General features: G+C 45.5%; 1 protein-coding gene and 1 pseudogene across 3 annotated transcripts; one reads left to right on the top strand and one right to left on the bottom strand.

Annotated features, from left to right (window-relative positions):
- Positions 1-38,770: 38,770 nt before the first annotated feature.
- On the bottom strand, positions 38,771-39,195 carry LOC116897856 (annotated as a pseudogene).
- A 12,637-nt stretch (positions 39,196-51,832) lies between these two features.
- Osbpl11 (oxysterol binding protein like 11) lies at positions 51,833-114,199 on the top strand. 3 transcript variants are annotated; one of them, XM_032900134.1, is made up of 13 exons: positions 51,833-52,737; positions 64,944-65,012; positions 73,008-73,183; positions 74,308-74,387; positions 78,339-78,515; positions 85,816-86,017; positions 88,127-88,263; positions 95,491-95,631; positions 97,267-97,765; positions 99,690-99,876; positions 104,326-104,508; positions 107,093-107,246; positions 112,649-113,475. In XM_032900134.1, exons 1-13 carry the CDS (start codon positions 52,541-52,543, stop codon positions 112,709-112,711), a joined length of 2,265 nt encoding a protein of 754 aa, XP_032756025.1. In that variant the 5' UTR covers positions 51,833-52,540; the 3' UTR covers positions 112,712-113,475. The 3 variants fall into 3 exon arrangements, with proteins under 3 accessions (XP_032756025.1, XP_032756026.1, XP_032756027.1); XM_032900136.1 differs by lacking the exon at positions 51,833-52,737 and adding an exon at positions 52,806-52,897 and having other exon boundaries at positions 112,649-114,199; XM_032900135.1 differs by lacking the exon at positions 78,339-78,515 and having other exon boundaries at positions 112,649-114,199.
- Positions 114,200-129,912: the final 15,713 nt, after the last annotated feature.

Below are 129,912 nucleotides of genomic sequence, written 5' to 3' on the forward strand. Positions count from 1 at the left end.
AGTGAGCCCAGAGCAAGGTCACTGTCGCTTATCATTGATCCTACATGGTGTCCTTAGCAAGGCTTAGATAGTCACCCAGCCAGGAGACAGTGTAAGAGGCTCATTGTCGTCCCTTAGAATATAGCAACTAAGAAGTCGCTTCTGCAGTCGAGATTTCAGTACAGGATCAGCTGTAGAATTCAGCTGTGGACGGAAGAATTGAATCAGCCTTCATGCTAGTGAATCCTTTCACATCGCAAGGACAAAACCAGTGGCCCATGGAAGGAACCAAGCAGGGTGCTCCATGGTAGAAGTGAGGTGGGGCAGGAAAGAGAGGGGGGACAGCTGATCAGTAGACTGTAGACCCTTTCTGAATCAGAAATGTCAATGTTTCTAAAGACTGACTGCCTCGGTGCTCAGTTCAGACATGTCCTTGTGAGTGTTTTAAGGTCCCAGGTGTCAAACATATCGAGTGAATTGTCTCAGGTTTTTGCAGAATTTACAGGAAGGAAGCCAAGCCATGTGAGGAGCCTTGAGCAGGATCAGGAAAGGAGCGGGACAGCCTTTGACAGTCTCTGTGTCGACTCCTTCGATGTCTCCTGCAGAACATCCTTCCAGTAACACTTACATTTTTCCTATAGGATTCTTATATTTTTAAGACCAAATGGGGATTCTAAAAATGTTATAAATTATACTTAGCATTAGTTTTTAACCTAAGTTGGCTTAGAGTTTATTAAAACTTAGATTTAATTGTATGGGTTGTAAATAGTTTTAGGAAGATACCTAAGTAAGTGCGTCAGAGTATTTCATGAAATGTTATCAGCAATCTCTTCAATATTAGATTCACAGAGTCAGCTGGGCATGGTGGTCATGCTTATAATCCCAGCACTCAGGAGGTGGAGGCAGTAGGATTATGATTTAAGACCAGCCTGGGCCTCAGAGGGAGACACTGTCTCAATCCTACCCTTACCCTCCCTCCCCCTGAAAAAATTACCATTCACAGCCATGTATATAGCAGGCTAGATGGTTGGTCTGAAATTTCACACTGTAAAGCCCTGAGACTAACACTGGACAAGGCCTAAGTCACGGCTGGCCCTGCTCAGCCTCCTGGAGTCTCCAGCCTGCACACTGTGTTCCATGCCTGGCCTGGACGACCAGAGGAGAGCCAGTCTCTGAAGACAGCTGAACTGTCCCAGCGTGAGGTGACATCACTCACAGCCCTACAGCTGGCTTCATGGTGAGCACTGGTTCCCCCTGATGTGACCTTTGCCCCTAGCCCAGGAGGACTGATGTGCTGTGCTCAAGCGGAGCTGCTCACTGTGAAGCCAGGGTCAAGCTGGAAAGGCTTTTCCCTTTTAAATTAGGTTGGGACCGGGGAGGGAATGCTTTTGTGTTTACATTTTTAATACGATAGATTAAAAATTGTTCTTTATTTATGGTGGTGAACTTGAAGTGTAATGTATTCCTTAGAAGAACATGACTTTAATAAAAATGGAAACCAACTTGTAGTTTGTCTTTACCTAAAACCATTAACTTTTTAAAGCCTGGGTAAGAAACACACAGTCATGGACTCTACTGGGGAAAGATGAGGAGGTTACTACTGGGAAATAAAACTCAGCTTTACTTTCGTGTGAAAAAGTTGCCCTACATCTAGAATGGGGACAGATTGTGTATAACGCTTGAAGAGGTGAGGGGAAGGAAGCAGACAGACCGTCCCCAGAACAGCGTGATCCTGCTGCAGCCCGGCCTTTGCTCCGTGACCAGCTTACTGCAGGGACCACAGATTGCAAACGCTGTGACCGTGAGAGTGACTTCCTAACTCATTGTGAGTGTGAGCGAGCGAGCATCCCCCAGGCCCCCATGGACCTGCCTTCCATTCTGCTGTGACACAGCCAAGCACTTTGTGCAACTGATGAGATGATAGTTATTGAACAGAGATCTTTCTGGGGATTTCCTAATACTCTTCAGAGTCTTTGTAAAGCTTTAACTGCTTCATCTACGTGCCCACAACTACAAACAGAAAGTTCAAATCTCTGAATAAATCTAGTAGCATTTGCTCAGCACGCTGACTGAATGCTCACACAGTGTCCTGTCTACACCTCTGTTTGGTATAGAACAGCTCACCCAGGGAACCTCGTTACAGATTTATTCCCTTTTCCTGAGCCTTTCTCATGGATTTTGCTTTGTTTTGGCAGGGTCTCTGATACAGTAGCCCAAACTGGCCTTGAGCTCCTGATCCTCTTGTCTCTACCTCTTAAATGCTGAGATTGTAGACATGCTCCCCGTCCAACACCCCATTCCCAGATCAGTGATTTGTCTGTTTAATGAAGGAGTTCAAGTCAACTTTTATAGCTTCACAGAAGGTTCTGTTAGGGTTTAAATCTCGGTTCGTGCCCAGACAGAACACACCCAGACAGCATGGTTCCACTTGGAGAGGTTTAATGAGAGAAGAAGAGGAGAGGAGAGGAGAGGCAGTTAGCCATGGGCATGTGGAGGGAAAGGGGGAGGGGTGAGAGAGAAGGGACAGGAACCGAGAGAGCAAGAGAGAGTAAGAGTGGAGTAAGGGAGAGGAGGGAGCAGGCAGCCCTTTACATAGTTAGGCACAGCTGGCTGTTGCTAGGCAACTGTGGGGCGGAGCATACCGGGCTGTTCCCAGGTAGCTGTTGGGGTGAAGCTTAGACAGAATACCAACAGGTTCAGGTTTAAATGTTCCAGAATAAGGAACTGATGGCTCGTTCAGTGCAGCGCTCCCCGTACCAGCAGGAGGACCTGAGTTTTCACCGCAGCACTTACATAAAATGTCAGGCGTGGCTTCACAGGGCTTACAAGCCAGCTGCTCTTGCTCATAGGGAGCTCCAGTTACAGTGAGAGACTCCCCAGAAGGGGGAGGGGTAATTCCAGTTCCGGAGAATCAGAAGCCCCTTCTGGTCTCTGGGGCCACCTGCACTCACATGGGGCACGGTTATTAGACGCACACACAAAAGGTGGAGAGAAATGGAAGACACTTGAGCTCCATCTTTGGCCTCCACATGCACGTGCACAAACAGGAACACACCCATGTGCACCGTACACGAATGTTCGGCCAGGTGTGGCTCACACCTGTAACCTCAGTGCTTGGGAGGCTGTGTTAGAGATGCCCCAGTTCAGGGCAGTCCTCGGAAACAAAGTAACACCTTGTCTCAGAAAGTGAAACATTGCAGAAGAAGTCAAGCGTTTTAAAGATGGGGTCTGGGGCTGGCCAGATGGTTCAGTGGTTTGCTGCCCATCCTAACAATCTGTGTTCAGTTCCCAAGATCCATACAGTAGGAGGGGAGAACCAACTCCTGAATGTTGCCCTCTGACCTCCACATATATGCTGTGGCATGTCCCCCTCCTCACAATAAAAACAAAAATTAAAAACATTAATTAGGAGATTTAAGTCTTCTATAGTTAACTAGTGCCCTTTTCATTTTATATATGTAGAAATGTTTTCTGCCTTTATATTTTACTGCTTATTTGATACACACGTTTATGGTACCCTTGTAGACCAGAAGAAGGGATTGGATCCTGTAAAGGTGAAGTTCCACCTGACCGGTGTTATGGTAACCAAATTCTGGTCCTCTGAAAGAGCAGGAAGCACTGTTAATAGCTGAGCCATCTCTCATCTTCTGCCTTGATATCTTAAGATTCTATTATATATCTTAGGTTCAATATATAGTGGCATTTGGTGCCACCAACCTACATTTTTTTCAGTTTCAACAGACATTAAAAACTTGGCAGCTTTAAGCCTTAATTGAAACTATCCAAATCATAGTATATCCCGACAGCTCACCACCGTAGGTCCACCATAGGTCCCTCCAGGCCTGTCAGAAGGGCTACAGGTTGATGACGTAAGAGGATCCCCATGTGTGCACACTCACTGGTGTTCATGGGAAGACTCTGACGTATTTAACTGAAGATGTGCAAACGCAGACAGGTAAGTAACCACAGAGAGCACTGGGTGTGCCCGCCTCAGCTCGGCTGCCCAGGGCTCCTAGAGCCACAACTGCACCACTCTGGACTCTGTCTACCCCAGGGAAGGTCTGGCTGACGTTGGATACTGTCCATCACACCTCGACTGTTCACAGCCACTGTCGGGAAGAACGTCATACATGTGTCTAGTGTTTCCACTGTAGGAAGTGTTCAGTACGTAAAGTCTGAGGATCCACGCCTGGCTTCCCTAGCCTGGAAACTCATTTCCTTGCTTATTCGATTCTAATCTCTAATTGTTTTTGTGACTTGATTCTCTAAACTAGGATGTCTTTATTAACAAATCCCTACTTTAAAAAAATGGTTCAGATTGGGCTTGCGTATTTCACCATGTGTTTTCAGTGTTCTCAGTGCATGAAGATGTATTGGTGGCAATGGCCCTTGTCTTCCAAGCCATCTGACTGGCTCTCAGTTTTTCTCGTTAGGAATAAAAATTTTTCATTAGCCAAGAGTGGTGACACATGCCTTTAATCCCAGCACTCAGGAGGCAGAAACAGACAGATCTCTGAGTTTGAGGCTAGCCTGGTCTATAGAGTGAGTTCCAGGACAGCCAGGGCTACACAGAGAATCCTTGTTCTCCAAAAGTAAAAATAAAACAAAAAAGGAGGAAAAGAAAAAATTCTATGTGGATATCTACAATTACTATCCTTGAGTGTTTAGTTCTTTATTTTATTCCTTTTCATTCCAGCTCCCCACCTCTCACACACCCCCTTCCCCCTCAACACACCCCTCCCCTAGTTTCCAACTCAGGATGAGTCTCCTATCTCAGCCTCAAAAACACTGGAATTATGAGTCACCATGCCCAGATCTTTGTTTTATTTTTAATTCCTATTTTTCAATCCCTGTGCAAAAATTAAAGGAACTACAACCAAAAGAAGCCTCAGAGACAAAGGTTAGAAGCTGGGCAAATCATTGTGCTGAAAGGAATGTAAATGTCCCAATGTAGGGGCCGGATCTGTCAATAATGAGATGCTCTCCCTGCAGCACACAATGCACCAGCACTGTACCCTCTGCACACATCTCCCTGCTCTGGCTGTGATCCTCCTGCCTCAGATAGGCAGCCCAGCTGTCCCGATGGCTCAGTCACATTCTTGAAACGTGGTCAGTCGCCTTTTATTGAAGTGAACAAGCCTAGTACACAGGACTCACCAGGAGCGGCCAGCAGGCTCTTGAGAGGGAACTGTTATAAATTTCCCCCACCATTTAAAGCACCTTCAATTCCACCGTGCTGATCTGGAGCGCTGCCCTTTAACCAAGCAAGCTGTAGACAAGTACAAGGGGCTCCAAACAGACCAGACATGAAGCTCGAGAGCTGATGCCTGAGCGGCCCAGACCTTGTCAGTGCCATCTACTCAAAAGGACAGACAAGGTCTCACCGTGTAGCCCTGTCAGCCTGGAACTCACTGTGCAGGGGAGGTTGGCCTCGAACTCACTGTCTGCCTTGCCCCTGCCCTGCTTGGGGTTGAAGGCATGAGCCGCCTTGCCCAGCAAGAATGCCTTTCAAAATAAATAAAAAGAAGCAAAGGCCATTCGTTGCAAGGGTGTGGGAAAGCCACATTTAAACCAGGGGCAGTCGCTGGAGCTGTCCCATGCCTGCAGGGAGCTGAGCGTGGTGGTCCTGCTTTTGGGTGACGGAGCACTGTATTCTGGAAAGCAGACCCACTACTGAGACGTTAGCAGCCTGGCCATGTCAGACCTTATGGGCCACTTTATGATGGGAAAGCATCCCGAGATTCAAACCACAAGAGTGCCAAGACGTACTTCGTCGTGTGCGTGGGAAGGAGGTGGCTACCTTCCAAGAAAGGCTGGGTTGTCAGCAGTGTCACAGCTGTCACAGGAAGGGAGCCTGTTTGATAGAGAGCACAAAGTTTAGGTAAAACATGTTGAGTTCATCTACCCATTAGTAATCCCCTCTGCCTCTGTGTAAAGAACGGTGGGGGTGGGGTGTCTCAAATGTGATTTCAAAAGGGGTGAGTCTCATCTGGTAAGGGGAGTTTTGTGCCCAGTAGGGAGCGAAGGGAAAGAGAAGTTACCCAGTCATCAACAGTCTCTAAGATCACTTTAGTTACGGTCTCTTTTAGGATTTTGTTCATTTTTTCTACCTGTCTTGAACAATATGGGGTCTATATGTACAATAAAGTTGAATATAATCATATATAATATAATCTCTAGAACACTGGCTAGTTCCTGACTTACCTGGCTAGTAACCTGACTTACTTAAGCTGATCCACTGTCTGACCCTGTCATCTGGGGAAACCCACACCTTGCAGTATGTCCTCTAAGAGCTTCTTTGTCTCCGTGGAAGAAGTGTCATCCTGGGTGGGGAAAGCCTCAGCCTGACCTGGAAAGCTATCTATAAACATCAGTAAATATTTATGTTTACATTATTTTTGTTTTATCTCAGTGCAGTCAATTTTCTAGTAGGTTCTGGGTCTCCTTCTATGGACCCTGCTGTCCGAGTTTTTCATTGGCAACTGTCAGTGACCTCGTAGTCTTTAACAATTTTAGTGATTTTGGAGTTGGCATTTCTTATCCTGTGATATGTATGCCTGATCAGGTCATTTGGATACCCATGTAGGAAGAGCAATGAATCTTTTTCAGCATGTGAGTTCCAGGGAGAATGAATTTTCCATCCGTTGTTTTCTATCATCTATTGAGACATTGGACTGGGGCAGTGAATGGTGGCCAATTTGGGGGCCTTTCAATGTTTGTAGAAGGGCAAGAATCTCTTTTGGTAGTCTCTCTTTCAGCTGTTAAGAGGCTCCTCTCTCTGTAGATGGCCCCACGGATGCCGTCTGGGACACATGTATATAGTCCCAGTCTCTGATACCACTGCTGCTCCTGCGTGCCCGTGTCCTTTTTGGGTGAAGCTGTTGTCATAGGTGAACCACGTCATCTCAGCCTCTATTGAGCGGGTGTCCTGAAGATCAGGTGTGGTTCCGTGGATGTGGGCCAAAATGTCCAAGGAGTCACGTAGTGGCCTGTTGAGGTTTGGGTCAGGCAGCAGGGTAGCTGGGTTCAGGGCAGTTGGGGTCGGAAAGGTCATTCTAGGGAGGATTTAAGTGGAGAGACTGGTAATAGTCATTCTGGCGTTGGTGAGCCATCATCGATAGCTTGAGGTGTGGTGATGGTCAGGCTTTCGGCCCAGTGAGTTTGTCAGCATCCTTAACCATGAGGGCCATGGCTGCCCTCTGGCAACGGGGTCTAATATCTTTGACAGGTAGGTCACAGCTGTGGCCAGGGCCCGAGTCTGAGTCAGTACTCCCTTGGCTCTCCCAGATCTCCCGTCTGTGAAGAGATGGAGGGCTTAGTCACTTCTGGCGCTCCCAAAGCCAGAAGATATGTGTAGAAACTAAGACATTTTTTTCCCTTGGCCTTGGAGAGCCACCTCTGACCTTTTTTTTTTTTTAAAAAGATTTATTTTATTTATTATATATAACTATGCTGTAGCTGCCTTCAGACACACCAGAAGAGGGCATCAGATCCCATTACAGATGGTTGTGAGCCACCATGTGGTTGCTGGGTGACCTTTTCTTAATATGTAACCTAGATAGGTCACCGGTGGTTGGCAGAGCTGGCCCTTTTTAGCTGAGGCTCAGTAGTGTAAATTCCCCAGGGCCTCCAAGACGTCCTGGGTCTCCTTTAGCATTTTTGTTTGGTTTCTGCTGCCACTAGGAGGTCATTCACAAACCGTTAGAGAGTCGGGTTAGGGAACTGTGTTCTGTACTCTTCATGAAAGGCCTCATCCTATTGCCCTCTTGGACCCAAGACCTTTTTTTTTTTTTTTTAAAGATTTATCTATTTATTATGTATGTGAGTACACTGTCACTGTCTTCAGACACACCAGAAGAGGGCATCAGATCCCATTACAGATGGTTGTGAGCCACCATGTGCTTGCTGGGAATTGAACTCAGGACCTCTGGAAGAGCAGTCAGTGCTCTTAACCACTGAGCCACCTCTCCAGCACCCCCAAGACCCTTTTTTTTTTTTTTTTTTTCGGAGCTGGGGACCGAACCCAGGGCCTTGCGCTTGCTAGGCAAGTGCTCTACCACTGAGCTAGATCCCCAACCCCCCCCCCAAGACCTTCTTAAAGAGACTTTATCGTGAGGTTTTAGCAAGACAGAATGTTGAGCTCTTATTATCAACAAGGGAGCTGGTGGGGGTTTTGTTTGTTTTTATGATGGTGTTGCCATTATTGTTTTAGGGTTTCTTAAGTGGGGTCGCTCTCTATCTTTGGGACCTTTCTTTATCCCCTTCTCCAAATATCTGTTGGTGCCTTGTTGATAAAAGCTAAAGTTACGGATATTTTCTCTTCCGGTGATTCCAGATCCATGGGTGTGTGTACTGGTCGGTTTTGCATGTCAAGTTGACACAAGCTGGAGTCATCGCAGAGAAAGGAGCCTCCTTGAGGAAATGCCTCCATGAGACCCAGCTGTAAGGCATTTTCTCAATTAGTAATCAATGGGGGGAGGGCCCAGCCCATTGTGCGCCCAGGGTGCCATCCCTGGGCTGGTAATCTTGGGTTCTACAAGAAGGCAAGCTGAGCAAGTCAGGGGAAACAAGACAGTGAGTAACATCCCTCCATGGCCTCTGCATCAGCTCCTGCTTCCTGCCCTGTGTGAGTTCCAGTCCTGACTTCCTTTGGTGATGAACAGCAATGTGGAAGTGTAAGCTGAATAAACCCTTTCCTGCCCAACTTACTTCTTCTTTTTTTTTTTTTTTTTTTTTTTCGGTGCTGGGGACCAAACCCAGGGCCTTGCGGTTGCTAGGCAAGTGCCCTACCACTGAGCCAAATCCCCAACCCCCCAACTTACTTCTTGGTCATGATGTTTGTGCAGGAATAGAAACCCTGACTAAGGCAGGATGTATTGTCTGTCGGAATGTCTCTATGATTCTAAGAAAACTGTGGGGTTCTCATTGTCTTCCTGACCAGTATCTTGTTTATCTTTAGCCAAGTTAGTGAACTGTCCTGTACCCCTTTGAGACCTGCCAACAGAGACTGGTGATAGACTGATAGTCTCCCCATATCTATAGCGGTGTTGAGTCCCAATCTGGGCAGCTTAAAGGAAAGCCAGCTTCAATGATTGCTGACCAGGAGTCTGTTCCAAACTCTGTCAAGGGAGACATCCACCCACTCAGGGCCTCTCCTGCCCAGTCTGCCCACACTTGGAGCCCTGCTGTCTGCGAACTTATCTTCCTACTTGGGGAGAGCCTCAGACCTTCCCAGGGACCATGGACACCTGCACACAGCAGAGCCACCTGCCAACTGTGTATTTAGGCTTGGGAGGACCCCACCTTGTGAAAGCTTCCTCATGGCCAGAAGGAGATGGGTATAGGAACAGGCCCCATATTGGTCTGGGGTCTTGTCACATTAACAGTTAGGACTTCATCAAGCTTGAGAGAAATGGTGGTCCAGCAGGCATCTGCCAATAAAGCCACTGAGGTTGGTATGAAGGTATTGAAGAAATAAAGTTTCTTAGTTTCATAGATATGAGAAACAAAGTTGTAAAAACAAGGTTTTGAGAAATACATCTGACGTCAGGTTGCCTAAGAGCTCTGGTTGCTCATCTAGAGGACCGAGTTCAGTTCCCAGCACCACAGTTCTAGGGGATATGATGCCTTCTGGCCTCTGAGGGTCCCAGGCATGCAGGTGGTGCACAGGCATACACGCATACAAATACTGATGTATGCATGAGGGAGGGAGGGAGGGAGGGAGGGAGGGACTGATGAGACTCAGAGCTCCCTTGGGCAAAGAGCCCCTGCAGGTCTGAAGCCAGGCTCGAGCTTCTTAGCATCTGCTCACCCTGGCTGGGTGAAAAGCTCTACCTCAGACACTAATGCCTGCAGATTTTACTGGACTGATGTGTTAGAGTTCAGAGGATGCTCATAGCAACTGTCCCGGGCACTTACTTAGCGGTCCTCAGAGGACAGTCAGGGTTGAGTTAGGATATCCAGAGCCACAGATACCCTCAGCACACAGCAAAGCAAGAGCCAGTCAACTGTGTTCCAGCGATTAAAATGCCGGCCGTGTCCCATGTTAGGTGCAAGCATGGGGGACACTGCCATCGCCTCTGCCTTGCAAACACTGCTTCCTGTAGTCACAAACAGCAGCCTTCCCTTGTTTCCTTATTTCCGTCACCCTCTCCCTATGTGCACAATGATCCCAACAGGAAATATGTCCTTGGGACCGTGGGCCTAAATTAGGATGAAGTCCTTAACCTTGGCTCTGCAGGGACCATAGCTACACAATTACTTCTGCCTCAGTTTCTCTACTGGGGAGTGGTTTTTCTTAGATTTATTTGTTTATTTTATATATATGAGTATATTGTTGCTGTCTTCAGACACACCAGAAGAGGGCATCAGATCCCATTAGAGATGGTTGTGAGCCACCATGTGGTTGCTGGAGTTTGAACTCAGAACCTCTGGAAGAGCAGCCAGTGCTCTTAACCATGGAGCTATCTCTCCAGCCCCTAGATCTCTTTTTGTATGCAAGATTTCATTTGTATTTTTAATTTTGTGTATGGGTGTGTGCGCTCAAGTGTAATGCCTGAACTGGCCAGAAGAGGGCATCGGATTCCCTGAAGTTGGAGTCACAAGTGGTTGTGAGCTGCAGAATGTGGATGCTGGGAACTGAACTCCAGGACTCTGCAAAAGTAGTACACTCTAAGGCTGTGTGTGGAGGCACGTGGCTTTATTAGCAGCACTCGAGAGGCAGGCGAAACAATGAGTTTAAGGTCAATCTGGTCTATACAGAGTTCTAGGACAGACAGGGCTCCATAGAAAGAGATTGTGTCTCAAAAACAAAACAACAAAAGAATAGTACATTCTTTTAACCACTAAGCCACCTAGACAGTCCTCTGTCAAGGTTCTTAGTCAGAGTCCAATCACCTCACCCTGGGTTACAGAGTGCGATTGTGGCTCCTCTGTTTTTTGTCAACTTGACACAAACCTAGACATATCTAGGAAAATAAACTCTTACTTATTCTATATATGTGAGTACACTGTCTCTGTCTTCAGACACACCAGAAGAGGGCATCAAATCCCATTACAGATGATTGGGAGCCACCATGCGGTTGCTGGGATTTGAACTCAGGACCTCTGGAAGAACAGTCAGTGCTCTTAACCGCTGAGCCATCTCTCCAGCCCAGAGAAGAGAGCCTTATTTTAGAAAACGCCTCTATAAGATTGGCCTATAGGCAAGTCTGTATCGTCTTGATTGATGACTGCTATGGCAGGGCCAGCTCCACAAGGGGGCAGCAGTGCCACCCGAGGCAGGAGGTCCTGGGCTGTGTAAGGAAGCAGGCTGAGCGAGCCATGAGGAGCAAGCCAGTAAGCGGTGCTCTCCATGCCTCTTTTCTGCCTCTAGGTTCTCGGCTTGGCTTCAGATCTGTAAGCTAAACGACCCTCTCCCTGCCTCCGCCCCGGCCCCACCCCGTCCCCAGTTGCCTTTGGTCGTGTTGCTTTACCACAGCAGTAGAAACCCAAAGACAGCTTGTTTTTAAAGTTTAAGAAGTCCGTGCACGGGGTTGGGGATTTAGCTCAGTGGTAGAGCGCTTGCCTAGGAAGCTCAAGGCCCTGGGTTCGGCCCCAGCTCCGGAAAAAAAAAAAAAAAAAAGTCCGTGCACCCAGCAGCCTGCTCCCTGACAAACCTACTATTAAATGACTTAGAATAGATGCATAGACATTTCCATCGCCAAGGAGCACAAGAATAAATTTTACTTTCCTTCAGTGACACTTTCTGCCTTATATTAGCTTATGGAGTTATTCTACTCATCACAAAGATTTTATTCTAAATGATATGAATATGTATACGCCTATGTGTGGGGACGCGCTCATGAGCTGCACATGAGTTAGAGGCTGGAAGGAGGTGTTGGATCCTTAAATCCTAAATCCTAGAGCTGGAGTTGTTTCCTTGCTCTTGGCTATGCTAAGGTGTATCATTTGGCGACTCTCTCTTGTAAGCCTCCCATTGTAACGCCAGTTCAGCGTTTCAGCATTTCCCTCCATTCTCTCGAGCTGTTAGTGCAAGTCAACCCTGTGCTTGCCCGTCCTGAACCCAGGTCAGGTAGGAGACGTAACATCTCTCAGCGTTCGTCCTTCCAGCTTTGTCTCCTGAAATCCTAAACTCAGGAGTATGGACCGCTCTCACCTGCATCTCGGTTCTGTGCCTCCTCACCCGCCCCCAGCCGCCCCTCCATCACCACCGAACCCCCTTGGATTTAACAGAACCAGTCTGGCTGCTTCCCTTTCTGCTACAAAGGCTTAGTGGCGCAAGTCTCCAGCAGGTCCCCATAATTGAACGTCTCTTTCTGTGGTAAATCCTGGCACCAGCCATGCCTGAGCTTCTACCCTGTGGTGCGCCTTGGCAAACGTTCATAACTTAGGGTTTTTTAGGGTGTGTGTGCACGGCCTGCGCATGCACATGCGGTGTATACGCATGGCGGCATATAAAGGCTGCAGGAAGCTGCTCCTCACCTTACAGAGACCAGGCTCTCAGTGACCCTGGAGCTGTGCTGGCAGTCAGCAGCACCTGTCTCTGTCCCCCACAGTGCTAGAGTTACAGGCATGTGTGGCCATGCTCAACTTTTCATGGTCCTGAAGGTTTGAACTCAGGTCCTCATCCACTGACTCATCGCCATAGTCCAATAATAATAATAATAATAATAATAATAATAATAATATATCATTATTATTATATTTAAAAGTTGTTATAGGGATCTGGAGAAATAGCTCAGCAGTTAAGAGTACTTGCTGCAGGCTGGAGAGATGGCTCAATGGTTAGGAGCACCAACTGCTCTTCCAGAGGTCCTGAGTTCAAATCCCAGCAACTACATGGTGACTCACAATATAATAAATAAATAAACCTTTTTTAAAAAAGTGCTTGTTGCTCTTGCATGGGACCAGAATTCAGTTCCCAGGACCCTTGTTGGAGAAGTTATAACATCTTGTAACACCAGCCTAAGGGGATCCTGTGGCCTATGAGAACACCTATGTTTACTTAAACATACCCCTCAAACACACACACACACATAATTTAAAGTCCTTAAACATGAAAAAATATTGTTCTAAACAAAACGAAGTCAAAATTTTGTCTTTTTTTTTTTTTTTTCGAGCTGAGGACCGAACTAGGGCCTTGCGCTTGCAGCCAGGGCAAGCGCTTTACCACTGAGCTAAATCCCCAACCCTGCCACTTGGCATATCTAAGACTTTAGTTCACTGTCCCTGACTAAACTCAGAATGTTGTTAACCATCGATACTACCCATGATCCTCTCACCATCCGAACAGGTGCAGCAAGAACTCCGGGCTCACTCCCTGCAGCTCCTGGGGCTCCATAAGCTGCCTTGATGAGATGATTTTGCATATGCTAGATATTCAGAATGGCTGTTGGTTTTGGTCTGGTGTGTTTCACTTAACAAATGTTGTGGGGACCTTGGACATTCTGCCTTGTTTTTTTTTTTTTGTTTGTTTGTTTTGTTTTTTTTTTTTTGTTTTTTTTTTTTTGGTTTTTTTTTTTGGTTCTTCTTTTCGGAGCTGGGGACCGAACCCAGGGCCTTGTGCTTCCTAGGCAAGCACTCTACCACTAAGCTAAATCCCCAACCCCACATTCTGCCTTGTTATTTGGTTGTGTGTGTGTGTGTGTGTGTGTGTGTGTGTGTGTGTGTGTTGTGTAGTGTATATATGTGGGCACACTCACCTGTGTGTGCACACGTAGAAGCCAGAGGCCATTGTGGGGCCTTTCTTCTACCATGCTCTGCCTCACTGAGGAGAGTCCCTTGTTGAGTCTGAAGCTTGGCATTTTGGTTAGTCTGGATGAGCAACAAGTCCTCAGGCCCTGTACCCCCCACCACCCCGGCTCTGAGGTTAAGGAACCATCATAGCCAGCTTTCTACAGTGCTGGAGATTCGAACCCAGGCCCTCAGGCTTGTACAGCAACAAACACCTCGCCCACTGAGCCCCTCCCAGCCCCTAGTTTTTCAATTTTTGAGGCAAAGTCTCATTACATAATTCAGGCTGGCTTTGTACTTGTAGCAATTCTCCTGCCTCAACTGCATAATATCCTGTTCTACATGCTACTTTATCCCTCCATCTGCCAGTTCCACTGGTGGACATGTGAGTTCTTTCTGCTTTCTGGTTATTGTGAACAATCCAAATGTCCTTCGATCTGTTTTAAATGGTCTTAGACACTGTCTGTATGAGGACTGGAATCCCTATGTCTTCTTCTAAGGTTAACTTGCTGAGGAATTACCAGACTGGCCTGCAGTCGCCCCAGCATTCCCCATTCCCAAGCCATGTCCTTACTAATGCTTGTTAATCACTTAAAAGAGTTGAGAGCTGGGTCTGGGGTTCATGCTTGTAACTCCAGCACTCTGGAGACTGAGGCAGATAGATCTCAATTTCAAGGCCAGCCTGGACTCCATAGTGAGATTTCATCTAAAAGGAAACATGTATAAGTCTATCCTATCAGATATGAAGAGATTTTGAATTGCATCTCTCTAGTGAAGTTTAGCATTTTTCCCTATGTTTTTTTTTTTTTTTTTTTTTTTGGAGCTGAGGACCGAATCCAGGGCCTTGTGCTTGCTAGGCAAGTGCTCTACCACTGAGCTAAATCCCCAACCCCTTCCCTGTGCTTTTTGACAGTTTCTATGTCTTCTTTGGAGAAATGTGTATTCCAGTCCTCACCATCTGTGTTAGTGATTTGTTGATTTATTTTTTCTTAATATGAAGTAATATGTTTCCCAACTGCATTTTAATAATTCGATTTTAGTTAAATATTACAGATAGAGAAGGGAGCACAGCATAGAGAGATTTCTCATACCATGAAGACAGACAGAATGGATAGGAACTTTGGACTCCATGGCTTCTTTCCATTATATCAAAGGCCTCTGCACCCCAGGGTTCAGGGACATGCTGGGACAGAGTCATCCCTGTAAGCTTTGCTGTTCACCACGCTGGAGAGTCCTGGGTAGAAGTCACTTGTCCAACAGTCCCTGGATTAGATGCTTGTGTGATGGGAGCAGCAGACAGATACACTGGCCAGTACTCACTGGGGAGAAACTTTGTCATTCTCAGTGCTGGGGTCCAGGGGGCAGAAGTGGACACCAGAGAGTCCTACAGTTTGGGCCCTGCTGGGTTGGACTTTGCAGATCTTGGTGACAGAGCTGGTGTCACTTGGTGGTGACATTGCCACTTCCCACTGGCTGCTAATGGTTGGGATTAAGTCAGGGTGTAGCCGGACGCTTGGCTACTTCATGGGTTCCCTTTTTTACCTCCCTACTCTGCCCTTTTCCCTTGAAAGCCACACCTCCCAACACTAGGTAGGAGAGAAGGTTAGAGGGGAAAGGGGGCATCAATATCATTCAACTACTTCTATTAACTGTGGGTATTGAATTCCTTGGGGCAAGTTTGATCTTCGTAATCAGGATACCAGCAACCAGGAGCAGGAGGAGCAGCAGTGGGAACAGCCCCCCTTGGAGCTGTAGCATGTTTATACTTTCTCAAGAGTTCCCAGAATTCCAAATGTCCTGTCAGACACTTGCAGAAACCGTTTGCAGCTGGCAAAAGCACGCCCCTGCCAGAGCAGGAGGCAAATCATCGTAGCTGCTGTGGACGCTCTAAAACAGCCCCACATCTGATACCCGGGCTTAGAACAAAAACATAGCCCTATAACATTTCTGTGATTTTAAAGAAACCAAAATCCTTATGACACAAGGTCCTCCTGTGCAGCCATAGTGACCATCAGCTTGTCATCTATCAGGACACCACTCCTGGCAGCCGTGGAGGAATCTGCAGACACCTCACTGGGCTCTTGGTCCTATAGGTTCATGGCTAGTGCTACAGCTCCACAGAGTGCAGGGTTCTTTGTTTTGGTTTAAGCAACTATGAAAGCTGCTACCCTAGGTTGCAGACAGACCGTGCATTCAGTTTTACTCGCAGCCTCGAGTTCCACCCAGCCTCAGACGATAGGCTGGGTTCCTTTCTAAATTCCAGGCCAGTTGGGAAAACAGATTGCTCAACCAGAGCGGAGGTCCTTCTGGTCCTTGCAGATCTTAAGATAGAGCAACCGGAAGGAAAAAAAACAGAGTGAAAACAAGAAGCGAAAGCTGGGAAGAGAAGCCTTTCAGTTGATCTGTTTTACTGTTCCTCCCTCGCCAACCCAACAGATGTTCCTTGGGCTTTGTGTGGGGCGAGCATTAGGGTGGAGCTGGCAGGCAAGGAGGTCTCCAAGCAGGCAGACACAGCTTCTGAGACGGGATGCACAAGGATCCCAAAAGACATCCATGCCCTAGTCCTGGGACCCGGGAACCTGTTCGGTGCCTGACACACAAAGGCTCACACGGGTTAGGCATTTGATGCCCCGTTGAGCAGTATTCCCAACTCAGGTGAGGGATTTTCAGATGGGATATTTCTCTCCATCAGCTGAGTGAGTCTAATGTAATGACAGGGGTTTTTTTGTTTTGTTTTTGTTTTTGTTTTTGTTTTATAAGAAGGAGCCCAGGGGCTGGAGAGATGGCTCAGAGGTTAAAAGCACAGACTGTTCTTCCAGAGGTCCTGAGTTCAATTCCCAGCAACCACATGGTGGCTCACAACCATCTGTAGTTAGATCCGATGCCTCTTCTGGTGTGTCTGAAGACAGCTACAGTGTACTTGTATATGATAAATAAATAAATCTTTAAAAAAAAAAAAGAAGGAGCCCAAAGGGTTGGGGCTAAGGCTCAGTAGATAAACATTATGGGTCCCTGTACACACATGAACACATGTGCGCCCCTCCCACAGGAGGCTCAGCATGTCAATCATGGCGTTGAGGTAGCTTGGGGGGTAACGATGCAACACAGTCAAGCCTGGTGCCCTGAGCTCACACACAGGGCAGACATCAAGAACAGATTCTTGCGAGGGTTCTCTGGCCGCAGCACAAGCACCATGGAGCACCCACACTTATACTTACATACATGGTAAATAAGTAAATAAATAAACATAAACACCTTAAAAAAATACAACATTGAAAATGAGCCACCCAAACAGAGCTGGAATTAGGGTCAGAGGCAGGTTAGACAATAGCTTTGGGGCAGAGGTTTTGGGTTTTTTTTGTTTTGTTTTGTTTTTTTTTAGATTTATTCATTTATTATATATAAGTACACTGTAGCTTCTCCAGACACACCAGAAGAGGGCATCAGATCTCCTTACAGATGGTTGTGAGCCACCATGTGGTTGCTGGGAATTGAACTCAGGACCTCTGGAAGAGCAGTCGGTGCTCTTAACCGCTGAGCCATCTCTCCAGCCCGGGGCAGAGGTTTTTAAACAGGGACACAGAGTTTCAGGGTTACCCTGTTGTCCTTGCCGTGAGAGAAGAGCCACTAAAAAACACATCCTATGGCCAGCCAAGATGGCTCCATGAGGTAAAAGTACTCGCTGTGTAGTCCTGATGTCCTGAGGATCAGGTCATGAATTCACCTGTTCTGTCTACACACACACACACACACACACACACACACACACACACACACACACACACACACTAAATAAACAAACAACAAAACCAAAACCCACTTCTGTTTAGTTAGGAATGCTGGTGGGAGAGGCAGGACTTTGGAATGAGGAAGAGGAAGGAAGGATTAGAGGCTCTGTCTTAGAGAAGGTAGAACGGGCTACCCTTCCCTCTCTTGCTATCTTATATGGCACGGTCCTGTTCTTCCTTCCCCAGATCCCCAACTGCAGGGTACCCTTTTCCCACCCCACCCCTCATGCCCTGTGTTGCACCAGTGTGTATCACTCAGAGAAGCAAGGATGTTTCGTTTTGTTCCTGCTCAGTCACAATCCAGCTCTCTTGGGTAGATCACGCTCGGTCATCCTCTGCTTCCTTCCGCAGCACAGACACCCTGTGTAGATCCATCTTATCAAGTATGCTTGGCTTGCACGACCTCTAGTGGCCATAACACAACGGTCCCAGGTTTCCTGCCCATAGGAGCTCACTGGCACCGGATGGAAAGCTGGGAGCTGGGGTTTGTAGGCGAGACAGCCATAACTTTGAAGTACTTGAAAACATAGCCATGACTCTCAGGAGAATTCATCGGCAATGGGTGGTGATGGTGAGGAGGTGTAGAGCCCTTGGGCAAGCAGGGCAGCAACCTAGTGGCTTCATGGTTCTGTTCTAGGTACTTTCAATGGCTGCGTCACGCTCCTGCCTCTGGGTTCCATGAGATAACACCATACAGAGACTTGCAAAGATTCTCCCTTTTCCCTTCAGCCAAGTTTAGCTGAATTTTGTCACGAGAGCCGGAGAATGTCAGCCAATTTAGAAAATAAAGCTCTGTGGGGAATTGTCTCTGGAGACAAGCCGTTTCCATTTCGGAGGGTGCTGCTCGGTCCCCTCTGCCCTTTCACAGGACAGGGGCCAGAAAGCGTGTTTGCCGTGTTGATTGCTCTAGGATTTTGGTTGGTTTGGATTTTGATCTTTCCCGTAGCTCAGCTTTGAAGCTGAGTCTCGTGCAGTGAGGATTAACCTGGAACTCCACACCTGAAGATGACCTTGGACAAACAACCTCCCTCTAATCACCTTCCTTGCTCCTGCTCTCCCAACTTCAGTCTGTCCTCTGGAGGTAACCTGTGCTATAGGGTAAGTCTAAATGTTTTTCTGAATGGACTTCGAGGGTATATTTGTCTTAGATGAATTTAATCATATGAAAGCGAAACAGGAAAACGGCCTCCAATAGAGAAAGTTAACAGAAATAGAACCACTTAGTGTACTTAGGGTGAGTGGCTGTCACAGTTAAGTCCTAGCTGGCTGTGGTGACCCACAGCTATAATCCCAGCACTTGGGAGGTAGAGCTCGGAGGAATGTAGCAAATGTCTCTGCAAGGCCAGCAAGGGTTATAGGAAACCTTGACTCAAAAAAAAAAAAGAAGAAGAAAAAAGAAAAAAGAAAAAGAAAAACCCCACAAGACAAAAGGACAAAGCCTCTGAACTCTCCTAGTTCTCCTTTGGGCTATCATTTTTATCACCCTTATGGTTGGTTTAAAACACTGCCTAAGCAGGACATAGTACCACACACTTTTAATCCCAGCACTCAGGAGGCAGAGGATCTCTGAGTCCAAGGCCAGCCTGGTCTACAGAGTGAGTTCCAGGACAGCCAGAGCTACACAAAGAAACCCTGTCTCAAAGTAAAAACATAAAGAAAAATCCCACTTTCGACAAAGCACCTATACCAACTGCTCTGTACACATCTATGTTAGGTCTGAACCAAGCCCGGGACAAACGGCTAACTGTGGTGTGTATTGGCACCGAGGAGCATGCTGACCTCCAGGCTCTCACAGCATCTTCAGAGCCTGTTTCAGAGCCCATGCTGGCGTCCTGGCTCCTCCCAGCTTCTTGCCCCGCCCCCGCCCCCGCCCCCGCCCCCGCCCCCGCCCCCGCCCCTAAACTTCGCTAGCTCTGTCCTCATCCCCACATAACCCTGCCTTTTCTGCCATAAACCCTTTTTGCTCTCTTGGTTCCCTTGGTCTTTCTTGCCTCTCTCTTCTTTTTCTTCCTCCCAAACCCCTTTTCTCGTGACCCTGTTCAATCGACTGGCCCTGTGTAGTCTACTAGTCTCTCTCTCTCTCTGTTCTGGACTTAGATGCCTCTGGCTGTCCTCTCCCTTCCATCTACAATACAAAACTCCTCCTTGGTCCCGTCATGTCCTCATTTCACTCGGCCTACATGCAGTCTGTCAGTACCATGAAGCCGGGACAAGATGCGGAGCACAAGGCCTCTCGTAATGTTTCAGGGCAGGAAAGCAGAGACGAGAACACGAAGCTCCTGCTTGTCATGTGGCTCTTCAGCAGCGGCCATCTTGGAGCTGCCCTTTGGAGCCAAGAGGTCTCCTTCCGAGCCCCTATCAGTGGGAAATGCCACTCAGCCAACCCACCATGTAAACTCCAGATCCAAAAGTCTGACTTGAACCAGATGTATTTTCTTTTTATATTGCGTTAATTTATCGTGTGTGTGTGTGTGTGTGTGTGTGTGTGCGCGTGCGCGCGCGCGCGCGCTCACGCGTATGAACACGTACAATAGCGTGTGTGCAGAGGTCAGAGGTCAACTCTCTGGAGATGGCTCTCTCCATCCACCACGTGGGTCCCAAGGGTTGAACCGGGTCATTAGGCACACTTTAAGGGAATGGAGCTTGGAGCATCTTCTCCAATGAACACTGGATCTTCTGGCTTCCCTTTTCTCTGTGTGGGTATCTGTAGCTTTCATGGTCTTGGCTGATAATAGCAATCGTCACTCCATACCAGCTTCCTTTACCCAGAATTTTACTTTACAACCCAATGTTTCTTTGGACAATGAAACATTTGGGATATGATACTTATGGTTTGTATATGCTCAGCCCAGGAAGTGGCACGGTTAGAGGTGTGGCCTTGTTGAAGTAGGTGTGTCACTGTGGGTGTGGACTTTAAGACCCTCATCCTAGTTGCCTGGAAGTCTGCTAGCAGCCTTCAGATGAAGATGTAGAGCGCTCAACTCTGCCTGCACCATGCCTGCCTGGATGCTGCCATGTTCCTGCCTTGATGATAATGGACTGAACCTCTAAACCTGTAAGCAGCCCCAGTTAAATGTTGTCCTTGAGTTGCCTTGGTCATGGTGTCTGTTCACAGCAGTAAAACCCTAAGACAATACTTAAAAAGAAAAGAGTTGTATTTATTTTTATTTTATGCATATGAATGCTTGCTTGCATAAATATCTATGCACCACATGAGTGCCTGTTGCCAGAAATGGCCTCAGCGCCCCTGGAACTAGAGTTACAGATGATTCTGAGCCACCATATAGGTGCTGAGAACTGAATCCAGGTTCTCTGAAAGAGTACCTCATGGTCTTAACCACTGAGCCATCCCTCCAGCCACCACACCTTTATTTCCCGCCAGATTCTACCTCCGAAGTGCTGGGATTAAAGTTCTGGGTTCATCCCCCGCAGATGAGGAGAGGGAGGAGTAACGAGTTTCAGCAGACTAAAGGTCGTGGGGTTGACACACAGCTCGCAACTGCCCAGGAGTTCTCCTGACCAACCACTGGAAGGGCGTAGCTGTATGGAGGATGAAAAGCAGCTTCTGTCCAGCTGTCTCTGGGTGGGAGGACGGGGTTGAGGCTGTTAGGATTTAAATCTCGGTGGTGTCGGGACAGAAGACACTCAAACACCATGGTTCCAAGTGGAGGGGTTTTAATGAGAGACAGCTGAAGAAGAGAGGAAAGGCGGCGTCACGGGGGCACGTGGAGGGGGAGAGGAGGGAGGGGGAGGGAGGGAGGGGAGGGGAGGGAGGGAGGGAGGGAGGGAGGAGAGGGGACAAGAACAAGAAGAACAAAGAGCAAAGAGAGGGAAAGAGGGGTAAGGGAAGGAGGAGGGGGCAAGCAGCCCCTTTTATAGTGTCAGGCACAGCTGGCTGTTGCCAGGCAACTGTGGGGCGGAGCATACCTGGCTGCTGCCAGGTAGCTGTGGGGGTGGAGCTTAAACAGAACACCAACAGAGACCACATTAAGCACTCCTCGAGGAGCCTAAACGCTAAAAGCCCCAGCAAAGGAGTCAAAGCCAGAACTGTCCATCTGCTCCAGCCGGACAGAAAATGGAGATTAGGCAGACCATTAGAAATGTCTGATCTAATCGTGATGTTTAGAACCATCCAGGAGGGTAGAACCCAGGACCCCACACATGAGCGGTGAATACTCTGCTCTGAGCTGTGCACCGAGCCCTTAGATGGAAGTTTTTGATTCTTTCAACTCACAGCTGAGGAATCGAAGGCTCCAGAAGGGGAAGTGTTTGGACTGAGGAGCACACATTTGTACTCTGGCTGGGGAGGAAATGCAAACTCCGCTCTTATCGTCGTAGTCCTTCAAACCATTTGTCCAACCCGGGAACGCTCACAAACGTGCTCAGCTGTGCTTCACATACAACAGCTTTAGCACCAGACGTCTAGGCTAACGTACACGTGTCTTTCTAAGACACTGCATAATTTCCAGACTTTCCAAAATTTTACTTAGCCGCGTTCTTTTTAAAAAACCCTGTATCTATGTACAGTCTCCAAAAGAGGATTAAAGGATTCTCCTTAAACGCCTAGGAAACGATGCCTTGTACCACATGCTGCTAGCCTCGGGGATGAATGCCCACACACGATCATGATCATTCACACAGCTAAGCGCTGGTGCTGGGGCGCGGGACCCAGGATGGGAAGCCACCCTCCCACAGGCTGCTTTGATCTCAAAGTGCCGGAGTCTGTGTGGTGGGGGCGCACGGAGGGGGGGTGGCGGGGGGGTAGCAGGGGAAGGGGGAGAATGGGAATGTGTCTAGGACATGATGGATGGTTGGCTATTCCCTGGGATGAGGTGTCACCTCAGCTTATCTGGGGTTGGGGCTCACCAGTCTCAGCCTGACTTAACACTGTTTTGGTGGTGCATTGCACACCATTATCTTCCCGGAAATCACAATCTAGTCGGTGAGCCAAGCATACCAGGAGTGATGTGGTGACAGATAGGACAACAGGAACACACAAAAAGGAAAGGAAATGTCTTATAGACATGGAAAGTTAGAAGACACCTAGAGAATGGGGTCAAGGGAGGGCCAGAATGACCGGCAGAGGCCACTGCCACTGGGTATTTAAGAACAATTGGGAAATTTCCAGAGACTGAATGGGAGAAGGGAGAATCTTGTACACATTGGCATGGAAGTGAAATGGTTAAATCAGGTGGTTCTTCCTCCCAACCCCATCCCAGGAATAAGACTCAGAGTCAACATATATTATAAATAACTTGGCCATATAGCTAGGCTCTTCTCTGACTAGATCCGAACCTAAAATAACCCGTTATTCTAATCAACATTCTGCCACATGGCTGGTTACCTGTGCTCAGGTACTGTGCATCTGTCTTGGGCAAATCTCCCATGCCTAGCACTCTCCCAGAATCCTTTCTGCCTACAGGATGTCCCACCTTCTATTTCCTGTCTAAGCTATAGGCCATCAAATTTATTATTGACAGGATGTCCATACAGACACTTCTCAACATGAAACCACATTTTGTAGAAGTTAAAATTAAAGGCCATACCCAGAAAGAAAAATTAAAAACCTGAACTTTTATTGACAAGGACCCAAAACAGTTTTACATAAAAAGCCCATACATAAAATGTCCCAATCCCTAAGACAATGTCACAATGCTTTAAAAGTATATAATACATAATTAATATTTTCCCAACATGGAAACCACATCAGGCATTCATCTTGTTGGTAGGAAGAGGACAGCATGCCAGGGTAGGGAGCTAGGATCTGTGAGGGACTAGCTGTGTGAACCATGAGGAGGGGATGGCTAATGAGACCCATCTAAGGGGGGTCAGTCGGATGGAACTGACTAGATAACACAGGAGGTCAATTAAGGAGACTCCTCTGGGGGTGAAGCCTTGGCATTTGGGTTGCCTTGGAGAAGAGGAGCATCCCACACAGACTTGGAGGAAGGGCTAGAGTGTAGGTAGTTTTGGGGAGGATTGAGACAGAAAGCTGAAACCAGAAAGTGCATAGGACCCAGGAGCTAAAGTTTTCTGCTCCATAGACTTAGCATTGTGTATGGGCCTCAGGGCAACTCCTCATAAACCCACACAAATTCCAGTTCCTCAGCTTCTATTCTAGGTAAAGCTAGATGGCCCAGGAGCTCATCTGAGGAAGATGCCTCTCACCTGAGGTAACAGATCCTCCTCTCTCCCCAGAGGATCTCTCCTTTTAAACTGTCACTTAAAAACAACTATACTAGAACTCCATTCTCACTGGTGATACTTGTTCAAAGAGAAGAAGGCATAGAAACTCACGACCTCTAAGGACCTCATGGTCTTGGAGCTGTCTCCACACAGCCTCACCTCCACGCCTCTGCTGGGAGCGCCAGTGTCTGGATTGTACCCACAATGCTGCTCTCATCTCCAATCTCTGGCTGGTGCCACGTTTCCCACTGTCTCCCGTGTGCACAGTAACCTTTCCCAGCTACCTCATGAGCCAAAGCCTTACTTATCGGCTACGATTTGTTTGGTGAAGGCTCCTCCTGCTCCAGGCACCACCTCCTGCCCTATGACCCTGCTGTCTTACGCTGCCTTTGCTCACAGTTAGCACCTGAACCACAGTTGTCACACCGGATTTTGAAACCTGGGAAGGGATCCATCTTTTGTTGTTGTTTATGGTGCTGGGAATCAAACCCAAGGCCTTTAGCATCCAGGCAAGTGTTTTACAGCTGAGCCACACGGCCAGCTCCGTAAGCCTCTATGTACAAATGATTTCTGCCACTGTGTTTTATTTATTTAATTTGGGGACAGGGTCTTATTATGTGGCCCTAGCTAGCATGGAACTTGCTATGTAGATAGGCCAGGTTGGCCTTGAACTCACAGAAATCCCTCTGGGTGCTGGAATTAAAAGTTTGAGCCACCCGATAGATATGCAACCAATAGGTTTTTTCTTTTTAAGATTTATTTTTAATTATATTGTGGGGGGGGAGGGGTACATCCGGATACCAGAGTTGATGGCTCTCCCAGTCTCCCTGGAGCTAGCATGTGGTTATGAGCCACTTGATGTGGGTGCCTCGAACTGAACTCAGGTCTTGCGGAAATGCAGCATGCATTCTTAACCTGAGCCATCTCTCCAGCCCCCAGTGAACTGAAAAGGGGTTAGGGCATGTTAGCCCACACCTTTAACCTCAGCACTTAGGAGGCAGAGGCAAGTGGAGGCAAATGGATCTCTATGTGTTCAAGGCTATCCTGGTCTACGAAAAGAGTCCACAAAACAAACAAACAAACAAACAAACAAACAAACAAACAGAAAAAGATCTGTCCAACTGTCTTCTTTTGTTGCTGACAGAACGCACTGAGCTCCCCCTCCAGGTCTAACCTAAACCACACTCTTACACTGAAAGGTAAAAATTTTAAAGTTGCCCCCCTAGACACAAAGTTTAGAGCAGAAGAAAAGAGCAGAAAAAAAAAAAAAAAAAAACAGGTTAGGCCCCAGAATTGTATGTTCCAAAGAAGTCTCTCCTAGGGCTATAGAATGGATAATTGCATTGGCCGGCTCAACAGCTTTCTCCCAGAAACTAGCTGACCATAAATCTTAGAGAACAATCTTGAGAAGCAGGAAGCAACTTCTCCTAGGAACTAGCGGACCATGGAGTTAAACAATCTTGAAAAGCAGGAGACACCTTCTCCTAGGAAACAATCTTGAAAAACAGAGAGTTTTTCCTTGTGATTTTTCACTGTTGTTCTACACACTTTCCAATGACGCTATCCCTGCCCCCTTGGGTTGTGGTTTCTCCCTTTAAATACCTCTTCTCCCAGCCTCTCAGGGTCGAACTCCACTGCCCCTGTGTGGGATACGAGTCTCGACCCCAGTGCACTGGTTGCTATTGATAAACCTCATGTGATTACAACAAGGACGGTCTTGTGTGAGTTCTTGGGGGGTCGCGTCATCCTGAGACTTGAGTGAGGGTCTCCCCACTCCAGGGTCTTTCAACACATACAAATATCACACACATAAATAAAACTTTATTTTTTTTGAAGAGTTTAAAAGTAATATATACACAGATTGTCTTAATTAGGGTCTTATTGCTGTGAAAAGACACCATGACCAAAGCAACTCTTATAAAAGAAAACCTCTAACTGCAGCTGCCTTACAGGTTCAGAGTTTCCGAGGTTCAGTCCATTATCATCACAGTGAGCAGCATGGCAGCATCCAGGCAGACATGGTGCCCTTGCAGCTGAGAGTTCTACATCTTGATCCAAAGGCAGCCAGAAGGAGCCAATCTGTCTTCTGCACTGGGAGGAGCATAGGACCTCAAAGCCCACATTCACAGAGATGAACTTCCTTCAACAAGGTCACGCCCCCTAGCAGTGCTATTTCCTATGGGCCAAGCATGCTCAAACTACCACACAGATAGATTTGCAAAGACAAAGGAGGATGTCACATTTAAACTATTGGGCAGCAATTTCAGGTTGTGGGAGCAGAGGTATCCCGAGTGAATGAAGCCAATGGATGTATGTATTGTTTGACATGAGCACAGTGTCAAGGACCCTAGCCTCAGACCCACATACCTACTGCAGGGCGAGAGGCTCAGAGGGTAATGGCAAAGCCTTCCTTTGGTCCATGTGTGAATGTCAATAGTGTGTGAAGAAAATACCTATCATAGCTCCCTCCTCTACATTATAGCCTGCAGAGCGCTCCCCAGCCCCATGGCTACTAGTTAAGTCTGCCTTCTTGTTTATCGGTGTATATAACCCTGCCTCCTTGTTCATTGGTGTATAATAATCTTGACTCCTTGTTCAACGGTGCATAATAACCCTGCCTCCTGTTCATCTGTATAAAGTAACCCTGCCTTTTTGTTCAGATGTGTAGTGAACACTCAAAGCTTCCGGGGTGCTATGGTTTCTCTAACAGGAAGTCTGTTGGACCCTGTCCCAGCATTTCTGTCTGGGTGTCTTTGTCTGTTCTTCATTCCCTCACTGCTGAGTCAGATCAGTCCCCAGAGCTGAACAAAGACACAGCAGTCACTCTCAGCGTTGACTCATCTCTACCAGGAAACAAGACTGAGAGAGACACCCTCTGACTAAGTAGCCCAGGCCTCTCTGGATGATCCGTATTCTGTGACAAGTATCAATGTCACCAGCCACACCTGGTACAGCGGCACACATTGTAATCCAGTTCTCGGGAGGCTGAGGCAGGAGGATAGAAACAAATTTAAAGCCGGTCAGGGCTACGATAGTGAGAAGAAGAAAAGAGTTTGGTGGGCAGTGTTGCCTGACAAACAGAAGCCCTGGCTTGTTGCTTGTGCTGTTTGATCTCCCCGCCTGATAAAGCCAGACGTGGTGGTAAAGACCTGTGATGTAGCAGTTGGGAGGCTGAGGCTAGAGGATCAAGAAGCTCAAGGTTATCCTCTGCGATATAGCAAAATTGAGATCAGTTGGGGACACTGGAGGCCCTGTCTACAAACAAACAATCAATCAAGTAAGTAAGTAAGTAAATAAAAATTTAAAAGACAGTTCAGGGGCTGGAGAGATGATTCAGTGGTTAGGAGCACTGACTGCTTCTTCAGAGAATTTGAGCCCCACATGGCAGCTCATGACTGTAACTCCAGTTCCAGGGGATCAGACACTCTCTTCTGGCTTCCTCAGGCACCAGGTACATACATGATGCACAGACATATGTGTATGAGAATACCTATATGCAATAAATAGCAGATATGAAAACAAGACAGTCCTTTTTCGTTTGCTTGGTTTTAGTTGGGTTTCTCTGTGTAACTGCCCTGGCTGTCCTGGAACTCACTCTGTAGATCCTCCTGCCTCAAGAGCGCTGGTCTCCAAGGCCTGCGTGCGCCCCCCACTGCCTGCCTGCCTGCCTGACAGCTCAAATCTTAAATTACAAATGAGCCGTGTGGGCCGGGCTAGCCTCTTAGAGCAGCACCAGGTACCTACTGAACACTCAATGTGTGTCTGTTAAATGGAGTTTGTACAAATGGATGTAGATAGAGACTATTTGAAAGCAACCACATCTGGTTATTCCAGTGACCACTGATCATTCATGCTTTTACATCCTTTCCCCAGCTGGTTCTAGAACCCATCCCCAGCCCCAATCCATCTTTACATGCAAGGCCAGTTCTCTAATAGGGAGCTACGAAAACAAGCCAGAAAAAAAATCTTTCATTTCTGAACTTCTGTTTTTCTTGTCTGTTGTAACGAGAATCCTAAGAATAACCAGAGCCGTTGTAAGTGCACGCACGTAAGACAGTAGGCTCTTGGGGGTAAAAATATGTCATCTGGGGGTTGGGGATTTAGCTCAGTGATAGAGCGCTTGCCTAGCAAGCCCTGGGTTCGGTCCTCAGCTCCGGAAAAAAAAATGTCATCTGTAAACTACAAACCATCATGCAATCATATTTCCTGTAACTCTAATTCCTTACTCAAAATCAGAGGTTGGGGGAGGAGGGAGTAGCCGTTCTGCTCCTGTCCTGAGGTGCAGGGTCAGACTTCCGGTCCCAGGATCATATGCCTTGCTCCCAATCCCTTTCCTGGCGCAGCCTCAAATGCTGGCCGTCAGCCCGGGCAAGCGGAGTGGATGAGAGCTGTGTCCTTGGTTGCTGAAGTTGCAACACAGTGCCCTGAAACCACAAGGCGGCACCGTTGTGGGGAGCAGCTAATCGATGCCCTGGAATACCAGATTAGCAACATTCTGGCCTGGATAGCCCAGCCCGAGATCCCGTGGCTGTGGGAAGTGGCACTGTCACCTGATGGCCTTGAAGGTAATATTTAACGCACAGGCTACTTGGGAGTAGGGACAGCTTGCACTGCAGGAACTGTGCATGGCAGGCTCTCCAGAAAGAAGCCAGAGCAGGTTCCCCAAGGTGTCTCTTCTCCGTCTGAGAGAGTCACAGTACATTGATCGTCTCTAGGATTAAACCAAGGAGAAGGGCTGGAGAGATGGCTCAGTGGTTAAGAGCACTGACTGTTCTTCCAGAGGTCCTGAGTTCAAATCCCAGTAACCATGTGGTGGTTCACAACCATCTGTAATGAGACTTGATGCCCTCTTCTGGTGTGTCTGAAGACAGCTGCAGTGCACTTATATATGATAAATAAACCTTTTAAAAATTAAAGAGGGGGGTGGAGAGATGGCTCAGTGGTTAAGAGCACTGACTGCTCTTCCAGAGGTCCTGAGTTCAATTCCCCAGCAACCACATGGTGGCTCACAACCATCTGTCATGGGACCTGACGTCCTCTTCTGGTGTGTCTGAAGACAACTACAGTGTACTCATATATATTAAATAAATGAATAAATAATTATTAAAAAAATAAAAATTAAAGAGAAATCAAGGACAAAAAAATCAAGGACAGCCTTTAAACAACTTCCAATGTCCTCTCAATAATCGGTCAGATGAATTCCATCTCCAAATACTTACAGCTGATAACCAAAGTGGTGTGGTGAACTATAATGTGATATAACGCTGTGGCAGGAGTAAGGGAGTACCTGTCAGGCACCTGCCAAGGCGTCCCCCTGAGAAAGCACAACAGACCTGATTTAAGGGAAGTTTATTGTGGGGAAGGTGAGGGAACGGGCACCTGGAAAAAGAAGCGGGGGAGGGGGAGCAGAGAAGGACAGACAAGGAGGTTGGCTGAGAACATGTGGGAACAGAGAGAGAGTGGAAGAAGGAGGTGTGGGTAGCTAGCAGTCCTCTGGCAGCCTGCAGGTGATGATGAAAGCCTAGGTCCCTGGGAGGAGCCTAGTCAAATCATCTGTTAACCAACATAAGGTAACAGCATGGCCTCATTTGCTTTCCTCCTGTGATAGCTAGCTTTAACTGTCAGGTTGACATACCCTAGACCACTTGGGAAGAGACTCCAGAGATTATATATATTGGGCTGCCCTGTGGGCAGGTCTGTAGTAGCTGTCTTAATTGAAGTGAGACAACTCAGCCCACTGTGGGCAGCACCATTCCCTAGGCTGCTGGCAGTGATGGGGCATCCTGAACCGTCTAAGAGTGGAGACACTGAGCTGAGAACAAGCAAGCAGCATGAGTGCATTTATTTTAATGTTTTTTTTTTCTCTAGAGTCTAGATGGAGGATGTCATGTGACCAGCTATTTCAAGTTCTTGCAGCCTTAAATTCCCTCTTAAGTTAGACTGCAACCTTGAATTGTAAGATAAAGTTGTCTTTTGTCGGGGTATTTTATTGTCACGACAGAAATAAAACCAGGACACCTCCAACAGAACTAGGAGGTGTTATTCTTCCCTCACCCCTTTTGTATGTTAGGGATCTATTTTATTAACTATATTGTGATTTTTAATAGTTTTTGTAGGGCTAAAGATCAAACTTGGGTCATAGACAGAAGTGCTCTAACTCCTGGCCCTATATATTAATTTTTAGTAGTTATACAAAAGTCATACATATGGGAACAGACAAATGGCTCAGCAGATAAGAGCCCTTTTACTCTTGCAGAAGACTCAGACTGAGTTCATAGCACCGACACAGCAGCTAAAGACGATCTGAACTCCGGTTCCAGCGAATCTGAGGCCCTCTTGTGGCTGCCATGGGTACTGCAAGCACACAGCGCACAGATATACATACAGGCAAAAACTTACACATAAAAACAAAGAGAATTTGAGAGGGAACCCACTGTGCAAAACTCACCATGTAGCCCAGGCTAGCTTCAAACTCCTTCCTTCACTTTCTAAATGCTGCAATTGCAAGCATATAATTTGCATATATTATGAGGTACCATGTGACAGTTCACCAAACAGAATGTAGAATGATCCGACATTTTTTTTTATTTTGAATGATCCGATATTTATTTCTATTTGTTCTGTATGGTAAGTAAGCCTTCAGGATGATGTAACCTGGCCAAGGCCATGCAATTATAAACAGGTGCCGTCAGGATTCACGTGGAGGGCCACTGAGATGGCCCAGTGGGCAAGGACGGCACTTCCTTTCATCAGACCACCTGACTTCTGGGACTGAAACCCACAGAAAGGTGGAAGGAAAGAGACAAGCCCACAAGGTTGTCCTCTTACCTCCACATGCGTGCTGTGGTACATATGTACCGATACACATCATAAACATATACACACACCAATAGTAAATAGTGTTAAATGAGAAGATAAAGGGGTTCTGTGAATGCTCATCCAACCCAGCATACCCCTCTATTACAGAGACTGACCAAGGCTACACTGCCAACTGCCGACTTCCAAACAGGGTGGAAAGAATTACTCTGGAAATAATTCTTCTCAGAGGAGTCTTCTCATTCGATTTGCTCTTTTATTCTCCGTCAGGAATTCCTGTTCATCTGGAATAATAGCTTTAACTGTATGACTACAGACAGATATTCAATCTGGGAGGTTTGTCTTTCTGACGTACATAGTCATAGAAGAATCGTTCATTCATTCATTCGTTCATTCATTCATTCAGTTTGTTTTGTTTTAAAGACTTTGTCTTACTACAAAGCCCTGGCTGTCCCCAACTCAATCTGTAGACCAGGCTGGCCTTGAACTCAGAAGGTCCTGCATGACTTTGCCTCCTGAGTGCTGAGGTTAAAGGCATGTGGTGCCACACCCGGCAGCAGCACTTCATCCATTGAAAACGTGTTTATCGCAGCATTTTTCTAAGTCATAGGGGTAAAAATACATGAGGTTGTGCTGTTCTACAGCTTATACACATACTGTAGTGTGTGCGTGTGTGCATGTGTGTGTGTGTGTGTGTGTGTGTGTGTGTGTGAGAGAGAGAGAGAGAGAGAGAGATTGTACGTGTATTAAGGGTTGGACCCTGAGCTGTGGCTTTGCTAGAGGGCTTTAATGCTGATCCACATCCTGATTTCTTCTTTCCTGTGGATCATGTATTATAAGGAGGAGGAGGAGGCAGCGAGGAGACCGTACCTAAGCTGTGGGCTTACTTTGCAGTGGGGTTGCGACGAGCTGCCTTTGGAAGTCCTTCGGTGAGGGACCAGTGACAACTGAGTGCCTTGCTTCACTTCGGCAATGAATTCTGACAAGTTCACGTGCGTATGCAGACCCCAGGTCTGCAACAACCTGGAGTTAGACCAAATGTGATGTCAAATCATGAGATCGTTTTGACCTACCAAAGACATGAAACACCCCAGATGAAGTGTCCAAGGGCAGACAGACCTCAAGGACATGAAGATCAGGTGGACTCTGTTACCGTGACCCGGCCCGGGCCATCCTCGAGACAGTTTGAAGCTATGACTTTGTGAGCAATCACATGGGCTCTCCCTTCCCCCAGCCAAACCTTTCTAAACATGCTTGCATGATTGATTAAAGCTTAGAACACGTGTGAGAAAAGTCACGCACGTACTCATTCATTCATTCATTCATTCATTCGTTCATTTTTTTTAACCACCCAAGAATACCTGTGCTCCAGAGGGGAATGCTGAGGTGAACACAGCAATCTGTTACTAACCACGTGAATTCCAGTGGCGAACACAATGAGCAACTATGGCCTGAAGTGGAAACTTCTGGTTTCCTTGGGAAGTCAGTTATGTCAAATGATGTTTTGCTGGGGCACACAGGTGAGACGATGTTCTTGCTAAAGCAGACTCATGAAGGAATGTTTTGCTGAAGCAGACACAGGTGAAAGGACGTTTAGCTAAAGCAAGCACGTGAAAGGACGCATGACGTTAAGAAGGAATACAAATATGACCCCGCAGACGGTGGACGACGCTGGATGGAGAGTGGGCTACCTCGCTATTCCTCGCTGCTTGCTGTCTGTTGTGACTTCATAGGAAGAAATGCACCAGAAACTTCTAGCGGTGTTCTTGCTGCTTCTGCAGACTCGGGCTGATTAGCAGAGTGAAATGGAAGTTTCTGGATATGTCAGCATCCAGAGCTCCTCATGTGGAGACTCACATGGTGTTTTGCTGAGGCAAGACCTGTGGGAGGACACTTGATGTTTGGAGAGAGTAAAAATAGGGCTCGAGGGACAGTGGGGGGGGGTGGGGCGGGGCGGGACTTACAGAGCTAGCTTTGCAACACTTTTTGTTGGTCTCTGTCTTTGCTGATCTTCGCTTGGTCGAGAGAGGCACAGACGAGAACTTCTGGTGTCCCTGATGGTCCCTGTCGCTCCTGCTGACTCATGCCGATTCAGCTGAGGCCTGGCTGTTTCTGCTGGGTTGTGCCACCCCTGCAATGAGCGTTTGCTATTCGTGACACTACTGGACTGCGGGTATCCTGACGCTGTGGTGTTTGCGAGCAGATGGAGCTGCTGAAGTGAACTGCTGATCTCCTGACAGTGCAGATTGGATTCTAAACAGGTCCATTCCCCCCCTTATTCTAACAACCTTTCTTTTTCACTACCTCTTGTGGGTGGTGGGCTAGAAGGGAGGCTAAAACCTTTAAGGACCCTTATAAAAAGTAGGTTTTGAAAAAAGAAGAACCCTACAATGGCTTGCACCTCAAAGTAGCAGTCTGGCTCTGAGTGGGAGAGGAGTATAAGGGCCTGCGGGAATGTACTAAAGCGGTGGTCACTTCCCTGGAGGCAGAGAGGGAGATGGCTGTCCAAGACTGATTTTAAAGGCAAGGACCATAAGCAGAGAGCAGCACAAGTCCAAGGCCGTCTATGTGAAGACCACAAAGGCCCAGAGGAGAACCACGAAGTGTGGGTGTGGGGGAGCAGAACTGCAGATCAGAGCAAGGACAAACTGTGAAGGGCTGTCCCTCCATGGGAGCTTGGGGTGTGAGAGAGAACCTTACCTGCCAGCATTTAAGTGTTGTCATTATAATTAAATATTTGGAGGGTGCTGACTGGCAGCAAGGTGGCCAATGTAAACATTCCTACTGCTAGGCCTAACAACCTGAGTCCAACCTCCTGAACTCACTCCCAAAAACTGTCCTCTGACCTCCACACGCACACCAGACCACAGATAGCAATCCTCCTGTCTCAACCTCCCAGGCTGAGAGGTGTGTGTCACACCAGGTTTAGGAAAATAGATGTCCATTCACCTGACACCTCTGTACTTTGGCTTAGATCACAGACAAGTGACTGTAAAACCCACCCTCTTATGTTGGTCATTTGATCACCTGGTACAGGGTTGAAGTGTTTCTCACATCTCCGATTAGGCTGGAGGTATTGGGCAGCACGCACCGAAGTGATTCAGGTCAGCCAGCAACTGTTATAGGACGGGGGAAAGTAGAAATAGGACCCCAGCCTACTTGCTAAATGGAGAACGATGGTCTGGTAAGAATGGTGACACTCATGTGTCAGCTGATCCCACCCATGCAAACCCAGAAGGTTCTGTCCTAGTTAAAAACTTGCCCATCTCTTGCCTGAACACTGATGAGAGTCGTTAGGTGAAGTAAAGGCAAGAGAAACATCGGTCAGAGAACATACGATAGTAAGAATCCAAAGTACAACAGACCAGGGCCATGAAAAAGTTTTCCAAGGTAAAGGTTAGTGGGGAAAACGGGGCCACCTGCAGGCCGACCCCTGCAGCACACCCACAATGGATTAAAGACCTGCTTAGCATTGGAAGACAGAGAGATGGACTGTGATGGTTATAAACTGTGTTTACAAGTGCTTGACGTTGACAGTCAGGGAGGTTCATGGGCTGATGTATTTCACACTCTGTCCACATCTGACAGTCTGTTTCCTGTTCAAGACACATAAGACAGCAAATATAAAAGTGTGTACAGCGGGTTGGGGATTTAGCTCAGTGGTAGAGCGCTTGCCTAGCAAGCTCAAGGCCCTGGGTTTGGTCCCCAGGCCCCCCCCCCAAAAAAAAGTGTGTACAGTGAGGGGACTTGAAGTCACAGGTTTGGTTTTCCTGATTATTTTTAAAGATTTATTTATTTATTATATATAAGTACCCTGTAGCTGTCTTCAGGCACACCAGAAGAGGGCACCAGATCTCATTACAGATGGCTGTGAGCCACCATGTGGTTGCTGGGAGTTGAACTCAGGACCTCTGGAAGGACAGACAGTGCTCTTAACCGCTGAGCCATCTCTCCAGCCCTTTCCTGATTTTTTTTTTCTTTTTCTTTTTTTCGGAGCTGGGGACCGAACCCAGGACCTTGCGTTTGCTAGGCAAGCGCCTACCACTGAGCTAAATCCCCAACCCTCCTGATGTTTTTTTTTTGTTTTTTTTTTTTTTGGTTTTTTTTTTCGGGCTGGGGACCGAACCCTGGGCCTTGCGCTTCCTAGGAAAGCGCCCTCCCCCTGAGCTAAATCCCCAACCCCGCCTCCTGATGTTTTTGAAACAAAATAATGCTTGCTTGAAGCCACGTTGTAAAGGGAGTAGTTTCCTCGAAGTGGTGACATACGCCTGTAGTCTGGGAGGAAGAAAGATCAAGGAAGTCAAGGGTGACCTCTGCTACTCAGTGGTTTCGAGCTAAGGCTACACGAGATCTTGGGTCAACGAGAATGTATCCCACCCCCAAATATAAAGAGAGGGGTTGAGGGAAGTGAAGACTTTGGGGTCTAGAATTTCCTGGAACAGCTTTCTAAGGATTGAGCTCAGGGCCTTGTGTCTGCTAGACACATGCTGGACCACTGAGTCACAACCCCAACCCTAAAATTGAGAATTTTTATATAGAAAATAAGGAGTGATGCTCAGTACCGCAGAATTGGGACCCAGAGGGAACCCTTTCTTAAGTTGCTTTGTTGGTATTTTGTCACAACACGGAGGCAGGTAATTAGTACAAAGAGCGTCCTACAAAGAAACCAACCCCCTACCATCTTTGACTCGGGCTGATGGGAACACAGCAACCGGTTGCTATGGAAACCACCCAGTCTCTCTAGTGCCTTGTTATAATAAGGATGGCAAATTTTATGCTACATTTTCACTGTCCTTTGGCCGCACATACGCATGGTAAAATAGCAATGAAAAGGTTGTATTTATAAAAACCCTTTTCCAGGACGAGGGGCATGGCTGAGGGTCTAGTGCTTGCCAAGAATGCTTGCCTAACACTTAAAAGATTTAAAAAAAAAAAAAAAGTTCTTGAAATTCCCAAATAAAAAGACGTCACTAAGATACATGCTGATAGTTTGTCAAAAAACTAAAATATGGTATCTTCTCCCTAACTGCAGGTTGATGATAGGAACTGAGTGTAATAAAACGTATATGATGTTTCGTGCCTACACCACCAGTGCTTGGGAGGTAGAGGCAGGGGGATGAGAAGTTGAAAGTCCTCCTCCACCAAATGAGGTCAGAGCTATCCTGGGCTACTTGAGATAAGGTCTAAATGGATAGAGGAACGGCTCTGACTGGACTTAGTGAACAATCAAAAAGGACATGAATTTAGAAGGGGTTGGGGATTTAACTCAGTGTAGAGCGCTTGCCTAGCAAGCACAAGGCCCTGGGTTCGGTCCTCAGCTCCGGAGGAAAAAAAAAAAGAATGAATTTAGAAGGAAGAACATATTGGGGAGAGCTAGAAGTGGGGCTAGAGGGTAGAGAGAACCATATTCTGTTGTACAGATGCTTGGAATTTTCAAAATTAAAATCTGATATAGTTGCACATATCGCACACCTGCTACCCCAGCTTTTTGGCAGGCTGAGGGAGGATTGTATTGTTGCTGTAAAACTATAAAAAAGAAATGCTGTCTTTTACCCCGCACTAGATCCGTACTGTGGTGCCCCAAGATATCTGGTGGATATCTTCATCTCAGTCAGTGAAGAATCTCACCTGCTCTGCTCCATTCCACATCAATCACACTGCCAATGGCTTCTCTCTGAGCCTGGCAACAATCTTTCCACCCATCTAGTTCCCAAGGCAGGTTGCCACCATGCCAGATATACACATGTCCCCAGTCACCACACTTTTTTTTTTTTTTTTCCGAGCTGGGAACCGAACCCAGGGCCTTGCGCTTGCTAGGCAAGCGCTCTACCGCTGAGCTAAATCCCCAACCCCAGTCACCACACTCTTAAATTCAGTTAAATCAGTTAAGAGTGGAATCTTAGCATCCACCTCCATGTTCTCTCTGCTGCTTCCTCTCACCCTTCTTACCTCTGGCTCCAGTCTCCTCCTCTCTCTAAAACTTTTCTCCCGCCCATCTTTCCTTCTCGTCCAATGACAGGCTTCGTTCTATCTTGTACCTGCCTTTCCCTGCGTGATGACATCATCCTACATTGTATAATATAGTAATAATATAGTAATACCACGGGGGTGGGGGGTCATATTTAGGATCAGAATGAAGTCCAGTCTAGTGTACATGAGACCCTGTCACAAAAAAATGAAAACACCAAACCAAATAAAAAACACCCCACCCCCTTCCATCTCAAAAACAAAGCAAATTTTGCTTTGTGATTAGTGATTCTGTACGAGTACCGTGGGATCTTGTCGCCAACATGCTTGGTTTGGGTTCCCACAATATTTGGTTTAGAAAGAAGGATGACAATGAAGAACACTGAACAGCATAGGGCTTTCTGGCTAAGCCCTAGTTCACAGCCTCCAAATGAGTGAGCCTGGACTATGCTAGAACTTTCCTGGCATCACGTGCAGGAGGCTGGGTGCTCTTCTCTTCCCATGAGGCATTGCTTCCCTTATCTACCCAATCCATCATGCCTTCGGTACCCCTTTACCCGACCCCATTCAGCAATTGTGTCGGTGATTCTTATCAACTAAAAAGGCCACAAATATTACTTCAGCAGGTCATAAGGGACGGCTCACTAGGTGAGGCTAAAATTTCTTTTGTGCTTTGTTTTGCTGGAAAAACTGACTCCACTTTTTTTCCTCTGACATAAAGGTTAGGAACCTGGGGTGTGATAAGGATGAGAAAGGTTGCCAGCGGGTGGTGGGCTCAACCTGGGAAAGACTGGAGACTGGAAATCAGAGGGCTAGCTGAATTTGTCCTCAGGCAACCAATCTGCTCTAGCTATTAGCTGCCTGGCATGCAGACAGAGAACTGCATTTGCTTGGATTGCCAAAGCCAGCACGGACATAGTTTCAAGTCCCCCAGGGACAGAAGCAAATTCAATCAGATACCATGCAGGACCAAGGGCACAGGCTCTGTTCTCTAAGACGGGCTGACTTCCTGGGCTGTGGTCTCCATGAGGTACCTACCTCTGGTATCTTCCGGGAATGTATGAAGACATGACATGATGGCGATTTAAAGTCTAAAACCTGGGGCTGGAGGGGTGGCTCAATGGTTAGAGCATTTGCTGTTGTCACAGCCCCCAAGACCTTAGCACAACTGCTGTCACATTAGAGGCTCCATTCTGACCTTGAAATCCAAGGTGTAGGCCCAACACCTGCCTAAGTGGGAACGGAGACCCAGTCCTTTAAAGACTTAGTCCACAGTTCCAGGAAAGTCCTTAAATGTCTTCTGTAGTTCTGCTTCTGGCTAACTGATGTGGTCTTGGGCATAAAAAGCAAAAGGCTGTAAGATTCGGGGCTGCATGATTTGAGCAGGTCCCCGGTGCAGCCAGCCACCAGCCCTCCGTAAGAGAGTCTGTGTGGTGGTCTCTGGTGGGCTTACCTTGAAACACTGTTTTTGAGGACTGCCTGGGTTCAATTCCCAACATCCGCATGGAAGTTCACAACCATCCCAGGTCTAGGGCATCTAATGCCTTCTTTTGGCCTTCACGGGCACCAGGTCTGCCTGTGGTACATTATCAATACATTCGAGCAAAACACTGCCTTAGTCAGGGTTTACCAATGTGAGCAGACGCCATGACCAAGGCAACTCTTATACGGACAACATTTACCTGGGGCTGGCCTGCAGGTTCAGAGGTTCAGTCCATTATCATCAAGGCAGGAGCAAGGTAGGCACAGTGCAGGAGGAGCTGAGAGTTCTATATCTTCATCTGAGGGCTGCTAGGAGAATACTCACTTCCAGGCAGCTGGGTGAGGGCCTTAAAACCCACACCCACCATGACACACCTACTCCAACAGGGCCACACCTCCAAACAGTGACACTTCTGGGCCAAGCAGAGACAAACCATCACCCAGCTATACACATACATGTTTTTAAAAAATTATTTTCAGAATTTAAAAAACAAATCTAAAACATCAGGAGTGGCCTGGAAGAGCTGGAGTGGGTAGGTGCTGCATTTTAGCTAAAGTTTGTAAGGTGAACCTAACTGCTATATCAAAGCTCCCTCAAAGGAAGGGAGAAAGGGAGGGACGGAGGGAGGGAGGGAGGATTCTTCATTCCACTCTATGCCATTCCATTGTATCCAACAAGCTTTTACTCTGCTGAAGACTACCCAGTAGAACTACCCAGTTCTACTTCAGAGTCTGTAGCAATGTTAAGGGAAGAAGAAGAAAGAGAGAACCCACCCACTTCTTTCTTTCTTTCTTTCTTTTTTTTTTTTTACAAGAGCACAAATCTACTTTTATTTATTTACTCTCCATTAGTTTAAATCGGGGATGGGTACAGCATCACACGGATTCTGTGTCCAATGGCCTTTGCAGGAAGGTTGCTTCGGAATTTGGCACGAACCATGCCACTGTTTCCATGGGCCCTAGTTACTTTTCCCCAGATCACTCTGGTTTTGTTTGGTTTGCCTCCAGGAGTCACTGTATTGTTTTCTGCTTTGTACACATAAGCACACCTCTTGCCTAAGTAGAACTCAGTTTCATCTCGGGCATAACACCTTCAATTTTAAGAAGAGCCGTGTGCTCTCTTTGGTTCCGGAGGCCTCGCTTGTAGCCAGCAAAAATGGCCTTGCACCACAGCCTTCCAGACATACTTGTTTTTTTAGAAGTCCTGTTCCCAGCAGGCCTCCAAAGACGCCAAGATGGCGGAAAGAGGACCACCCACTTCTTTCTAACCACATGGAGCCTGGGAATTTGGAATAGCAAAGACACCCTGTAAGATCACCACTCAACTCTCTTACTGCAGTCTCAGGAAGATTTTCTTGCCGGAAGCATGTCTGTGTATCCTATGGCTTTCAGGATCAGACATGGAATCCAGCTTCATGAAAAGAAAATTAAAGTCAAGAACCAAAATCAAAATAAAGGCATATATGTGTAGGGTTGTGGGTCCCACGTCTGCTCTACCGCAGGAGAAGGCAGGACAAGAGAGTTGACTGGGCTTACCCCACACTGTCGCGGGGCGGGTGTCAGGCCATAGAAAAGTCCCTGGACACCTCTCCAGGGGTAGGAAAGCACAGTGGGAGGTGTGGGACAGCTAGAGCTGGCTCAGGGTCCACCAGCTTACAAGGAGGCCAGGGCCATCTGATTCTCAGGCTCTTGGACATCCAGGTACCACAGGATACCACAGAAGAGCTGAGAATGGAGTAGGGGGCCCACAGGCTGGATCTAGCCCGGGGCCAAGGGGGAGAAGCAGGGAAGAGGGGAGCTCCAGCTGGTCCTGTGAGGAGAGTTCCTTGGCTTGATGGCTGTAGGCTTGGGCTTGATGGTGGTCATGGCTGGGAGCACAGAGAGGCCTTTTACGGGAGATTAGATGGTGGCTCTGTAGGCAAAGCCCTTCTCAGTGGCTTTCCCATGGCGGATCCTGATAAAAAAAAGACAGTCCATGGTTTTAAGGTATTTATTGTCCTGTCAAAAAGTGGATGTGTAAAACCATACTCCCCTTCTTGGGGTAGACCTGGGATTAAATACTGTTTGCAGGGTAGAGTGTCTGGGAAGGAAGGCTTATTGGCTGAGCCAATAAGCTCTGGGTCTTTAGGTACCTCATTATAATGGAGATCTGTCTTGAGCCTACATGACCTGTGGTCATGTCCTCTACCTGTGGAGGGGCTTGGGGCGTTGCCCTTACAAGTTTATTGAGGTGGGGTGGGTGGACTGTGGCTAGTGACAGGGGCTTGGTTCCTCAGGAACAGGCAAAGCTCCTACCGTCCCTTCAGGGCTTTTAGTCTTAACTCACCTGGGACCACGCTACCTTTCATGGTCCCACATATATGGGCCAGGAAGAATCTAGCTCTGCTAACATTTTTCTTTTTAAAAATCATTTTATTTGATTTTTAATGGTGGGATTGTGCCTATGTCAGTAAGTGCTAGTACCTGCAGAGGCCAGAAGAGAGCAGTGAATCCCCTGGAGTTGGAGTGATGAGAGCTTAGGAGCCACCTGAGGTGGGTGCCGGGCATCAAGCCTGGATCCTCTGCAAGAGCAGTACATGCTCTTAACCGCCAGGCCGTCTTTCCATCCTCCAAGTGTTTTTCTACATTAAGTGACTCCAATCCCATCCTGTAACTCATTCTTTTGCTTCGAATGATTAAAAGTCCCCATTTGCATTTAGGAGACGGTTTGATTTTTTTTGACCTGGCGTGTCCTGTCTCTAGACCTGTCTCTCTCACACCTTCCTTTGTTTACTTCTTGCTGTGTTATGGATTAAACTTAGGCTGTATGCATGCTAGCGGGTGTTATATCATAGAATCATATCTGTAGCTCTCTCATTAGATTTTTTTTTTTTAATTTAACGCCTGGCTTCCCTATTCTGTCCCTCAAATCGGAAGGCAGGGACAATGTCTAGCTTATGACTACATCCTTTGGACATAGCAAATTGTTTGCCATTTAATCCGTAAACATCCATTCATGGGACCGGAGAGAAGGCTCAGCAGTTAAGAGCACCTGTTGCTCTTGCACAGGACCTGGGTTCAATTCCCAGCACCCACATGGTGGCTCCCAATCACCCATCACTCCAGGTTCAAGGGATCTGGCCTCTGGTGGCACTAGCCACATACGTGGTGCAAATACATATATATAAACAAGTAAAATACCCATACGTCTAAAAATAAATACGTTTTTTAATTTTATTTAAACATTTGGTCGATGACTGAAGCATAAGTTTTCTTTCTTTTTTTTTTTAAAGATTTATTCATTTATTATATATAAGTACACTGTAGCTATCTTCAGACACACCAGAAGAGGGCATCGGATCTCTTTACAGATGGTTGTGAGCCACCATGTGGTTGCTGGGAATTGAACTCAGGACCTCTGGAAGAGCAGTCAGGGCTCTTAACCACTGAGCCATCTCTCCAGCCTCCATAAGTTTTCAGAGAACAAGAAATAGCTTTTATGATTTTGACAATCTGAGCCCTTTTTCCTCTTTTTAGTTCAGAAGATCCTCCAAAATCCTATAATACCTGTAAGAAATGGAGAAATGGTACCTAGCCTCCCCTAGAAGAGAAAATCCACACCTCCCTCCCCCTCCCTCCTCCTCTCTCTCTCTCTCTCTCTCTCTCTCTCTCTCTCTCTCTCTCTCTCTTAGTTAAATTTGTGGGCTCCATGTAGGTAACCTCTGGATAATCTGGTATAATTTTATTCTCATTTTACTGGGTAATCTTATCTATTTCTTACTATGTATGTCACCAAGTCTGTCACATTTTACAATTTTCTTGTCATAGAAAGTTGCCTCTGGCATCATTAATCATTTGATATCCTCCCTGTGGATCCTGATCTGACAAACTTAGCTATTTTCTGGCTTCCCTCTGGATGAAAAGTAGACTGCTTTTCTGTGAAAATTTCTCTCTCTCTCTCCCCCCCTTTCCCTCTCTCCCGCTCTCTCTCTCTCTCATTCTCTATCTCCCTTTCTCCACTCCTCCCTCCCTCCTCTTCCCTCTCTCTCTCCCTCTGCCCCCTCTCACAGAGTCCCACGTAACCCTGACTGGCTTTGAGCTCGCTGTATAGCCAAGGCTTGCCTCTACCTGCCAAGTGCTGGGGTTAAAGGCTTGCACCACCATGCTCATCTTCCTCCCGTCTCCTTGTACCTTAGTTACTTTTATAAGTTCCCTTGGCCATGATGTCTTATCATAGCAATAGAAAAAAAAGTATTTAATTGTGGCTTACAGTTTCAGATGGTTAGAGTCCATGATGGCAAAAGCAAGGGCCTGGTATAGAGAAGAGCTGAGAGCTCACTTCTCGATCCACAAACCTCAGAGCCCACACCCAATGACACACCTCCTTCAACAAGGTCACACCCTTGAATCCTTCCCAAATAGTTCCATCAACAGGGGACCAAACATTCAAATATATGAACCTAGGGAGTCATTCTTACTCAAACCAGCACAGCCATTCTGGTATTGAGAAAACTATCATCGTGGAGGGCTATGGCTGATGTGATGGGGAGTCCATGGCTTGATCCTCTGGCCCTGAGTAAATGTATCATAAATGCCACCACACAGTTGGCGTCTGGGACAAAGCAGCCTCCCCACGAGCCATGCCAGAGAATAACATTCAGTTGAGAGACAATGGACTTGGAGTTCTGCACTGCTGTGGGAAGACACCAGGCCACAAGCTCTTACAGAGGTCCACTGTGTCAGCCTACATGTAGGGGTTCACATGGCACATGTGCTCACAGCCTGGGCAGGGGCGGGAAGGGAGAGGTTGTTCCACGGAAGGTTAACTCCTGATCTGCCTTATCAAAGTGTTTCTTTTGATGCAAGGTCTCACTTTGTAACTCAGGCTGGCCTCAAACTAAGGTGTGTTGGGATCACAGGCTTTAGACACCCATAGCCGGTGTACTGGCTGCTTTTGTGTGCCAATTTGACACAGAGAGGAATAAGCCTCAGTTAAGAAGATGCCTCTGTGAGATCCAGCTGTAGGGCATTTTCTTAACTACTGATGATGTAGGGGGAGGGCCCAGCCCACCCGTGGACGGGGCCATCTCTGAGCTGGTGGTTCTGGGTTCCATGAGGAAGCAAGATGAGCAGGCCATGGGGAGCAATAGAGTGAGCAGTTCTCCTCCATGGCCTCTGCATGCGCTCCTGCCTGCGGGATCCAGCCCTGCTTGAGTTCCTGTCTTGACTTCCGCCAATGATCTGGAAATGTAAGTTAATAATACCTTTCTTCTCCAACTTGCTTCTTGGTTATGGTGTTTTGTCACAGCAATAAAACACTGACTAAGGGGTTGGGATTTAGCTCAGTGGTAGGCGCTTGCCTAGGGAAGCGCAAGGCCCTGGGTTGGGTCCCCAGCTCGAAAAAAAAAAAAAAAAAAAAACACTGAAAAAGACCCCTGGCCTCCAACAAAAGAACTTGTAGGCTCAGTTTTCTTTTTCTTTTTTTTTTTTTTTAAAGATTTATTTTTTATATATAAGTACACCGTAGTTGTCTTCAGACACACCAGAAGAGGGCATCAGATCTCATTACAGATGGTTTTGAGCCACCATGTGGATGCTGGGAATTGAACTCAGAACCTTTGGAAGAGCAGTCAGTGCTCTTAACCACTGAGCCATCTCTCCAGCCCGTAGGCTCAGTTTTCTACCTCTCTTGTGAAGTCTTGCCTATTCTCTAAGCATTAAACAATAATGAAACCACTTTCGCTTTGATTTTTATTAAAAATCTTTTAATATTTTAAAAAATGTTTAATGCTTATTAAGCGTTTATTGAATTGTTTTAAATAAAAACGTGCTTATAAAATCTTTAATAAAATGATTATTCGAATATTTTAGTAAAATATTTTTAAAACATAAACTGTTTCAAATACATCTAATCACTGCAAGAACGTTTTAAAATCAGCTGCCACCTCTTATCCTGCAGAGAACAAATAAAAGACCTGCCCTATTTTCTTTCTGTGAGCCTATGAGCTCTCCTTACAAGGGATCTGGGCACACATCTTCCTAAATAAACCAGCACTCTCCAACCATCTGACTCACTTCATGGAAACAATAACTTCGAATGCTGTCTTGGAGGCTGATCCACAAGTGTGCCCAGAATTCCACCCCACCCCTCACCCTCGCCCTGACTTCACACTAATGAGCAGCAGCTGCTTTTCCGGTCTCTGCTTTCCCAAGGTAACCCCTGGCATTTGACACTTACCCATAGAAAAGTCATGTGACTTCAGGCTCGGTCATTCGTGTGGGCTTCTGCGAGCAAATACTACCTGTATCACTAGCCAAAAGAGTCTAAAAATAGACCGGGGACCCGCCTCGTAGAGCTTTGTTGCCCTTTTTTACTCCAGCTTTTTTTTTTTTTTTTTAAAGTGTTGCTGACTACTGGGTGTGCAGCGCGGTATTTTTAGTTTGACCGGCAACCAGCAGGGGCAGAGAGACAGTCCCTGCAAGAGAACATCTCATTTCCCCCAAATGGGAGCACAGCAGCAGTTCCTTTTCAAGCTCCCGCCTTCCTTTCCCCTCCTAAACACAAGCGCCCGGCCGCCTCTGTTTCTTTAACTCCGGGACTGCGAGCTTTGAGCTCCGCAGAGGTTCTTATGGGGCTAGGCTGTTCTCTTGGAGCCCAGCAGGGGAATCACCCCTCCCGGGGTGGAGAATTGCTAAGGAGTTTCTGCCTACACGACAGGGAGTGGTAGAAGGTGGGTTCCAGATGAATTGCAGTTCTTTTACTAAGATAGTACATCGTTGTGAATGTGAACACGTGAATGCGATGTTCCCTCCCTTGCTCCTTTCTCAGATTACTGCTCCCCACTCCCACAACCCAGCCTCGATACCGCCTTCGGTTTATGAGATCCTTATCGCTTCCCAAACCCTCTGAGCCTGCCTTTCAGCCACAGTTTCTCTGTACCCTTTCATGTTCATCCCAGATTTCATTTCATGCTATCACAGTTTAAAGCTCACAGAGAAAGCAGGTGTCTTGTGCTTCCAGGAAATAAGCCACCCTTCCATCCCTGCACTCAGCTGGAAGAAAGGTAGAAGAAGCATTTAAGAAGGATTTTATTTTTATGTATGTGTGTCTATGGTGGTCAGATTTGTGTGTGTGTGTGTGAACTTGACACAAGCTAGAATCACATAGGAAGAGGGCACCTCAAATAAGTAAATGCTTCTATCAGTGTGGCCTGTAGGCAAGACTGTGAAGGCATTTTCTTAATTATGATTCATGTAGGGAAGCCCACTGTGGGTGGTGTCATCCCTAGGCAGCTGGTCCTGGGGTGTATTAGCAAGCCATGAGGAGCCAGCCAGTAAGAAGGGTTCCTCCAGGGCCTCTGCTTCAGTGTCTGCTTCTAGGTTCCTGACTATTTCATAGCCTGTTTCCCCTCAGTGATGGAGGATGTGTAACTGAGATAACCCTTTCCTCCCCAAGCTGCTTTTGTTCACGGTTCACCATAGCATAGGAAGTAAACTGACATACTGTCCGTCTGTGTAAATGTGTGGCAGGGTACCCTGAGAGACCAGAAATGGGTGTTGGTCCCCCTAAAGCTGGAGTCTCAGGCAGTTTTGAGCATCTGATCTTGTGGGCGGGGAAAGGAATTGCTCAGCAACTCAGCAAAAGCATCAGGCGCTCTTACCCATGGAGTCACCTTCTTTCCCTAAGCCCTGTACTAAGCACTTTGTACAAGTCTTCCTATGTTCTCAGATGAGGAAACCAAGGAACTTGCCAAAATAGTTTGCTCAAATCACACACAGCGAGGGGCAGTGCCACGGCGTTTGCAGCCTGAGGCTAAAGCGCATAGTTTTATTTATTTTTTCCTTCTGGTGTTGGGATTGAATTCTAGGCTTCACATTGGCTAGACAAGCACATGATACTAGATTGCCATAAAGAAAATAAAAATATTGGAGGTGTTGCTCAGTAGTACAGCACTTGACTTGAATGCACAGGTTCTGGTCCCAGTCTCCAGTCCCATAAACTTACACATGCTATAAACATACACATACACACATGCGCACACACACAAGTACACACACACACACAGGTGCACACACACAAGTGCACACACAAGTGCACACACACAAGTGCACACATACACACCCACAGGTGCACACACACATGTACACACACACAAGTGCACACACATGGCGCAGGCGCACACATGCATATGGACACACATACACACATGCACACACATTTGAAAACACACACACAGACATACACCACTGGAGAAACAAAACTAAACAAATCAAGGCAACAGATAGGAAAGAGTAAGAATGAGCACTTTAGGGCTGGAGAGATGGCTCAGCGGTTAAGAGCACTGTGCTCTTCCAGAGGTCCTGAGTTCAATTCCCAGCAACCACATGGTGGCTCTCAACCATCTGTAATGGGATCAGGCATGCATGCAGGCAGAACACTGTATATATAATAAATAAATCTAAAAAATATATCTTTAAAAAAAAAAAAGAATGAGGGTTGGGGATTTAGCTCAGTGGTAGAGCGCTTGCCTAGCAAGCGCAAGGCCCTGGGTTCGGTCCCCAGCTCTGAAAAAAAAGAAAAAAAAAAAATGAGCACTTTTTAAAGAATGACAAGGAAAGGGGCCAGAGAGGACCAGAAGCCACGTGGTAGAAGAAGAAACTGATTACTGCGAATTGTCTTCTCTCTCTCTCTCTCTCTCTCTCTCTCTCTCTCTCTCTCTCTCTCACACACACACACACACACACACACACACACACACACACACACACACTGAATGAATAAATATTTTATTATAATACTGAAGAGTGGCGGGGGAAGCCTGTGAGAAAAGATGGGTGACCTTGAAGCTGAGGTGACCGTGTCCCTGCATGTTCACCAACCACACAGGCTGGGTTGCTATTAGGATTCTGCACCTACAGAGACATCCAGGCAGGTCTAGCTGTAAAGTCAGAACATGGCTAGAAAGCTACACTTCCTTTGAGGGACAAAACCTTCTTTAATAGGTTTGGTGTGTTGACAGAGCTGACCTGCAGAAATACAGGATGTGGCTGGAGGGTTCAGAGGACAGGAAGGGTTTTTCTCACAGCTCGGGAGGGTGCAAGTCTAGGACGAAGGGACAGTGTGTGCTTGCTTTCTGGTGTGAGCTCTTTCGCTAGCGTACAGATAACTGTTTTCTCCCTCCTCTCCATGGGAGGAGGTCTTGCTCCTACACAGTAACGCCTATGACAAGGACAACTGTCTACACCCCCTGATTTAACTGTAATCATCTTTCAAAGGTCCTGCCTCCAAATACCACCTCACAGATGGGAGAGTTAGGGCTTCAACATTCTGTGGGGATGAAGACACAATTCAGTCCTTCACAGAGATGTTACTACTAGATAGATGAGGAAAAACAGATACAAAGAAGTTTATTAGATCCCTTGCCCAAAGTCACATGAGCGAGCTCATGTCAGTTTCACCTCTTAGAGCCACTACGAAGCTTCTCCCAGAAAAGGAGACTCAGATCTACTGGCCAGCGGAATTGCTACGGACTTACCCCAACCTCCCTGGATCAGGCATCCCTCTGAAGGTTTCAAATCATAGCTTCCCCTCTCTGTGGACACTGAGTGAAGGCTGGATTTAGACCCTAATATTCAACAACAAATAAGACAAATATCTAGCTGGGCCTGGTGGTTGGAGGCTTGTAATCCCAGCTATGGGGGGATGCCGAGACCAGAAATCACAAGTTCAAGGTTAGCCTTGGCAATTTAAGACCCCCGTCGTAAAATAAAAAGAGAAACAGGGCTGAGGATATAGCTTGGTTGTAAAGCACTCGGCTTAGCGTGTCTGAGGTCCTGGGTCCCATCCCTAGTATCACAGCAGAACAAATCCATGCCAACGGTTTCCCTGGTTCTGATTCTGTAAGGGTCTCATCATGACTTACCCTGGTGAGTTTCTTACACAAAACAATGTAGCGACCTTCGACCTTTGAATTGCACTCTCCCAGCCTGCACCGGTTTTCCTAGTAACTGAACTCCATGGTGGGTTTGGCTACCTGGAGCCAGTCCCTGACTTTTGCCACAGTACAACCCACGTTATCCCTCAATCCTGGGTTGACATGTGCTTCATCAGACCCGCTGTGACTCCACCATCATTTATGACCCACTTCTGTGTAATTGCCTGCTATTAATAACCAGTCTGCCTTTCTCTTTCATTAAAACCAACTCTCTCTGGGGTTGGGGATTTAGCTCAGTGGTAGGCGCTTGCCTAGCAAGAACAAGGCCCTAACAAGGCCCTGGGTTGGTCCCCAGCTCCGAAAAAAAAAAAAAAAAAAAAAAAAAAAAAACCAACTCTCTCTCTACACTTAGAGTTTACTTTTCTAACAACCAAGGTCTCATGTATCCCGGTCTAGCCTCAGACTCACTATGTGGCTAAGGATAACTGGTTCTCTTGTCTCCGCCTCCCAAGTTCTGGGTTTACAGGGGTTGCCACCATACCTGGCTTGTGTGGTGCTGAGGGTACAACCCAGGGCTTGTTAGGCAAGTGCCGACAGAACTCCATCGCCAGAGTGAACGATTTAAACAGCAGACTTACTGAGCGTCCTTCATCTACTGTCAACTCATCCCTTTATTTATTTTTTTTTCCTTTTCTTTTTTTCCTGCCACCCATAGAAAAGTCCGGAAACCTCCTTTGTTCTGGAGTTTGAAGGTTTCCCTTCAGGACCCCATGATGTGGGAGCTCTCTCCTCTCCTAACACAGCTCCTCCCCGGACCTCTGAAGGCTTTCTTTCCCCCTACAGGGTTCTACCATGAAGTCTGTGGCAAGATCATCTATCTCTCTCCACTACTGCTCTTCTCTTCTGGGCCCCGTCAAACCTTGTCCCAACTATTGAGGCTCACGCACGCACGCGCGCACACACACACACACACACACACACACACACACACACACACACACCCTGGCTGTGAGGCTGCCACTCACCTCTCTCCAGCTGTGGGGCTCTCACCTCTCTCCAACTGTGGGGCTGTCTCTCCCTCAGAAAGGTGATGTTGTGTTCCCTCCTCTCCCCAGCTCTCTTGCCCTTTCTCTTTATTGTTTCTATCAGCATTGAATGTACAGTAAGATCCACATTTCCTGCCTTTCTCCACCCTCACTCCATACCACTTCCCATGTCCTGCTCTAGGCTTCCAGGTGCCCACTTCACGGAGTAAGTACAGATGTTCATCCTTTAACATCCTTGTCTTCTGTTGGTGTTCTGTCTAAGCTCCACCCCCACAGCTTCCTGGGGAACAGCCAGGTATGCTCCGCCCCACAGTTGCCTGGCAACAGCCAGCTGTGCCTGACACTATAAAAGGGGCTTCTTGCCCCAACTTCTCTCTCTTGCTCCCCTTTTACCCCCGCTTACTCTGTTCTTTGCTGTTCTTGCCCCCTCCCCCCCACCCCCACGTGCCCATGGCAGGCCTTTCTCTCCTCTCCTCTTCCTCTCATTAAACCTCTCCATGTGGAACCATGTTGTCTGGGTGTGTTCTGTCCGGGCACCGGCTGAGATTTAACATCTTCCATCATTTCAAATGTTATTTTGTGAGACATCCCTTTATACATGTTTTCCTTCTTTAAGTCAGATTCTCCATTGCATCTCACTGATGAGGTTTCCTCCCCAACCAAAGTCCTTTTATTTATTTTTATTTGTGGCGGTTACTTCCATGTCGTCCAGTGTGATGAACTTAGTAAAACACGCCTTTTAGACAAGAACCCCCACTACACCCAAGGCTGTACCTGATAACCAGAACCCAGTGACATCACTCACTCATGATAACCGTCAGACCCAGGACTATGCAGGCAGAGAACTTCATGCGGTTGGTCCCCTTGACGCCATATAAGACCAAGAACAGTGTTCTTTAGATTTATTTATTATATATTAGCACACTGTAACTGTCTTCAGACGCATCAGACCTTATCATAGATGGTTATGAGCCACCATGTGGTTGCTGGGATTTGAACTGAGGACCTCTGAAAGAGAGGTCAGTGCTTTTTTTTTTTTTTTTTTTTTTTTTTTTTTTTGAGCTGGGGACGAACCCAGGGCCTTGCGCTTCCTAGGTGGCGCTCTACCACTGAGCTAAATCCCCAGCCCCCAGTCAGTGCTCTTAGCCGCTGAGCCATCTCTCCAGCCCACAATGTTCTTTAATAGTAATCCAACTCTGCCTTCTCTAAAGAGGAGAGTCTTGAATAGAAGGCACTATTGGCTGATACATACCTATGCATTCCACACAGGCCATCATCCCTACGTTCTTTTTGGGTTACACCTTGAGCAACTTAAATGGAAAGAGGAGACTGCAACTCTGGGCAAAATGGGACGGTTACACACCAAAGTTATCCCCAGGGTTGTCATGGCTGTCCTGGTTGCCAACCTGACTACATCTGGAATGAACTACAATCCGGAAATGGAGGGCACACCTGTGATCCAGATCTTGAGACTGAAAGACACAAGTTTCAGACCTAGATTTTGACATGGAGGTCTTGAGGCATAGTGGCCATGAAAAGTTTAGGCCCAGGCAACATAGTATATGCCTTTAATCCCTGGAGACTGGGTTTAGTAGAGATCTCTGAGTTCAAGGTCAGCTTGGGACAAAGCAAGTGTTAGAATCAGGTGTGGTGGTACACACCTTTAATCTAAGCCACACCTTCTGCTGGAGATCTAAGACTGATGGAGATAAGGACATTGGAAGAAGGAAGATTCCTTCTTTGACTGCTTGCACTTACTTGCTAGCACATCTGTTGGAACCTACTTCTACAGAAGACCAGCTGAAACCAGCCTGGTGGGACTGAGCAACTGCTAGCCTCTTGGACTTCCCGTTCACAGCTGCGCATTGTTGGGTTAGTGGACTACAGACTCTAAGTCATTACAATATTCCCTTAATATACAGAGACATTCCATATGTTCTGTGACTCTAGAGAACCCTAAGACAAGGGTTATTTCTCAAGTACACCAGTGTGGTTCTTTCAAATAATTGTTACCCAGGTTCATCTTGCCCACTTGGACTAGACTAAGACTTAACTGCAGGCCAAGCCTTGCAGAGATGGTTGTTGCAGATGCATTGCCCCTGAGTTGTGTCTTAGAGGAATGCTCTTTGATGGGCATAATGGCTCCATGTAAGTCAAGATTGTCTTTTGTTATGGGGGTGGAGCCTTAACTTGAGGTCAAGCTCAGGGGATAAACAATATGAGAAACTTATTTAGAGACCCTAAACTTCCATTCTAGTAAAAGTTTTCTTTCTTAAATTTGTAGCAGGGGTTGGGGATTTAGCTCAGTGGTAGAGCGCTCGCCTAGCAAGCGCAAGGCCCTGGGTTCGGTCCCCAGCTCCGAAAAAAAGAAAAAAGAAAAAAAAAATTTGTAGCAAGCCTGGCTATAAACTACTGTTTTTTCTAGTCCTAATAGAAGAATTTGTCTTCTTTTAGCTAAACTCTACTTTGCGTAACTTAATATTTCCTAAGTAAGTTTATTAGTAAATCCTTTATATATTAAGTTCTCCTGCATCACCAAGAGCTCTAATTTCCTTTTCTTTCAGACTGATTTACCTTCATCCAATACCATGCTGGGTTTTTTGTTGTTCCAAAATGACTGAACAGTTGTTTTTTTTCCCCCCTTTGTTCTGTAAATTCTTATTTTTTTAGGTTCCGGTAAAGGCAAGGAAGGAACGGGGATCTACCAGAGAGTATAGGACCTGTTTAGAAAGGCCATTGCATTCCCTTTGTTTTTCCCTCCTTTCCCGGTGGCTCTTCCCACCACCAGCTCCTTTTCTCCCTTGAGACTCCTGTCACCGCCTCCTTTCGGGCTCGACTGCCCCAATCAAAGATGGCACCGGCGCTTCAGTTCTAGCGGAAATGAGCTCACGCGACACCGGAAAGGAAGGCGGGGAGAGCTATCAGGCGGGTGGGTGACCGGCTGTGGGTGGGGCGGCAGCCGGGGCCCTGGCTTTTACGTTTAGGGCTAAGAAAGCTCCAGGGAGCAGTTGACTCTGGTGAACTCCGCCGGGGTCCAGGGCTAGGGCTCTCGGAGGAGCCCGTGGTGAACCTTACGCCTCCAGCCCAAGCTGAAGCGGCCTCGGAGCCCGCGTCCCACCCGGCGGCGTCTGCCCGACCCTCCACGGGCTGCGCGCAACCGCTCCGGCTCAGTTCGGGGCTGCGGCGGGAACCGCCGAGCTGGCTGGACGGGCCTTTACTCCTGAGGACCCCGCTGAGGAGAAGAAGCGCCGCGGCTGGCCCGACCCCGAGTCCTGAGGTCAGACTGTGGGCTCCGGGGCTCCCGGGCCGTGGTCCCCGTCCTTGCCCCGCGTTCCCAGGCGGAGGATCGGCGACCTCGCCCGCGCCGCCCGGCTGCTCCTCGGAGTGTGGCATCGAGCCCTCTGGCGGGGTGATTTGTCCTCCTTGTTCTTGCTTGATAGAGGCATCTATTTGAAGGCTACCTGTGCTCTTTAAAACTTTTAACCAAAGTGGAAATGCGTGTCCTCTTTTTCTGGACCACTGTCGGTTTCCACTCTAGCCGAGGTCCGAGATCCCGTTGAGAGTGAAAAAGGGAAAAAGTACCTACAAAATAGCTCTGCACTTGGTCTCTCCCGCCCGAGAAGGGCAGATGAACTGTGGAGTTAAGATGCAGGGAGGTGAGCCCACATCAGTGATGAAAGTCTCCGAGAGTGAAGGGAAGCTAGAGGGCTTGGCCACAGCAGTGACCCCGAACAAGAACAGCGGCAACAGCAGCTGTGGGGGTGTCATCAGCAGTAGCAGCAGCAGCAACAGCCGCGGTGGCAGTACGAAAGGCTGGCAGTACAGGTATGACCCTCCAAAGTGATGTTCTAAGGTGGCTCGGAGAGTGTTGGGGTCTGCATAGCCCAGTTGGAAGGCCACTTCCGAAGCGGCTGATAATCTGACTTGGAGATAGAACCCCGCTCTCACGAACAGGGTTCACTTTCTTCAGAAATTCGTTCAACAGGTATTTATTTGTTGAGGCCCTCTGAAGAATTCAGAAATGTACCCCAGGATTTTCTCTGTTGCCCAAGGGTTTATCCTTCCTCTGATTTATTTCTGCACTTACTTCTGTCTTTTTTTTTTTGCCTCTGTTGTAGCCTGTTTACAAGTAAGCCTGAATGGTTGTTAGAACAGAAACTGTGGAACTCAGCGCTTTCAGAGGCGAATGCTGGACTCTTGCGGAATGATTATACAAACTAGAGTCAGAGAAGACCTTACCCCTTTGGGCGCTTCTGACTTAGAGAAGGGGGGAGGGTACAAAGGCAGACAAGCAGTAGAACTGGATAACTCTTGAGAAACTCTACATTCGTTAGTTTGTACTAATACAAAATGGAAGACTTGGGGAAATAGCAAAAGCTTCATTTTGGTGTTTTTTTTTTTTTTTTTTTTTTTTAAATTATATGTGTGCGAAGTGTAGGGAGAGATGACTACTCATAATTCTAAGAATGGATGGAGTTAGGGCATCCTATGATGTTGGATCTACACTGGTGAATACTGAAATTTTGGGTAACTGCCTGTTTACTTCTAGTTGGTTTTTGTTTGGTTGGTTTGGTTTTGGATTGTTTTAAGCTCTTTGACTGCACTTGTGAAACTTGGAAGGGGTTAGAACCAAGATTTTGTGAAAGATACATGTTTATCATGAATACTATTCATATATATGAAGGGAGTTTGTATTACAATATGCAAATATGGGCTGGGTGTGGTGGTACTCTCTTTTAATCCTGACACCCAGGAGGCAGGCAGGAGGATCTCTGGGAGTTTGAGGCCAGCCTCGTATCTGCATAGTGAGTTCCAGTACAGTCAGGACTACATAGAGAGCCCTGTATCACTCCCCCCACCAAAAAAAAAAAAACCCTAATATGCAATTATATGTGTATGTGAGATATGCAGGCGTAACCTACAGAAATGAGAGAGTGGGTAACTTTAATTGGCAAATGGGGATTGAAGTCAGTGAATCTCTCCCTCTTTGTGATTTTTTTCATTTTATTTTATATATGTATGAATGTTTGCCTGCATGAATGTCTGTATGTTTGCACATGTGTGCATTGTCTGCTGAAGCTAGAAGGCATCAGATCCTCTGGACCTGGACTCATGGACAGTTGTGGGCTGCCACGTGGGCTCTGGGAACCAAACCCAGGTCCTTTGGAAGAGCAGCCAGTGTTCTTAACTACGGAACCATCTCTCCAGCCCCTCTCCCCTTATGTTTTAAGATGAACCATAAGAAAATTCTTTTTGTGGGGATATTTTGATATTCAAGGAAGTAAGGAAAAGTTCAAGGTAGCAGAGGTCAGTCTTCTTAAAGTAGTAATTTCTGAAAACCACTCTGAATTAAAGTGAAAAATTAAATAGAATTAGAGCAAATACTAGGTGCTCAAAACTCGTGGTCTCCTTCTTAGCTTCTTTCCCCTCCCCCAGGTTTAGAGTCTAAAGATGCTTAAAACAAAATAATAACAATTTACAAAAAGTGATCTAATCCTTTACTCTGGAAGACAATTTGCACTCATTGCTTCTCAGACAACTCAGACCATTGCACTGTCCCTACCAAGGAATAAGGAATGTTTATATGTCTGTCTTCCACCTGAGTTCCCTGTAAGTACACATGCTTTTAGGATTCTTTCTTGACTTCTTTGAGAAAGCCAGCCCTTTTATCCCTGAGCCAGCTGCACCGGCACCCCACTTTCTTGACTTCCTGACAGTACTTTGTCTGTTTCCCCTCAGTGCCCTGCCCTGCCTCAGCTGGTGGTTGGCCTGGCTTTTCTCTTTTAGTCGCTTTGGTTGGCTTTTCCCCCTTCCAAGGCTGGTCTTACTTGTGCTGTGGGCTTATCTCTTTCTCCTTTCTGACCTCAGCTAATGGAATCTGACGGAGGAAATCTTGCAGGGATGCTAGAGCCAGGTATAGAACTGCTTACCTGAACACTACAAGACTCACCGTCTCACTGGCAGCTTTAGTCTCCATTATAATCTGATACTCTCTCAGTTCTGAAAATGTACATTGTTGCGCACATTGTGTGTGTGTGTGTGTGTGTGTGTGTGTGTGTGTGAGAGAGAGAGAGAGACAGACAGACAGACAGACAGATATTTGAGAATGGCTCTCAAGTAACTGGGCTTGATCTGAGTTTGCTATGTAGCTGAGGATGACATTGAACTCCTGATCTTTCTACCTCCAAAATGTTGGGATTATAGCCAGGTCGAAGATGTAAATTGACATTTTAAAATGTTAATTGATATCATTTAAAACATTTCATTAATTTAAAAAAAATATATAGGTAGAAGGATTACATATGTGATATATTTGTCTTAAATGCTTGTCTCAACCACCTGGTTTCCCTCCCTGGAGAAAGTATCCTTACTGATTCCTCATTTTGTTTTCTTTTCTTTGAGACAGGGTTTCTCTGTGTGGCCTTGGAACTCATTCTGTAGACCAGGCTGGCCTCAAATTCCCAGCAGTCTACCTGCCTCTGTCTCCCAAGTTTTTTTTTTTTTAAACCGTGTGTGTGCATGTCTTTGTAAGCACGGTCTTGTGTGTGCAGTATGCATGCCTGTGAGCACATGGAGCCCAGACAGGGCATTGGGTCCCTCAGAGCTGGAGGTACGGATATTTGTAGAATTGGCTTGTTAAGCGGGTGCAGGGACTTGAACTCCAGTCCTCACTGTTATGTAACACGAGTGTTAATCACTTTCCTGTCTCTAGCCCTGCCCCTTGCCCCCCTCCTCTCTTTATTTGAGACGGGGTCTTACTATGAAACCCCACATGGCCTGCATTTAGGCAGAACAAGCTGGTTTCAAACTCAAAGAGATCTGCCTGCTTCTTCTGCCTCTCCAGTGCTGGGATTCAAAGAATGCACAACCACACGTGGCTCTCCAACCCTATTTCTGTTTTGGTTTTTGGGTTTTAGAGACAGGGTTTCTCTGTGTAGTCCTGGCTATCCTGGGACTAATTCTTTGACCAAGCTGGATTGGAACTCAAAAGATTTGCCTGTCTCTGCCTCCTGAGTGCTGGGATTAAAGGTGTGAGTCACAGTGCCAGATAAAGTTGTATTCCTTTGTGTTTGTGTGTGTGGGTATGTATGCCACAGTAGGCATGTGGAGGCTTAAGCCAGGAGTCAGTGCTCTCCTTCCACTGTGTGAATTCCAAGGATTGGACTCAGTTCATTCAGCTTTGTAGCAAGTGCCTTTGCCCACTGAGCCATCCCACTGGCCCTTAGAGCACTTTTAGTGACAAAGAAAAAACTTGTGTGAATGTGTATGTGTGTGTATAGCTGCATGTGTGTGTACATGTGTGTGTTGGGTATGTAGGTGCATGTGTACATGTGTGTGTGTTGGGTGCATATGTGCATGTATGTGTTGGGTGTATGTGTGTTTTGGGTGCTTGTATACATGTGTGTGTCTGTTGACTGTGTGTATGTCTGTGTTGGGTGCATGTGTACTTGTGTGTATATACATATATGTGGGGGAGTACGTGTGTGTTGGCTGCATGTGTACTGTGTTGGGCGTATGTATACTTTTGTGTGTGTGTTGGTGCTTGTATATCTGTGTGTGTATTTTGAGTGCGTGTGTCCATGTATGTGAATATGTGTGTTGAGTGTGTGTGTACATGGTGTGTGTGTGAGTGCATGTGTTTATGTATGTGAATATGTGTGTGTTGAGTGCGTGTGTGTGTGTGTGTTGGGTGCATGTGTACATGTGTGTGTACACCAGTGGTCAACTTCAGCATCTTCCTCAGTTGTTTCCTGTCTTGTTTTTATTTTTAGTATTTGAAAATGTATCATCACTCAGTGTGTGCGTGTGATGCGTGTATGTGTGTGAACAAGTACCAGGGTGTCCATGTCACCCTGGTCAGAAGGCAGCTGTGGCAGTCAGTTCTTCGCTTCTACTTGTGGGTTTTAGAGATGGAACTTGACTTGCCGGGCTTATGTGGCAAATGCTTTTACCTGCTTTCTCTGCAGCTCTCTCCACTTCATTTCTTTTTTTTTTTTTCTTTTCTTTTTTCTTTTTTTCGGAGCTGGGGACCGAACCCAGGGCCTTGCAGTTGCTAGGCAAGCGCTCTACCACTGAGCTAACTCCCCAACCCCCAGTCTTTCTAACGTGAGCATGGAAGGGGCATCACATCACTCTCCTGCTGGGCAGTCGGAAGCTGTCCTACAGGGTACGTACAGCAGCTGTCTGGACCTTGGCTACGTACCCGAGGACGTCCACCATTGAGTAATCAATGGAGTCTGGATGGTCGCCTGATAGCAAATCATTGTCTGCTGTGATCAAACAAATTTGATTTGATTGTTAGTGACTTAAGAGGCAGTTAGGTGCTAGGAAATGAGCCAAGGGATCAGGACACAGAACAGTAAGGGTAAAAGGAGGAGTGGATGAGGGGGGTGGGAGGGAGGGACAGTTGACGCCAGTTGTCACCCACATTTACAATTCTGAAGATGTAGAGGATAAATGAATCTGGGGCAGTCAGATTATTAAAGCATTGGGCTTTAGATGTGTCCAGCTCAGTGTGCCCCAGTATTTTCAGGTCACATTCAGCTAGCTTCAGAATGAAGGGACCGGGACATATTTAAGCCCCACAATTCCCAGAGGAAGTGTGTACTGTCTGCTTTACAGCGGAAGAAAATGGAAGTTGAAATGAGTTGGCTAGGATCCCATAGCTAGTAATGGGGAAGTTTTTATGTCTAGTTAGTTATTTCCATAGAGATATTAAAGAAGATAGGCTGTAAGTGAATGGATACTTACTGATAGTAATAACTTGGTCAATACATGGTTTGTCTCATGTTCTGCTAGGATTCTAACTCATAACGATTGTTCTTGAGCCCCTTCAGTGTGTGAGCCTTTCCATTTCTTAATTCCCAATTATGTGCATACCCAACAGAGTGGAAGTCAGAAGCTCCTGGCTTTCATTTGCAGCCAGGAGAAAAATCAGGGAAGAAAAGAACCTTATCAGTGTTTACAGACTCTCATAACGACTCTAAGAAAAAAATTGGTTGAGTTTATTCCATTAGCTCTAAATTGTCCTTCTTTTAGAGTCATTTATATTCAATTTACATATGGATTTTACTTACCACTTATAGAGAGGACAGATTTTTTTTATTTTATTTTAAAAAATATTTATTATCTATAAGTACACTGTAGCTGTCTTCAGACACACCTGAAGAGGGCATCGGATCTCATTACAGATGGTTCCGAGCCACCATGTGGTTGCTGGAATTTCGGTCCTCAAGAAGAGCAGTCAGTGCTCTTAACCACTGAGCCATCTCTCCAGCCTGAGGACAGATTTCTCAATTCAGGGTCCCTCCTTTTTTACTGTGAATGCTGACAGTTCATAGATGAAATTTCCCCTTTATTTTTCTATTCTCTGTGTCAGCTTTTTTTGTTGTTTTGTTGTTGTTTGGTTTTGTTTTTCGAGACAGGATTTCTTGGTGTAGCTTTGGATATCCTGAACTCCCTTTGTAGACCAGGCTGGCCCCAAACTCAGAGATCCACCTGTGTCAGCCTCCCAAGTGTTAGATTTAAAGATGTGCAAAGGGAGGTTTACAAATCCACAACTGCACTGTTTATTGAAATGGATGGAAAGGAGCAAGCCAAAGGGAGTGCTAAAAGGCAGGTTGGGCATATGTGGGAGGGACTGCCTTTCCAAACTTTAAATACTTAAAACCTTTTATTTTGGCTCTCCACCAGTTAACCAGCACTAGCTAAAAGCAGGTCTGTCTTCTGCATTCGCATGCAGTTGTTCTTTTCAGAGGAAGGGCTGGTGGAAGCCTTGGAATAGCCTCTGTCTTCCAGGCTGCTGTTACACAGCCTTGAAAACAGCTGTGGAGCAAAGGGCAGCCAATCCCTCTGCTCACCAAACGTTCCTCAGAAGACAGGTCATGTGTGCCATTGCTCATGTATTTTTGCTGTGATGAAATTAAGTCTCATGTGATGAAACAAAGTCTTACTTGGCAGGGTCAATAGTACAGCTTGCTGCTTTTGATAAGACGTGTGTTCTAGCCAGGCCTTGAAGTTCTGCCCTTTAACATACTCTGTCCTGTGTGTAGGTGTCACTTGCCCTCTTTGTGGCCCTTTGGGATTGGATTGAGAATCTGTGTGCTGCTATTGCTCTGAGAACTAAAGTCAGTCTGTTCTTTCCCACACAGGAGTTGTCTACCACTCCCTAGGAAGTTGTAGCATGCTAATTTGCTAGCTTGTGAATAGGGTAATCCTCAGACCCTCTATAGTTCTATCAGAATCTTTAGAGAATACTACAATAATAAAATGATTAGTTTTGGTGTGGAACAAACCAATGGCTTTGAGCTTACTGGGTAAGTTCTTTATCACTGAGCTCTCTCTCCAGCCCAGTCAGTAGTTAGTACATATAACTGTGTGTACTATAGTACTTACTTCAAGTATATGATCGTTATTCATGGTAGATACATCTGTCACAGAGTTTCTGCCTTTATCTCCTAAGTTTCACACACATTCTACCAAAACAAACAGCTCCTGAACAAAAAAGGACTAGAGTTAAATACAAAGGCCACTAACCAAAATTTGAAGAACTCATCCCTGTGATTCAAAGGTCTGCATGGCATACCCGCTTTTCTAGGAATGCTTGTTCTTTAAATTTCTTCATTCATAAAGATTTCCTCATTAGAACAGCATTTAAGGGGGCTTGGGAGGTAGTTCAGTGGTTAAGGGCCCTGGCTATTCTTCCAGAGGACCTGGGTTTAATTCCCAACACCCACATGGAAGCTCATAGCTCTCTGTAACTTTAGAATCCAGCATCCTCACACAGACCTACATGCAGGCAAAATAATATATGCACATAAAAGAAATAAATTTTTTTGAAAGTATTTTTCGAAAATAGCATTTAAAGGCTTGATCAACTCAAACTGAAATGTCCCTGGGCTCAGTCAGGTCTAAGTGTTGGAGGCTCTGTACTCACTTCACTACTGCTACCTGGCTCTGCCTTGTCAGTCCACTCAGCTACTCCCTCTTGGTCATCAGTCTCCAGTAGCGCTGAGCACCACTGGCTTCACACTCACCTCAAAATACGTGTAGGCCCCTGTCTTCTGTACTCTTCTACTCTTACTTCTCCATCCTGATGCCTCATTGTACTAATCCTCAGACACCCCCCCCACACACACTCCCACCCCGGAGCTGAGGACCGAACCCAGGGCAAGGGCTCTACCACTGAGCTTTTTGAACTTTGACCTTTTGAACTTTGACCTTTTGAACACTGACCCCCCTTGAACTTTTCTTAACGGTCTCTCTCAGCCCTGCCTCTCTTGTCATGACTCTGGGCACCTAGCAGGTTCTTAGGCCAGTGGGTGAAGTGTGAATTCCTCTGTGACCCCCTGTGGGTGTGGCATCTGCTTTTTGCCTAGTTACTGTGGTTGGGAATCTAGCTATTGCCTTGCCCCCCCCCTTTTCCTTTCTCATTTTACATCTACTCAGTCAGCAGGTCCTGTCACCCCAGCCCTGCTACCACAGAGTCCTGCACTCTGTTTAATGAGACACTACTCTTTCTAGACAGATAGCATACGTGTTCTCTGGTTTGTGGCTCCTAGATTGTGTACAGATAAAATAGATTCGGTGACTCTGGTGTGAAAGTAGAAGCGACAGTGCCCAGGGGGACAAAGGGGGCTGACGGGAGGAGGGGCAGGAAAGAGAGGGTGCTCATATACATACATACATACACACACACACACACACACACACACACACACACACACACACACACAGAGGACACTTGGAGGGAAACTTGAGAAGGGAAGAAGGAATGCCTTTTAAAATCTGGATAGCAGCTAAAGCGCACGCCTGTTGGTACTGTGTTCCAGTGCCAGAGGCCCTTGTTGCTGTGTTCTCTCTGTGACAAGTTTTCTCCTGGGGAATTTCTTTTATTTTTCAGTGGGTTTTTAGACTGCTTTGTAACAATCCCTTTCCTTCCTTCCTTCCTTCTTTCCTTCCTTCCTTCCTTCCCTCCTCCCTTCCTTCCTCTTTCCGTCCTTGTTTCTTTTTCTTGTTTGTTTGAAACTGGTTTACTCTGTGTAGCCCTGGCTGTCCTGGAACTTGCTGTTTAGACCAGGCTGGCCTCAAACCCAGAGATCTGTCTACCTCTGCCTCCCAAGTGCTGGGACTAGAGGCAATCCACTACTCCCTGGAATCATCTGTTCCTAACAGAAAGGATCTGAAAGTGTTTACAGCAAGTTTGATTTTAAACATTTTCTGTAACTTTAGCACCTGTGACACCACCCCTTAGGGAGTTGAAGCAGGAGGGATAGCTTGAGAAGTTCAGGGCCAGCCTAGGGGTGTGTGTGTGTGTGTGTGTGTGTGTGTGTGTGTGTGTGTCTAGTAAGACTGTCTGAAACAAACAAAAAGAAGTAAGTATGTAGTATTAATGGAGATTGGGAATTGAAACAGTTGTTTTCTAGACGTATCAAACTAAACATATTAATGCTACTGGGCAGTTCAGCTATAAACTTTACTAACCTTGCAAATAAAGCTTGCAGATAAACAAGCACATCCCACTCTCCACAGTTCAACTTCTGTACAGGTAGAATAGGCTGAGAGTGTAAGCCATGGGGCTTCACATTATGTTTTACTTTTTTGTATAGAACATAATAACTTATTTACCACCAAACAAAACCAAACCAAAACAAAAAATCACAGGATTTAAAACTAGAAAAACAATTAGTTTTATATCCTATACTTGTCTACTACCTGCATTCAGTCATTTCTTAAATCTTTATATCTGGTCCCCAGCTCCGAAAAAAAAAAGAAAAAAAAATCTTTATATCTATATTTAAAGTAGAAACTAATCACGTTGGTTATAACATGTATGAGGGTTTGTGCATGCTGATGCCAAGGAAGCCAGAGACATCGCACCTCTCTAAACTAGAGATACAGCCAATTGTGATCCACCAACACAGGTGCTGGGAAGAAAACTGAGGCTGCTGGATGCAGGATGTGTTCTCGGCCACTAGGCAATCTCTGCAGCCCCTCACCAGCCGTTTTCCCAGACAGCGTCCAGGACTAATTCCCAGGAGGTGATACAGTGAACAATCAGAAGTTCACCCAATTTGGGAGCAGTGGTGTTACTGAAGATAACTTCTTCATAGCTTAGTTTTCAGTGTCTTGTTTTTAATCACCTGATTCACAGAACATGAAATAGCATGGTAAAATGAGGTGTGTAATGTTTTCCTCATTAGCAACCAGATTGTCTTAATACTAAAAGGTCCATTAGGAGTGGAGCATAAGTACTGGAAGGTCACACTCACTCGGTCTCAGGCTTGCATCAGAAACTTCCTCAGCAATGTTTCAGGCCGAGAGCTTTCAGATTTTGGTGTATGAGGGAATTAGGACTTGGGATGTTTGTGTTAGGGGATGCCAGCCTGGATAAGGAGATAAGGAGTGAACAAAGAGGTGTTTGGGTCCAGCACAGAGATGTGCTGCGTGCCTCTCATCCCAGCACTGTCCTGGCAGAGGCAGGGCCAGCAGGAGTCTAAGGCCATCCTTGGCTGAATAGTGACAGTGAAATTAGTCTGGGCCACAGGTTACCCACAGCTCCCAAAGCAAAACATTTGAGTCTCACAGCATCTTCTCATGGCCACCAGGTGGCACCGTCTTCCCACATCAACTGGCTGTACTGACTAGTTTTGGGGAACTGAAAGGAAGAGAGATGAAAGAGAGCCTGTGACTGTTCGTGCGTGCCAAGGGATAGGAGTATTCACGTTTTCAGTTGTCTCTGTGTAATCTGGGGGCTGGTGTTTCATGTAGCAGAACAAGCAGTACTCACTCACTTGAGTCTTGTTCTTCTCTGTTGCTGTTTCGAGACAGGTGGCTGTTATGTAGCCCAGGTTGGCCTTGGACTCATTCATGTTCCTACCTTAACCTCCCAGGGGCTGGGATTTCTGGCATGTTGCCACCATGCCCAGCTTGAATCTGCTTCTTGTGAGACTGGATTTATGCTGTTATCAAGTCAATCACCATCAACAGCTTTCTCTTAGTTTTTATGAGAAACCTAACCTTTTTTGAGACTGTATTTTTATTTATCTCTGGCCTGGTAGCCGACCATGGCTTTGAACTCCTGATTCTTTTGCCTCTTGAGTACAGGGACACAGGTGTGTGCTAGTAGGTCTTTTTAAAAGTTAACTCTTTTTTATATGTATTCACCAATGAAGTATTGATAACATTAGAACACAAATCACTGTGTTGTGACTTGTGAGAAACCACTTTGGATGTTTTTGTAGATAACACTATTGAAATTATATATTTCCATTTTTACTGTCAGCTATTAAATGACTGGTATAGTAACTTGCAAATGAGGAACACCATTAGTAAGAAAGGAAGAGCGGTGACTGAATAGAGGTAATGAAATGATGTAGTGTTTAATTGCCAGCTTTAATTGATTTTTGGTGTGTGTGTGATGGGATGGGTATGCAGGTGCTCCCATACGGGTGTGTGAGGATCTGTGTCAGGTGACTTCCTCTATCACTCTCTACCTTTTTATATAAAACATTTATTTAGTGTGTCTGTGTACACATGCACAAGCATGAGTATGTGCTGTGCATGTGTGTGGAAGACAGAGGACAACTTGTAGGAGTGACCTGTTTTTTCCCTCTGCAGCATAGGCTCCTGACTGGAAGTCCTATCATCAGGTTTGTTGGCCAGTGCCTTTCCCTGCTGAACTAGATCTCCAGCATTACCTCATTTCTGGGATGGTCTGTCACTGAACCTGGAGCTCACCAGTTGGCTAGACTGTCTGGCCATGAGGCCCCAAGATCTTCCCATTTCTTTCCAGCACTGGAATTAAAGGCATGGGGTTGCGATTTTCTTTTTAGTGTCAGCAGCTAAGGATTGAACTCAGCAAGCCCTTTGCCCACTGAACCATCTCTTCTGACCCTCTTTGGTTTAACGTGTCTGTGCTTTTCCAAAGGTTAGTTAGTGCAGGAAGGTTTTAGGAAAGCTTCCCTATAATCCACAGGCAGATGCCCTACAAGTCCAGTTCTTGTAGGACATACTCGGCTGCAGTACTTTTATGACACGCCACAGGCAGGGGAGGACACCTTCCAGAGACAGAGGCTTGGCGTGGAGAACCCAGACTAAAGTGATTTTCCAAGTGGTGAATTATGGACACCTTGATCCTTTGAGGAAATAATTTCTGTTCTGTTCTACCTGGGGCTTTGCAAGGTTAATGGAGAATACAACACATAGGTTATCGGGCTAGGGGACTGGACAAAAGAGTAAGTCTTAAAGACAGAACTGGTTCAGGGAAAGCAGAGTGTGTGTTACGTACACAGAGCAGAGAAAGACTGGGAAATCATTTCAGGTAGTTGTTTCAGGTAGAACATTCACAGTGTGTTTGTGTTCATATTTATGCAGTTTTAGTTCACACTACTATATTTCAAATAATAAATGAAATATTGTACTTATTTTGAAGAAAATTAGTAAGCTTGACTTTTTTTCTTTCTTTTTTATCTTTGGTCTTTTGACATAAGGTTGTTTCTCTGTATTCCTGGCTAACCTGGCATTCAATATGTAGACCAGGCTGCTTTCGATTGAACATACAGATATTCTCTCTTTTTTTCAAAGATTTATTTATTTATTATATATAAGTGCACTGTAGCTGACACACCAGACATAGCTTGGTGAGCCAGTGAGTTCCTTGGGGTTACTTACAGGCTGTGAAGGATGACTCATGAAGATTTATTTCATGTATATGAGCACACTGTAGCTGTCTTCAGACACACCCGAAGAGGGCATTGGACTATAGTTTGTTGTGAACCACCATGTGGTTGCTGGGAATTGAACTCAGGACCTCTGGAAGAGCAATCAGTGCTCTTAGCCACTGAGCCATCTCTCCAGCTCCATACAGAGATCTTCCTGCCTCTGCTTCCTGAGGGCAGACATTAAGGGCGAGCATGCCCATGCCTGGACAGTGTAATGTCTGCAGCTGCTTTCCAAACTGTACGGTTGTCTGGGTTTGGGTTTGTTTCCTCGTATTTCCACTAACTTCAGCTCTGTTCTTTTTGAAACAGTGATCACATGGAGAGTGTTAATGGCTATCTAATGAAGTACACCAACCTTGTCACTGGGTGGCAGTACAGGTAAGCCTATTGTCCTCTGCTGTCAGCCTCCTAAGAGGTTGGGAACTGAGTGTGTTCTATGTTGATGTCAGTGCACATAGCTAGGAAACTTTTAGAGGAGGATTTAATTTACCATATCTCCTGCAAATTGGAAGGCTTTCTCCTTAAAGGTGGAGAAGTTGGCATGTGACAGCACTGTTTTCAGGAATGGAGAGGTGTGTTCACCTGCCACGTGCTGTTACTATGTGCAAAGGGGAGACTCTTCGTGGGGAAAATGGACATTTATGCTTGATTCTCAAGTTGTGGCCTTGGAGGGTTAGTTCAGCAGTCCACAGCCACATAGGCAGTTGGTGATTAGGGAAGCTGGGTACGTTAGGTACATTGTAGACTTAATAGCTGCAGGGCAAGGGTATTAAGGTTTTACTTTTTAAATTGACAGTAAATAATAAGATTTAAATCATCTAACTCAATGGTATTAAATGTATTCACCATTTTGTACAACTGTCCAAACTGCCAGTCTGCAGAACCTTCCTCATCTTCTTGAATCTCCATACCTTTCTTTTTTTTTTTTTTTTTTTTTTTTTTCTTTTTTTCGGAGCTGGGGACCGAACCCAGGGCCTTGCCCTTCCTAGGCAAGCACTCTACCACCGAGCTAAATCCCCAACCCGGATTTTCTTTTTAAAGAAATGAACTGCTGCTAGGCATGTGGGCACACAGCTTTAATCCCAACACTTGGGAGGCAGAGGCAGGTAGATCTCTGAGTTTGAGGCCAACCTGGTCTACATAGTGAGTTCCAGGACAGCCAGGCTACAAAAAGAGACCCTATCTCAAAAAAACCAAATTTAAAAAAATTAATAAACAAATGAGTTCTTTCTGTGTGGCCTAGGTTCAGCCCTAACAGTTCTTCTGGTCTTATCATCTGGGGTAGCTAGGACTACAGACATGAGCCCTTGTGCCTATTTCTACCCTTTTATTCTGACCAGCCAAAGTTGTGTACAAGGGTTCTTATTTCTCTGCACCTCACTTACCTCTTGGGGCCTCTCAGTGCTGGGGATACAGGTGTGCACAGCCATGCCAGACTTTTTATGTGGGTGACGGTGACTTGGACTCAGACTCGCCTGCTTGTAAGCGCATGCTCTTTCCTGCTGAACCATCTCCCCAGCCCTTAGTCTTTGAAGTAATAAAACTAAAATTCATAAGCAACTAATTTTGAGTCTAAAGTCTGTTTTTATAGATAGATTACTTTACAGAACCATGTGTTATGCTGTTTATAATTCACGTGCTTCTAACCATGATGGGTAACACGAGTTGTTTTTCTTCCTACCTCAGAACAACACAACCAGAAATGATACATGAAAGACTTTCTCTCTTTTTGAAAGAATGTTTTTCATACACTGTATAAAGAATAGCAGAAACACCCATGGAAAATAAGATTTTTTTTAAAAAGAAGCCATGGCACATGCATTCCCACCCTCCCACCAGAAATACACACAAATTATACAAATAAGGACAAAAGCATTTTTTTAAAAAGAACAAAAACGCCTTCACGTTCCATTTCTGACCGTTGTGTTGGCGGTCGTAAAGCGCTGCATGAATTCACCAGCTCTTGAGTGGGAGGGGTAGATGGAAGGATGAGATGGGAACAGAGGGATTAAGACGCTGTTGAGAAGCCAGAGGCTTAGGGAGCTCTGTGGCTCTGTGGCCAAGCTATTCTTCTGTGCATTGCAGAAAGAAGCTTAAGGGACAAACACATTGGACCTTTGCCATCTATTCAAGACAGTGTTCTTCCCTCCAAGTCATTTCTGTTTTGACTAAGAGCAGCTTTGAGCAGGCTGGAGTCACCTAGCATGAGTGTCCGCTATAAAGAGTTGCGTGGTGGCTGGTTAGATAGCTCAGTTGACAGGCCAGCAGGATGGCTCGGGTGAGGATTCCCATCTCTGGCACCCACATGGCACGCGGAAGGAAAACATTCCTACAAACTGTCTTCTGACCTCCACAAATACCTCATGGCACTCTCATGCATACATAAATGTGTGTAATTAAAAAAAATGGCTTAGTTGGTAAATTGCTTGCCGCATAGGTTTGAGGACCCAAGTTGATTCCCCAGAGCCTATTTTAAAAAGCCAGGCACGATGGTTCACACTTGTAATACCATCACTAGGTCACTGTCAAGCCATCCGAAATGCAGAATTCCAGGCCATTTTGAGATCCTCTCTCAAAAATAAGGTGGATAGCATTCTGGAGAAATGATACCCAAGGTTGTCTCTGGCCTGCAAACAGTTTACACAAAACAGTTACTGAGGTGGGCATGGTGCTGGATGTCTGTAATTATATAGCACTCAGGAGGGAGGTGGAGGATCAGGTGTTCAAAACTGTCCACAGCTACGTAGGGTGTCTGAGGCCAGTAAGGAGCCACCCTGTCTGTGCCCCACCCCCAAAGAATGGCTTGCTCCAGAATACAGTTTTCCTGACTCCACTTCCTTTTAGTTTTGACTCTAGTCCTCGAAGGTGGCAGAGTGGCCCGGGAGTCTGTGCATGTAGACGGTGAAAGCCTCTGGAAGGTCAGAGCAGAGCATGCAGTTGTCTTCCCACTCAGAACCATCACTAGTGTTCTTTTCTTTCTTTGGAGTTAGACTGCAGCTGCATGTGATGATGTTCAAGTTGTAGGTGGCCCTGAAGCCTGAGGTTAGTTATTTCTTCAAACCGGCAGTCTTTGCCCTCCTGCAGTTGCAAAGGCAAACAGATAAAACCCACATAACCTTGCAGTATTTCCCTTTAACAAAAAAGGTGAGTTTTCTGTTGTGGAGGAGTTTTCTGTTGTGGAGGTTTGTGCTGAATGTTGAATTTCCTGATGTACTCAGCACTTACTCATATCTTTCTAGTTTATCATTTAGGCCAACCTGTCTTAGATAAGTACCTTTTGAAGACTGCTTTCCCTCCCTCACTATGTGGATTGTCTTTCTCAAGTCCACACACTTTTTTTTAAAGATTTATTTTATTTATATCAGTACATTGCAGCTGTCCTCAGACACACCAGAAGAGGGCATCAGATCTCATTACAAATGGTTGTGAGCCACCATATGGTTGCTAGGAATTGAACTCAGCAGTCGGTGCTCTTAACCGCTGAGCCATCCCTCCAGCCCTCTAGTCTACACATTTCTTTTTCCTTCTGCTACTGGGGCCTTGAACCATGGGCCTTGCATGTGCTAAGGAAGCTCCACACTGAGCAGTCTCTCTAGATTTTGTGTATTTCTAAATTTTGAAGTTTTATCTCAGTTAAATTGCCTAAATTGGCCTTAAACTTGGAATCCTGTCTTGGTTTTCTAAATGCTAGGTTTATGGCCAAGAACCACCACAGTTGGCTTGAGTGATTTTTTTTTTCAATATAGTATTTCTATTGACTCTTTGGGAATTTAACATCATTTCTAGTCTATCTATGGCTGTCTCCCCTTGTCACTCTCTTGTTACACCACTAACAAAACAACAGAACAAGCCCAAAACAAACAAACAAAAAACAAGTCCAATTTGCGTTACCTATGTATTTACTGGAGCATGCCTCTCAGTGGTCTGTCTCTCAAATGGAACTGAGTCCTTTTCTTCCCAAACTCCCCCCCACCCCCACCAGAGCAGAGCCATCAACTGTGGAGAGCTTCAGCTTCCTTATCACACTTTTTAAGAGTTCTCCTCATGGCTTCCTGTTTAGGCTGTTACTTTTTGAGGGGCAGGGTGGTGAAGGGGAGGGTCATCAGGGAAGCTTTCTACGTTCCTTTTTCAGCTGCATCTGCAGTTACCAGTGTCACTGCCAAAGCAGCTTTCTTGCTCTCTACAGTCAGCGGGAACACAAGTCATGGACTGCCACCAAGTTTCTGGTGACAGTTCTGACCATGAACATGGCCCTTACCTTCAGTAGGACCTCAGACCCAGACACTGAACATGATCTCCAATGACAGTGCAGGCCATTCACACCAACATGGCCTCCAGTGGCAGCACAACACGTGGTCATCAGTATGGTCTCAGGCTGTAGCACAGACCACAGATATCTGCTTGGCCTTCAGTGGTAACAGGGTCCACATGACATCAGCATAGACCCCAGCCTTAGTAGGACCACAGATCCAAACATGGTCGTTGGTGGCAACTTGGGTCCAGACATCACCATGGCTTCAGGTGGTGGTGCAGGCCACTCAAATCAATACCACCTCAACTGCAGAATCAGTACCACCTCAACTGCAGAGTCAACACCACCTCAACTGCAGAGTCAACACCACCTCAACTGCAGAGTCAACACCACCTCAACTGCAGAGTCAACACCACCTCAACTGCAGAGTCAACACCACCTCAACTGCAGAGTCAACACCACCTCAACTGCAGAGTCAGTACCACCTCAACTGCAGAGTCAGTACCACCTCAACTGCAGAGTCAGTACCACCTCAACTGCAGAGTCAGTACCACCTCAACTGCAGAGTCAGTACCACCTCAACTGCAGAGTCAGTACCACCTCAACTGCAGAGTCAACACCACCTCAACTGCAGAGTCAACACCACCTCAACTGCAGAGTCAGTACCACCTCAACTGCAGCACAGCCCACAGATATCAGCATGGTTTTAGGTAACAGCACAAGCCAGGAACAACCACATGGACTTTGGTGGTAACACAGGCCACAGACATCAACACAGACTCCAGCTTGAGTAGGGTCTTGGACCCAGACATGGCCCTTGCCTGCAGCATGGACCTGAACATCAACAAGGCCTTAGGCTGAAGCATAAACCACAGATATCTAGATGGTGTTAGGTGGCAACATGGGCCTCAGAGTTAACTCAGACCCTGACCGCCTCAGGACTGATGACCCACACATGAGCCTCAGTGACACCATGGACCACAGTGGTCCTTTGAGGAGGTCCAGTCCATGAAGTAAACCATTCCTCATTCTGGGCCTACATCATCGCTGTCAATCCGAAGACCTGAGGGCTAAGTGTGCTATGCAAGCTCTAGGCTTCTGCTGCACCCACCCGGTGACCCCACTGGGCAATGACGTGTTTCACTGTTGACCTCAGCTCTCACACCTGTCACTACCCTGATGACTCCAATTCCACCTCTGCACCGCTTCTCGTCACATTGCTTCTTCTTGGTGTTGCTGGTTGGCCTGGGCAGCATGAGAACAAGCAGGGTGGGCTTCTGGTTGGCCATGGAGTGGAAGACTCATGCAGACATTTTATAAAAGCAGCTTTAGAAACTTAAGACCATATCAATGGCTGCTTGTGGGACAATGGACCTTGCCAGGAAACCTGGTGTGATAGAGGGGGTCTGAGTCCCGGGAAACTCGGGTACACACCTGAGATGGTAGGCAGCTCCCTGTTCTCTGCCAGATTCCTGGCCTGGAACACATGCTACACTTCCTACATAAGGAAACATGACCTGTGGTCATACAGGCCCAGAGCAGTTCTCCATGCTGATGAGGTACCTAGAGGCCTTGAGGGTTTACCCAATAAGTTCCCCTTCCTGGAGATTCCTCCCTGCAAAAGGTATTTAATGTCGGGTCCACCCTGAGAAGTGGGTATGCATCCATTTTCCATGATGAAGAGTCAGTAAAGGGTAAGGATAAAACATGGACTGTCTCTTTCATCAAGAACTGCCGTGGGGTGCATGGACAAGGCCTTCGCCTTAGCCTCAAACTAAGCCCCCTGTAGAAGACTTCTCTGTTCTTCCAGACAACCTCCAGACAACTTAAGGACAATCACCAGTGAGCTAAGCCAGAGCTCCCATTTTCCCCGGAACTGGCCTAGATACCATCCTCAGCCTGTGGGCCCCCAACTCCACAGGACTCAGCGATGCCTAGATGTCCAGGAGTTTGGGAGTCCCCTGTCCCAGTCTTGTTGCGGTCCGGTGGACCACCACACGTTCCCAACTTCTCTGTGCAGTTCTCCAGCAGCGACTAAAGACCCAGAATTCAGGGAACCCCAACTTTGGCTCCCCTACAGCTTAGACTGTGTCTTCCCACCCCTGGAGAGGGGTCTCAGCACTTCCCTAAAGCCTAACACGGGAAGATGGTGTCCTGGGATAAGTGCAGTCCATCTCCCTGTGTTTCGACTCCCTAGCAGCCGAGGCCAGTGGTGGTGGGTGGAATGTGAACCCGTAGCTGCTTTGTGTTAATTCAAGTAATCCCTTCAAATCTTTGAAAAAGTAACTCTTAAAAATGAGCAAAGATGTGATTGGCAATTTATGATGTTTAGCAAACCCATAGAAAGTCTTTAACTCAACTCTACCAATAATTAATAAAATGTGAGTTAAAATTACAAAATGATGACTGGCTGGAGCTCAGTCTATAGGCTGCTTGCCTAGTGTGCGTGAGGCTCTGTGTGGGAGCCTCAGAGCCACACGAGGCTGTGGTACACTGGGAAGCCCAGTGCTCTGGAGGCAGAGGCAAGGAGATATAATTCAGAGTCATCTTTGACTACATAGAGAGTTTGGGGCTTGCTTGGGATAGGTGAAACGCTATCTAGAAAAACAACAACAAAGCCAGAGAAACAAGGAGCTGCAAAAATATTAAAGTTAAATTTTACCAAACTATGAGAACACATTTTTCCAGGCCCAAAAGCTTAGGAGGGAGCTGGGTCTGGCAGAGGCAGGCGGCTCTCTGTCTGTTGAAAGCCAGCCTGGTTAGGACATAGGGAAACCCTGTCTTAAACAACAATGAGAATCTTTAGGGGAAGAGGGGATGAGTCTGTGTTCTATCTCTTTTCTTAGGCAGATTTAACCTTTTTATTTTTTATCATCAGCACCAGGCTGATTCTGTTCCCTCCGACTCCTTCGATGTGGTCATTTCTGTGTCACTTGAGATGGAACGTCTTTCTGGCTCTTGAACTGACTCACACTCCACACGGGCTCTGTGAGGAACTTGGCTCTTCTGTAGAATGCCAATAAAGCTTCCAGAAACCCAAGCATAAATTTTGAGAAAGTCAAACCTTTTGTAACTTTTAAGGAAAAGATCTGTTATGCTACTTAAACTGGGATCTGAATTGGTGCATCCTAAACTGGCCAGTCTTTAATTGAATCAGAACATCAAATTCTTTTCCAAAGTCCACCGGTGTTCCATCAAATTCTTTGCCAAGGTATATCAGCATTTCATCATTTAATCTCAAGTTCCCTGAGTTTCTGTGTCTCTAGTTGCAGTCTTTTCATTTTTAAACAGGGCAGGTCACTTGTGACCTATCTAAAGGTACAGCCCAGCATCTTCTGCTGTGTCCTTATTCCCCGTGTATATTTCACTGCTACAGCCTAGATCATATTCAGCTCTTTGATTACCGAGACTTATATTTTTTTAAAGATTTATTATTCCTATTTGTGTGTGTGTGTGTGTCCTGTAGAAAACAAAACAAAAGGGTGTTGGAGCCCCCTGGAATTCTAGGTGATTTCAAGCTCCTCAGAATGGGTGTTAGGAACCAAACTCAGGTTGTCTGCTAGAGTTGTGTGCTCTTAACCATAGGGACATCTCCACAACTCCCATACTCATTTCTATCCTGGCAGCCTAGAGTTCATATTTTGTCATAGCAATTCTCTCTGCCCTTGTCTGCAATGCCCTTGTCTGCAGTTTACCAGGGAGAGATGTTCCTCCTTTAGAGGAGCATCTCCTGAGTTCTTCCCAGAAGTGGAACTCTTTCCTGAGTTCCATGTGTTCTTCCCTGAGAAGCACTTCTGGGGCTAGAGATGGGACTTTGGCCTGGGGTATATGAGGCCCTGGATTTGATCTCCAGAACCACAAAAATTATTTAAAATAAATGCTTCTCCCTCAGCTCTGCATCTTGTGCCTTATATTTAAATGTGTTTAGTTTTACCATGATTTATGTCCTAGGAAATTTGGTGTGGTATGTTGGCATGTTTAGTTTTAGGGTTTTTTTGTTTGTTTTGTTGTGAGTTTTTCAATAAAGAAACCACTGTAGTTTTTAAATGTTAGAAGTTTGCATGCTTTAGTTTAGCTAGGGTAAATGTTTCAAAATCACAACTTTTTTAACATCATTGCAGGTTTTTTGTTTTAAACAATGAAGCGGGGCTGTTGGAGTACTTTGTGAATGAACAGTCTAGGAATCAGAAACCCAGAGGGACTTTGCAGCTTGCGGGGGCTGTGATCTCACCCAGCGATGAGGACTCCCACACCTTCACAGTGAATGCTGCCAGCGGAGAGCAGTATAAACTCAGAGGTAGGCTGAGACCTAGCACTGGGGTCCCCCAGCAGAAGCTGCCCTGCCCCACCCCGCCCCGCCCCCCACCCCGCCCCACCCCGCCCCGCCCCACGCCGATGTCAGGCCTAGCTCAGGGCCCACTGTCACTGATGACACACCACAGGACAGTCCTGGAACTGCTCTGACAGGTTATAAAATCTGCTTTAATAATGGTTTTCAAGTTGGCCAGTGAATGAGTCTGTTTAGTGTTGGGCCTGATAAAAATGATTTATTTTATGAATGAAACCTGATTAGTGATAACTGTAAGACCTAGACATTTAAATATTACTGTCTTATGTCTGCCACAGGGAATTTTTCTCTTTCGCCCATTGTCCTTTTGACATCTTTTAGTGACTGATAACTACAATTGTGGGTGTGTTATGCCCATATTCATTAGATAAATTTAACTTGCCATGTTTGGTTTGGAGTTTGGGTTTTCATATTGGTTTTTGATAAAATTGGAATGTGCAGAGTGGTAGGACCATGGACTTGCCTGAGCTTTTAAGACAGGGTCTTGCTACATAGCCCAGGCTGGCTTCAAATGCTTGCCCTTTGCCTCTGAGAGCTATAATTACAGACTTGTGCTGCCATGCCTGGCTTATAACCTCTGTCTAGGTTAATTTATGAAAAAATGTGTGGGTTTTTTAGCTGAATAAATATACATAAAGAATAGTGGCTCTCCGACTTGACCATCTGCTGAGGTCTGAAAGGACTGCTGACCCTTCAGGTTCTTGTTCAAGGTTGTCTACTCAAATAGGGACATCAGCTAGCAGTGGTGCCACACACCTTTAATCCCAGCACTTGGGAGGCAGCCTGGTCTACAGAGTGAGTTGTAGGACAGCCAGGACTACACAGTGAAACCCTGTCTTGAAAAACAAAAATAAGTAAATAAACAGAAACAAATATGACCTTATTATGTCCTCACCTGCTACATGGGGTTTGTGCACTCCTAGCAAGGGTGACCCTTTAGTCCTCTTGGTCAGTGACATTTTCTGTAAGGAAAGTAATGCTAGCCTTTGCTTTTACTCATCCATGACCTGTGGACAACTAATTGTGTTCCCCAAGTAAGTGTAGAAATAAGTAACGTCTGTATTCTTCATCAGCCACAGATGCCAAAGAGCGGCAGCACTGGGTGAGCAGACTTCAGATATGTACACAGCACCACACGGAAGCTATTGGAAAGGTACGTGGGCTTGTACACAGTGTCAGTCAAAAACGGGAACTGTGGGCTTTATGCTTCTAAATGTGGTAAGTAGAACCAGTGAGGTAGGGTCATTGCCACCAAGCTTGGCCACCTCAGCTTCATCTCTTGGACTCACGTGGTTGGAAGACAGCCGTCTCTTGAGAACAGTCCTCTTGTTTCCATGTATGCTGGTGATGTGCACACATGCATACATACAAAGTCAATGATTGTTAAAATACATTGAGATACCGTTCACACATTATAAATTGATACACCATAAAGTATAATCCTGTGATGTTAGTGTAGTTATGATTGTGCAACCTTGGGCTCAGAGGTGAAGAGCACTGACTGCTCTTTCAGAAGACCAGAATTCAGTTCCCAGCAACCAACCACATGGTGGCTCACAACCATCTGTAAAGGGATCTGATGCCCTCTTCTGGTGTGTCTGAAGACAGAGACAGTGAACTCAGATACATTAAATAAATAAATAAATAAATCTTAAAAAAAAAAAAAAAAAGATTGTGTGGCCTTGGTAGCCATGTAACTAGAGAATGTTTCTATCTTCCCCAAAAAGCCCCAAATAATTTTTTTTTTTTTTTAATGCTTGTGCATTTAAGTTAGAAAATTTTACTTTACATTTAAAAAAAAAAAACCTTCACATATTATTAGATGTTGAAACTGACACTTTCATGTAATTTACCCTACTGTTTATTTGGTTTACAATAGCAAGTATCCCAAATTGCTATTTTCCCATTTCTTTTCAACTTAAAACATGTGCTATAAAGTGAAAAAAATCTGTAGTGATGTACAGTGTGGAGTGAAATAAGACACCGAAGAACAAACGAAGCTAATTCTCTATCTGAAAAAGTAAGTTTATGAAAATATAAAAGGAACTACCAAACATTTTGCAGTCAGGTTAAGTTAGCTGGCCTTCTCACAGCATCTTCAGAGGCAACCGGGGCTGCACAGCAGATAGCCTTTCATGAAGCAGGCTGCTTCACCACCATCCTCATTTCCAGATTTGGTACAAACATTGCCCCATCCCACTGAGAAGCTTCCAAACCTGTCACCTGTCTGGAGTCTGAATCTGCAGAGAGCCACTCAGAGGGCAGCAATGGACACCCCAGATTATTAACAGCCACTTCTGTTCAGTCCTAGGCTCTTGTTTGTGGACTTATGACTGTGGTTTATTGTGTCGGCTTTTTCCCCTTCAAGGTTCAGGCATACTTACACATAACAAATAGTTCTTCCCTCAAACCCGTCTCTATGTACGCTGCTTGTGGCTGGCCTTGAAAACTGCCCCAGCTTTCCAAGTGTTGGGGTTATAGATGTAAGCCACCATGCCAGCCTACTAGCTGTTCTCTTTCATATGTACTTTCTTTTAATTTAGTTTTTGAGACTGGGCCTCACTCCAATTCAGACTGGCCTAGAACTTGCTGTATAGCCCAGGTTGGCTTTTTCTTTTTCTTTTTTTCTTTTTTTGAGATAGGTTCTCATGTATCTCATGCTGACCTGAACATCTGCTTTTCCTGCTTCTCTTCCAAGTACTACAATTATAAGCATTTTATACCACATTGGGTTTATATGATACCCAGGTCATGTATGAAGTCAGATCCAGGACTTCATACATGTTAGACAAGCATTCTGCCAATTAAGCCACATCCCCCAGACTCCCCTGTCTCAGCCTTGTGTATGTGGGCGAGTCTGTGAGTGTTTATGTGGTGTCCATATGTTTACCTCCCTCGACCTCTCTTTACTTTGTCTTTCTTAGCCTGGAACAGCTCTATGATTTGAGTAGGCAAGCTAGCCAGTAAGCTCCAGGGATCCACCTGTCTCCTCTTTGCCAATCTTAAGGTTACGGAATGTTCCACCAGGCCCAGCTGTTTTACATAGGTGCAGGGGATCTGAAGTCTAGCCTCACACTCAGGCAGCAAATGCTTGACTGACAACCATTTTCCTCCCCGTCTTGCCTCAGCCTCCTGTGTGATAGGATCACAGGTGTGAGTCCCCTTATTTGGTAGTGTTTTCATTCAATAGATGCCATGAGTGAGGTTGAGTGAAAATATTACCTTAGGGGTGTGTGTGTGTGTGTGTGTATGCACACAGGGTGGAGGTCAGATTTCAAAGCCAGGTATTTTCCTCAGTCACTTTTCACCTTTTCTTTTTTGAAACATGTCTCTCAGTGAACCTGGAGCTCACTGCTTTGACTAAACTAACTGACCAGTGAGCTACAGGGATCCACCTGCATTCATCTCCCCAGCTCTGGGATTAAAGTCTCAACACCAGTATGCCTGCCTATTTAACACGGGTGCTGGGGATCAAACTCAGATCCTCATGTTTTTGTGGCTAGCACCTTACTGACTGAGCCATCTTGCCAGCCCCTCCTTTCATTTCTTGGACGTATGTATGTATGTAGGAGTAGAATTTCTGGGACATATGGCAGTTCATGTGTATGTGTGTGTATATGAGTGTATGTGCATGCGGAGGCTATAGGTCAACACTGAGTTCTTCCTCAGTGACTCCTACCCTGTTTTTGGAGACAGGTCTTGAACTGAGCCTGGAGCTCACTAATTTGGCTTATCTGAGCTCTTGGGATCCACTTGTCTGTCTCCCAAGTGTTGGGATTATAGACATTGTGTGTTGTGCCCAGCTTCTTATCTGGGTACTGGCAGTCTGAACTTGATTCTATGCTAAAGCTGTAATCACTTTGTGGACTGCGCCATGTCCCTGGCCCCTAACTTCCGTGCTCTCCAGTGATCTCATGATTTTCATCTTACTTCTCCTCAAATGATTAATCATGTTGACTCCCTTTCCATGTGCTTGTTGGTTGTTCATTTGAGTGTCTTTAAAAAGGTTCTGGATTACTCTCATGTGTGTGTACACGTGCGTGCACATGCTTCCCTCCCACATTGTGCATGGAGGCCAGAGGGTTCTTTAGAAGTAGGTGCTCTCCTTCAGCGTGGGTTCCATCGATTGGATTCAGGCTGTCGTGCTTTGCGGCAAATGCTTCTCACTGAGTCTCCTCACCAGCCCAATAATTTATGTCCTTTTATGGAAGTGTTTTGTTTGTTTGTTTTCCATGCTTTGCTTTTTAGACTGTTTAAGTTTTGTTTTGTTTTGTTTTTCTTTTTTTTTGGAGCTGGGAACCGAACCCAGGGCCCGGACCCAGGGCCTTGCGCTTGCTAGGCAAGCGCTCTACCACTGAGCCAAATCCCCAACCCTTTGTTTTGTTTTAAGGGACTAAATTGTTGGATGTGGGGAGTCTAAAAAGTGGTGCATGAGTAGCTCACTTAAAGGATTTCATATCTGTGGATAACAATTTTTTCTTCATATATTGTCTTCTATTTTTTTTCCCTCCTTGCATTTTCCTCACTGATTGTTTTTAAATTATGACTTAGGTCTGGAAATGGTGGACCTGTAATGATAGCACTTTGGAGGCTTTGTGAGTTTGATACTAGCTTGGGCTAGACCCTTTCTCAAAACACTGCAGACAGAGCACCATGTATAGGTCTTAGGCCTCGTCTGCGAGAAAAGCAGTGTGATGCTTTACTCATGGTGGAAACTGCTAGTCAGTAACAATGACCAGAGAGTACCGGATTGTTCCAGAGATCTCCTGACGTTTCCTTCAGGAGACTATATTGTTGCACATACAACGTGCGTTCCTTATTATGTTGTCTTTGTGTTTTAGTGTTAAAATAGGAAATCAGGAAATGTTATTCTAACAGACTTTCAAAACATATACAACTTCTTTCAGAATGATAAACTGGAAATTTCAACTTTCTAATTTTTGAATAGCATAAAATTAATCTTCGAAAATTTGCCTAAATCAAATCTGATGTTAATATATTCTCAAAATTGTACATGTATAAAGCCTGAAGTATATGGTAATTTGATGGCAAGAGAGCCAAAATTGTAAAAAGTACAAGAGAAATTGTTTTCTTTTTCTGACAGAATAACCCTCCCTTGAAGTCCCGGAGCTTCTCGCTTGCATCTAGTGGTAATTCTCCCATATCCCAGAGGAGACCAAGTCAGAATGCCATTTCTTTTTTTAATGTTGGACATTCCAAACTGCAATCAGTGAACAAAAGAGCTCACTTGCATCCAGACCATCTTGTGGAGGTCAGAGAAGTAAGTATGACTTGGAGGCCAAGTGCTCAGAACAGCAGTGTGCCTGGTTCTCACAGCCTTGTAAGTTCTGTTTGTGTCTTGAGGGTCCTTCAGGGTTTCCACCCATTCTGCTAGGATAAATGATAAAGATAGTAAGATTGATATTCTAAATTCTTCATGTCTTACAACTATGTGTGGGCATACTGTCATTTTTCCAGAATCTAATATTTTTTAGTTTTCTTTTCAAAAAATCTGTGTCTGTCTGACTTCATTTTCAAATAAAACTACTGGTTCCTTCGTTGTAAAATTTATGATCAAAAGAGTCATAGTCTGAACATGGTAGACCAGGCCTGTGATCTTACAGCACTTGGAATGCCAAGGAAGCAGGCTCGCCAGTGTGAGCTCTAGCTGCTCTTAATGTGCTGTGTATTCAGATGCTGAGTTCTGTCCTCCAAGTTCAGGGTGCAGTCTGGACATGGGTGTTGTATTGACCAATGTGCTCTAAAGAATGTTCCCCAATAATCTCTGATTGGTCAATCAAAGGCTGGAGCCTATGCCTGAGCAGAGAGGATAGGAGGGAGGGACTGTCCATCATGTGAGGGAACTCAGAGAGAACAGGGGGTGGAGAGGAGGAGGAGGAGGTGACCATCGCAGGAGGGACCATGAACACATGACCAAGAGAAGTTCGCCCTAAGGACAGAGAGCTAGGTGGAACAAATTGGCAAGTAACAGCCTACTCAGGCTTGGACAGATCAGAATCTGCCCAGCAGCGTGCCACCAGCTTGTTAATAAAATCTAGGGTTCCTGCCATTTACTGAGGAGCTTAACGAATTACAGTGGTGCAGAGCCCCTGTAGATATTTAGGAGCAAAAGAGAGTATAACAACCTCCCCCCAAAAAAAGTCTTCAATAGGCTACAGCATGGTATCAGAGGAAACATTAAACCCAGTGAGCACGACATACAGCCTAAGTAGAGACTCTTCTTTAAGAAACAACGAAATGGTATCTATAGGGCAGAAGGCGTGAGCTCAGTGTAGAGAGTATGGCTAGGCTAGTGCATACCAGTCTGGGCTCAAGCTGCAGAGCCAAACAAAACCAAGACCAGATGGGCAGAGTGACACATAAAAATTTATAATGCACAAATTCTGATACTGCCCTATCTCATGATATTTCTTTTTAATTCTAATTAATAAAGGATCAGTTTGTTGGGTTGTGACTATTTCAAGTATTTGTTAAGCTAAATTGAGAAGAGCTTCTAGGTGACTAAGAAGTGGGTTGTGGAAATAGTACTGTAAATGCTTCAAGAGTCTCAAAGCAGAAGGCTAGGGAGCGTGTGCCCTTCATCAGGATGCATTGTCTGTGTTTATGGATAAAGAACTTGAAGCTTAGAGAGATTAAGTGATATGCTTTGAGACACACAAGACAACTGCTTTTGATTCTAGTCCAGTTACATAAATAAGTTATAAAGCATCCTTCTCATAAAAAGCAATGTGTAAATTCTTTTCTTTTTCTTAAATCGTTCTTCCTAGTATTTTTCGTCACTAGGTAAGTTTTTAAAATTAAAATTTAGGCCAGGTGTGATGATCTTTAGTCCCAGCACTTGGGAGACGAGTCAGTCTGTGAGTTTAAGCTCAGCCTGGTCTACAGAGTGAATTCCAGGTCAGCCAAGGCTATATAGTGAGACTTTGCCTCCCAAAATAAATAAATAACTCCCCCCACACACACACACACAGATTACTTGAAAGTCTGAGAGCTGGCTCAGAATATAGAGGTGCTTGCCCACCAAGCCTGATGACCAGAGCTTGATCCCCAGAACCTACATGGTGGAGGAAGAGCACTGATTCCCGCAAGGTGGCCTCTGATTGCCCACACGTGCCATGGCACATCATATTCATACACTTTGATTACATACACGCACCTGCACACAAACACACACACACAAATAAATGAGAGACGTATCTTTTAAACCTCTTAACTTGTTAAAGGCATCAGTTATACAAATAATCAAAATTCACATACATATAATCCAAAAGCTCAACTTTTAGTTCTTGGATATTAAATTAAAATTTCTATGACAAAAGTTATAAAAAAATCTTTTTTTTAAAAGGTTTATTTATTTATTATATATAAGTACACTGCAACTGTCTTCAAACACACCAGAAGAGGGCATCAGACCTCATTACAGATGGTTGTGAGCCACCATGTGGTTGCTGGGAATTGAACTCAGGACCTCTGGAAGAGCAGTCGGGTGCTCTTAACCACTGAGCCATCTCTCCAGCCCGAAGTAATCATTTCTTAAATGAGATGATAATTTTGGGTGGAACTGACAAATGGTTGTATATTTTCTTTCTTCTTTCTCTTTTTTTCTAAAATAAAATCTCATGTAGCCCAGGCTGTCCTCAAGCTTACCACATAGCTGAGGGACCTTGAACTACATATCTTCTTGCTGATACTGCACACATGCCAGGATTATAGGAAGAGCAGCCAGTGCTCTTAACCGCTAAGCCATCTCTCCAGCCCTATAAAAATCTTAAAGCTGGGGTTGGGATTTAGCTCAGTGGTAGAGCGCTTGCCTAGCAAGCGCAAGGCCCTGAGTTCGGTCCCCAGCTCTGGGAAAAAAAAAAAACAAAAAAACAAAAAAACAAAGGAAAAAAAATCTTAAAGCTAAGATTGCTGCTAACTGTTGAAATGCTCATTACCTTAATTATAAAGTAGCAATGTATGAACCTGCAAGTCAGATGCTCTTAAGCAGCTGCCATCAGTAAGGGACCGAGAGCTGGATGTGGTGGCACATGCCTTTAATCCCAGCACCCAAGGGCAGAGGTAGGCCTGGGCTACATAGACCCATTGCCAAAGAAAAAGCCACTTTCATTGTTTATCATTTAAGTTTCTTAAGTGCCTGACTTCAATCTTACAGTAACAAATATCAAAGTTTATTCTGGAAACCACGTTATAAGTAGCAGATGTTAATAAATTGTCGTGTGACCTCTAAGAATGACTTGCAGTTCTCACCGTGCTTCAGGAGCTATTTCTTTGTGCTTCCAGTATTAGCATGCTCTAAAGGAAACCTCAGCTGTGGGGATGCTGGGCAGGACAAGCACCCCACACTGACAAGGCCAAGCAGCCCACTGAAGAAGCATCTCTGCCTTTTCTGCTTCAATGAAAATGATAATTTAATTTTTTCCCACAAAATGGGGAAACTGAGGTCTTTGTCTTGCATATGCTGAACAAATGCACTCCCACCAGGTTCAACCCCATCCCTGACTTTGGTATAGTGAAAATGATTGTTTTCATGATTTGTTAGTAAGCTCATGATTTGTATATAAAACTGCTGATTTTTATGCTAGTTTTATTTATATTCTGCTATTTGATATTTGGCAGGGCAGGAGGGTGACAGACAGATGGAAAGGATCCGTCTCAGCTCAGGACACCCCAAGATCAAGTTCTCTGTACAGAGGAGATTTGTCTCAGAGGGCGGGATAAGGGACGACAGGAGTTAGAAGAAGAGAGAGAAGGGAAAGAGGACAAAGGAGAGTGGGTAGGGATATTTGTCCTGGAATGAGACCAAGGACTCTGGATAGAGAGGAAGGAGACAGACATAGCCCATAGGAAAATGACAGTTATAAAGGTAAAATGGGAAACCCTGTGTTAGGATGAGGTGTTCAGTTTTCATTGGTCCTGTTAATTAGGTACTCCAAAGGGGATATTTGCTTTCTAGGCTTCAATACTTTGATAGGTGGACCTTGGTAGTCAGGCTCAGAGGGAGGAAGTGGCCAAATTAGGGAATAGACCTTGGAGACTAGCTTCAGGAATCTTAAGGTTTTTAGCAAGGCAGAGGGAATGGGGGAGAAGGACAAGGCCTGCTAGAACCATGTGGTCAAGTGGACTAGTGTCCTTTCATAGGTGACAGTTCTTTGATGCAGAGCCTTGCCAAACAGCCCAGGTTGACCTTGAAGTCAGCATTCATTCTATAGCTTTGTTGACCTTGAATTTGAGAGTCCTCATGCCCTAACCTCCTGAGTGCTTGTGCCGCCAGACCTACCTGCTTTGGTTAATCCACCTCTTTTTAAGTTTGTGAGTGTGAGCATCTGTAGAAATGTATGCCACATGTTCAGAGGCCAGACCTGTCACGAGTCCCTGGAGCTGGGCTTGCATGTAACTGTGGGCCACCTGACTTGATGCTGGACATTGAACTCACATCCTCTAGAAAACCATGAGTGATCGTAACCGCTGAACCATCTCAATGTTTTATAAAAAGAATTTTTAAAAATGTATGTGTGTGAGTATGCCCCATGCATGCCTGGTGCTACAGAGAGCAGAGAAGGGGACTGAATCTCGTGGAAGCGGAGTTGTGGATGGTTCTGAGCTGCCATGGGAATGCTAGGAACCAAATGCAGGTCCTCTGCCAGGGCAAAAGTGCCCTTAACTACTGAACCATCCCGCTAGCCCCACTTGTAACTTTTAAGATTCACACTCACTCACACACACACACTCACTCTCTCTCTTTCTCTCCCCCTCCCTCCCTCCCCCCCTCCCCCACCGTGTGTGTGCGAGTGTGTGTGTTTTACATGTGTGGATGCCCTTGGAGGCCAGGAAATGTCAGAGTCACCTGTGAGTAGTTAGGAGTTGCCTGTTATGGGTTCTGGGAACCAAACTTGGGTCATTTGGAAGATTAGCAAGTGCTTTTAACCACCAAGCCATCTCTCCACCCACCTTCGTCCTCACTGTTGTCATCGTCACTATCACCATCACCATCACCACCACCATCACCATCACATCATCATCACCACCATCATCCTCATCGTTAGTTTGAGATAGAGTCTTGCAGTATATACCAGGCTGATCTTTAAACTTCCATCGTCTTGCCCTGACCTCCCAAGTGCTGGTGTTGCAGGCACATTGTACCAGACCTGCACATTTGTCTTGTTTTGCCCTGCTAGAGAATGGACCCAGGATCCCTTGTATGACAAGCTCCCGACCATTGAGCTACATCTCCAGCCTTTTTTTTAAAAGAATCTTTTGGTAGGATTGTTGGGTTTTTCTAAGTGTAAACTCATATCAAGAGTAAAAGGAGCAATTTGATTTCACGTGCCTTATTACTTTGGACCTAATTTCAACAATTACATTAAATAAGAGTAGTAGTGAGGGTGGACACACTTACCTTGTTCCTGATGTCAGCAGAAATATTTCACAATTTTCCCCATTTAATGAGATGTTGGTCATGGCTTTGTTGTATATCGTCTTTTTCATGTTGAGATATGAGCCTCTGTACCTAACTTAGCAGGGCACTTTATCATAAAGGACTGAATTCTTTAGGTCTTCTTTTTGCCATCTGAGTTCAGAGCCTATAGTCACCACCACCCATCCCCAAGTCCTTAGGTTGAACACAGGACTTACTCATACTAAGCAAATGCTCTACCACTGAGCTACCTTGTCCCAGCTCTGTCTTCTTTTTGTGGAATGTTCTTACCAGATGGGGTAACAGGCGTCTGAGGCCGGGGCTGTTCCTTTCCTTTCTTTTTAGTGGAATCCTTTCAGGGCTGTTGCTCTTATTTCTTCCTTAAACATCTGGCTCAGTACTGGGTATGGTGGTGCAAGCCTTTAATCTCAGCCCTCTCGAAGCAGAAGCAGACAGATCTCTGTAAATTCAAGGCCAACCTGGTCAATATAGTGAGTTCCCAGCTGGTCAGAGCTACACAGTGAGACTGTCTCAAAATAAACAACAGAAGTCTGGTTAAATTCAGCAGTGAATTCTTATGGTCCTAGACTTTTCTTTGTTGAAAAGCTTTTAGTTACATTTTTACTCCTTTGTTGAAAAGCTTTTAGTTACGTTTTTACTCCTCCGTATGTGCATGTGCTTGTGTGTTCCTCTGTGTGGTTAAGAGCACTGGCTGCTCTCGCAGAGGATTTGCTCATTCTCCAGCACCCAAATAGTGGGTACACATACACAACCATCTGTATGTAGCCCTGGTCCCGAGGGATTTGATGCCTTCGTTACTGCATGAACGTGCTGCACACAGATTAGCAGGTACACAGACATCCACATAAATAAGAATTAAAAAAGTTAAATTTTTGAGCTGGGCAGTATTGGTGCACGCCTTTGATCCCAGCATTTGGGAGGCAGAGGTAGATGGATCTCTGAGTTCAAGGCCAACCTGGTCTACATAGTGAGTTACAGAGAGAGACGAGGGGTGGCAAGTAGGCAGAAGTAGTGGTGGCTCCTAATTAAAGAATGTCTTAATTAAAATATTTTTTCCTGAAAAGATTTTAATGTTGCACTTGCTCTAAACCCAGCCTAACAATAGCAAGAACAAGAAGTCAAGACCTCCTAGGAAGTTAGGTGAGGGATGAGGGCGGGGACTAGGAAGTTAGGTGAGGGATGAGGCAGGGACTAGGAAGTTAGGTGAGGGATGAGGCAGGGACTAGGAAGTTAGGTGAGGGATGAGGCAAGACTATAAAGCTTTCCCAGTCGCTCACATTAAGCCCGACTAAAGTATCAGAGCAAAGTGATGTGGGCTTGGGGTTGGGGATTTAGCTCAGTGGTAGAGCGCTTGCCTAGCAAGCGCAAGGCCCTGGGTTCGGTCCCCAGCTCCGGAAAAAAAAAAAAGGAAGAAAAAAGAAAAAAAAAAGTGATGTGGGCTCAAACTGGAAATTGATTTTAACTGTGGAATTAAATTCAATGCTGCTGTTGACAGCGTTCTGAATCTTCTTTCTGTGACTTCGATGAAGTAATGCTGTTAGCAGAAAGTGGCAAGCATTTTGAGCTTTATTGCTTCTAAAAGTACAGCTGACCAAGGTCACAGTCTTCAGTTGATAAGCACCATTAAGTGCCCTTTAATTGAAAATAGCCTAGCCAGGGCTAGAGTGGTAAAGACCACTGGCTGCTCTTACAGAGGACCTGGGTTCAACCTCTAGCACCCATGTGGTGGCACACTACTGTCTGCAGCTCCTGTCCCAAGGGTTTGATGCACTCTTCTGGTCTCTGGGGGCACTACATGTGTGTGGTACACATATATGTATGCAGACAAAAAGACCCAAACACACAAAATAATAAAATAATTTTTTTTTTTGGTTCTTTTTTTCGGAGCTGGGGACCGAACCCAGGGCCTTGCGCTTCCTAGGTAAGCGCTCTACCACTGAGCTAAATCCCCAGCCCCAATAAAATAATTTTTAAAGCAGGAAAATAGCCTAGCAAAGTTCAGATAAATTTCTAAGCCCAAGCCACCCTGGAATGCTTCAGAGAGGGAATGCTGTTATTTAAATGACCAACGAGCATTGCATGGGTCCTGCTGTAAGACCCACAGGACTGCTGTTTTCCTCAGATGATGTCTCATGCTGAAGGACAACAACGAGACCTGATTAGACGGATCGAATGCCTTCCTGCTTCTGGCCTTCTTAGTTCCTTGGACCAGGACCTCCTGATGCTCAAAGCTACTTCCATGGCAACTATGAACTGCTTAAATGACTGCTTTCACATTCTCCAGCTGCAGCACGCGTCGCATCAGAAGGGCGCACTGCCCTCAGGTAAGCCCGAGATGACAGGAGGGTCTACCACCGCCATGTCCGTAAGACCTGCTCTAATGCTGGGAAAATACTTTCTGAAAAGGAGGAAGGGAAGGAAAAGGAATCAGTTGAGTCTCTTGGTTTTTAGTTGGTGCACTAATGTGACTCACACTTCCTGATTGTGTACTTTTTTTGGAATTCAGAATAATTTTATTTCCAATATTTAACATCATTGAGTATACCGTTAGAGACCTTCAATTCAACATGTCAGAAGGTAATTGTACACTCGGTTTCTGTTAAAGTGAGTGGCGTCCTTCCCATTCTTGTTTCCAGGTACTGAGGGCAGAGTCATTGCGAACGCATGTCCGCTCTTCAGCTCTGTCCGCTGCTCATTTACTCCCTGCTGCACCTTGTGTTGTGTCATATTATGTCATGTCATATCAGGAAGTTACATTCTTATGCTAATAGCATTTTCCTGTTTGTATTACATCCTTAGGTGAGTGCTTTGCTTTACTCCCCTAATCTGAACATTAGATGAGTTACCCTGAGAGAAGACGGGGGTTGATTTGAATGAGTTGCTAGGAGAATGAAACAGCTTCTTTCTATCTGTGCTATTTAATCTTAAAAGTCTGTCAGGCAGCACTAGTGCTGGGTACTATATTAAATGCCAAATAAAGGCTTGATTAAATGGAATTTATCATTTGAAACAGTTGTGAAACTTTAGTATGGCTTGAACTAATGCAGTCTTACCTTTGATGTTCTCTTCATGACTAAGAAAAGATGTTTGGGTAAATTAAAATCTTCCATGACATGAAAAATGAAATCTCTATTCAGAAGAATGGTGAGCTCATAAAGTCGTATTTTTGCATGCATAAGGTATCACTAATTAGTCTGGGTTGACCGTAAACTCATTCTATATTCCAGGCTAGCCTCAGCTACTGCTGCCCCAGCTTTCTAAGTACTAGGATGACAAGTGTGTATTACTGTGCCTGGACCATGGGGTCTGAGTCCGTGTTATCTAAAGACTCAGTTATGTGTATTGATTTGGAGGGGGCTTGATGTCAGATCATTGGTTTGATAAAGTCTTTTAGTTTCTGGCTAGCTCATGGGTCTTTTAATTAATAGTCATGTGTCTTATATTTTAGAAAAAATCTGAATAGTGATAACAAAAATAGTTATTTTAAGTTAGAGGGAGAATGTTTTCATTTCTGTACAACTTTACAATAGGCCCCATGACCTTAGCCTGGGCATTCCTTCAGTCTTAGTGCCCCCTTAATGCCAACTGCCATTGAAGAAGGAAAGCCACTACTAGCCTGGTGGGTAATTTGGCATTTATTTCTCTTCTGAAGTCTGGCGTTTGACGTGGTAAATATCCTTCTGTTCTCTTTCTGTCAGTAGTCTGCGTCTTCCTTATTCTTGCACTCCATAACCCAGCTTCTGTAAACCGCAGATCAGCCTCCGAAGTCGGACGGAACATTTCCATTATTGATTAGGGTCTACTTTGTTAGACTAGTGGAGGGTAACAAGAGCCCATTGACTCACTCACTGAGAAGATGACAGGTCTCTAAATGTGACTGCTAACTTCACTAGGTCACTCTGTTCATTCAGCAGAAAAGAATTTCATTTAAAAGTGATATTAGGGTGCTTATGAATTAAATAAAGAATATGTACGTGTCATGTTATTAGAGCCAGTGAGTTACTTTGATTGGTTAGGAAAACTGTAATTCCTAATTTAAACAAATTATGCTGTTTTACCATAATTTCCTAGAGTGGCTCCCCACTAAAATCTAATTATGTACATTATGATTTATTAAAGGGACATAATTGATATCAGTGGCCAATTGAGTGCTTGGAAGCTCCCTTCATGATTCTCAGACTCAGAAGAGAAGATCAGCCCTCTTCAGGGTTGAGTTCTTTTACTAGTGTCTCATTTCAAGGTGCAGGGGGCTGGTTGTGGATACCCAATCACGGTGCTCATGCTAATGACGTCGAGCAGCTGTCTCTCCTCAGTGCAGGTTGAACTGTGTTAGTCTTGTAGTCAAAACAAAATTGTTTAATAAAATCTAGAGATCTGCTCCCCTACCCAGATTATGAGTAAGCCTTCGCAAACTTTTTCTCTTACTTCATCAGGGACGACAATCGAGTGGTTGGAACCAAAGATACCTTTATCAAACCACTATAAAAATGGAGCTGAGCAGCCCTTTGCAACCGAGCCGAGCAAGCCCGCAGCTGCCCCGGAGGCTGCAGAGTCTGGAGGACTAGCAAGGGTAAGGCAATGGGAAAACTGGATTTTGATGGAAGAAGGGGACCGTGTTGTTTTTGTTGTTAAGGCAGTTGTATCAGCAGAAGTGTTCTGTTCTCACTCCAGAGGAGTGGTTAGCATTCCTGCAGCTTATGTTGCTCTACGTAGTTGAGCTTGAAATGGGTTTTCCAGGTAGAATAATGTCCCCCTTTTAGTTTGAGTTTACTTTTCCCTGATACTCGTTTTGCTTGTTTGTTTGATTTGGGGGCCCCAGTGACAGGGTCTCACTCTTTCCCCTGGCTAGCCTTCATGAGTAGCCCTCCATGTTCTTGAACTGTGAGTCCTCTTCTCTCCTGCCTCACCTCACTGGCCCCACACCCAGCTTCCCCTGCTCTGGACTTTGTTGTTGTTGGTTTGTTTGATTTGTTTTTCTAAGCAGGGTTTCTCTGTGTAGCCCTGGCTGTCTTGTAATGGATCAGACCAGTTTCTAACTCAGAGAATTGCCTACCTCTGCCTTCTGAATGCTGGAATTAAAGGAATGTGCCACATCAACTAGTGTTAAATTAATTTGATTTATTAATCATTGCTATTACTTTTATAAGCTTAATGTTGTCTTGACTGTAAGCGCTGCCCACTGAGGTGCCGCTACAGGTGTCAGACAGCACTGCTTCACCTCAGCTTCAGCAGTCGGGGACACTGGTGCTCGTTCTGTTTCCAGAGCCACAGGGCTGTGTCCAGAGATGGACGGTTGTCACAAAGGACAGTTGTCAAAGGGCATTGGTTTTCTTTTTTTTTTTCCTTTCTTTTTTTTCGAGCTGGGGACCAAACCCGGTTTTCGTTTTGTTTGCTTTGCCTTCTGTGTTCATGTCAGCTATTTTTGTGACTGCCATAATTACATAGATAGTTGAAGCTGTTTTCTGTCTCATGTTCTGGCCTATATAATTAATGTTTGAAAATCAAAATAAGATACTTAGCTAATGTCCCTGTTTATCTAGTTTATCTTTCTTATTATAAAAATACTATTGTTAACTATTATTTCCCTCCTGTGATTTTTTTTTATTATTTTTTATATTACACCCCTGATATAATTACTTAGTCAAGAATAATGAAGGCTTTATAGTTATTTATATACTAATAAGTTCTTTCTTTAAAGATAAGAGACTAGGACTTCCAAACCTGTCAAAATCTTTGAATTTATGAAAGAGCACTGGAGCCAGGAACATGCAAAGTAGAGAAGTCCAGGGAGGCAGGCTAATAAGAAAATAACACACATTGACACACTTGAGTCCATGCGAACACATGCACGCGCGCACACACACACACACACACACACACACACACACACACTCTCTCTCTCTCCCTCTCCCTCCCTCTCTCTCTCTCTCTCTCTCTCTCTCTCTCTCTCACACACACACACACACACACACACACACACACACACACACGTACACACACACTAGTAGTTACCAGGCTATCTGGAGTCAGGGGAGAGGCACCAATGAGAAGGTATAGGCTTTCACTAAAGAGGTGTGGAGAGCCAAAGGTTGGGCATAGTGCTGTGCACCCTTGACCCAGCACTTGGTAGGCAGAGGCAGGTGGATCTCTGTGAGTTCAAAGCCAGCCTAGTCTACAGAGTGAGCTCGGGGCTATCCGTGGCTATGTTATGAGACCTTGTTTCAAAAAAAACTAATAATGATAATCGTGATGCAAACCAGTTAGGCACTGTGAGCTTCAGGAGTGGTGATAACGCCCTGTGAGACTGAAACTCACTCAGCAGTGTCGGGTACGGGAACCAGTCACAGGGCTGGTACACACTGTAGCCATGGCTCAGGGCGAAGTGGCACTTTCTGCAGCAGTGCTTCATAGCATACAGTGTGATCCACGCTCCCAAAGAACTCAGGCAGCACAGTCTTCATATGAGAGACAGTAGGGTCACGCGCCTGGGGAAGGATGTGTATGGAAGTTGGTATATGATAGGACTTGGAATTAAAATGTTGTAGAAACTGTGGAGGTAGAAATATAGGCAACTGAATCATCAATGTGCCTTTCAGATGACAAAAGTCAGTCAGACTGTGACAGATTGGAAGCTTTTGAGCCAAAATAACAAAATAAAATTGTGCTGCTAGTCACAAAGCCAGGGAAATCAGAGAATGCCTTCTGGGAAGGTTCAGTGTGGTTCTGGGCATGGTGAACGAACGTTACGTTGAGGAGCATGCATGTCAGAGAAGCAGCTCTGGAGAGAGGGCCAGACTAGAGCTGAGACTGACTAGTGAAAGACCCAGACTGCAGGCCAGACAGCCCGGCCCGGCGTGCTATCCCAAATAAGAATGCAGAGCATGTTGGAGGCAAAATAAGACATTTGTAAGGGATGGGACACGGATCACCTAGTGTAGACAAAATATGCAGGGACGGTCGTTGCTGTAAGGCTGCTAGGCTCTCTCAGGTACGCCAGAATAGACCTTTATGCATTCTGTTCACTGTGGTATAGTAGTAGACAGTTTGCTGTCAGCTAAAGGAGAAAGTAAACCTCTATCAAACTGGAATAAAGCTGTAGCTCCTGGGCGGGCAGGATGGCTCAGTGGATAAGGGATCCTGCTGCAGAGCCTCACGGCCCAAATTCTTCCCACAGAGTCCAAATGTTAGAAGTAGAGAACCAGCCATCCTCCTCTCCACATGTGCCGCGCACATCCACATCCATTTAAGCACATCACATCGTTCTATGGTTTCTTGCTGCCCCGACTGACATGAAGACAAAAGAGAAGCAAGCATCAGTCTGGTAGACTGACAATCTCCCCCCACCCCCACCCCCGCCATCTTCACAGGGCACAAGCTCTTAGACGCTCAATCACTCCTGGCCATCGTCACTGTTCGCCATCTGTGTTTGTCGAGATTTCACGTATTTGAACATGGTTTTTGAAGTTTGATAGTGCATTTTTTGTTTAAGCTTTTAAAAAATAATGATTAATATTTATTTAAAAAATAAAGCATCTGGCCAGGTGTGGTGGCACACACTCAGTGTCAGCTTCACAAACCTCAGGGCCATCCTGTGCTGCCCCTGACAGGCCAGAGGAAAAGGGAGCCTTCTGAATTCTTGTCTCCCTCCAAGGTTTAGTTAGCATTGGCTGTCAGGATTTCTCTTCTCAGGGGTGGTGGTGCATGCCTTTGGTCCCAGCACTTGGAAGACAGGGGCAGGCACATCTCTGAGCTCCATGTCAGCCTGCTCTACATTACAAGTTCCTGTCTCAAAAACCTTCAATAATTTTTTCTTTTCCTAATCCAAATTTGATTTGTTTGTTTGTTTTGTTATTTTAAAGCAATGAAAACCAGGTCAGCAAGATGGCTCAGTGGTTAAGGCACTTGCTGCCAAGCTTGACAACTTGAGTTCAATCTGTGGGGCAGATGGAGAGAATTGGTACCCTCATATTCTCCTCTGACTTGCATGTGTACAACCATGTGCCCACACATGCACACGCACATGTACAAGCTATACATACATACATACATACAAAATAAGTAAATAGAAAATAACTTTTTATACTGAAAACTATTATTCTAGAGTTGTGCATGGTTGCTTTTCTTTAGTATTACCTCCAGTAGAGGGAGTTTAAACCAGGAGGTAACCGGGCTGGGCTTTGTTGTTACTCTCACTGCGTGGTGTTTGGTGCTGAGAGTGAGTGTACCAAGGTCTCAGATAGCTACGCATGTGCCCCTCTGAGGGGCGCCCCTGCTAAAGCTGTGTCTGCCTTTTTTTTTTTCTTTTTTCTTTTTTTCGGAGTTGGAGACCGAACCCAGGGCCTTGCGCTCGCTAGGCAGGCGCTCTACCGCTGAGCTAAATCCCCAACCCCTGTGTCTGCCTTTTTAATCTGTAGTCTGTAAGTTCCAACCTCAGATGGCAGGGAGGTTTCACAGAGCTGGAGGACATTACTTAATCCTCCACTGTCTAACCCTGACAGCTTTCTCCCGAGTTTCAGATGATTACTGATATCCTACAGCGGTTTTGTGTGGTGTTCATGTGTAGAGAAGGCTGTCTACCCCTTGCTAATGCTGAGTGAATGTTTTATGCGCAGCTGACCTAGGATCCAGAGCAGGGGCAGCTTCCTGACAGCCAGGTTCTTCACTGAAGGAGGGGCATAAGGTTTGACATCGCTCTTCAAGATCATGGAAACAGAAATCTCTCTGGTGTACACACACAAAATGTCTGTGCAGTCTTAACATAGGAAATAAACTAGACCATAAATGATTTGCCATAATATGAGTTTACAGAATTCCTTAAAAAAAGAAAATAGGGGCTGGAGAGATGGCTCAGTGGTTAAGAGCACTGACTGCTCTTCCAGAGGTCCTGAGTTCAAATCCCAGCAACCACATGGTGGCTCACAACCATCTGTAATGGGATCTGATGCCCTCTTCTGGTGTGTCTGAAGACAGTGACAATGTGTTCACATACGTAAAATAAATAAATGGGGTTTTTTTGTTTTTGTTTTTTTTAAAGAGGAGGAGGAAGAGGAGGAAGAGGAGGAGGAAATAGGAAAAAAGGAGAAAGATAAAGCAAGATGATGCTTACAACCATGGCCAGAGAGCATAGCTTGCTACATGAACCTCTTGCCCTGAGTATGGTACTTAGAACCTAGGGAAGAAGAGAACCGACTCCTGAAAGCTGACTTGTGGCCGACAGATGTGCACCTGTGAATGCCCGTAATAATAAACACACACACATAATAACTAAAGAAAAAGAGTGAGAAGCCCACTATCTTAGAACCTGAGTGTTGCTTTACATTATGGGCTTTATTAAATAACATTTTGAGAATTTAAAATTTTTTATTTTGTACCTAGGATTGGACCTTAAGGTTCTTTAGGAGAGTGTGTGTGTACAGGTGCTCACCCCCGGGTGTGTGTGTGTACAGGTGCCTCCCCCCCCCCAGGTGTGTGTGTGTTTGCTTTGGTTTTGGTTTTGGTCTAGCTACACACAGAACAAAAACAGATGAGTATCTTATTTGATAGAATTTTTAATTGTGGTAGGGGAACCAAAAAATGACACCAGCAAAATATTTCTTTTTAAAAATCCTCAGAGCTGAAGCTGGAGACATACATGGCTCAGTGGTTAAGAGCACTGACTGCTCTTCCAGAGGTCATGAGTTCAATTCCCAGCAGCCACATGGTGCTTACATGGCTCATCTCCATAGGGTTGAGATAGATAGAGGAAGTATTTCTCTGAGTTTAAGACTAGCCTAGGCTATACAGTGAGACATTCACACCACCACTGCCCGACTAAAAGATAATATCCTGTATACAGGTCTCTGACAGAAAGATGTTAACAGTCTGTTCTGTGAGAGGCAGGGCACCACTGCTGCATAAACATGCTGACTGCTGATGAAGTTCTGCTGATCTTCGGTATGTTTGTTGTTCAATGCAAGCTGGGCAGGTGTGGTAGCCAGCCTTTAACTTGTACTCTAAAGGTGGAGGCAGGAGGATCACCACAAGTTCAAAGTCAGCCTGGACTACTAAGTGAGTTTCCAGGCCAGCCTAGGTACATAAAAAGGAAGACTCTGGCAAAGAAATAAAAGCCAGGAGCATTGAGGACATGGCTCCTTCAGCAGTTTCCATCGTGCAGGTATGAGAGCATGAGTTTGGATTTCCCGCAGGCATGTGAAAACCAGAGGCAGTGGCATCTTTAACTGCAGTGCTGGGAACAGGGGTAGGTAGACAGAGGCAGGCAGATAGATACCTGGAGCTCACTGACAAGCCAGCCTAGAAGAGTCAGTGAACCGCTGCTCATCGAGAGATCTGGTCTAAGAAAATAAATGAAAAGCAGTACAGGAAGATCCCTGACATCGCCTCTGGCCTTCACATTGTACACACAGTCAGAACCAGAGTGGGTGCCTGCCAGTAATTTGATCGTGTGGGAAGTGGATGCAAGAGGATCAGGAGTTCAAGACCAGCCTAGGCCATTTCAAGACACTTCCAAATAAACAAAAATTACCAAGTATTAATAGACATGTAGCCTGGCTATACAGTGAAGCTCTCCCCAATCCTTGCCTTCATCCCCAAAATCTAAAAAACTAAACATAAACCCTAGTAATGGAAATGCAATTGTTGGAGCAGTCATTGGGAGCTGGTGACATGGAAGTATACATTTTCAGTCTGTGGGTGTTATTGATTAAAATGCAGAATGCTTTTGGTGACATTGTGACTGCCTGAGAGGCTACAGAGTTTTTATGTGTATCTAAGGTCTCTCTTCAATCACACATCTTCTCAGGCATGAGTGAATAGCAAAATACAGTTCATAATGTTTAGACTTGACATGGCGTGCATTCACCATTAAAATTTTACTTTATGGCTTTAGTTTAAACAAGGACAAATATTTCTTCCTTAGATCTCTTGAATTTTGGGTCGGAGAGATGGCATAGCAGTTAAGAGAGCATACTGCTCTTAAAGAGGACCAGAGTGTGGTTCTCATGTTGAATGGCTCACAACTCCAGATCTCCCCAACCCCTCTCTCCCCTCTCCCTCTCTCTCTCTCTCTCTCTCTCTCTCTCTCTCTCCCTCTCTCTCTCTCTCTCCCTCTCTCTCTCCTTCTCGATGTCCCCTTCCCTCCCCCCCTCTCTCATGTTGGGTGGCTCACAATTCCAGATCTCCCCCACACACACACACACACACAATTTTTTTCAATTAATAAAAAGCCCTGAAATTTTCAAAACTTATGCCCTCACAGGAGGGTGAGTTCAAGGCCAGCTTGCCTTATATAGTGAGAGACTTTGTCTCAAAACAGACAAAAATCACTTAAAATTATAGATGTGGTGATTCCCAGGTCTAGGTCAAAGATGAGTTTATTCAGGGGACATTCCTGGTTCTTTTTGAAAAATATTGTTCCTGCAAATGGGCATGTCAGCCTACTCCTGTGGTCTCAGTAAGCTAGACAGGAGAATTGACACGAGTTTGAGGCCAGCCTTGGCTGTGTGGTGAATGCAGGGTTAGCCAGGGCTACACAGAGAGATGATGTCTCAAACAAACAAACAAACAAACAAAAACATGTGTTACATATGTTACAGAACCACCATCTGTTCAACACCGGACATTATGTTCTCCTCCAAGGGAAGTTATTTCTTGGCTTAATTATGGATTTGTATTTCCAGAAGGGTTTTGCCCATCCTCTGATTGTTTAGACTTAGTGTAAAAGTGTCCAAGGTGCACTTGTTTTTCTCGTAGGCCTTAATAAGTCCCCGTAACAGTAGACTCTGCTCTCTTCCACATGAAGGAACCTGAAGACATCAACGCAGATGATGAGATAGAGGACACCTGTGACAACAAGGAGGATGACCTGGGGGCCGTGGAGGAGCAGCGCAGTGTCATCCTGCACCTCCTGTCACAGCTCAAGCTGGGCATGGACTTAACCCGAGTAAGTGACAGGTCAGCCGCTGGGAGCCTGGGCTCTATCCCTCATGCCTCAGACTGACAGCACACAGCCCCCTGTGGAGCTTCCTGGCTGCAGTCATGGCACAAGTGAAGCCAAGGCAGGAGATTGGGGAGCTCAGGGCCAGCCTGGGCTACTTAGGAGACACCTGTCATAAATAAATTGAGATTTGGTTCCGTCGAAAGCTGTAAATGTAGAGGTGAAAGATTGTTTTCCATACTTACCTTACTTAAAGTTAGGGCACTTTAACCAGAAAGCTTTCGCCTTTAGAATTGATTGTACATCACTGAAAGGCCAAGACTGCACTTTGTTCATTTGTTTGCTTGTTATCTGGGGAGTGTTTTGCTTGGTTGGTTTAGTTTCTAGCTTAGACTTACATGCTTGATAGGAGCTTTTTCTCTTACACCGTGTGTCTGTGTGAAGTGTGTGGTGGTGCAGTCAACAGTCAGGTGGGGAGTGCAGTGCAACACCCCAGGCCGCACTGTCAGGAGAGTGGCTTACTACAGTCTTAATGACCAGTGAAGAGATCCTTACCCAGTTTGCTCCTCTGTTGCTATGATAAAACAATGACCAAAGCCAACATGGAGAAGAAAGAGTTTATTTCCGATTACACCTCGCAGTCCATCATGAAGAAAAGTCAAGACAGACACCTGCAGACAGGAACTGGAGCAGAGGCCACAGAGGCGTGCTGCTTACTGGCCCATTCCTTGTGGCTGGCTGAGCCTGCTTTCTTATACCTTCCAGGACCACCTCCCCAGGGGTGGCACCACCCACAATGGCCTCGGCCCTCCTACATCAATCACTAATCAAGAAAATCCCCTACAGACTTGCCTCACAGGCCAGTCAGAGGCGTTTTCTCAGTTGAGGTTCTTTCTTCTGAGATGATCCTGGCCTGCGTCCAGTTTATGAAAACTAGCTAGCACATGCTGGCTGGCCGCACCTTTCAACACATACTGCCTCCTGCTCCCAAGGGCCATGACCATGTGTGTGCTGCCATGCTCAGCTTCCCACTGTCTGTTATTAAAGGCAGAAGGGCTGGGGGCTGCAGGGGGTACTGCTCTTGCACAGGACTTCATTTTGGTCCCCAGCACCCTTGTTGGGCAGCTTATAACCATCTGTGGTTCAGGGACCTGATACCCTCCTCTGGCTTCCACTGGACTTACACTCATCTGTATACATCCTACACAAATATACACATACACTGATGGTTTAAAATGTAAAATCTGTACATAAAAAAGAAAGGAGAAGGAAACATGTTTATCTAATAGTTTGGTATTCTACAGTGTGCTGATACAGTCATGCAGCCTGGAGTCCTGAGAACCTTAGGAAGAGGCTCAGACAGCCCTGGAGTAGCCCATGCTGCTCTGGACTCACATCATCCTTCTGTCTGTCTTTTCACCTTGAATTTGTATTTAGTGTTAACTGTGCAGGCAGAGTCTCACCTCCGTCTCACCTCAGGCGTCTTCCGCTTTGTCCATGTTATAGGACCAAGTCTGTTGGTTTGCAGTTCTGTTTCCAATGCCTGTCCAGTAGGAGCTGCTCTGGATGATAGAGATCATTATTTTGCAGATACGTATGTGGACTAATCCCCGTCTTAGTTGACCTGTCCTGATGTTTCAGGTGGTGCTTCCTACATTTATCCTGGAGAAACGGTCCTTACTGGAGATGTATGCGGACTTCATGTCGCATCCAGACCTGTTCATAGGCATCAGCAATGGAGCCACGCCAGAGGACCGAATGATTCGATTCGTTGAGTACTACCTTACCTCATTTCATGAAGGCAGAAAGGGAGCCATTGCTAAGAAGCCGTACAACCCTATCATTGGAGAAACTTTCCACTGCTCCTGGAGGATGCCTAAGAGTGAGGTGGCATCCAGTGTGAGTGGCAGCTCTTCTCCCCCAGCCGTCACAAACCATGCTCCTCTGCCAGAGGAGGCGCTGGCCCAGGCCGCCTCAGACTGCTACACTGTCAGATTTGTTGCTGAGCAGGTTTCCCATCATCCTCCAGTCTCAGGATTTTATGCAGAGTGTGCAGAAAGGAAGATGTGTGTAAATGCACATGTCTGGACTAAGAGCAAGTTCTTAGGCATGTCAATAGGTGTGACAATGGTTGGAGAAGGTGAGTAGAAAGATGTTCTCCAGTTTTATATCAGACTTGCCAAGGTTGGAAAGGCTCTGTGGGTATGAGCTATAGGGCTTTAAAGATTCGTTTGTATGTGTGATATAGGATAGGGGGGTAGCCAGAGCTACACAGAGAAACACAGAAAACAACAAACAAAATAATAATAATAATAATAATAATAATAATAATAATAATAATAATAATAATAATAATAATGAAGGTGGAAGTTGGGTATGGCAGACACTTCTTTTTTTTTTTGTTTTTTTTTTTTTTTTTTTTTTTTCCCCCAGAGCTGGGGACCGAACCCAGGGCCTTGCGCTTCCTAGGCAAGCGCTCTACCACTGAGCTAAATCCCCAACCCCATGGCAGACACTTCTTAACCCTAACACTTAGAGGCAGGGCAAGCAGATCTGTATGATTCCAAGGTTAGCCCTGTTACAGGAAGATGCTGCATGTTGACCTCAGGCTTCCTGATACATACACACAAACATACATAAATACGTGTGTACCCCCTTAACCCCTACACAATCAAAATGGGATTTAAGATCATTCATTCTGCTTTTGATATGTTCTTCAACGTTAGAAATTAGTTTAATTGCTAACTGACAGGAGAAGGTGTCACACCTTTAATCCCAGTACTTAGGAGACAGAGGCAAGTGGTTTCAAGGCCAGCCTGATATGCAGAGCAATTTCTAGAACTGTCCGGGCTACACAGAGAGACTCTGTCTTGGGAAAATAAAACAAAAATAGTAACTGAGGTTTTAGGATTCCGAGTCTTTGTTTTCACTATATTTATTCAAATCTGGTTGAAATAGGGTCTCTATGTAGCCCTGGCCGGCCGGCCTGCCACTCACTGTGTGGACGAGGTGGACCTCCCCTCACACAGACCCACCTGCTTCTACCTCCATGTGCCAGGACTAGAAGCCTGCACCACCACACCCAGCTCCATTTGTCTTTGATTATTCTAACATTTTCAATATTTATCCTAACTTTAAGAATAAAGCACAAACAAGGTTTCTAATCCCATTGCTGGAGGGGTCAGAATAGTGGAACCATAGGGCTTGTTGCCAGCAGCCCTCACTTTCATGATGAGTTCTAGGCTAGTGAGAGACGCTGTCTCCAAAATAAAAGGTGAAGGATACCTGAGGAACAACACCACAGTTGTCTTCTGGCCTTCACATTCACACAGACATACAGACACCCTCATACAAATAAGTGGAATATAATACACTTTAAGGCAGTAATGTAGCTTGGGGACACTCGCTGTGTCTTGGTTATCTTGTACAGATCAGTTATTCACTAGTATAAATCCCTGTTTTTGCTCTTTAATGAACATCAGTTAATACAGAAACCCCAAATTGAGTATTTGCTTGAAAATCACCACTTAGCTTTTTTTTTTTTTTTTTTTTGGTTTTTTTTCGAGCTGGGGACCCAACCCAGGGCCTTACGACCACTTAGCTTTCTTATACCTCTTGTTGCTTCAGAATTTGGCAAACAAAACTTGGGATGATCGTAGTTGTTGATTGAAAGATTACATTTTGTCCTTCTTTCAAATACATAGACTAGAATGAAGCTCACTCTCTCATCGTACTGAGTGACTGTCAAGCCGTGGCCAGGCCTTAGCAGATGCCGCAGCAGGCTTCCTCCTCAGCCCCAGGGCTTCATTTTATTTTTAGGAGTATTGGTGGGAAACTTAGACTGCTTGCCCTGTAACAGTTCCAGGTCCCATGAGCCCCAGAGGAGCAGGAAGGACACAATGAAGGTAGCCCTGATTCAGTGTTATCAGGAAATGCTCCCAAATGAAGTCACACTATCAAAAGGTTAATGAATATGTCATAATAATGCTTATTACTAGATAGGAAAAGATCTTTAAAATCGTTTCTTTGAAGAGCTGTAACCACCCTCCTGTCTCCACTCTCAGGTGTCCTTTGTCTGTTGGAGCACGGAGAAGAGTACACGTTTTCCCTGCCTTGTGCATATGCCCGCTCCATTCTCACTGTCCCTTGGGTAGAACTAGGTGGCAAAGTCAGCGTCAACTGTGCAAAGACGGGGTACTCAGCCAGCATCACCTTTCATACTAAGCCATTTTACGGTGGCAAACTGCACCGGTAAGGACACCTTAATGATGATGTCTAGTGCTTGTTTTGCTCTTTGATCATGTACTATATTTCGTGACTCTTTGTTTTGTCTTATGGATGAGACTGAGGGGGGTGTGTGTGTGTGTGTGTGTGAGAGAGAGAGAGAGAGAGAGAGAGAGAGAGAGAGAGAGAGAGAGAGAGTCAAAAGCTACAAACTACATAAATAGATGTCCAAAGGAAAAGGAATATTAAAGGCTAAGCATGAGTCAGTGGTTAAGAACACTGCTGATGTTGTGGACACCCGTTTTGGTGTCCAGGAAGCACACTGAGTGGCTTTTGTAGGCACTTGCATACACATGGTTTATATACACATCTGCAGGCCAGATGCCGCACGCTGTGCACACACACACACACACACACACACACACACACACACACACACACACACACACACACACACACACGAATACGTTAACAGTCAATGGAGATTGTATGTGTTGACATCTTTTAGGTAGAAAAACGTAGGAGTGAAATTTCTGGCTTACGATCCACATTGAGTATATTTCCATTTCTCATGTATGAGACTTGCAGTTGCGTGTAGCAGTGTTACCTCTTCATTAGAAGACAGGTTCCCTTAATACTTTAGGGGTTGTTTGTTTGTTTGTTTGTTTGTTTGTGAGATGAGGTCTCAAGTAGCCCAGGCTGGCCTTGAATTTGTTCTGTAGCTGATGGTCTTCTTGCCTCAGTCTTCCAAGTGCTAGGATTACAGACATATGCTACCACAATCAATTTTATTCAGTGTTGGGGACAAGCCCAGGATTTTGCTTTTCTTGGCAAGTATCTACCAACTGATTTATATCCCCAGCCCAATTACCTTTAAAGAAATGTAAAGAAGGCTTATTCAGTTCTTAATAGGTCTTAAATTACCATGCACAAAGCCCTAAGTTTCATCTCCAGCTCTGTATAATTGTGCTATGGTGTCACATTTTGTAATCCAGGAGGTAGAGGCTCAGAATTCTACCCTTGGTACATACTGAGTGGGAGATCACCCTGAGCTACAAGAGACCCTATCTCAAAAGCAAAACCAATAACCAAAGAATGGACTTCAGGGACTGAGTTTTGGTCTGTGGGAGTGCTCCCCTGGAATGTTTGAGATCCTGGCTTCAGTCTCTAGAACCATAAGCAAGCAGTCGACCAATTACATGTGTCATGCCTCTGCACTCTAGAGAAAGCGGCCGTCAGAGCACTGGGAACAGAATCAGCCTGTTATTAGAAGCCAGGGAAACTAGCCAGCGGTGGGGGTTCACATCTCCAATCTCAGCACTTGGGAGGCTGAATTAGGAGGATCATGGATTCCAGGCTTGTCTGGAGACCAGAATACTTTGGGAAATTCTTTTAGGAAAAAAAAATACATAAAACAAGTTAAACTAATAAAAATACCATGATTTCCAGAACTAATTAGGTTAATGGTATAACTGGAAACCAGTTCTGGTTGACTTGTCAAATTTTAAAAAAAAAGGTGGTGTTTAATATGCTTCTCATTTTCTGATAAAGAAAGCCTGTTCTTTTTTCCAAAAGAAGAGTAACAAACTGCTGGGGGTTAGTACTAAATTCTAGACATATTTGCATAAGTTTTTCCCTACCAGCCCTGAGGAACACAGTGGATAGTGTCTGGTTTCGCATAATACTGATATATTTCTTAGTACACCATGAATAAAACTCAAAGGCAAAGCCTTAACTTTCGGTAAAAGCTCTGTTATTTGTATTGATTTGCTCGATCCACAAACTTGTTGGTATTCCAAATAGCTAGGCCCAACACTAGTTCATCTCAAAGTGTCTCTTGTTTTTTTTGCAACTAGACACTTCTCACTGTCAAGTTTCTATAAGTGAGAGAACCTACATTATCAGTTACCAGTTACTCAGTGTAACATTTAGCTTTGAGTTCTGTGTCATTAATTTGTTTCTGAGACAGAGTCTTCTGTAGCCCAGGGTGGCCTACAATTCTATGTGGCTAAGGATGACCCTGAAGGCCTTTTGTTCTTCCTGCGCACTGGTCTTAACGTGTGTGCCACCACACTCTGCTGGTGCAGCCCTGAGGGTCGAATCCAAGGCTTTCTGCATGCTGGGCAAACTGAGGACCATTCTCAGCCCACTGTATCATCTGTTGGTACTGTGAGTTAGGCCAAGAAATCTTTTCTTTCTCCTTCAAAACAAATCTTGTTCAAGCCACTGGGGGGAAGAGATAGGGGGTTTGTGGAGGGGAAACTGGGAAGGGAGATAACATTTGAAATGTAAATAAATAAAATAACCAGTAAAACAAATGAAGCCACTGTGTTCTGAAAGCCTGTCTGAGTTGTGGAAATGCAGACTTGGTCGTTGCTGTTGATACTGTGTGAATCAGGGTGTCTGCAACCTGAATTCTGTATGTGCCCAAACAAAAGTAACAAACAAACTCCATGAGAAAACCCACACACCTGTGTTAAAGGCTCCGGCTTCACTGCCAGCTGTTAACTGATGTGGCCTCTCCCCTGTCAGGTTCTGACTCTCAGAATGGACATCTCTGTTGTCTGGAAACATTGATTGACAGTCACTAATTTAGATAAAACTACTTCATAAACTGTACAAGGCACAGAGGTCTTGTGCTCACAGATAAGCACTAAGGAAACCTGGAATGTTAAACACACAGGGCTGTTCCTTCCAGAGAAGGAACACTGTATCTGCTGTTCACACAGAAGGCTGGGATGGGAGTATGTACTAGTAGCAGCTTCTACTACTAGACCACCAGAAGAGAAATCAACAAGAGGACTAGTCAGTCCTCAGAGTGTAGTTCTGCTCAGGTGTGCCCAGAGAATGGGAAGAATAGGTAGGTGATCGGCAGCATCTCGTCACATCCTAAGTGATCACAGCGGAAGAATACGGGAGCTGCCAAGATGGCGCTGGCTTCAGAGTGCTCAGGCTCGTTCTGAGGACTTAGGTTCGGTTCCAGCATCCCACATGGTGGCTCACAACCATCTGTAATTTTAGTTCCAGGGTCTCTTCTGACCTCTGCTGGCACCAGGCATGCACATGGTACTCGTACATGTATGCAGACAAAACGTCCATACACAGAGAATAAAATAAAATTTTTTTGTAATGATCAAATAATCTCTTAAGAGGTTAAGAGCACTGACTGCTCTTCCAGAGGTCCTGAGTTCAAATCCCAGCAACCACCTGGTGGCTCACAACCATCTGTAATGAGATCTGATGCCCTCCTCTGGTGTGTCTGGAGACAGCTGCAGTGTACTCACATAAATAAAATAAATAAATCTTTTTTTTTTTTTAAAAAAAGAAATATTCTGGCTGACTTTTAAGAAGACCTTCATAATACAATTCTGTCTGTTCACATGGTTTGACATACAACCTAGAGTTCCTGCCCCTATAGCCAAGTGGACTTTGTGTCCAGTGAACCACAGTTAGCAATTACTTCTAACTTGCAACTTTGAATTTTTGATTTTCATTCCAAATATTCATACACCTTGGCCCCAGGATGTGGCCCACAAATCCTTCATTACAGGGTTCCTTGCCTATCTGCTTCCACCGCCTGCTTTGAGCTCCGAGCTTGCAGCTCTGTTGTGGAAGAGTATCAGAAGGAAATGGAGCTTCCTTTCTGGTTTCTTGCTTTGTACACACATGACAAATGTACCTGATTCCTTGTGCTCCCTTAGGTCCTCCAAGTTCTCTTCTGATAAAGGCCTTAACCTTTAACCTCTGCCTGCAACTCCCTGGGTTTGAATCTGTCTCTTCTGTGTTATACAGGAAACATAAACGTCACTAAAAATGGTTGAGCCGTTCCTCTTTGTGCTTCTACCTGAGCTGAATCAGCAGCACGCTGTTGACAGCCAGGTGACTGTTCAGTTACTGTTCATTTCTCTGTTTCTGCCTGGGAACTTGAGATTTTATTGTGTTTCCTATTTCTCTAACTCTTAATGACTTGTACCGGTTTTGTACTGAATTGTGGTTTTGGGGCCAGGCATAGTAGTTTAAAGGTTTCTTCCCATGCCTTTAATGTCAGCGTTTAGAGGCAAAGACAAGGTTAACTCTTCTGTGAGTTTGAGGCTAGCTTGGTCTACATAGTTCAGGACAGCCAAAGCTATAGTGAGACCCTGTCTAGGGGAGGGAAACAAAAACATAAATAAACATTGGATGCTTGATTTCCAGACCTGCCGATGATTTAGGTAGAGAGGACTAGTGAGAGCTAGATTGCAATGCTGTTAACATTTTTAGACTGTAATATGTTAGATATGGCTTTCCACTTATGCTGATGATCAGTCTGATGCCTGAGATTCTCTCTGAAGAGCAAAACTGATGCATCTGAGCAGTTAATCGAGGACTCATCTGGCTCAGGTGCTGACAAGTCGAATCGTGCTCTGTGCAGTGGTTTTCCAGATGTGTCCTTGCGCTTCCACAGTCTAAGAAACCTTTGCTTCCCACCTGCTCTAGAGTCACAGCTGAAGTGAAGTACAACCTTACCAACACCGTGGTGTGCAGAGTGCAGGGGGAATGGAACAGTGTTCTGGAGTTCACCTACAGCAACGGAGAGACCAAGTATGTGGACCTGGCTAAACTGGCCGTGACAAAGAAAAGAGTAAGGCCTCTGGAGAAGCAGGATCCCTTCGAATCCAGGTGTGTTGACTCACAGTCAGGAAGGTTGGGGGCTCTGGAGTTAAGCCATGTCACTAAGTCACTTTACACTATATATCAGCTTTGCCATCTGTAGAATGAAAGACTTCGTCTGATTTCCTTCACTCCAAAACCCTTTGCCAGTACACCATCTGATGGTGTATAATTTTAGTATGAAAAAGTAATAGAAAAGTTTTTGTCTCCCGTATTAAAACTAACTTTGAAAACTACCAGCTGCCTGGTTGGCGAGCTGGCTCTGAGGGGAAGGCACTTGCCATGCATGGCTGACAGCCTAAGTTTGATCGTCTGAACCCATGAGAAAAGTAGAAAGCACCACTCTACAGGTTGACCTCTGACCTCCACAGGGCACCATGCAGCTCCTTCTCCCAATAGTAAACTCAAAATTCAAAAAGCAAACTCCCACTGACCTAGTCTTCCCATAATACCAAATATCTGAACTATTCAAAAACTTTTACAACTCTCTCTGTCTAAAGTCAGCTTCTCCCTCTAGATTGTCTGCTTGGACTAAAGAAACGTATCACAGTAGACTGACTGCAGGAACCGATGGCTGGCTCTGCTCTCGAACCAGACATGGGAGAGAGACTCCTGGATGGCATTTCCTAGCTAACATTCCCGTTGAAGGCTTTTCTGTGTGTGCCTTTGAGGCTGTTTATCAGTAGTGTTCTTCGTAGGAAAGCTTAACTGCGTCTTCAGTATACACTGGAGGGCTTTTATAGTTACCCACCCTTTTTGGAGTCAGGATCTCGCTGCTGTATAACCCTGGCTGACCTGGAACTCAGAGATCCACTTGCTCTGTCTCCCAAGGGCTGGGATTAAGGTGTGAACCACCATTTGAATCAGTTTTGCTAGTCTCTATCTTTAAGGAAATCAGTTCCTCTGATTTATACATTTATCAGTAGTTTATTAATTACCTCACCTCCCATGGATCTATATAGGATATTTAGTGACTTCCCAGACGCATTCTTTATATCGAGTCCCCCAGCCACCCACTCTGCCCCATCAGTGCAGTTAAAGACTTAATCATCTCTACTCAGCCTTCTTTTGGTTTCATTAATTTTTCCCTTTAGTCTATTTTTTTTTATTTTCTTCTTTAATTAAGTTTTCTGTTTTTTATTGTGCTGTGATTCTGTTTTGTTCATCATTGTTTACTCTCTTTGCCTTGTAATGTTAAAGCTGGCACTTATATCAGAGACCTTTTAACACTATGCTCGTGGGTTCTCTTTCCCCTTAATGGGGTTCTGAGGATCACTCGGGTCACCTGACTTGACTTTCCTGAACCTGGACAGAGACTCAGTCTTGAGGCTTAGTGGGTCAGATGGTGTCTGCACGGCGGCTTGATTTCTGCCATTGTAACATGAAAGCCACGAACACAGTGCAGGTAAATACCTGGACACTGTCTAAGGCTTCTGCACAAAAACAGGCAGTGGCACGGTGTGTGTGACTCCTGGTTTAGTTCATCATGGGGTTTTGTTAGTTTCCCTAAATGTTTAATATATATCCAAGTGAGAGCTGTCCCATTTACTATTGCCAGCCTAAAGATCTGCCATCTGTGTTCTCTGTAAATGTGTCTTCTCTGGATGTTTTCTGTGTGTGGAGTCACACAGTGTGTATCTGGCTCTTGTGACCCATTTCCTCCAGGTCCAGCTTGTGTCAGCAGTCAGTCCCTTCATTTTAATTGCTGAGTAGTATTCCACTATGTGGGTGTGTCAAATCCATTGTACAATAGATGCATATTACTAGATTAGGACTGTGATGAATCATAAAACTGAATATTTACAATCAACTTTAGAGGAGACGTGTTTTTCCTGGATAAATGTCTAGGAGTAGGATTGCTGGATTGTAGATCCCTGTTTTCCAAAGTCAGCACACCATCTAACATTCCCATCGGCTTTGAGTCACAGTTCCAGCCCCTCCACACCCCATGGATGGTCTCCTTACTTGCTCTGATAAGTATGGAACTCTAGTGGTCATGGACTGTCCCCTATGCTTACTCTAATAGGTGTGGAACTCTAGTGGTTTAATTTATAGTTCCCAATGATCGCACTTCATGTCGGGCTGAAGCTGAGGCATTAGCCATGTCTGTCTTTTACAAAGCATCTTTTTACATTTTATCTTCTTTTTTATTGCATTCTTTGTCTTCTCGAGGTGTTGTGGAGGGTCTGTGTACCCTAGGCTGGCCGTGAACTCTGTACAGCCTTGAGCTTCTCCTCCTCACACTTCTACTTCCCATACCCAGCTTTCTGTGGAGCCCGGGGACCTTGTGTTAGGCAAGCACAGCTGAGCCACGTCCTCTGCCTTGTGCCCTTCAACCTTTAAAATATCTCGTGTTACTTGTTAATTCCGAAACTTTCCTAAAAGCAGAATTTTTAACTTGAGGAAATGCTTCTTAATTTAAAAGCCATCGTTAGTTGCAACAATCTGCGTGTCCACTGCTGGGGCCCAGTGCTCTCAGAACTCAGGAGTGGACTGTAGATCTGATTAGAAAAGGTAAATGTTGGAAATTACTGAGACTTCTAAATTATCTCTTGAAGAGAATGTTTGTAAAACAGACCATTTTTAATTTTAGACGATTATGGAAAAATGTAACAGACTCTCTGAGGGAATCTGAAATTGACAAGGCCACAGAGCACAAGCGCTCCTTGGAAGAACGGCAGAGAACAGAAGAAAGGCTTCGGACTGAAACAGGCACACCCTGGAAAACCAAATATTTTATTAAAGAGGTACGTCCTGCACGCGTCCAGGCCGTGGCTCACTGTGTGCCCGGTGGGAACCCTGCCTTACCGACTTAGTGCTGTGTTGCCGGCCCTTGTGCGTCTTTCTTTTTAAAAGTAGTGTAACTAGGATTGGGGAGATGATAGGACAGCTCAGCCAGTGGAGCACTTCTGTACGAGTACAGAGGCCCAGTTCAGATCCCTAGAGTCCTAGGAAAAGCTAGAATCTCAGTCCTGGGGAAGATCTGAGTTTGATCCTCAGACTCCACATGTCAGAGGAAAAGAACTGACTTCCCCAAGCTTACCACCTCCCCCACCCCCACACACACGTACACAAAAGTAATTGACTGATTAAATGGATTTTTTTTTTTTTTTTTTTTTTTTTGGAGCTGGGGACCAAACCCAGGGCCTTGCACTTGCTAGGCAAGCGCTCTACCACTGAGCTAAATCCCCAACCCCCTAAATGGAATTTTTAAAACTTAAAAAATGAGCCAAACTTCATATCTGGCTTCTACCCGTATGTACGTAACACACACAGGTACACACGCACTCACAGACTCACATACACACATACAAAGTCTAGCTTATGTGGGAGCTTTCTCAGGAGCTTTCCACAACTTGTTCAAGTAATACAGCTTTTCCACAGATCAGATGAAATAGTTTTGGGGATTGAAGTGGGCCACAAATTAAAGTGCTGACCTAGTGTTCAGTAGCAGGAAGGGCAGGATGCAGTTAACTGTCTTTGCTTCACATTTTAAACTGGTCACTTCCAGGCATCTCATTTCTTTTTAAAGATTTATTTATTGTATGTGAGTACACTGTCACTGTCTTCAGACACACCAGAAGAGGGCATCAGATCCCATTACAGATGGTTGTGAGCCACCATGTGGTTGCTGGAATTTGAACTCAGGACCTGTGGAAGAGTAGTCGGTGCTCTTAACTGCTGAGCCATCTCTCCAGCCCCCAGGCACCACATTTTAAGGGAGACAGAAGAAGTTTCATTGGTCATGGAGAGGAAGTGAAGTGACTAGATAGAGGAATGTTCAGAAAGAAAATCAGGGATACTTTGTGATGCGTTTCTTCAAAGTCTCCGGGCTTGCTGCATGGAGACTTATATCAGGGACTAGAAGCATAGCTCAGTGGTGCACTATTTGCTTGGCATTTTGAAAGCTCTGGGTTTGAGTTGGGGATTTAGCTCAGTGGTAGAGCGCTTGCCTAGCAAGTGCAAGGCCCTGGATTCGGTCCCCTGCTCCGGAAAAAAAAAAAAAAAGCTCTGGGTTGATCACCAGAACCAAAAGTTCAAGTACTTAAGTAGAGCCCAAACTACCAGCAAGCAGTTCTTGGGAATAAGAGAGTGAAAACATAAACCAGTGTCTCTGATACCGGGGCATGGCGGCAGTGCACCTAACCCCAGCCTTCTGCAGACAGAGGCAGGTGGAGGTCAGAGTCTTAGGATCCCCAGGGCTGCACAGTGTATCCCTGGCAGCTAGAACATACCATCCCTTTCATAGATTTGGAGACGATAGTTTGCAGTTGAACTACATGATGGGGAAAAAATAAAAACAAAACCACAACAGCCTATAATGGATTTGAGAGATAACTCAGTATTTAAGAGCATTTGCCACCCGTGCACATGACCTGGATCAGTTCTCAGCATCCCCATCAAGTGGCTCACAACCACCTGATCCAGAGGATACAGTGCCCTTTGACCTCCTCAGACACCTGCACATGTAGTATACATAAAGTTACATAGGCACAGACATATACATATAAATAAAAAATAGTTTTTTTAAAAAAATCCATAATTCAGGCTGGAGAGATGACTCAGAGGTTAAGAGCACTGACTGCTCTTCCAGAGGTCCTGTGTTCAAATCCTAGAAACCACATGGTGGCTCACAACCATCTGTGCCTGAAAACAGCGACAGTACACTCACACATATAAAGTAAATAAATCTTTTTTTTTTTTTAAATGTATAATTCGGGCTGGTGGCATCGCTCAGCAGGGAAAGGTTCTTGCTGCATGATGTTGATAATCTAAGTCTGACTCTGGCTCCTCCCTCTGGCCTCCATGTGTACATTGTTGCACACATATACCCATACAGTAATAATAAAATTTAAAGTTCTTTTAAAATCCAGATTCATTTTAATAGCTTCTATGCTTTTATTTTTCTAATCTTTACCAACTTTTTGTATAGGAGTAACAGATAGAACATTTTCCAACTCCCTGTTTTTTTGTTTTTTATTTTGTTCTTTTGTGAACAGAGGGGCTCACATGACCCAGTGTGGGGGAGAAAAGCAACTTTATGAAGCTGATTCTTTCCTTTACCATGTGGGTTGCAGGAAGGTGCCGGGTCTTAAGTGGCAAGTGATTTTACCTGCTAAGCCCTCTTACCAGCCCCATCCGTGTATGTTTATATGACCAAACAGGCATTTTTTTTTTTTAAGGGGGAAAGGTTTTATTTATTTATTTAAGATTTATTTATTTACTATATGTAAGAACACCGTAGCTGTCTTCAGACACACCAGAAGAGGGCACCAGATCCCATTACAGATGGTTGTGAGCCACCATGTGGTTGCTGGGAATTGAACTCAGGACCTCTGGAAGAGCAGTCAGTGCTCTTAACCACTGAGCCATCTCTCCAGCCCCCAAACAGGCATTTCTAATTAGATTCAGAATTATACCCAGCTGACCTTGGGTACAAGAAATAAGTGTAGCAGAAATAGGTCTGTCTATTGTTTAAAGCTCTTGACTCAACAGGAAGCTCACTCTGTTTTCGTAAAAAAAAGAAAGAAAGAAAAAAGAAAAAAAAATGCCATTAACAGAAATGAAAGGGAAGCCCTGATTCATGCATTCATTCACTCATTCAGTTGTGAGCTGCCAAGTGGGTGCTGGGAATGGACCTCAGGACCTTCAGAAAAGCAGGCAGCAGGTGCTTTTCACCACTGAGCCTTTATGTGTCTTAGAGTTTTGTTTTTGTGAAGAGACTCCATAGCAACTCTTTTCTTTTTTTTTTTTTTTTTTTTTTTTTTTTTCCAGAGCTGGGGACCGAACCCAGGGCCTTGCGCTTGCTAGGCAAGCACTCTACCACTGAGCTAAATCCCCAACCATAGCAACTCTTATAACAGAAAATATTGAATTGGGGCTGACTTACAGGTTCCCAGGTGTAGTCCATTATTGTCACAGTAGCAAGCATGGTGGTTTGCAAGCAGTCATGGTGCTGGAGGAGCTGAGAGTTCTACATCCCAAACTGAAGGCAGCAGAAAGACAGAGTGACAGTGAACCTGGCTTGAGATTGTGAAACCTCAAACTACCCCCAGTGACAGACTTTCTCCACATCGACTCCGGCAAGGCCACACCTTCCAATAGTGCCATTGCCTAGGGGCTTATGGGGACATTTTTATTCAAACACCTCAGCATGTAAACATCTCATTCGTATGAGCTACTGAGAACCTATTCGTAAGAGTTGACTGTTTTCAGGATTTGTTTTACATGTGTTAGTGTTTTTCTGCATGATATGTGCACCATGTGTGCCTGGTGCCTGAAGAAGCCTGAGGAGGGTGTCAGATCTCCATGAAGTGGAGTTGCAGTTGTGAAACTAAACTGGGATCCTCTGCAGGAGCAGCAGGCCCCTGGTTGATACAGAGAGTTTCAACTAGGGATACAAGGTGAAACCCTGCCTCAGAAAAGAAAAGAAAAGGCCGGAGAGATGACTAAGTGGGCCATTTTTTATTTTTTAAATCCCCACATGCTGTGGTTGTGGACAGGTGAGAAAGATAACAAGTGTGATGAAGCAATGGGTTTTTTTAGTAGAACCTAGAAGTCCTTTGCTAACTGCCCCTGGAATCATAGTTAGAAGTGCAGGTTTAAATTTGGAGGGCGCTGGTACACAAGTCATCAGACAGGGTAGTTAATGCCCTCCCTTGTTCTGTGTGGGGCTGCATGGAGCCATGTGGCATCATGTGAGTACTGCAGGGCACCAGGGAACCAGTATGGCTGACGGTGGTCACCACAGTCATCAGTGTGAGACCTGCTGCCAAGGGTCATAGGTTATAGAGAGGTTGGTCTCCTGTGTGGTCCTCACAGAGCTCTGCATATCACAGGTGCTTCGTAAGCATCGGTAGAATTTACTTCTCACAGCCCGTTTCCTTTCTACTACACTCAAACGCAGTCCTCCTGCCTCAGCCTGCAAGTGCTGGGAGTACAGGTGTGTCCCACCCACTGAGCTCAAACCCTCTGGTTTTTGTCTATAAAGTAAGATGATTGAGTAGCACATCTTTTTTATATGACTACACAATGTCATAAAATGTCATACAATGTCATAACCACATTACACAACAAGTGGTTAGCCGACATCTTTCACAAAGATGCTGAGGTCTGTAGACAGGTGAGTTCATATAACGAGCAGCCCAGTGGTTACTGTTGTTAAAGACATGAAGGGAAACCCCGTTAAACACAGTTGCAGTTGAGGGCAGAGAGTAAACTCAGGTCTGAATTTGAGGCTAACAAGTGGGGGTTTCTAGGCACAGGCAGACTGAAAGAGTGGGTGAGAGCGGCTGAGGTTGGTTAGTGTTGGGGTGAAGGAAAAGCAGTTGGAGTTCAGGTTTGGTAGATTCACATAACTGGTCCTTTAGGACTCATTGTTAAAACAAGATCAGGTGAAGACAAAGCTTACTCAAGACAGCCTGAAGAACCCTGGCTGGTTTAGTTAAATTATGACTGAATTAAAGAGACTGAAGGCATAAAGGCAGAGTTCAAGGCTAAGCCTTTGCATACAGGTCTGCAGTCCTCATCACCCTGACCTTGCCTGCCACAGTCCCGCTCTGTCTGTGACATTCTGCATTTCTGCCGCAGCTCTCTCCTCCCTCCTTCCTTGGTCTTGGCTTCGTGGATACTTCTTGTACTCTGCCTGCTGCCCCTCATGCTGTGAGGCATCTTGGCAAATGGCTTAATTGCTACAAGTGACCTCTGCAAAATTATAATGTCCAAGAGTCACACACTAAGTGATTCCACATAACACAGTCACTGTCTTTGCCTCTGACAGGGTACCTGCAAACCACTGAAAGGGGGGGAGTCTGGCTTATGCTTCAGGGGCTGTAGTCTGTTTTGGTGGCAGGCGGAGCATGCTGGGAGCCTGAGGAGACTGTTTGTCACCTTGGCAGTCAGGTCCATAGGAGGCAGAGCTGGACAAGTCCTCCAGGGACCCAGCAACCCACCACCTCCTAAACACACCCGCAGTGGGGGACAGTTCACATGTACCTACCGTGGCTAAGATCCCCCCTCAGCTGCAGGCTGTATCTGAGGTGTCAAGCATGGAGGCGCTGGAGAACTCCATGTTGCTGTTGGTCCTGGTTGGGTTCTGAATGGAAGATGCTGGCAGGGTGGTGCTCTGACTGCCTTTCCACCTTTCCAGGGAGATGGCTGGGTGTATCACAAACCCCTGTGGAAAGGAATTCCATCACAACCAGCAGAGTGACACCGCTTTCTAAGACTGGACCAAATGAGGTTCTCCTCCGTGTACCCCAAGCCCTGTCAGATGGAGTTGTTGCTCTGAGTGACCTGCCTCCTAACTGTACAGCCTGAACACGAATGTACCTGCTGAGCCCGTCACCCTGCAGCAAGACCAAAGTGTTACGGACATGTGATGAGCCTCCAGCCTGCTCACAGACATGAGCCTTTCCACCCCACCAGTCCAGTCCACGCTTCATCTTTGATCTGATCTGAAAGCTGCTCGAGCCCCTGGTCTGTTCAGGGGCAGCACACAACAGCAGAGAGAACTCAGTGACTTTGTAGTAAGAAGTCAGGTCTCTCGCAGCGTCTGTTTGGCTTTCTGTCCATAGCTGAAGTATTCTCTGCTCTTGTAAGCCAGCCAAGAAGGAGAGGAATGTGACCTTCAAGTGGATTCAGCCGCTGTGCCTGAAGTCAGTGTTCACACATCACTGGGCTGTAGTACCATGGCCTCTCTTCCTCCGGAGGCCTTGCCTGTGTCTGAGGAAGCCCATCAATTGCTCTGTTGGAACTCTCTTTTAAAAGTGTATTTATAATTAGAATTGTAACCATGGAGGAATTTTTTTCTTCTGAGCATTTTAATATACTTGAAAACAACATTGACTTGAAAAATTTCAGAACATTTTTCAATACCTAGTTTTATTAAATATTACACTTAAGAGACAATTTTTTAAAATGTGTTCATGTCAACATGAGATTTTGGCCTTTCTCAAGAACTAAGGCATTAAAAAATTAGCAAATATTAAAAAACAAAACTGTTACTTTTCCTTACCTATTTTCATTTGTAGGTTCATATTCAGTATTATGTGCTATCCTGAGCAAGTTTGCTTTATCTGACCTCTGTTCACTTAAAATCTGTTCATGGCTGTCAGTAATTCAATTATGTCTGTGGCTGAGTACATGTAAAGTATGGTTTTATTTTATTTTTCAAGGAAATGTAAACACTGAAGAAAGGGTATGAACTAAAAAGCAGGAATCTGCATTCAGGTACAAACTGGGTTTTAATAGATATTTTATTGGGGTTGAAGAATTGCTGGCAGTGAACAGAATTGTGCTAATTATGGTTTTCATTTATTCAAGTATTTGCTGAGCACCCACTCGTGGTGCTGACTCTTGTTACTGCGAGCTACCTTACTGTCCCAGAGTGGTGCCTTACCCCGCTCCTGCCCACGTGGTCTTCCAGTCAGCGTGCGAACGCACCTGTCGCTCATAGGCTGTGCCAGGCGGCCGCGTCTGTGCTCTGAGAAACCTTCTCTTAGTAGGGTTCATAGGATGGAAACAGCGACAATGGTTAATGGTTTTTCCGCAAATTGTAAATTTAAAGAATTGGTCTGTGTACAACCATTTTAATGATTCCCTTTTCATTTTTGCTGTGAAGTGCACTGAAAAAAATCTCAAAATGAGCTATAGTTCATGTGTTGGGAAAATTGAAAAACAATAAAAATAGAAACAGCAGCGTTGGCGTCTTTTATAAATCGAGGGAAAAGATAGTATCTGTGACACACACCCCAACACAAAAGCTGTACAAACCACTCTTCAGACGGCCAACACAAGACAGACTCCGCGGCATCTTTGGGTTTGTGTTTGTATGGGAGTCCTGGACAGACGTCTGTCTCAGCGTCTATGCGTTCCTTCGCTTTTTCTTTGGTCTTATAAAGGACAACATTTAATTGGGGCTGGCTTACAGTCAGAGCTTCAGTCCATTATCATGGTGGTCAGCATGGTGGCGTGCAGGCAGGCATGGTGCTACAGAAGGAGCCGAGAGGTCTACATCTTACTCTGCGGGCAGCAGGAAAAGAGGGGGCCATACTAGGCCTGGCTCTGAAACCCCAGTGACCACCACCTCCAAAAGGCCACACCTCCTAATAATGCCTCTCCCTCTGAGCTTGTGGGGGCCATCTTATAAACGACCAGGCTTACTGTGTTATATTTTATTATTGTTCCTTAGATGCCTGTTATTTCCTAATGAGACACAGAAAGGGTACAGATCCAGATGAGAAAAAGATAGACCTGGGAAGGGTAGGAGGAGATGAAACCATTATATATGAAGAAAGGTATTTTCAAATAAAAGAAAAATGTCTTTAAAATTGTATATAACTACTCAGTTCAACAAGAAAGTTTATATTTGGTAGTTGAGAGGGTTGGCTTTCTTCATATGTGCTAAAATCCTGAGGCTGGGGCATAAGCATCATGAATTTGAGGCAAGCCTGAGGTACAAGGTAAAACCCTGACTCTAAACAGGAAAAACAAAAACAAGAAACTCTCAAACCTTCAGAATCCCAAGCTTACAGAGTACATTTATGTTCACAAGTGTTTGATCTTACTTGGTTTTGTTGGGTTTTTTTTGTTTGTTTGTTTGTTTTTTTGTGAGTCAAGGTCTCAGTATACAGCCTGGCTAGCCTGGAACTCTGTGTACACTAGGTTAGCTCTAATCTTAGATCCACCTACCTCTGCCTCTCCCGTTAAAGGCATGTATCACCGTGGCTAGATTTACTGAGGGTGTCATGCACCCCAGTCCCACTCACCTCCCTGTGCCTTCACATCTACCCTTCGTCCTCACAACCTGTTCATCAACATAGAACACAGGAGTAACAACACGACAAAGTATAGAAAACATCTCACTGGCAGCTGTAGTCTGTCACCACGTGTCCCACAGTACATCCCTCTGTCCACACCTCTTCACTTGCAAATGGTCATTGCAATGAGTCATTGGTCAGATCTCTGGCTATGTGATAGCATCAATATTATTCAGGACTCCTTGTGCTGCTGTTTCCCCGTGTCATGGAGATCCTGCAGCTTTGGAACAGCAGGACTGGCCTTTTCATGTGTCCTGACTGTTAGCAGATGATACAGATGTTGGGGTGGGCCAGCTCAGAGTCCTGGATCTGGGCCTGGGTGATAGTTGAGCTGGTCAATGTGCCAGCTCTCATCTGCACCACCAAGGAGAGCTCTCTTAACACTGCTTCAGGTAGGCCATCCAGTACCACCACCTGCAGGAGCTAGAGTCTGCCCTCTGGCTCTTGGAGCCAGTTCACTGGCACCCCCATCTCCATGGCCAGCTCCACTGTGCTGTCCCATCAAGGTGAGCCTTTGCCATCAGGGCCAGCTACACTGAGCTGCCCAAGCAAGACCTGCTGTCCTGAGTGGATGCAGTAGCCCATGAGGGACAGGGACAGGTCACCCACTCTTAGGACCCCAGGGTCAGCTCTTCCCAACTGCCTCAGGTGGTGAGGAGTGAGAAAGCAGAGGGTATCTTCCCCTCCCAGGTCACCTCAAGGCAGAAGAGTGGCAGGGCCATCCCTCCATCACTCATACCCTCAGGGACAGCTCACTCATGACCCCACCACCAGGACCAGCTCTACTGCGCTGGTCAGACATGACACAGGGCCTGCTTTCCCAGCAAGCGGGCGGGGCTCTCTCTCCAACTGGGGCCAGCTCTCCAGAGTGCTGCACGGTCCCTGGAACATCTCCATGTTCTGTAGTGGTAAGATGAGCCTTGGACATTGACAATGACCCCTGTCACTGTGCAGCCACAGATTCAGATGTGGCCCTTAGTAGCACCTGGGGCTGGGACCTCCCCATGGCCCCGGGTGGTGGGGCTAGCCACTCACAAGAGGCTTGAGTCTCCAGTTCCACGTCTTCATAACGCTCAAGCTGCTCCACGTCTCTCCCGTCTGACCACCAATATTCGCACATTGTGGTGGCTCCCACTACAGGCTGGCCACTCAGCCGGCGGGTCCCTGAGTGACATCACTCATCTGTGCTGTGTGACGTGACAGCAAGCAAATGACTGTGACTGCCTGTGGAGGAGGGCAGGGCATGAGAGTCCACAAGTCTCTGTCTTCCTGCTCCTGTAGTGCACAGTGAATTGGATTTGATTTTTGAGTCCATAAAACAGCTTTGACCACCAAGACAGGCATCAAGCCAGGAGGACAGCCATCTGCTCTGCTCCTGACCAGAAAACACCACCAACAGGGAGTCTCTTTGCCCATTGCCAGGGGGATTTTTATTTGTATGTATGTATGTTTGTGAAGCTTTATGTGCACATCGTGGGGGCCAGAAGAGGGTGTTGGATCCCTAGACCCAGAGTTACAGCCAGTTGGTCATGAGCCTCTTGACTTTAGTCCCCTGGAATAACAGGAAGTGCTCTTAACCCCTGAGCCATCTCACCAGTACCAACACTGAATGAGTTTTGTTTTGTTTTGTTTTGTTTTGTTTTGTTTTTCCAGAGCTGGGGACCGAACAGGGCCTTGCGCCCTAGGGCCTACCACTGAGCTAAATCCCCAACCCCACTGAATGAGTTTTTTTTTTTTTTTTTTGTTCTTTTTTTTTTTTTTTTTTTTTTGGGAACTGGGGGAACCCATTCCTTCTACCACTGAGCTAAATCCCCAACCCCCTGAATGAGTTTTTAAGGGTCACTATTTTAACTACTAATACAGAAGCAGGAATGTTTGGAGTGTCCTGTGGAATCCAATCTAATAAACCTCTATGTGAGACACACTTTCATTTCCCAGTTCTGTTCTGTTAGAGAGTCCTCACTAACATGCTCACTAAATAAAATAAAAATGCAATTAACTTGGGCCTGGGCATAGGCCTTCAATTGCAGTACTGGTGAAGCTGTAGCAGGGGCATCTCACGTTTGAGGCAGTCTGGACTTACAGCTTGACGGTCTCCATTTTCTCTCGGGGGGCCTACCTACATGGTGGAAGAGAGAGAGATGACACCTGCAAGCTGTCCTCTGACCTCTGTGCACAAAGTCAGGAAGCTGGAGCCTCATGCTAGAGGGACCAGTGATACAGCCCCAGCAATGCCCCTTGAGGGTCTAGCCGTTCCTGGAGGGAGCCCACATTGGAAGCTCAGTGGAGCCTTGGGCCTTGACAACAGCCAAACTGCACCAGTTGAAGATGAATGAGGTTGGTGGTGAACCACTGTTCTATTGCTATGGAGGGACAGACACCATGACGTAGGCAGCTATGATGAAAGAAAACATTTGACTGGGAGCTTGCTTACAGTTTCAGAGACTCAGTCCATCCATTATCATGGCTGGGAGCACAGAGGCTGACAAGCAGGCACTGAAGCAGTAGCTGAGAGTTACATCCTGATCCAGAGAGAGAGAGGGGGAGAGGGAGGAGGAGGGGAGGGGGAGGGAGAGGGACAGGAAGAGTGAGAGGGAGGGGGAGAGAGAGACACCATGCCTGACATGGACTTTTAAATCCTCAGCTCACCCCCAGTGACACACTTCCTCCAACAAGGCCACGCCTCCTAATCCTTCTCAAATAGTGCCACTTTCTGATGACTAAGCATTCAAATATACGAGCTATGGGGCCGCTCTTACTTAAGTCACTGGTCTTGGTTCCAACTGGGTTTCACATGAGATGGCCATGGCTCATCCACACACAGTGTTAGAAGCCGTGTACACCAGTTTGCGCAGGTTCATTCCTGATGTGCCTGTTGTTCTTAGGGTGGGCTTACCTTACCTCACGGCCAGTCTCCTGAGAATATACTTTGTCAGTGTGAAGCCTTCATCCAGATGTAATGAAATTAAAATTCATGCAGCTTGGTAAACGTGTGTGTGTGTGTGTGTGTGTGTGTGTGTGTGTGTGTGCTCGTGTGCAGGCGCACAGGTGTGGGCATGCATGAAGATGGGAGTGAGGGGTTGACATGAGGTATCGTAGTCTCTTCTGGTCTCTTTCCCACCTTAAATTTTTTTAAGATAGTCTCTCATTTATACTGGAGCCCACTGATTTACTAGACTGCCTTTAGATCTTCATATCTCCCCCTTCCCATCCCTTCCTAGAAATCTATTCTTTCACAGTCCTGAAATCCTGGAGCAATCCACAGTGGTGTGGCCCCCTATTGGCCGTGGAGGAAAAGCAGACTGACTGAGCCATGGAGAACAAATGGGTAAGTAACGTTCTTCCGTAGTTCTCTTCAGTTCCTGTTGTAAGTTCCTGCCCTTGCTTCCTTTTATGTAAGATTAAACAAACTCTTTTTCTCCAAGTAGTTTCTGGTTATGGTATTTATCAGAGCGATAGAAAGCAAATCTCCCCCTCAGCCCTTCTACAAAGATACTGAACGTTCGGTTTGGTGCCCACCCGAATGATTAACACAGAATGAACTCGAAATAATTTTTATCTGCAAAGATACTTTTTCCCAAGTGAAGTCACATAGATTTCAAGAATTGGGATGCAGGCATATCTTTTGGAAGTAACTGATCTGCTTCGTGTTACAGGTTAGTCTGTATTTTTCAGTTTAAAAATAAAATAAAATCTGCCAGGCGGTGGTGGCACAGGCCTTTAGTCCCAGCCCTTGGGAAGGCAGAGGTGAGTGGATCTCTGTGAGTTCGAGGCCAGCCTGGTCTACAAATGAGTTTCAGGGGGGGCTATTACATACAAAGAGAGAGAGAGAGAGAGAGAGAGAGAGAGAGAGAGAGAGAGAGAGAGAGAGAGAGAGAGAAACGGTGCCCTCTCCTTTGAAGTAACATTTAACTTAGCTAACCCTGCAGAATCCGGTTCCCACTTACACACGTGTACCCCAGCCATTCATCCCCTTTGTGCTGCTACACTGACTCTCACTCAGTACACAGCAGTTTGATTAGTCATTTACCACCTGGGAAACATTTTGGCTGTTCCAGGTTGGGCCTAGTTATACAAAGTTTTTTCTGTGTAAATATATCAATTTCTTGTGAATAAATATATTGGAGTATAATTGTCAGTATATATATTTTAGCTTTTTAAGAAATTGCAGGACTGGAGAGATGGCTCAGCGGTTAAGAGCACCGACTGCTCTTCCAAAGGTCCTGAGTTCAATTCCCAGCAACCACATGGTGGCTCACAACCATCTGTAATGGCATCTGATGCCCTCTTCTGGCCTGCAGGCATACATGCAGGCAGAAGGGTATGTGATGTATACGTAATAAATAAATAAATATAAAAAAGAAAAGAAACTGCAGAGAAGTGAGTGGTGGTAGAGCGCACCTTAATCCCAGCACTCAGGAGGTGGAGGTAGGCAGGGTCTCTAGAGCAAGGTCCAGGATGGCCAGGGCTACCCAGAGTAGCCCAGTCTTCAAGGAAGAAGAAAAAAGGGGTTGGGGATTTAGCTCAGTGGTAGAGCGCTTGCCTACCAAGCCCAAGGCCCTGGGTTCGGTCCCCAGCGCCAAAAAAAAAAAAAAAGAAAAAAGAAAAAAAAAAGGAAGTAGAAAAAAAGAAACTACAAAGAATTTTTCAAAAGTCATCATACCATTGCACATTGAATTTCACACTCGCACAGGGCACTTTTTAAAAAGCTTTATTTTAGAGTGTGTGTGTGTGTGTGTGTGTGTGTGTGTGTGTGTGTGTGTGTAGGTGTCCATGGATTACTTGTAGCTGCTGTTGTGACTCTCCTTTCAGACCTGGAAGCTGAGAATCAACCCCAGGTCCCCTACAATAGCAAAATAGACCCTTAACTCCTGAGCATCCCCTGCAACAATGTGCTGGCTTCCATTTTACTCCTTAAGTTCATAAGCAGCAGATCCTTGTGCTGTTAACGTGCACGGCCTTCATTGTACTGGCCAATTTTCTATCAACTCGATACAAGCTAGGATCATCTGGTAGGACGGAGCCTCAATTGAGAAAATGCAGCTTGGTCTATGGGGAAGTCTGCAGGAGCATTTCCTGGTCGGTGTGAGAGATCCCAGCCCACTGTGGGCAGTGCTGTACTTCGGCAGTACTTCCAGGGTTGTATAAAAAAGCAGACTGAATAAGCCACGGAGAGCAAATCAGTAAGCAGCATTCCTCCGTAGCTACTTTTGAGTTCCTGCCCTTACCTACTTGTATGTAAGGTTAAACAAATGGTATTGATCAGAGCAATGGAGAGCAAATTAAACGTTAAGGGCATTGTTTTTCTCACGTTTTGAGAACTTTTGCACTAAGGTTAATAATGTGCCCTCCCCTCTCCTCCCACTTTACAGTTCTGATGACAACCCAAGTCATAAGTATAAGGATATTAGGGTTACTTTCAGGCTGTGTGTGTGTGTGTGTGTGTGTGTGTGTGTGTGTGTGTGTGTGTACTGAGAGCTGTACCCAGCATTGTGAAAGCCCCTGGGCTGGCTTCTTAGATGAAGCCCCTCCCCTAGTTCTCCCCAGTCTACACACTCCAGTTCTTCAAGGACTCCTACAGTTAGGTAAAATTATGCAACTGGTTGGGGGGTGAGGCTAGATTCTCAAGAGAGGCTCTTACCACCCTCCCCGAGCCTTCCTTTTCTGAGGGAGCCATGGAAAGTCGACAATTCAAGCTGTGATGATCTTTTGCAGGCAGGGGAAGCTGAACTCTTGAAGGCGGCCCTGTATTGGCTTGGAGAACAGTCCTACACCATATTGGCTGTGTTTGTGTGCGTTTGTGTTATAGCAATGTGCTTTCTGAAAATAGTCCTTACCTTCAGAGACACTGAACTTTGGGCAGACCTTGCCACCAAGTCAGTAATACATTGAGATTATTTAATGTCTTGTAGTTAAGCTGCTGTCCTACTGTGTACTCAGCTGTCTACGTTTGACCTGCCTTTAAGAGAACACCGTCCTGCTGGTTGGTGTTGAGTAAGCCCAAGCTTAAGTTTATAATAAAGAGACACTAATGTGATTACATCAGAGACAGCTCCTTGGTGGCCTTTTGAGGTTCATGAACGCTTCCTGACACAACTCTGTATGTGTTCCTGTATGATAATAATGTACTATGAAACTCTGGGACTATAAGCAAGCCCCGATTAAACGCTGCCATTTTAAGAGTTGACATGGTCTTGGTGTCCGTTTATAATAATAGAATACTGACCAAGACAACACAGATATGTACGTACATACATACGTAAGTAAATCTTTTAAAAAGAAGTACAGGGCTGGAGAGATGGCTCAGCGGTTAGGAGCACCCGACTGCTCATCCAGAGGTCCTGAGTTCAATTCCCAGCAACCACATGGTGGCTCACAACCATCTGTAAAGAGATCTGATGCCCTCTTCTGGTGTATCTGAAGACAGCTACAGTGTACTTATATATAATAAATGAATAAATCTTTAAAAAAAAAAAAAAGAAGTACAATTTTAATTTTTTTGTATTTTACTGATATCTTACAGCCTATTTCATGCAGATTTTCTATAGATTCCAATCTTCTACATAGATGACAGAGTAGTTTTACCTCCTTAGTCAATTGTTTTTTTGTTTTTGTTTGTTTTTCAAGACAGGGATTGTCTGTGTAACAAATCCCTGGCTGTCCTGAAACTTGCTCTGTAGACCAGGCTGGGCTCACACTCAGAGATCTGTCTGCCTCTGCCTCCTGAGCGTTGGGATTACCGGTGTGTGCTCCCTGGGCCGCCTGGCTGTTGAGAGATTTTTACTGTTGTTGGTGATGGTGGTGGTGGTGGTGTGTGTGTGTGTGCGTGTGTGTGTATGTGTGTGCGTGTGTGTGTGTATGTCCGAGAGACAGATAGACAGACACAGACACGGAGATAGGATCTCAAGTGCCCATATTGGCCCTGAACTCCCCTCCTCCTTCTGTCTCCCAAGTGCTACAATCACTGGTATCTGCCACCATGCCTAGCCTTCCAGAGCTTCCTGCTGCCCTGAAGGTGGCTACTCTCAGTTCAGTCACAGATTATTTTCTGTGAACTTAGCATGATGAGCTCATACAGAATGTACAGTTCTCTGTGTTAGGTGAGGTCCTGGTTAAGTAAGGCTGTGAGTCTAGTGCTCGTGCCTCTCGGCTGGTTTCGAGCACAGCTGTTGACCTCCTCTCATGTTAACGTTACTGGTGATTGTATCTGTGACTCTCCTTACCAAAGGCCGAGCATGCCAGCAGAAAGTTACAAATCTCTGCCTGGAACTCCCTTCTGGGACTGACAGCAAGTTTCTGGCTATAAAGTCCAGCCCGTAGAGATTTTCTGGCTTTCTAAAACTTTATTTAAATTCATTGGTAAAAATAGCTATAATTCTCATGAGAATTGGAAATTTAAATGTCTCTGTTTAGCTAAATGTGCCATATTTATTCTGGTTAGAGCCCCTCCCTCTGAACTTGGTCTTTAAATAGCCTCGTATGTAGCTTCTTTTGAACGGCAAAGTCCCAATAACCAGACTGAAAAGCTATTGGCTGGTTAGCAGGCTGTATTTCTAAGGCCAAATACTTTTGTTTCTGGAAAAAATCATATAGTAATTGGCTCAAAGGTTAGAAGGCAAGAGGCTTCAGATTAGAAACCACAGGATGGTTTGCTCCCGATTGTTTCCTTACATTTGACCTCTGTCCCAAGTGCATGCATTATTTTTTCTGAAAGTTTCGTTAAAATTTAAAAGAGAATGGAATTGAAGTTACACAGCTGAGCCAGGCATGGGGTACACGTATGTAACACCAGCACTTGTGAGGTGGAGGCAGGAGGATCGGAAAGGGGTTCAAAGTCATTCTCTGCTACATGGTCCTCTGCCTCAAGATACCAACCAATCAACCAAGCACCATGAAGACCAAGTGAGAGAGACACAGAGACAGACGAACTTTCCTCCCTCACGACCACCATACCCACTCCAAGGACAACCACCACTAGGTAACTTTCCTCATTTGAGAAAAAGTATTCAAAGGATTTTTCTTTTTTCAGTACTGGGAGTGGAGCTCAAGGCAGGCTCTCTACCACAGAACTGTAAGAGCCCAGGGAACTCTTAGCCCAGGAGCTACAGCATAGTGACAGAACATGCCACACGCACTCCAGTAGAGTCTGTGCGACATGAAGCTCTTGTGCTTCGTTTCTATCCAGAACAGAGGCGTGTGCCTGGAATGGCTTGGCCTCCTGGAGGGCCCTGCAGTCTCCCTACAAACAGATGATGACCAGGGTCTATGCTTGTGGTGGAGGTGCCTTCTGTGTTCTAGCCTTGGTGATCTTAGCAACTTTAAGTCTGTCAATAATATCTGATTTTTAGAACATAGCAGTGTGGGAAGATGGTCATGTACCTTTAGATGTCTCAAGAACTGAAAGTTCAGAGACGGAAACGTCTCACACCATCATGATCCTGATGAACTCAACGGCTGCGATGAACTCAACTGCTGCACCCATTAGTTCCCAGTAAATAGGAGAGAAATTAAGTGCAGTTACTAACAATGTGACTGTTCCTGAAAAGCCTTTCCCCCCTTTTGGGTAAGTTTTGTTTAACATGATTCGAAATCGTAACGATTCTTTTAGAAAGATTATAGACAAGTTCCAACAAGTTTAACAAACTTATCAAGAGTTAACTATGGTGGGGCTGGGATTTAGCTCAGTGGGGGTTCAGGATTTAGCTTAGTGGGCAAGCGCAAGGCCCTGGGTTCGCAAGGCCCTGGGTTCGGTCCCCAGCCCCGGAAAAAAAAAAAAAAAAAAAAAGAAAAGAAAAAAAAAAAAAGAGTTAACTATGGTTACAAAAGTTTCCTTACTAATCTGAGGGGCCATAAATATAGAGTTTAAACTTTTTTATGACAAAGATAAAAGATGAATGCATACCTGGTGCCCACAAGTCTGGCAGTATAACTGCAGTTTTTTTAAACTATTGTTTGCGGCTGAGAATTGTTTCCTCCACTGTACGTTCAGCTTTCCTCCTTGCAAGGGACATTGCTGGGGTAATGAATAGAGCTGGGTGACTGCCAATTATGAGGTACCTGTTCTAACTGCTTAAATCTATGCCAAGAATAAAGCTTTTCCCAGCAGCACACACCTCGAGTTTGTGTCTGTCTGTCGCGCTGAATCCGTCCTCTACCTGAAGTCCAAGCCTTGGTCCCTCTGCTGACTCCCCTGGGCGGTCCCTCTGCTGACACACTCCCCTGGGTGGTCCCTCTGCTGACACACTCCCCTGGGTGGTCCCTCTGCTGACACACTCCCCTGGGCGGTCTGCAGCAAGAACACTTGCCACAAATGTCCATAGACCCTGGGTTCACCCCCTAGTGCTGTACAAAGAGGAACAAGAGCTGTGCAGCAGAACTTGAATTCGCTTTCTCCTGGAGAGCGCCAGCACAGAAGTTGCAGGAGATGAAACGGCCTTGTGCACACAGATGATGGGAATTGGTTCTAACGCTTTGTCTTAATTCGGCTCCCAACAGTGCTTGCAGACTCTGAGGGTCCCTGCCCCCAGCTGGCTTTGGTTGATTTGATTGCCATAGAGCCAATGGCCAGGCAGGAGTTTTAGATTTCCTGGGCAAGGGACCGAGGAAGAGAGGGGAAAGAAGAGAGAATCACCATGTCTCAGAGGCAGAGGGATGAGATTTAGAGCTGCAGCAGAGAAATCATCCAGCAGTGTATGTGGGATGGGAAAGTTGCCTTATTGGGGAAGAAGGGGAGCTTCCCAGAAGGTAGCAGGGCAGCAAAGATAAAACACAGATTCAGAAGGTGGTAGGCCAGGAATACCAGAGGGGACCGTGTGCTGGCCACAGGGAGGTTTAGAAGTGCCCGACCATTAGGCTAGTTAGGCGTATCAAAATTAGCTGGCATGTAGTGTCTTTCATGCATGAATCCAGAGGTCTTGGGCGGGTGTAGCATGTGCAACTGGTTCAGAGCCAAAGCAGGTTAACTAATTCACCACTGCACACAAATAAACACTGGAGAAGTCAGAAAAGTTAAACACATGGCTTATCTCTTCAGTGGAAAGAGGTGTTTGTTTATCTGTTCCTCCTGGAATGCCAGGGATGAGTGTAGCTTATAACCTGGTGATTCTTTGCTACCTGTTAATCCAGGCCCTAGCCTGTAACATCCAGAACTTACGTTTCTTTACTTAAGCCAGACTGTTGTTGTTGTTGTTTGAGATAGGGCTTCTCTGTTAGCCTCAGCTTTTCTGAAACTCACTCTGTAGACCAGGCTGGCCTTGAACTTACAGAGATCTGGTTGCCTCTGTAAGACTCAAAGTGAGTCTTCCTTAACTACCCGGAGACCCCCTACGTGAGACACGAGAACAGAGTTCAATGTAAACACAAGAGGTTTATTTTTCCAATGCATAGGGTCAACCCTCAATCAGCCCCTCATGGGGAGTGACTAGAAGGCGACCCTGAATGGCTATAACAAGCAGTTTTTATACTTTTTAGGGGTACAGGTTACATCAGCAAGGTTCCAGTTTAAACTTATTGGTTAACCATACTGACCTTTGAATCTATTCAAAGCATATGATATGCATTCAAACTCTATCTGGGACCAGAGGGTCAGGTGACTATCAGTCAGTACATTCTGCAGTTTTTCAAGAATGTTCCTGCTCCTCCCGAGAGAGAACTGTGGGTGGAGAATGGAACTTGGCCTAGCCTTGACCTGAGGCAGTGGTATAAGGCTGACAAAAGCCCCTAGGTTGCTTCACAGGAACCCCATAACCTACTTACTTTTTACCAGGCCAAACCTCTAAGAACTAGGGTCCTTCACCTCGACCTCCTGAATGTTGTGATTAAGGCCTGCACCACCCTACCAAGCTATCCTAGACCCTTCCTTTTAAAACCTCGAGCATAACTTCTAGGCAATAAAACTCATGTTTGTGAGAGATGTTGTCTTAGTTAGGGTTTTACTGCTGTGAACCATGACCAAGCCAACTCTTATAAAGGACAACATTTAACTGCGAATGGCTTACAGTTTCAGATGTTCAGTCTGTTAGCATCAGAGCAGGAAGCATCACAGAGCCTAAACAGACATAGTGCTGGAGAAGTTGCTGAAAGTTGGACATCTTGATCCAAAGGCAGGTAGGCAGAAGGAGACTCTTCCATAGGCAGCCAGGAGGAGGGTCTTGAAGAAATAAAGTTTCGTGGATGTGAAAAGCAAAGCTATAAAAACAAGGAAGAGAAATACACCTGGGGGTCAGGATGCCTATGGCAAACTTGTGACCTTTCTGAGAGATACGTCTGACGTCAGGATGCCCAGTGATATGACAAAGTTTTGGTGATCAAGATATTGAGGCAATTCTGACTAAACTAATTAAGACAAAACAGTAACAACTGTTCCCCCTACCCCTCCCTGGGGTAGATTCGAAGAACGACCACAAGATGTCATAATGACCCTGCCTGACCACCCAGTTCCTCTCTTAAATACGGCTGAAGTAAAATGATCTGTTAGGGTCCAAAAATCCAAAACAACCCAAACAGTCACCAGAGTCCAGCAGAGCAAGATCTTTATTGGAATTAGGCTGCAAAAACTGACCAGTCGGGGACAACAGCACAGATTCAGGAGCTGACTGCATCTTAAGATGCTCGTCTTGGTAAGCACTTAAGCAGATGGCATAGCTTTACTATACTCGGGCGTCAGGGCTGGATTCTCCTTTATTGTACCGATCCATCAAGGTCATGGAGCAGACTCTGGAGCCGAACTGCTACCTCGTGCCAGAATGTTACAGACTTTTTTTTTTAAAGATTTATTTTATATCTGTGAGTATACTGTTGTTGTCCACAGCCACACCAGAAGAGGACATTGGATCCCCATATAAATGGTTGCAAGCCATCATGTGGTTGCTGGGAATTGAACTCGGGTCCTCTGGAAGAGCTCTCAGTGCTCCTAACCACCGAGCCATCTCTCCAGCTCCAGACATATGTGCTAAGTTAATGTCACATTTTTTTGTCAGAATCATTTGTTCTTTCCTGGTTAAGAACAATTGTGTTTTGGGGGAACGCAATAAGAATAAGGAGGAAGTTGGCTACCCGTGTAGAAAGAGCCCCAGAGACTGGGAACTTGAACTTAATTTCACCTTAGGATCAAAATGGAGTCTGTAAACAAAATAGCAGCACTTAGGAGCACAAAATCTCATTTGTTTGATCCCAACATATCCGGACCAGACTCTAAGATGTCTTGGCCCAGCACTAGTTACCAAAATCAGACTAATGTGAAAGCCAGTTATGTTTTAAGTTTTAATTACTGTGCCTGAAAGAGCCATGAGCCAAAGTGTCTCACCTATAAGCCCCTTGTCCGAGGACACACTTCCCTCTACCACATTGTAAGACTTGGGGCTGTGTCTCAGCTCTGCTACTAACAAGCTCTTGGTATTGACTGTAGCCACGTTTCTTTCTCCACATCTGCAAAATGAGAGTTTATATTAGATAATACCTCAATTTTTGCAGGTGCTGGAGTCTAAGACAGTGTTCCTCTGTGTTAGTCTTGGCTGTCCTGGACCTCACTCTGTAGACCAGGCTGGCCCTGAACTCAGAGATCTGTTTGCCTCTGCCTCTGGAGTGCTGAGATTAAAGGCATGTACCACTAATGTCTTGTGATAATGCCTTAATTTATCCACAGAAGGAAAAAAAACACCACACCCTCCATTCCCATTCCCTTAGGCCTGAGGTCGGTGGTTCCTATAGTCAATCAGCTGACTCAGAGCTCTGCTGTCGGACCAGGGCTCAGAGCCTCTCTCTATTAGATGATGAGAGCATGGGAGACAGCAACAGACCCTCTAGCTTCACTTGCTTGTTAGTAACTTGCATCCAGTGGGCTTTCATCAATGTAGGACAGCTGAGACTGCTGTTACCACAGGAGGCTGCCTCTGGTTCCTTAGAGCCGGGATTATGGGCATGTGCCACCACACATGGCTTTCGCTCTGGTGGTTCTTCAAGAACCCTTTTGGTCACACACATCTCTGTGAGCTGGAAGCTATCGAAACTTCACAGTGGGACTCTGTTTCAAAACAAACAAACTCTACCAAATAAAAGCCCAGCCAAACCAAAACCTTTTTGACTGATCTTTCTGTCCATCTCTCTCTTTACCACCTTTCTTCCCTTCTCTCATTCTGGTGACTGAAGCTAGAGTCTTGTGCATGTGCAGTGTCAACATGGTCTTGTGGATGCGAGGCAAGCACTCTAGTGCTCACCCTAGTCATAAAGCTTCTATAGTACAGAGCAAAAGAAAGTCCTAAGTCGAGACACTAGGAAAATATTTTGGTGGGAACATCAGGGAGGCAACACAGGAAAATTTCTATTAGTTTCAAGTGCTACATAACCAGGCCTGATTTTTTTTTCTTTTTTTAAGATTTATTTTATTTATATGAATACACTGTAGCTGTCTTCAGACACACCAGAAGAGGGCATCAGATCTCATTACAGATGGTTGTGAGCCACCATGTGGTTGCTGGGAATTGAACTCAGGACCTCTGGAAGAGCAGGTCGGTGCTCTTAACCACTGAGCCATCTCTCCAGCCTGATTTTTTCCCCACATACATCCCACACAAAGGGGTATGATCAAAAGGGGACCCAATGACCTGCTCCGTTTCAGTTTCTATTTATTATTATTGTTTTATTTAACTATTTGTTTACTTAGTGATGGGGACTCTCTATGTAGCTCAGGCTGTCCTGGAACTCACTCTGTAGACCAGGCTGGCCTCTACTCAGAGATCCTCCTGCCTCTGCTTCCCAAGGTGCTGGAATGAAAAGCTTGTGCTGCCACCACCACCACCAGGTTATTTTTTATTTTTAAACAAGACGATATAGTAGACGGTAACATGGTCTCCCTCAGGCCTTACAAAGCCAAGAGTCATTCCTCGTTCTCACCCACTGGTCAGGTCACAAGGAACGTCCTGTTGACTTTAGAATCTAGTTTTCTGAGATCTCAGTGAGAAAAGAGCACAAGATAATGAGAACAAATGTATCCACATGTGATCAATAAAATAGTCTTCTGATTTAAAAATGTTTTCTGGGAGTTTGCCTGGTATAACTAATCCCTTGTGAACAATAAAATACCCTCAAACATAAATAGTCTAGGCTCTGTGAGGAAGGAACTCTGAGGAGGGGAGAGGATAAGGAGAGGGTCCCTGCCTTAAAGAAGTCCAAAGTTAAGCTGGGGAAAGCTGGAATTGAAAACAAATTATTGTAAAATAATGAGAGAAAGTGTTTTGAGCTTTGCCACCAACCCCAGGAGAAAACTCCAGGAAGAAGAAATTGTGGGACTAAGACTAATTTCGGTCGGAGACCAGATTTTGTACAAAAATACCTATCCAAAGGTTCCATGTTTAGGCTACAGTCAGTGAGCATTTTTCTTCAGGTCATCACGGGGAATCTTGCCAAGGGATAGGTTCAGGAAATTAAACGAGACTTTTGTAGGAAATGCTTTAGCGTCTAAAGTTTAAACACTTACAATGGGGCTTTCCAGCCTGCTTCAATCAGTGTGTTGCTCAACTCTCCAAAAGTTAATAATTGAAGGTACTCTGGTCTTTGCGTGGGGAAACGGAATTATGAATACAATGAAGGGCGATGG

The sequence above is a fragment of the Rattus rattus genome, chromosome 4 (assembly GCF_011064425.1).
Source record: "Rattus rattus isolate New Zealand chromosome 4, Rrattus_CSIRO_v1, whole genome shotgun sequence".
NCBI classification, from domain to species: Eukaryota; Metazoa; Chordata; class Mammalia; order Rodentia; family Muridae; genus Rattus; species Rattus rattus.

Excerpts from the sequence above, each read along its gene's own strand:
- Osbpl11 (XM_032900134.1), top strand. The coding sequence starts at position 52,541 with ATGAACTGTGGAGTTAAGATGCAGGGAGGTGAGCCCACATCAGTGATG. Across the intron at positions 73,184-74,307 it reads AGAGCAGTATAAACTCAGAG|CCACAGATGCCAAAGAGCGG; the intron begins GTAGGCTGAGAC and ends ATTCTTCATCAG. Across the intron at positions 97,766-99,689 it reads TGTGACAATGGTTGGAGAAG|GTGTCCTTTGTCTGTTGGAG; the intron begins GTGAGTAGAAAG and ends CTCCACTCTCAG.